Source organism: Episyrphus balteatus, chromosome 2 (assembly GCF_945859705.1).
Source record: "Episyrphus balteatus chromosome 2, idEpiBalt1.1, whole genome shotgun sequence".
Taxonomy (NCBI): Eukaryota; Metazoa; Arthropoda; class Insecta; order Diptera; family Syrphidae; genus Episyrphus; species Episyrphus balteatus.
Window position 1 is genome coordinate 7,982,435 of NC_079135.1, and position 144,179 is coordinate 8,126,613.

Consider the following 144,179-nt stretch of genomic DNA (forward strand, 5'->3'; position numbering starts at 1 on the left):
TCAATGAAACTTTTTGTGAAGAAGCATTTCTATAATTTAAATATAAGCCAAAAATAAAATGTTGAACAAAATAATTTTTGAATTTTTAAAAAAATTTTGAAATTTTTTTTTTGAAAAATCAAATTTTCGAAAACGGGACATTGAATTTTTTTGAAATTTTGTTTTAGGATGCCGATTAGTGATTTCTACAAAATGGCATACCAATTTTATTTTAAAACGTTTTTTTCCAAAAAATTGTTTATAAAAAATTAGTTTTTTATAAAACGGCTCTAACGATTTTGAAAATTTTTTTTTCTAAAAATGCATCTTAATATATCAGTCAAAACTGCATACTTGTTTTGGAGGGCAATTTGATTTCAGATTTTATTTTATTTATTATTTAAAAAATGAATTTTATTTTTTTTTTCCAATTTTCTATATAAAAAGTCTTAAAAAACGAAATAGGTCCCCAGAAAAGTATTTTAAAATTTTGTACATTTTTCTTTTGCTAAAAACAAGCAAAGTTAAAAAATAAGTGAGTTTTGCGAAAAATGTAAAAAAGACTCAAAAGAAAAAGGCAAAAAACTTAATTTTTTTTGAGTTTTTTGCATTTTACTCAAAACTAGAGGGTGACCGGGCCAAACGGACTTGAAATTCGGATTCAGCGTGCCCAAAAACATATAGAAAGATAGGTCTGGTTCGTGGTACATGACACTTTTTTTATTTTGTGTGCCGGTGTAATTATTATTTTAAATTTTTGTTTTAAACCAAAAAAAAACTGGTAGATGAATTTTCTTGAATTTTACTTTTTATTGTTGTTCAATAATATCTTGATTAATAATATCTTGAAAAATTTTATGTAAAAACATATTTTTTTAAAACGGCACTAACGATTTAAAATACCTTTTCATTTTCAAAAATTCTCTGTTGTACCTACAACCTACCAAAATCAGATTTTCAACATTGTTTGCAAGTCAAAACCTTTTAAAAAAATGAAAAGATTATTCCCTTAGACACAACGTTTTAGCATTCTAAGCCAGTCGTGCATTTTAATTTATTGTGTTTTACTATTAATATTATAATATTTGTTTTTATTCATATTTGTAATATAGGTGAACTAAATAAAACCGGGACCCTAATAAGGCCTTGTGCATGAAAAATCACAAAGCCATTAAGTATAACGAGACTTTTTGTTTTTATGTTCGTTATCGTTAGCTCGTTACGTTCGAATTTTGAATTTTCCTATGCAAAAAGTTACATGAAGCTTTTATAACAATCAATCAATCAAAATTAAAAACAAACTAAACTTTTTATTTTTTTAAACCAATTTTTCGAAAACGGGACATTTAAACGTTTTAGTTTTAGGTAGTATAATAATTACAAAATGGCATATGAAGAAACTTTTTTCTTAATTTTTTTTTTAACAATCTATATGAAAAAAAAAATAAACGGGCTTTTAATTCTTTTTTTAGAAATGGTAACGGAGTTACGAATAACAGAGTTACGCGCGACAGAGTTACGGCCGTCAAAGTTACGCGAAACCGAAGTTACGAAAAACTAGAGTTACGAATTCTAAAGTTATGTTAAGCTATGACATGTGATTTTTGGGTTGGCAACAATTGCGAGGAACGATATGGAATTATGGAAATACAAACAAGAGATTAACATTTTTCTCATTGGTCAGAACTAAATGAGTTAAGCGAAAATGGGTGTTATTTAATCTTGTAAAATTTTGATTGGATAGGTAAAGATATACAAAGTGGGTATTACAAAATACGCTATGAATAATTATATTAATTAATAGAAAAAAAATACGTAGGTGCAATATTAGTTGGACAAATAAGAAGTTAATTTCAATTATGTCCCCGAAACTTACATAAGTAGGTATACTCATGTTTTTTTTCTATTTCAACGTTTTTGCGATTTTCTCACAAAAACAAAACCATATATGTATATATCCATCCAATCAAAATTTTACAATATTAAATAACACCCACTTTCGCTTAACTCATTTAGTTCTGACCGATGAGAAAAATGTTAATCTCTTGTTTGTATTTCCATAATTCCATATCGTTCCTCGCAATTGTTGCCAACCCAAAAATCACATGTCATAGCTTAACATAACTTTAGAATTCGTAACTCTAGATTTTCGTAGCTTCGGTTTCGCGTAACTTTGACGCTCGTAACTCTGTCGCCCGTAACTCTGGTATTCGTAACTTCGTCGGTTTCCCCTTTTTTTAAATGCAATATTAACCAAGTTGTGTGTGTGTTTTTTTTTTTTAATTTAATGTTTTAAATATTGAGATAGTTTCTATGATTCTATTTATAACTTATTTTGGCAAAAAATCATGTTTTGCACTATTTGCACCAATCAGAAAAGAACTTACATAAAGAACTGAAGAACTAAAAGTTAGGCAAAATTTATTGAAAAGGCTTGAATATTTTTAAATGCGTATGGACGTAAGACGGAAATAAACTTTTAACGCTGATATTATTAAAATTTTTTTAAATGTTACAGTTATGTTATCTTCTAAGCGCTTCAATTTTCATAATTTGTACAGTTTACAAAAATAAAAAATTCGTCAATGGTTAGTATGTGAATTACAAAGAATAGGTATGCAGAACTTATTCAGAGCTTTTAACTTCCGGTCCCAAGACTTTGTGAAGTTTTGTGATATTTGATTTTTTTTTTATTTTCATTCATAAAAACTTTTTTTCGAATTTTGTTAACGTAGTCCACTGTATTCGAACAAAATTATGTTCCACTCAAAGGTTCTTGCATTGAATAAATAGATGGTTTGTGTATTTGGTTTAACACAACGTGGATGAAATCTAAGATTTTTGAGCCGCCATCTAACATTTCATTAATGAACAAATAATAACATTGCAATATGCTTTAAATATTCTATGTTTTTTTACAATTTGAATTTAAGTTTTGAATTAAATTTTGAACGGAATTTCCTTTCTCTTTTTTATGAACTTCTATTTTCAAGTTTGAATAAAAATTCAACATGACTAATTTATTGTGCAACTAGAGCATTAGATTTATTAGTTTTGCTTTAAAATATAAAATTTTTTTAACTAAACAAATTTTCTAAAAAACTAAAAAAAAAAAACATCCTAATCCAAGTCAAGATCTCCATTTGTAATAGCATCGCCATTTAGACCTTCATTTGGATTTGTTTCCTGACTATCAGCAACACAATCAACAATACATTCTTCACTTCCGGTTGTACTAATTGTTATCGTTGGAATATTATCTGACCAAACAGATGCTTGTGAATCTTGACGGGCCGGTGTTGGTCTCTCATTCTTCCATCGAAGTGAACCACTTCGAACTGGTGGTGGAGTTGGTCCAGGCTGGTCTTCTTCTTCCGAATCAACTATTGGTGCTTGAAGAGGTTTTTTGACAGCTGGCGGTGAAGTAGTCGAAGTTGTTGGTTGTTCGGGCTCAGGTTGAGTTATTGTATTCGGCTCGGGCTTTGAGCTTGCTATAAATGATGGCTCAATTTCAATTGTTGTTGAAGGCGTTGATGGTGGTGAATCACTTGGTGAGTTTAAATCAGCTTTTTTAACAGCTTCACGAACGAAGTTCATAAGATTTCCAATTTTCTTCCGACCTTGCTTGGAAAAACTGAAGAATGCTTCAGATTTTCCGTCTTCTTGAGGAGACGAGGTGAGTTTCTTCTTTTCTGGAGAGTCACTGGTGGGTTTCTTCTTCTCTTTCTCTGGTGAATCAGGAGTCTTCTTCTTTTCTTTTTCTTTCTCTTTATCCTTCTCTCTATCCTGAGGGGAGGTATTTGTTTTCTTTTTCTCCTTATCTAACGGTGACGGTGACCTACTGTGCTTCTTTTTCTCATTTTCCGGTGACTTAGGGAACTTCTTCTTTTCTTTTTCCGGTGAGTTTTTAGACTTACTCTTGTCTTTATCGGGAGAGCCCTTAGGTTTCTTCCTCTCTTTTTCTGGTGAAGATCCATCAGTTTTCTTCTTCTCCCTCTCCTTTTCTTTCTCTGGTGACCCAGGCTCCTTCTCATTCTCTGCATGTCTCTTTTCTTTGTTCTTCTTCCTTTCTATTGACTTATCATCAAACTTGAACGGTTCTGGTCTTGAATTTTGGGAATTCTTCTTCTTCGGATTCTTAGGGACTTCTGAAGATTTCTCATTGATAACTGCAAAATTACTACTAACAATCTTAGCAAGACTCGGTTTTGAGGGCATTTCCTCACTTTCAGGTGATTGCTTTTGCAACAAGCTCATACGTCTTTCCGAGACAACTCTGGAATTCGTATCCGGGTCATTATCGTTATCACAATCATTCCTCTTTTCGGCTTTCACAACTTTCTCAAGCTTCACAGGTTTATCAGGCTTATTTACTTTATCAACTTTAAATCTACTCTTTGGATGTTGAGGGTCTTTGGTTTTGGCTTGTTCACTCTTGGCAATTTGGACGATATCAACTAAAGATGGTTTTCGAGTTCTACGGATTTGTTGCAGCTTTGAAAGACCAAAAAGCTTCTCTTTGGATTCTTCGTCATGTGGAAGGGATTCGTGATATTCTGTGTCGGTATCGTCTTCATCTTTCCCCCTGACGTAGCTGTCATCGTCAGAAGTAGCAGAACCTTTGCGTAAAGCTTTTTTCATAATTCGGGCTATAAGTTCTGAAAAGTTAGGAACAAGAAGGTCAAAGACATTATGATTGATAGGGATTTCTTCAAACTTACCTTTTCTAGCTTGATTTTTGATTTCTTCATCAAAATCAGGGGCCTGTTGTCCCGGTCCAGTCGGTGTGACAGGTGATGAAGCTTCCAAAACCTTCCTCCATCGATTGGTTAAGGCTGTGGCAGCTTGTTCGTTAGTCTTCGTATCAGGTAGTTTGAACATCTTCTTTCGTTCTTCTTCCCGTTCTTTAAGCAGTTGATTACGAAGGTCTTGATTAGCTTCTCTTAAGGCACCCGTTAAAGAAACCAAGTAGTAGATGATGAGGGTCAACAAAAGGAGCAAAGGAATCACAGTACTTGGTGAGGTCAAATACTCTAGGGGCTTGTGAAGCTCTCTAGAAAAAAAAATATATTCAATAAGCGGAAAATCTAAAAACGGGTAACTACTTACGGAGGCAACCCTTTTATAATTGTTTTCGTAAAGAATTCAGAAATCCTGTCATAATCTGAAAAAGGTCCACAATGCCATGAAGGACGTAACCAGACTATCGCATAGCCAACCGGCAGAACACACAAAAACAACATTGTCAAAAGAAGTGACAGATAAAAGTTATTCGACTTGGAAGCCCTACAAAAAAAAAATAAGAACGACAAGAAAAAAATCACATATTTTTTTTGTGTGGAACATAACTTATAAAAATCCCCAACAATTTATATAAAGCCTTCTATCTTACTTAAAAACCACTTCATGCGGCACATTACAAGTTAGCACAATCCACGACCGCAAGTACATCAAAATCATAAGCTTCACAAAATTAATGATCACAAGTCCTGGCGAAAAGAAAATCCCCATCCATACCTGCCCCTGATTGTAGACTAAATTTAAGATACTTTCAGCAATTTTAAAGTCACCATACTAAACGGCAGCGTGACGAAAAAAAAGGAAAAATGAAAAAGTTAAAGGAGACAAGAAAAAAATAAAAAGGGGGAATTTGTATAGCTAAATGTTTCCTTAACATTTTTGTGTTTTAGAAGGAGGACGATAGAGATATGGATAAATCGACATCTATAATATACATACCTGAGGGAAAGTCTTCTCCATGTCCCAACACCAGTATTTATTTATGTAGCGCACGAAGAGTGCTCGCAGGAAGTCGATGCAAAGTGGTGCCACTATGGACATTATCTGCAAATTAAGTTGGCATTATGTAAATAAGGGAAGTTTACTGTGCGCTTTATAATGTGCAACCGGAAGTGAGTATAGTTAAACACCAGGACATTTGCACAATGGGCGATGTATAAGAGTGTAGTAGGTAGGTATAAGTATGTAGGAGTAAGGAGTTTTCAATTACACTCTCTGACTTCCGTTTATAGTGTAAGTGTGTGTGTGTTTGTGTTAAAGTGTGGTGTGTGGCTATATAGAGGATTTGGTTTTTGCTTAAGTGATGGATAGAAGTGGTATTTTAATGTAGTATATTAATAGTTACAAAAAGGATTTCTAATTGCATTCAACAGGATATAGAGGTTTTTGGTTGTTGTGTGTGCTATGCAATTAAGAAAAAAATCATTTAACTGTGACTTTTAAATCGTATTTTGAATCAATGTACAGAAAACTAAATTTGATTTTTTTTTTCACTAAATAGGTAAAGATATTGAAAATGATATTAAAAATGGCGCCCAACGTGGGGCTGAAACTACTTTGTTAAAGAACTTAATTCCTTTGATTTAACATAATTCAATTAATAAAATTACTTGAAAAAATATAAATTAGAAAAAATAGTCGATTTTAATAAAATGGCGCCCAACGTGACGGTAAAATGTAAAAAAGAAATCATAATATAAACAATTTTCACTAAATCATCATACATTTTTAAAAATTTAACCTACTGACTAACTATTAGTTTTCATATAAAATCAAAAGTTGGATGGAAAAACATTTTTAAAAATGGCGCCCAATGTAAAAGCCTTATGATAGAAACAAACCCATTTTTTACCAAAACATCTTGATATCACAAAATTGGTTGAAGGCGCAAAAACTATTAAAAGCATTGCTTATTCCCTAAAGTGGCAATATAATGTAAATTCTAATTTCGTCCACTTCAATCGATTGGATAAGCAAAATTTCTTAAAATGGCGCCCAACGTAGAAAAGAAAATTTTTTGAAAATCAACTCAATTTTCCACAAAATCTCAGTTGTTGAGAAATTCTTCAAACTAATTCATGTTTTCATCAATTTCTAAGGCTTGTAATTTTTGATTACAATTTTTCACGTTGGGCGCCAGTTAAAAATACTTTGGTTCTGATCTAGTATGTAATATTTGTAACCAAATATTACTAGATCAGAACCATAGTATTTTTAACTGGCGCCCAACGTGAAAAATTGTAATCGAAAATGTGTTAAAAATTATAAACACATTACCTATGAGAACTTAATAGCTATTAGAACAAAATACAGTTACAAATATCGAAAAAGAAACCATAAGTATGGCACCCAACGAAAAAAAAACTTAAATTGCCTTTGAACTTAATTCCTTAAAGTTACTCCGTAACATTAAATCACTTCTAATTTCCTTGCTGTTGAAAAATTGTTACAGGTACCAAAACTAATTACTTGTTTCTTTGGACTTGCATTTAATTTTTAAAAATGACGAGCAACATGAAAAAAGATATTAGAAGTAAAATCAGTTCTACGTCTTTATTCGGTGGTGTTATGATATTGATTTCCAGGCAATCAGTAAATAAATAAAGCTAACTACAGTCATTTAAACTACTCAATAATAAATAGTGTCAGAGTCAAATTTCTTTAAATGGCGCCCAACGCGAGGTGGATAATAAAACAGTAAAGAAAATGTTTATAAATTAAGTCAGTCCTTCACTAAAACATTACATTTCCTTTGAATCTTTAGTTATAAGAAATATTTTAAATTGTTTTCAATCGAATTCAGTAAAATGGCGCCCAACGTGAACGAAAAAGTTAAAAAGATACCTTATCGCGAAATAGATCTAATTCTAAACCACATCTTCATGATATCTAATCACTACTTATTTGAAGTCCTATATAATAAATAGGAACAAAAATTTAAATTTAAATTAAACAAGACCCTTAAAAATGGCGCCCAACTAAATTTTAAAGACAAAATGCAAAATTTTAAAACTCTTCGTATTTTGTTATCAAATATCGTCATGAATTATTCTATCGTTAGTTTAAATGGAAAAACAGAAATTGTAATAAACGATCATTTCCAAAAACGGCGCCCAACACAAAAGTGAAGAAAAAAGTTAGTTTATATAATCAATGGACTACTTCACCAAAACTCTTATAGCTTCCAATAAATGAAACATACAGCTTCAGTATAAAAAAGGAAAAGCAAATCATAATTTGAATTTTATTAAATGGCGCCCAATTTTACATCCAAAAAGCATGCAAAACGAGTAGTTGAAAAAATCAGCCTATAATATCCCCCAATCAAAGACGATTAGCAGTTCTACCAAGCAGCTACCAAATACATCTCTATCCTTTGAAATTACCAAAAATATTGAATTTTTGTTAAAGCTATAGCTTTGTAAAATTAAACTAGTTAAAGCATTCTTCCCCTCAAAATAGCTCTGGTTATTATAATTTTCATTTTGTACCTTTTTCCTCCTGTGGTAGCAATTCGATGAATTATGAATCCAGAATGAAAATTTCGATAAGTCCTTGAAAATCGTCTATAAGCCTGTTGAAACCTCATTGCGGTCCATGATATTGCTTTCTACAGAGAGAGAGAGAGAGAGAGCAGCAAACGAGGAAGAACTTTTCCAATTTTTCTCTACTTTTTTTCCATTTTATTTTTTATTTTTTTGTTAAAAATATAAAATCCAGTATATGCAGCAATCAGACTTTTTTGTTCAATAAAAAGCCATCGGAAAGTTCGTAATGTAAGGAACAAGGAAAATAACCCATCAACCCAAAGGACATACATCTGTAAGAATTTTTTTTTTTTCAGTTTCATTTTTGTTTGCGGGAGCAAAAGGAAAAGAAGGTATTTCTGAATTTTCCAAAACACAATTTCCATACCACATCGAAGAAGAAAACGGCATCAGGCACACTATATACCAGCATCGAATTACACCAGGGGATTTGCTGTGGTAGAAGTAATTCTGTTCTTCAGCTGGTTACCAACAAATAAAAAAAAAAAACGAAAAAACATGGAAAAAGTAATCATCTTGTTCTTAGTAGCAGAAAAATGTATAAAGAGGATGGAATGATGTGATGTGTGTAACAAGGAACGAAGACGATTAAGAGTGCAGAAAAACTGTGGATGGAGCTTTTAAAAAACACTCTCTGAACAACTTGTTAGAAAGATGTTAAAGGCGGAATGGAGTGAGAAGTGATGTAAAACAAAGGTTTTTTCTTGAAGGCATTATACTTTTCTTCAAATTTTTCCAAAAGGGCTTATATTGGTAACGTAAAAACGGGTTTCCTCAGAGAAAATAGCCAAAAGTACCATAATAACTATGAAAATAAAACACAAACGTAGTACTTTCCATTCTATCTGGAGTACCACAGGGCTGATATGTAGGACCTACACTTTTTCATAATTTTTCAAATTACTTTCTTTTGTATGTAAATTGTCTTTCCAAGGTTGATTGTTATTACAAAAGGTTGTTATAAGCAAGTGACTTGTTAAAAGCAACTTTATACGTCTCCTGAGACCCCTTTAACAGGAAGACAACTTAAAACCTCTTGTAATACATATACCACCTATAATGCATAAAAACATGTTTTAAAAAAAATCTACTCACCATGTCGAAGACGATAATTTTTGAGAGCTCCTGCCCCAATGATGTCTCCCAGCACATTGATGTCAAGTTGCGACGCATATTCTCCACAATGAGCGTTATGTTCTTCCGTCTTTCCTCATGATATTGCAACTGGATTAGGGGGGCTATTGTCGTTGTGGTACTAAGAGTTGTGGCATCGGTGGTAGATAAGTCGTCTACTTTGGGTGTCATTGGGGTGGTACAGTACTCTGGAGGTATTGTAACGCATACAGTTTGTGTACAAGTCTTAGTTTGCATTTGTTTATCGCTGATAGTGACGGCAATAGTTGAACTGGGGGTAGTTGTCCTTGTCGTTGGATAGGTTGTAGTATCCGGCTCCTTTTCGTCCGATGTTGATGATGTTGATGTTGATGATGGTTCATCGGGCTTCAAAGTGGATATGTATTCGAGAACTTTGTCACGTACCGGATCTATTACAGTTGAAGTCGATGATATGGTGGGCATAGTACCCATGAGCTCGGTAAGTGTTGACAAACTGGATACGTCAAGGGTATAGGTGTTTGTTGAAGCAAAATTCAAAGTACTAGATTCTGTTGTGTCAGTAGAATCTGTGTATTCCGTACCGTCAGTACTTGTCGAAGACGGAGAGAAGCTTTCTATTGAACGTCTAACCCTTTGACCATCATCATCATCCTTCCCCTTCTCATTCCCCTCCTGGTCTCTATCCTCAATATCCATGGATAGAAAATTATCAAAATAGTCGTGATAGTCAAAGTAGGTATCGTTAAATTGGGATCGATAGTCCTCGCTAGTTGTCGACAACGAGGACGATGTCGATGACAATAATGGCGGTGGAGAGGTACTTTCGAAAAACATCGACGTACTGCTACTACTCGTAAATGGATCAACTGAGGTATTACTGGGATTTGCTATCAAGTCGTTCAAGTTGGTTGTTGACGTTAGAAAGTCGACACTAGTGGTAACCGCATCATATGGTGTTGTAGTAGTTAATGGCAATGTGGTCTTCGATGGACTTGTCGTTGTCGTCCATGATGTCTCCGAGACGAGAGTTGTGCTAGTGCTTAAATTTAGCAACAACATCGATGTAGTTAATGTTCGTGTAGGTGATGGTAAAGGTATTGAGCAGTTCACTGGAACTATGAAACACATTGTTCTGTTGAACAAATTTCCCAAAGTTGTCGAGGTTGTTGTTGGGGAGAAACCTAATGGAGCAGGAGATGAGTTAAAATCACTCGAATTTGGTTTACTAGTGGTAAAGCTGCTGGTTAAAAGAGTTAGGTCGGCAATCATTTTTTCAATTTGTGTCATTTCCAAAGTAGCATTTTGATTGATTTCTTTTAATTGCTGGAGGGATTCATCTTTGCCAGTGATTTTGTAGATGAATGAGAACATTAGGGAGTATAAATTCAACAAATTGAGAATCATAATTCTGGAAATATAAGAAATTAATTTTAACTTTAATAAAAAAAGAAAACTGCTTCTAAAGCGTTTTTTTTTTTTTTTGAGATTAATATGATATTAAAAATACACAATATTGAAGAAAATCTTTTCAAAATTCTTTAACAGTTGGTATTTTATTAATTTGAGGTCTGAAAATATCAACTTTTTGGCACCTCTTAGGCACGTTTTGAAAATTATTATTCCTTAATACCAAAAGTGAAATGCATTTAAAAAAAAGGGGTCTCACTTTTTTTAAAGATGGGTTCAATTAATAAATACTGTCAACTTAATGGAATGAAAAAAACTTAGCCTTAAAAATTGATGTCACAATATGACATACAATAGGTTCAAACTTGTAAGTCATGAGTTTTCTGAGATTTCTGGAGTCGAGAATCATATTTTATTTTAAGGACCAAATTAACTAAAAAATTTTTGTTTGAAAAATCATTATTACTGGTACCTGCCATAGAACCGCTTTTTTCAAATCTGATTTTCTGCCAAAATCCTAATAAAACAACATAAGTCCATGAGCATAAACTTTTCAGGAGCAACAAAAAACTGTTTTTTACGTAAAATTCCACAACACTTCAAATTTAGAGTGTACCGAGTTATAATCTAGGCTTGCGTGTCAAGATGTTTGCCAAAAAAATTTAAAACTTGTAAAAAGTCATATATTTAACAGTCAAAAATTTGCCACCGCTTGAAATCTTTCCATATAATTTTGAACGCTTTACTTTCAGTTTTCGTATTTTGGGGGTTCAGACATGCCTTTTTATATTTTTTTTTTTTTTTCAGAAGATACATAAATGAGAAATTTAGAAAAATTTTTTGGAAAAAGTGGACTTATGTTGTTTCTGAAATAAACGATTCAATTGTATTTCAACGAAATTTTTTGTACAAAAGCATTTATATAATTTTTATATATGTAAATCAGAAATAAAATGTAGAAAAAAAACTAATATTTGGATTTTTAAAAAAATTTTGAAAATTGTTCTTAAAATATCAAATATTTTTGAAATTATGGTTTTAGATGTTGATTAGTGATTTCTACAAAATGGAATACCAATTTTATTTTAAAACTTTTTTAATAAAAAAATATTTAGGTATACAAAATTAGTTTAAAAAAAAACGGCTCTAACGATTTTGAAAATTTTCTTTCTAAAAATGCATCTTAAATACCTATCAAATAAAACTGAATACTTGTTTTGGAGGGCAATTTGATTTCAGATGTTGTTTTACTGTTTTGAAAAACGAATTTTATGTTATTTAATTTTCTTAAATATGTAGGTACATTCCCAAATTTCTATATAAAAATTCTTAAAAATTAAAGCAACTTGAACTCTAAGAGCAAGTCCGTGCGACCCAGTCGTGAATTTTATTAATCATTGGGTAAATACACTGGTCTACAAGATTTTTTAGCCAGAAACCAAAACATAATTAAAAATTAGTAAAATTTTCGAAAAACAAGTTTTCAGATTTAAAAAAAAAAATTTCAAATTTTGTTTTTGAAAAATAAATTTTAGAAAACGGGTCCATAAAATTTATTTTAATTTTGTTTTTGTATGTGTTTAAATTGTTTTTTTAGAATGGCATACTTTGGGTATGCCATTTTTGGAAATGGCAAAATTTCCAAAAATCGAAAAAATTTGGTTTTCTTTCAAATTTTTGGGATTTTTGGTAATTTTGCGTTTGACGTTGAAGATATGTACAAAGTCTAGCATATTTTTAATCATTATCCATTTCTTGCTAAAACTCAGAGTCATTGGTACAAAATTTATAAATTTAGCTGAATACGTTCATAATTACCTATGTTCTTGAATTCTGCTAACTTTTATTCGCCAAAGTAAAAATATTTGATACCTTTTCTTTCTTGCATATTATTTTTCAATTTTCCGAAATTAATAAGGTTGAATTTTAGCTTGATTTCATTATTCAGGCACAAAATATGTTAAATCAATTGAAACAATAAACAAAAATTAAAAATACCTTGCAAGTTGCAGTCGCAACTGTTGCCTTGGATGCCAATTTTCGAACAATCCCAATGCATCAAAAATCATTGGCAGAAAAAATGACAACAGTGTCATTATAACGTTAACCTCGTTTCTTCTATACCATGATGCGTTGGTTCCAACAGTTTCAGACCTAATAGTTTGAAAGAGATAGAGAGAGAAAGAAATATTACATTCAAGAGAGTCCTTTTTTCGTATTTTATTTAAATTAAAAATGAAAGAATAAAAATAATCAATAACCTGTCAACAGCCGACACAACAGTATAACCAGATGCAGCCAGAAGACCAATAACTAAAATATTTACAAGAATCCTTTGAAGTATGATACGCCAACTGAAAATGATAAGGATATACGGTCATCACAGGCAGACAGTAAGAAAGGAAAAGAGAAGATGAAATCGAAAGAAAAAAAATAAATATTATTATTTTCCCTTCACAATTGTTTGCTTATTGTATGCGTACTTCCGGTTGTCCTTTTTCTTCTCTGCCTCCTCAAGCAATGCTTCCTTAAAGCCAACAACAACAGATGCTATCCTATTATGAGCCGTTTCCGCATGACCTAAGTTCAAAAAAAAAAAAAAAAACAAAAAAAAAATACAAGAAATAATGGAAATTAAATTACCGTTATTGCGGGATGGAAATTGAAACTTTACCAATCATGAAATCCCAGCCGGTGAACAATTTCCATGAAAAAATACACTCATCGTCCTTTGATGAAAGCTTTGAATTCCTAGAATTTTCTGCCATCCTTGATGGTTAGCAAGCAGCAGCCAGACAAAAGGGATAGAGTAGATAATTATTGACTTTGGATTATTAACTTCAACGGAAGAAATATATTAATAACAGCATTTTATGAAATTCTCAAGTCAACACGAGAACATCGCATCTCCTCAGAGAGTTATGACCTAATTTCCTATCTCAGGGTACTGTCATAATACCTATTCTCATTGTTCGTAGTCAAGAGTGTCGAAGTTGAAGCAATTGAAGAAGTATTATGGTGGTGTTAGAAGGTGGCAGAAATGAGTATGAATTAATGAACAACATCAAGGACTTCCGCTATATTTCTCGGGTTAATTCTGTGACGAACGACACACTATAATTTATATTGTGTTGTCGAACAATTGCTATACTCAAAGGATATTGTTGGAAAGATGAACTGTTGCTATCCTCCATTGATGATGATGATGGTGATGGTGACATCAGTGTGTTGGTAACGAGTAATTCAAGTCACGTACCAAATTGGTTTTCTCCAAATTAATTGACAATGAATTTTATTGCAAGGATCTTCTTCTTCTTATATTATTGTTCTTCAACAATCTAATGGAATAATTATTTATAAAATTAGCTTTAAGAGAAATTCTAGCTAAGACCAGACTTAGACAGAGAGAGAATTAGATATTTTATGGGATTTTCATGTAATTGACAGGAAAATTCTATATAGGCATCAGGATATTGTTCAATGATTAAGTGTGTTTGTTTTTGCTTTGCTATGTGTGAGTATAATCTTGGAAATCTGATAATAAATGTGTGTTGTTTCCAAAAATTAACTTAGACACAAAAGTTTTTGGTGTGAATTGAACGTGAATTGAATATATTTCGGAGAAAAAATAAGAGAACAAAGTGATTGTTTAATTCAATTCCAGATACAAAAAATCTTAGTTAATTAATTATTTTGATTGTGATTCTCTCATTTAAAAATGCAATGAATGTTGTTTTGCTGATATTTTGTAGAATGCTTCATGACTTCACACAGAGAAAAATATGACCACCTAAAACCTAACAGATTGCCATATTGTTTTACTGCCCATACGTTTTATAAGGAAATCTTATTAAAAGCAATAAGGTTTTTTTATAGGTAAGGATTTTTTATTATTTCTATAGAGAAAATATTTTTAAAATTTGAGTGAAAAGTTCATTTTTTTTGCAAAAATATTGGTGGGCGACTAATAATTTGAAGTCTCCAGTTCGATTCCCGGCCTGGTTGTAGTTTTTTTTTTTTTCTTTTCTTTTCAAAACCCTACAAGTGCAGATTTTAAAACAATAAGGAAAACCCGATTGTTTTAATAAAGTTTCCTTCTTAAATGAAAACCATAGAGAAATCTTATTGTTTTTGTTCTATTTTACGTGGTCTATTTTTCTCTGTGCAGAAAGTGCGAAGTACCTACTTTTTATATACATATCTTGCAGTGGTGTATCCAGAAAAAAATTTGGGGGGGGGCTGCAAAGTTTTTCAAAAATTTTTGATAAGGTAAATGTACTACAAATTTGTCTCTTTTTTTATTCATCTTTGATCGAGAGAAAAGCGCTGTGCTGAGGTACTGAAAGTTGTATAGTAGCATTTTACTGCTCCCGACAACTTCGTACTACTGTCTCCTTTCACATTCAAAGTAGCTATTTTTCCAAGTTCTTGTATCCCAAGCATTTTACACAAACAGCAAGGTGTTCAGTAATCTGTAAAAAAAACACATTTTCGTTCGAACTTTTTCATGTGCTGAATTCAAAACTGTTTACAGATTTATTCCTATCACGTCTAGTTTTCGAGCTATACTCATCACTTTTTACGGTATAAATGCCCATATTTCCGCAATTCGACCGAAAGTGAACTGGCATCACTTTCAATTTCACGTGAAATTGATCTTCGATCGATTTCGAAATCTTCGAAAATGCTTCGATCTGTCACAACTGAAGGATCATCCATTTTTATTTTGTTTCTAAAGTTAAATTACTGCTACTTTGAACATGGATGCAATTTTATTGGCAACTTTATTGGAAAAAAGTAGAATTTAAAAGAAAGAATGAGAAGTCACATTTTGCGAGACATATGAAATATGTAAGTGAAATGCAGAACATGGGCGATATTATTGCAAATTTTCAAAGGAAAATGAATTAGATAAAGTGTAAAGCGAATGAGGTTGCAAACACAGAGGCATAATATTTCATGCCTCATGTGTTTTATGTATTTTGTATTAAATTAACAACAAATAAACATTACAAAACAATAAAAATATAAGTTTTGATAATATTTTGCCCAAAAATTGGAGATTCGTTGAAAAAGATACCAAGTTCAGGAGCAGAAACAAAGCGAATTGAATTCGATCAGAAAATCGAAATGAGCGAAAAAATGTAGAACACCTAATTTCACAATCGGCAACGCAATTGAATGCTCAAAAAGTGAAAGCAGAACGTAAAAGTCTCAAAAACTAATTTTCAATGAAATTCTTTTGATGTTTAATCCGAAATATATATTTTTTAATAATATGTTCCTTTTTTAATACAAATCAGAAGCACAAACTGGAATTTGCTTAAATAAACCATTAGTTATGTTGACCACTAAGATATTGAGATATAAAAAATGTGCATTTCCAATACCTTTGAGAAAAATATTATTTTTGAAAAAAAGTTATATACTCAAGACAATAAAATACGAAGTGATTGCATAAGAAGCTTTGCAAAATTTAACGGTGATGTAATTCGACGTCAAAACAACAAACAAATTATTTGAAGAATTCTGAATTGGACTAAAATCCCGAAAATCCCAAACCTCAACGTCAACTAAGGCACTTACTCAAACAAACACAAACAACCATTTTAGAATTTGGAGGGGGTTCGATCATTTGAGCTGCCTCTAAATCTCTACGATTTACGAAGAAGTTTCAGTTAATCATGTAGATTATGATGAAATCAGCAAAATAATAACATGATTTTGGAGGCTTGGGGGGGGGGGGGGGCTTGAGCCCCCTGAGCCCCCCCCCCCCCTCAATACGCCACTGATATCTTGTATTTATATTTCAATAGAATTTGAAAATATATTCTATTTTATGCTAATTTTACCACAATCTTAAACTGTTTGATTTAGAATTCAAACTATACACTAATTTAATTTCTTTGAGAATTCTCATTAGGCTTAAATTTGAAAAAAATCTAACAATTTTGCACGCATCTTTAGCATTAATCTTTCAATTTATTTCATACCAATAATTTGTAAATACACCGAGGGAAAAACGTAACATAAAATCTAATGTTGTCAACCATGGTTCTATATTAGAAAAAAACTCACATGAAACATCTTTAGTCCTTAAAGATATTGCATGACATTGCTAATTGTACGAGTGAAACATGCTATCACCGAAAAAGATCTGATATGTTTAACCGAATAAAATACTTGACTTAAGGTTGGAAAATACCAAAATGAACACTTTCTTCAGGCATTTCTCAGATAAGGAAGTTAATTTTTATAATGTTTTCAGTTTCAGGTCAAATCTGAAAAAAAATTTTTAAATTTTGAAAAATCAATTTGCAAAATTTTTGTCCTGGTAGCCCATTTTATTTAACCTTGCAAGAGTGTGATTTTGTATTTAACTATATGCAAGTCCGAATACATGTACAAAGTTTCAGCTTTCAGTTGTTTTTTTTATTTAAATTTTATTTCTTTACACAAAAAATTTGTGCCTTTTAATAGAAAACGAATTACGAGGTAACATTAATATGATTGTCTTTCCACAATAATAATATGCACGACTTGCTGGCTCCTATGGTAAAATTAGCTAAATCTTATAGGTACATATGTTAAATTTCATAAAAAGTTGTTCTATGATTATGAGAAGAAATTTAATATAAACTTGATAGTATTTATACTATATTTGTTTTACAAGAAATTTAAGAAAAACTAAATATTAAAATAACTTTTGAGAAGTTAGTTAAAAAAAATATATTTTTTTATAAATACAAAATTTTTGAAACTTAAAACAAACTGTATTAAAAAATATTAATCAACAAAATTAATCATTAAAAAAAAGTTTCAAATTAAAATATCATTGCTCCATTTACAAAAAATTAGTTTTCAACAAAAAAAAAAACTTAGAAATGAACGATTTTTTTCCGAAATTTTTTTTTGATTTTAACAATGTTAAAACATTTTGAATGATATTGCTTAAATCGTATAAGGTAATCGTGATACCTTAAATAACTGTTCAAAAAATATTTTTTTATAAAAAAGAAGAACTTTTTCAGAGAGAATAAATTTTTTTTTTTTTCAAAATCCTACTTTTGAAATAGAAAAAAAGTTTTGGAACGTAATAACCGGCTTAAATAGCTTTGTTTTACTGACTCGTAAACTATATAAACCGATTTCTATTAAAGTTTTTGGACAGAAACGTTTTCGTAACATTAATGTCAAAACAATGAAAAATTAACTTTAACATCATTTTTTTTAACATTAAAAAAAAAAAAATTGAAAAATCTACTTAAAACGGATCAATGACTTTTTTGGAAACTTTGTTTGTTAACATCGATAAATATTTCCTTTTTATTGGCGCACCAATTTTTTATGTTATTTAATAAATTTCTTACAAAATTTAATTTTTTTGTCCCCATGTATTAATACAATCTTAAATAAAATTCACCACGTTCAAACTAGCACTTTGACATATAAAGTTTTTTTTTTTAAATTGTCACATTCTCGTTCCACAAGGTCCAATTTTGGTCTGGTCAGGTTAGTTTTATTAACGACTTTAACGTCTATAGGCCACCATATCTATTGGATGCAACGTTATATAGCCAATAACAAGTTAGCAAGTAAGACGCTTTCAACGATACCTCATTTGTCGAATTGTGATAAGTAGTTTTGGAGCTATGATGTCACATATGAACCCTCTTTTTAGTTTTTCCGTAGTCATAATTTATCATTTTTTTTTTCTTTTTTTTTTTTTTTGTAAGAACTGAGTGAACATCTCAGTATACCTACATACTTTTAAATATAATAGACTTACGAAGAAAAAAATAAGTATTTTTACTCCATTTCCCAAGCGTTTTCACATTAAGTTTATGCTTTGGCTGAAACTTGGTTCATTTAAAGTTTCTTGGAAAATTTTTTTTTTTGTTTTAATCAAGATTTCTTGGTTTGCAAATTATATCGTCATAATTAAAATTTAAGAGAAATAGAAGGTGATTTGGTTGAACAAATAAATATTATATTATTTTATTATTTCGATTCAAAGAAATCTGTAAAGTCATTCAAGAATAATTACTGAACTTTATCAATAAATAAATTTTTCAGAATTCGATTCTTAACATCTCAATCGCAATCTAAGTCCATAATTATTACTTAAAGATTTGCACTTTTCAATTAACCAATAAAATTAACGACAAATAATTCCTTAACTTAAAGACTTTTAAATTAAAATAAATTCAAATATAGCTAACTTGAAACTTTAAATCCTGTTTGACCTTTTTTTATCCTTTATTTTAATCCCACGACATCCTTGACTATAAAACTTGACATTTCCCTTTGGAATTTATACTAAATGAATTTATTTTACAGACAAAAAAAAAAAAAAAAAAAACAAAAAATAAAATTTAACTCACTTCCGTAAAGTTGCAACAAAACTATAAACATAAACAGCAACAGCTGTTAAAAAATACGCCAATGGTAGATTGTATCCTTTTCGAGTTGCTCCTGAACTGCTTGAATAGTATCTGCAAAAGCAAAAACAACAAAAACAATAATTATAATAAAATTTTATTTCAAAATGAAAGCAAAAAAAGGTCAACGAGGAAATTATCACATCCATCGCATCCATCGATTTGCCATTCTCTCTCACACTCTTACCCATAAAATAACGGCGAATATTTCAGATATCCTTCGAATTCCCATATTGTAAATAGATTTCCAGCGACTTTCAATTCTCGTTCTGACATTTTTTTCCTTGGATCTTCTTCATCAGGGTTTGTTGATAAAACCTGTGGAAGGTTGTGAAGAAGGAATATTTTTTGTTTTTTTTTTGTTTTTTGAGTTTAGTTCACGTCGCCAGTCGTTTTCATCGAAAAAGTTTCAAAGACTTACTTCAGGTGCAATTACGAACGCTACCAACGGTATAGTCATCATTATATTAACCCATAAAAGCCATCGCAGAAATGTGAAATAGGAGGCGACACCCGATCCAAAGTGTGATTCGATTTCTTTAATGCGAAGTTCCCATGGAATCAGGACCGTAAGGAAGCTGCTCGTTTCACGTTTCCAATGGCGCCAACGCTATTAAAAAGGAGCAACAAAAAAAAAAAAATGAGTTGACGGGTGTGAAATCAGGTTTGGCTCGGTGGAATGCGATATTGACATTGGTAATGACATTTTGATAATTTGAATATTAGAAACTGTGATTGAGTGAGACTTTTTTGCCGACGACGGTAAAAGGAGTACTTCTTAATATCGATTTGAAAAGAGTCCCCAGATGGCCTACCATTTTCGCAGGAATCATAATATAGCGTCAAATTGAAGGGCCTCATTTTGTTTTTTGCACGTCTCACCTCGTTGCTATATCGAAGTAGGTATCGTTTGTCAGTATAATTTTCTTGCTCAGTGAATTTCTGGTGAAAAGGATTTTCATGCGATATTCGATTTGAGTTTTACATTGTATTCGAGAGTCGAGTTTTTTGAATATAAACAAGTTAGGTATAGGCACCTACCTGGTTTACCTATGGAAACGAAACAGTTAACAGAAGCATCATGCATGGAATGCTTAATGCTTTTGAAATACTAACGGTTTTCATTCTTATTTGCTGTTGTTGTTTTTTTTATAATATATTTCAGCAAATAAAAGGATTTTTTTGATGGTGTAATATATTCCAGGAAAATACCTTACACGTGAGTTCTTTCGTTGTATTCTCTCTGGAGGAAGTTAAAGGAAAAATGCAAATTCAGGATGAAAATAAAAAGTTAAAGCTAATATAATTAAAGAAAAGAAGGAAGAGAAAAAAAGGTAAGAAGAACAGAGGATATATCTGATACCTATTCGGTTGCCATTTGAATAAATTTAATGTTAACGTGTTAAATATAAATGTATCTTGTATTTTCTGTCTTTCTGTCAATTCGAATTTTTAATTTATATCAAGAAATAATTTAGTGAGCAGGAGGTAAACTGAAAAAGCGTTAACAACGGTTGGAGATATTTAATTTCAAGTTGCAAGATAAGAAGAATCTAAAATACACCAAAAGAAACTCATTTGAGTAATCTATTTTATTGTCAGGAATGTTTTCAATATAATGTTCTTTATGTAAGTTTCAACCGTTTGGCTTGAAACTTTGAAGATTATATAAAATGAATTCAAATAATTCGGATTGAGACACAATTTGATGTAGTAAAGGAACTAAATATTTAATAACAATTAAATAAAACAAATTAACACATTTAAACATTATTAAATTACCTTAATCAACAATTATTATGTCGGCTTCTGTGTCGGATCTGTGACCCAACTTATTAAATAATTAAACAGCAATTGAAATATAATTTAAAATAACAAAATATCAATATTTGAAAAATAAGTAAATAAGTGTTGTAGCAAAGTATTGAAAAGGCAAAGTAATCATAATGGTGATTAAGTTTGCCTGATAGATGGCAACAAACTTACATTTACATATATTATAATATATTCTACATTGGTACATACCACCGTCGGGTTGGGGTCAAAATTCTGCCGGGGTCAAAATTCTTTTGTCAAAATTCTGCTTTCAAAATTCTGCTTTACAAAATACTGCTTTCAAAATTCTGCTTTTCAAAATTCTGTTTTTCAAAATTCTGCTTTTCATAATTCTGCTTTTCAAAATTCTGCAAAAAATTAAAAAAGGGTTTAGAAAATGTTAAAAAGCGCGCGCTTTTAAACATTTTCCAAACCCTTTTTTAATTTTTTGCAGAATTCTGTAAAATCATCTTTTTGAAAAATTATCTGCTTATTTGATTACTTACCTATACATAATTTGTCATTTTTTTATGCGAATAAATTTTTGTTTTATAAATGAATAAATTTGAAAATATTAAGAAAAGGTTTTTAATATTAAACATTTCCGAAAATAACTAAAAATTTATTAATTTATCAAATAAAGATGAATATTCAAAAATTTGAATAAGAAAAGGAATATACAACATCGGTTCCAATTAGTATGAATATTTTATTTGAAAGAAAGTCAGTATATGCATTTCAAAAAATATTTGCGACACTTAAATAAAAAAAATTAGGAATACCAATGTTGAATTACATTAATGAAGTGTATTTTTCTTTAGCCAGCGCATATGCTATAAAAAAAAAAACAAAATTAGCAGAATTTTTTTGTTCAAATATAATGCTGGCAGAATTTTGAAAAGCAGAATTTTAAAAAGCAGAATTTTGAAAAACAGAATAGAAAAAAAGCAGAATTTTGAAAAACAGAATTTTCGATGAAAAAGCAGAATTTTGAAAAGCAGAATTTTGAAGCCAGAATTTTGACCCGATCCCACCACCGTCACGTGCAGACGAATATCCCCTAATTGTATGACTATGAAATACAAATCCTGGTTTTTGGTCAGGATCCCGAAAACCAAAGTCACGAAAACTCTTACTACCGAAAACCTAGAATACCAAAAACCTTGAATCCCGAAAACTCAAAATCCAGGTAAAATCTCGTAAGCTCAAATCTTGAAATTTCGGAAAATTATCCCTAATGGAAAAAATTAAGGGATACAAATCAATTCCCAGTTTTCTGAGGTTTATCAAGTGAATTTAATGGTATCTCTCCTAAAAATGGTAGTACTCTAATTAAAAAAAAAAATTGAATTTTAATGCTAGAATTTTCTAGTTTTGAGAAATTGTAGTGAAAACATTTTTTAAGCATCGTGATCCGTTCAATTTTAATGAAAAATAATAATTTTTCGAAAATATTTCTCTAAGTGAGTTGGTAATATTGACAAGATCAGTGATTGTAGTCTTGAGACCAGTAATGTTTAGTGTGCGTTTTATAGTTTAATATGCCAAAATAAAAACTACAAATCTTCGATTCAATCCATCGAACCTTTTTTTTTTTAGTTTCAGTCATCAATTTTTGCAAACAAAAATTGAAGGATCACAATTTTAACTCCTTATCTTTGTCAAAATTCCACATTCGAATTTATGGGAATTTATGGAAAAAAAAAATATATAAAAAAAAATTTTGGAATTTCATGTTTTAACGACTTCTCTTTAATTTTGTCCACTAGTTTACTATTCGCACAAAATTTTCATTTTCAGAGTTTTGTGTTTTTGATTGTTTTTGAGATTTTGAGGTTTCTGGGTTCAAAATTACGTGACTATGACCATCTTCTCGGTTCACTGGCGATACAATTTTTGGCTCTAAAGACCATTTTATCTCATAAAATAAAATTTTTGCTCAAAATCATCCTTTAAATCATAAATTTTGAGTTTTAAAAATAAATTCCTTTTATTTATGGAAAAAAAATGGATTTAGAAACGTTCAAAAATGGTTATCGCCAGCGATAAGGTTACAGAATAGTTAAATCGTTTATTTCAGAAACAGCATAAGTCCATGAGCACTAACTTTTCAGGAGCAACAAAAAACTGTTTTTTATGTTAAAACTCCACAACACTTCAAATTTAGAGTATGCCGAGTTATAATCTAGCTAAAGACGCATTTAAAAACCTTAAAAATATAATATAAAAAATATAATTTTTTTCAAGTCTTAGCGGGTTTTTAAGACTTTAAAGTCGCTGGACTTATGTCGTTTTTGCTCAAAACGAATTTTTGTTGATAAAACTTTTGTTTTCATCTAGCTATAGCTTCTGAACCCTGCTTATGATTTTAATGAATAAAATAGCAGTAGACAGAGTAAATATTTACCTTTTCATTGAAATATAATTTTAAAGCTTGAGTGTCATGATGGCTGCCAAAATAATTTAAAACTGGTAAAATGTCATATATTCAACATTTAAAAAAGTTGCCACCGCGAGAAATCTGGCTATAACTTTTGAACCCTGAGTTCAACTTTAATGAATTAAATAAATGTAGATAGAGTAATTTCTTACCTTTTTATAGATGTATATAACAAAAGGGTGTGCGTGTAAAGATTGCTGCAAAAAAAAAATATAAAACTGCTAAAATGTCATGTATTTACTAGTCAAAAATGTTGTCACCAGGTGAAATCTTTCCATATATTTTGAACCCTTTCCTATTAATTTTCGTATTTTGGGGGGTCTGACATACTTAATTTTTTTCCAGAAGATGAATAACTATATATAAATGAGAAAATTCAAACAAAAACAAATTTGGGAAAAATGGACTTATGCTGTTTCTGAAATAAACGATTCGTTTTAGTTCAGTTTTTTTATTTACCATCATACCGAAGTTTTGGCCGAAATATGTAATATAATTTGTTTGAAAATCTGTTAATTTTACGTATTTGGCAGATGTCCAAAGTTTCAGTACGACCGATTTTTTAAGTCATTTCTGACATTTTTAACCGAAACTGGGTTAAAACGGCAATTCAAAAAAAAAAAAAAAAACAAATAAAAATATTGCATTGAGTTTTTGTCGAGACAAAGCGATTTCCGTAATCTTTTTTTTTAAATCAGTATATTTTACGGATTTTGCAGAAAACCAAATTTTGCAGAAAACCAAATTTTTGACTTGTTTAGCTGAATCTCCTGTTATGGGTAGTCAAAATATAGCTTTTCAAGATTTTATAGAGACAAAGAAATCAGCTTTCTCCTTTTGAGTTTTACCGAGCTAGCAAAAGTATAAAGTTTTAACTAGGGTCTTATGAAGTAGATATATAAATCTGCATTATTTTAATTATATTACTTCATAAGGCATCACTTCATTTCAGCCGAAAACTCCACCCTGATGCAGATTTTATCCGACACCACATGGTATGCAAAAATTCCATGGAATGGGACGGTTTATATATAAGCCACGTCATTACGATTCACTGACCATCATCAATTTCTCTTCATTATTTGTTGATAGCTCATTCCCTCGATATAAAAACATACATAATTAGCACGAAAATTAAAATCGAATTGTAAAAATTTCTCTTAATGAAAAAAATGTCAACGAAGAAAAACAAGAAAATCGTGATTAATTGCATATTGAAAGAGACTATCCAACATCTGCTGACATTTCCAGTAATGAGCTTTTTTTCCTTCCTTCCTGCCTGAACTGGACATGATAATTTATTCCTTCCTACGAACTCTGTAAAAATATTTAAATTGCTTCATATTCAAAGAAAACATTTTTCATCAATTTAAGATATCGTTATTTGGTTTTTCTTGCTTATGCAATATTTATCTTATGCAACCAAACACACTTTTCTTCCCTTTAAATACTATGTGTCTGCCAGTGAATACTTATAGTTCAGTGCCAAGTCAAGGAACTTTATGTTTATACCACCCACAAAATCCCAACAACAACAATATAACAAACAGAATGCGCCTTCTTTTGAGTGCGACATGAATTTTAAACGAGAGACATTCTACAATCTCTACACGACTAAAAGGATTTTCGATGCAATTTCCGCATGAGCTTCTTAACATGCATACACTACCCATCCAGCCATCAGCCAGCCAGCCAACCATGCAACTGCCAGGAGCAGCGGCATAAACTAGAAGCGAGCAGAGATCAGACAAACAAGATTTTAGTTCAGCAGGAAGCGGTAGTTAAGGAATAAAAAACCGAATCATTGCCACCCTCAACTTTTCGTGTATAGTATTTTTCCTCTTCTCTTGTAACAGGTCTATCACACCTACATATAACAACAACCTCTATCCTGTACAACACTAACAAAGTCTCACTCAATTCAGGACGAGAAAAAAAAGTACAAAAAAATGATACGGAAGAAGGAAGAAAAAAAAAATAACAACGTGAGGAAGTTTCCTGCCGAGAGGAAAATCACTTACCGCTGCCATTAAAATTTTAAACCTTGCCCACAAGTCCCTTAGACTCCTAGATAAGGCAAAACGTTCCTGCAGTGCTCCTTCGTGTCGTGCTACGTATGTTTTTGCCTGGTGTGTGTTTGAAAAGATAAAAAAAATAGTAAAAAAAAATAAGAACAAAGTCAAATGGATGGGTCCTTGAAGTCTCCCTCACACACAATCATATGCAATGTAAGGAACTTTTATTTGAACAAGGACCTTTTTTATTTTCAATTTTTTTATTTTACTAATTTTTTGTAAAATATAAAAATTTAAACAAAAATTGTGCAATAATATAAAATCAAAAATTTAAATTAAATTTTAAATATTAAGTAAGACAAACTTTACAGGAAGTCAAGCAAATTTGAAAAGAAGATGAACTTTTTTGGACTCAATAAGTTTTCTTTACACTTTTCCACAAAAAAATAACAGGGACTTTTTTTATTACCTATCAATTTTTTTATTTTACTAATTTTTTAATAAAATTTAAAAATTAAAAAAAAATTAAATTAAATTTTAAATATTTAGTGAGACAGAAAGTCAGGACACTTGAAAAAAAGGTCTCATTAAGTTTTCTTTCCAATTTTCAAAAAAAAAAAAAAAAACAAGAACTTTTGAACAAAGATTTTTTACTAAATTTTTTATTTTACTAATTTTTATAAAATTTAAACAAAAATTTAAATTAAATTTTAAATATTTAGTAAGATAGAATGTCAAGGACACTAGAAAAAAGGACTCAAAAAATTGTCATTCCAATTTTTGCACGAAAAAAAAAACAAAAACAAGGACTTTTGAACAAGGACTTTTTTTACTATGATTTTCTTATTTTACTTATTTTTTTATAAAATTTAAACGAAAATTTAAATTAAATATTAAGTAAGACAGAAAGTCAATGACACTTAAAAAAGAACTCAAAACTTTTCTTTCCACTTTTCCACAAAAAAAAAATTTTTCAAATTACTTAAAACATTGTGAGTCCATCAAAACCAAATTAAAATGTCAAAAACAGAGAAAAATCGTTGGGTCAGCAACCTCCAGGACCCAACCTCCTTTATCAAAAAAAAAGGACATTCACATCACATACCTGCCTAACAAGTTTCAACTTCTTTCGTATATTCCATGGTTGCAACTTAACGGACTGAATAACTTCCTTGTGCAGCCGGATATTCTCGTAGATTTGCTCCTGTGTGGAGTCCTGATTTGTTCCGTCATCTACAGAAATGGCAGTGCTTTAAGTATTCAAGCAGAAAACGAAAACGGTTCTATATATATTAAGCTGCACAAATAATTGACGGTATTTTTTTTTTTTTTTTTTGTATTTTTAGAGCTTACTCGCCTGAGCTGGTAGTGAATACACTAGAACGACGTCTATCGCCGCCGCCAGTGCCGCCCGTCTGACTAACGGTATCCAAAACGTGATCCATTGGACTAGAGGCTCTTCGGGATTTGCGGCTTCCACACTTACGATTGCCCCGCACACTGGCACGTCTTTGCATTATAGCCGACACTGATACGGAATATTCCTCCTCATCGTCCTCATTGTCGGATGGTTGATGGTGGTGGTGATGTTGTTCAGCTCCTGGGATGATATGATGATGGGTGTTGAAATGGAAAGAATGATAAGGATCTTTGTGAATAGAGTAGGTACATTGAATGGGTTTTAAAAGGTATGAGAATGTTTTATACCGAATGCATCCAAGGGAACGTTGCTGGTTAAATTCGCTGACAATTCATTGCTCTTATCCTCTTGTGATCTGAATGCGGAAAATTGAAGGTGAATTCAAGTGGAATTGTCAGATATTTTGTGAGAGGTGAGGAATCTTGTTGTATGTGTGTGATGATGTGTTCGAATGAATGTGATTAAGTGTTTTTCGAAAGTAGAGCGGGGAGAAGGTGGGAGATAGGGATTTGGATTTATTTACATACCTCTTTCCATTCTCTGGAATTGGCTCAAAGTGTCCTAGCATTGGTTTGGATTTCGAATTGGGGTCATTTAAATCACTTTGCAGAGCCCATGTTACTGACAATTGATGTGGTGATGCTGGTCCAGGTGGGGTTGTGTTATCCTGGGAAATTAAATTTTTGCATTAAATTGAACTTTGGATTTAAATTAAATTTATATCGTTGTTATGAAAAAAGCAACAACTTTATATTTTTCCTTAAATACATTGCATATAACAATATTTTATTTAAATAGAACTTTATTGAATGCAAAGGTATGCGATAAGTCAACTTGCTTTTGATAAATTTTTCATTTTAAGTAATATTTTGAAAAAAAAAAAAACATAGTATTTATTGCTTTTGTACCATAAGAAAATGCCATAATCCTTACAGAATTAATGAAATAAAAGATATTTTCCTTATATGTACCTAGAATAAAAATATAATGCACATATAAAACCAAAATTTAAAATATAAATATTAACTACCATCAAATTTTTTAAAATAAAGTTACGCATACGCCATAGTGACCTCACAAGTTTAAACTTTTATGGTGACAACAAGATTTACTACCTAATGGGATGTTTTAATTTTGTTTAGAAAAAATAGGTAATAAAAATTTATAAAAAAAAAAAATGCATGACTGGGTCGCTCGTACTGCTCTTATAGTTAAATAAGCAGGCAAGCAAGCTTTTCTAAAAAAAAAAACTAAGACAAATTATGTATAATCATACTTTTTTAGAGAATTTCATAAGAAATGAAAAGACCTTTCTAAACGATTTTGAGCATTAAACCATATTTTTTTTTGTACAACAGAGAATTTTAAAATCAATTGGTAACCGTTTTCAATAAATTGATTTTATAAAAAAAGTATTGAAATATTCTTACAAAATCCACAATTTATTAACTTATTCTTAGCAGAACGGTTATTTTTATACCGACTTCCAAAAAGGAGGAGGTATTCAATTCGACTGTATTTTTTTTTATGTTTGTTACCTCATAACTTTGGACTGAGTGAACCAATTTTGATAATTCTTTTTGTATTGGAAAGCTGGCAATGTGGTCCCATTTCAATTTCGTTCCGTTATAACTATAGGAACTATTAGAAAAACCATAAAACCCAGTTTTGATCCATGGAAGTCGGTTTTGTTTTTTGATAAAAAAGATTATTAAATATAAATCTTTGGATTTATTTTTTCATTTTGGTCATATGCAAATACCGCGAATTTTGATCATTAAAGACCCAAAACTCTTTTCTATCAAATTTGAATCAGTTTCAGTAGTAGCTTGCTATAGCTCAAAATAGAGAAAGAAAAAAAACAGACATAAAGAATTGCGGCATTCTCTATCATCGTAATGCCATGTCTGATACTTATCTCGAGTTCAATTTTTTTTTCGAAACCTCAACTTGGTCTATATGTATTAGTACCTTTATCGCAAGTAAAAATATGTACAATTAATTGGATTTGACTGGATACACCGTTCTGCACCTTTAGCTATACTCGTAATTTTAAAATTGTTGTAGACAAAAATGGTACGTATACGTCACAGAGTCCAACTTTCAAATAATGTTTGTAAAAATATTTTTGTTTTTGGTTATAAGAATTTCCGATATGTATTTTGATATATAACTGTCGTATTTGACTGGAAATATATTTTGCAAGTAAAAATTGTTAATGGTCAGAGTTATTTTTTTTTTTACCGACTTCCAAAAAGGAGGAGGTATTCAATTCATCTGTATTTTTTTTTTTTTTTTTATGTTTGTTACCGCATAACTTTGGACTGAGTGAACCAATTTTGATAATTCTTTTTGTATTAGAAAGCTGGTGGCTGAAGTGTTTTCCCATTTTAATTTCGCTTACTTTAAGCCATAGGAACTATTTTAAAACCATAAAACCCAGTTTTGATCCATGGAAGTCGGTTTTGTTTTTTTGCTAAAAATGATTATTAATGTTGAGTTATTCTCCAAAAAATAAAGTTGGTAGAAAATATTTATCAACATCGAAAAACAAAATTTAAAAAAAATTATAGTAACCGTTTTTAACAAATTGATTTTGCAAAAAAGCTGAAATATTTTGTTAAAAAAATCAATAAAAAAAATTATTTTTAGAAACATTTTTTTTTTTTTAATTTTAATGTTTAGTTATATTTAAATAACTTAAGACTTTTATTTTTTTTTTTTTTTGAAAATAATTTGGATCAGTTTATATCAAGGAAATAAGTTAAAAAAAACAGACGATTTTGAACTTTTTTTTCTAAGTTTTTTATTTATTTAAACAACTACGATTCTTATGAATTTTCATGTTTTTTTTTATAATTTAAAATACAGTTTTTTTTGGTAAATAACCAGTTTCAAGAATTCAAAGAATTTTATTTTTAGAAAACGGGTTTAACGATATTAATTAAAGAGAAATGTATTTACAGCAAATTAGGTCCAACTTTTGAAATAATTAAATACTTTTCGGACCGATTTACTTTTTGTCATATACCAATTTTTTTAATGTTTAGTAACGGCTCCAAAGATTTTATTACAAAAATTCAAATTTCGGAAAATTGCGAAAATATGTTTTTGGAATGAAAAAAAAAATTAATTTAATTTTGAAAAATCAGTTTTTTGATAACACTGGCCAACAATTTTCAATGTTTTATAGATTTGGGTTCAGTAAGCTAAAAAATCTAATCGAATTCTTTCTAGCAGCTTTAGTTTTTGAAATAATTAATTATGTATATTTGGGGAATATTCATACTAATTATTCAGTTTTCCTTATTTTGAGCGTTTATTACAATTTTTCAGAAAAAAATATATTAAAATTAATGTAAATATTTAGGGTCAGTAAACCTAAAAATCACATTCATTTATTTCTAGGAGCTCTATTTTTTTTAAATATTTAAGTTTTCTACATTAATACCTTTTCATGTAAAAATTTAGGTGCCGTCCATTTATTCAGTTTTCAATTAACTCCTTAAACTTAAAATTTTATAACAAACAAATTGTTAGCTTACCCTGTCTGCTTCTTAACCTGAAATATCCAATGTTTTGCTTTGTATTCCTGATTTTTATTTTATTTTTTTTTTTATTTTTTTGTTTCAACGTGTGGCTTAAATCTTAAATTCTCTGAATATGTCACTGAATATTTTTATATTATTTTCAAAAATATATCTTTTTTGCTTTATGAAGGCTTTTTTATCACATTTAAAATTTTTTTAGAATGAAACACAAATGGTTTTTATATTTTATTTAAAATTTTGTACAATTATAATATATTTATAAAACTATTGACACATTTTTCTACTTATGATAAACTCATGTATATTCAATTAGTAAAAAACACAGATTTTTTAATGTAACAAAATTATTGCTGTTGTTCAATATTTCCCACTAGAGACTTTTATGTGTTTATTTCCAAAACTTATTTTTAGTTTTAAAATTTAAATTTAATACCAACAAAAAACACTTCCAATACCGTTTATTAATCCAATAGTTGTTGACGTTCGCCCGAAGAGTCGATTGCTAAGACTAAACCACCAAGACAATGTCCAATCTAGTTTTTCCAACTTTGGATTCGAATGAATATTACAAGACGAACCACTAACCCCGTACCGTCAATGAAAGAGTATAGAAACCGTCTATGGTAGGTGGTCGAAAACTACAATAAAATTCGCTGCTTCTTCATTTTCTAATCTATTTTTTTTTTTTTTTTTTTTCTATAAAAAAATATAGATACTTATATTCCGTGGTTCACCAAATATGTACGTTTATCATATGATGGCAGGATAACAGGCAGAACAGCTATAGGAAAAGATATGTGGAATGAGTTTGAAGAAAAAACCTATCCCGGCAGGGTGTCCTTTTGTGGAATGAGAATCGTATCTAGTCCTCGTTTTGAATCTTCACCCCGCTCCGCTATCAATTCGCCGCCATGCCGCTGGACAACATGTAAATGTAAATCAAACATGCAAGGGTTGATATAGAAAATCGCGAATTATGATGGCGAGCTGAGGGAATATAAAGTCATCCACGCCCATCTCCTTTTGGCCCGGTTTGGACACGGACGAGTTTGTTATATTTTTTTACAAACCTCTTTTTTTGATTTTTTTTTTTCTAATTTCACTTTTTTATATCCTTTCCGTGTGTGACTTTAACCTGTGTGTGTGTGTATAAAAAAATATCAATGTGAAAAAGGACATTAATCTAATGGCTTCGAGAAATATTTTGAATAAAATATTTTCATGGTTAGAAATGGTGGCAAGTTGACATCTTGGAGAGTTATTCAGAGCTCGTTTCATATAGCCACCCATGACCCTGGTCTTGAGTTTCTTAGAGCTGTTGCCTCATTTGGTTAATTAAACGACAACTCCTCGAACTTCGAGTCGAAATCTGGGGCGTTATAGAAAGTGTTTGATTGAAGAATATAGGACTTTTGCGAGTAAGGAATGTTATTTTTTTTTCAAGGTTTGGTTCATTTTTTTTTTTTTTTGTGTGTTGAATATACACGTGCTTGTCTCATTCACGTAGGCAACACTCATAAACTCGCATAGGATATGAGGCAGTTTAATGGCCCACACACTAAAAGGATCTCACGTGTCGGAGTCATATTGTAGATTTAAGTGAACGTCCTTTCTCGCCATTTCGTTTCGTGTTGGTCTTGGTATATGTGAGATTGGTAATAAAAGTTTCTTTGTGATTTATTCCATTATACAATTGTGTGATGCTCGATAAATTAGTTGTTATGATCCAATAACGACAAAAGCAAGAAAACGCACGAGGTTAAGGGAAAATTATATTTATTTTGTGTGTTTTATTATAAATAAAAAAGAGACTTGTAAGTTTTTTTTTATGGAACAGAATTTTTTATTTCTGACGAGAATTTCAAAAAAGGGAAGTAGAACAAAATCGAGTGTTTCCTTACATTTGAACATAACTTTTAAAATGTAGGTAGCAGGTGATTAAGGTTCACTCCCATTTACCATTGGATAGGGAAGAGTAACTTCATGTTTCTGCTTGTCACCACATTTTCTCTGCATAAGTTGCTCCTAATGACTTTTATCACTTTCCTGTGGGAATCCAGGGAGCTGATTGTCGTAGTATGATTTCCAGATAGATTTTTCTTAAATTCATATGATTTTGTTCGTTTTTTGCTTGGCATCGCGGAAACTTCATCTCACTTTTGTTTTTGCAAGAACTTTCTATGATATCTGTTTAAGGTGATATTGTGGGTTCGTAATTGTTGAATCATTAAAATCAAGTGATTTCCTTCAGTACCACAGATTATACCTTAGCTTTTGGCGAGAGCATGTTTCAAAATAAGATTTGATTTAAGTGGCAGAAATAGCTTTTTGTAACCACTCAGCTACCAATGAAAAACGTGATACAAGGATTTGGTTTTATAGGTAATAATTGGTACTTTTGACTTGTCTAGTAGCAGTTTCAGACTCTTCTTCTACTTTTCACTTTGTTTGTTCAATCTCTTTCACTTCTATAGTTTTCAGACTTTCTTAGTTAAGATTATGCTAACAATTAAGGGCTCAACCAATAAAATAATTATAGCATTTATAAAGCTGACCTCAACCAGTAAGGTCAGCATTACATTTTCATATTCTTTTAGTTGAAAATGTTATTAAAATTCGATTTGTGTGTCTTGACATCTTTGCCAAAAATTTAGTTCACAAAACTTGAACGTTGTGCACGTGCACTGTGGCGTATACGTGTTTTTTTTTTTTGGATTTTAGACTGTTGTATTAATAAATGATTTTTTAATATCCTCAATCAAGGGGCACGGTAGTGCCCAGCCAAGTTCTCTAGCAACTTTGGCACTACACCCTTATTTACAGGAAACAACTCAGGCCATTTTCAACCCCCCTCTAACTTCCACACAAAAGATGCTAGAAATTTCAAAGTCGCTACATTTGTTGAGCTGGTCGAAACCAAACTCCTCACAAAATTTCAGCTTCTTACTATGAGTAGTTTCTGAGATATAGGGCTTAAAAATCGTAAAAACCGTAACTGACTGACTGACTGACTGATTCACTCACTCACTGACAGATCATCAAAATTATGGAGAACTTCCCGTTAACGTAGAAACTTGAAATTTTACACGGTGATAGGACTTGTGGTGTATACAAAGGGAAATTTGAGATTATCAATTCAGGGGGTGTGGCATCCGCCCATTTCCACTGAATTTTCATGAAATATTATACCTAGAGCACTTCTGATTACCGTAGAATCTTGAAATTTGGTTGAATGGTAGAGCTGGTAGTTTATACAAAGGAAAAAATTTAAAATTTGAGAATTTTAGACAGGGGGCGTGCCAACCGCCCATTTTCACTGAATTTTCATCAAATATAGAGATTTTCAATTCTATAGCCATACCTTGCAAAAAGTAGTGAAATCACAACAAAAACATTACTGTTAAAAAAAGAGCCAAGTTCTCCTATGTTGAAATTAAGCTGGCACAAAAAGTACTGAGATGTAAAAGTGTACCAAGTTCTAAAGTTTGGGTTCAAATTCGTACCAATAAAATGTTGATTGTTTACTTGGCAATTTTTGAAATAACTTTAAAAATCGCTAATTAAAAGAAAAATTGTTAAGGGAACAATCAAAATTTTATTAAAACGAATTTTAACCCAAACTTTAGAACTTGGTACACTTTTACATCTCAGTACTTTTTGTGCCAGCTTAATTTCAACATAGGAGAACTTGGCTCTTTTTTTAACAGTAATGTTTTTGTTGTGATGTATTTCTCTGAATTAGTTCTAAGAAGGTTAGAACCAATTTCCTCACTAAAGTGTTGTTTTCTTAATATTGTCTTTCCGAGTCGGAGATGTGAACTCAAGACCTTACATCAAAAAGGGTCAAGCTCCATTTTTTAAATTTAGACAATGACAATTATTTGACCGTGTTTAATGATTATTTTTACCTTTTCTGAAGTTTTTTTTTTAACATTTTAAAATAATTTGAGCTGTATCAATTTAAAAGTAGTGAAAAATTAAAATGATGAATCTGACTTCAAGGCTTAAACTTTGGTTTGCTCCAAAAATTACAAAAAATTAAGCACATTTTTGTCAAATTTTTCTCTGAAACACTGTTTTTTTTGGGTACTTTTTAAAGACCATTGAAAACCTTAAAAATAAAACGAACTCGTAGAGATTTTAATTTTTTTGTGTTTAAATAAATAATTTTTGATATAGAATCATTTTTATAAAAACTCAAAACTAAGTTAAATGGTAAAATAAGTGGATGGAGAGTGAAAAGATTTTCAAAAAAAAAAAAATAAATGTTTCTTTTGTTTTTCCAACAACCGCAGTTATTTTAATTTTTTTTGTTTATTTTTCTGGCAAACATTTTTATGTAGTATGTATAAGATTTGTGGGCCAAAATACTATCTAGAGCCTAAAAAGTTGTCCCTTTGGACAGTGAATTTTGAAAAAAAAATATGGTAATTTTTAACAATACCTATATTTTCATATATTTTAGTTGAAATACAATGGTTATAATTTAATCTATTATAAAATAACATTTGCACCGATGTTTTGAATGATATTTCTATATTTATGACAGTTTAAACACAAAGTGATCAAAACCAAACAACTGCCTTAATTTACTGCAAATTTCAGTTTTATTTGTAAAATCATATAATTAAGGTCTCTGATATTCCTATTTGAAACTATAAGAACAACGTAAGTCTCCTATGAAGTTAAATCACAGAAAAATGAATTTCAATTAAATATTCTAAATAGTTTATTACCAAAAATCAGCTTTAAAACTTTAAATACCACTGCGTTAATAAGATAAACCAAAATGTTACAGTGATTTGTAAACAATTCGATCCAAATTTGGGTTTCAAAGTTGTAAATGTAAATAATGTTTATTTTATAACTCAATATATTTTTTCTACATTTTTCTTCAAGTAAAATGAAATTCAACCAAAAGGACATTTTTTTAGGCACTAAATAGTATTTTAACCCTTGTACCATTTCTAGGTTAACTTTAGAGCAGAAACAGAAACAATAAGGTAAAGTTTCTAATAAATTTAGCTAAGCACAAAAGCGATCTCGTACAAAAGCGAATGCGTACTTTTTCTTGTTTCAGAATCTTGCATCTAAAAACGAAACACCCTTTAAAAAAAAAAAAAAAACTCCTTCGTCATTGAATGAATCAACTTTTACATCACGTGTTTATGGCACCTTGCATTCTGATGCTTATTTTGCGTGAGCCATATCATTGCATTTAACACTTTCACTCATCACAACAAAATGATACAATCAAATTTTATGTTCTAGCAATAAACTAAAGGCGACCTTAAACCTCTGTCTCAACGTCGCCATTGTCCCCATTGTCCATATTGTCATGATGCAATAAAACAGCAGTTCAACCATCGCATCGGCCAAAACTAACATTACAAAAAAAATTATAGGACAAGCCCTCTTGTCCATATATTTTAAGTTGAAGTTGGAAATGTTTTCTAAAGCTATGCTAGCTGCCCCTATTTTTCAGTTTCTCTAACATTCTCTATGTCAGATCGAAAAAATACAAAAAACTATGCAAATGACAGCCAACCTCCAGGACAATATACATTCGTACCACTCCCCATTTACATATAAATTATCCTTGCAAGTTTTTACGCTTGCATAGAAATTTTTGTTACGAAAAGAGTCATCGAATGAATAATATGGTCAAGTCAGAGAGCTGACAATTCAGCGAGTTTTGTTTGACATTACACACAGAAAAAAACAGGACATTTGTCAATTTCTGCGAATCTTCCTTACTCATAGTGTTAGAAGTTTTTTTTTTCCCTCAACTCAATGATATCCTTTGTCTTTTGACTCAAAAAGCTCTTTTTTTGTCTGCCTTCGATGCGTGGTAGGGAAGCTTTTTTGTTCTAATTTGAGTTATTTTGTATTCTGTACGAGTAGAGACAGTAATTCAGTGAATTGGTGCTTGAAGGAGATTAGGCCATATATAGTGAGTTAGGGCATGTGGTTAAATATGATGGTGATGTCATGAACTTGCGAAACAAAACTAAATATTCCAATATCTTTTCCTTTTGTTTTGAAATACACAGACACAGAATGGAGGAGATGAGACTTTATTTCTGGGTTAACCACAAAATACTCATAGGATAGACAGTAGAAGGATATTCGTTTTTCTAGTATATTCATTATAGATCTGGATTTGAATTGTAATTTTCATAAAGGCTTTTAAGTTGGGACGTTTTGAATTTGTAACATGTTAAATCGTATAAAGCAATCGATTTGACATAAAAAGTAAGTGAAAAGATAACAAAATTGAGGGAAATTTAGATTTTTAATAGGATTGTTCGCTGGATGAGAATTGGTACTATTTTGGAGAATATTAGACACTTTTATCGCCAAAAAAAATATAAAAATAAATAGATAAGTGCCTGACAAGCTTAAAGGGATACAGGACATTAGTGAAGTTTGGGTTAAATCTGAGGATGATGAAATTTGTATGGAAGGTAGATTACTAAATAAAGGATATGAAATGAAAATAATCATTTTTAGCAAAAAAAAAACAAAACCGACTTCTATGGATCGAAAATGGGTTTTATGGTTTTTCTCATAGTTTATATAGCCAAAACCGGACGAAATTGAAATGGAACCATATTGCAGACACCAGCTCTCCAATACAAAAAGAATTATCAAAATTGGTTCACTCAGTCCAAAGTTATGAGGTAACAAACAAAACAAACAAAAAAAAAATACAGACCAAGTCGGTTGGAAGTCGTAAAAATTGGAATTTTAACTTAAACACTGTCATTACTCAAATAAAATGTTTTTATTTTTTCAATTTTTGAAGTTAAGAAATGACCTTTTGCAGGATTAAATATTACTATATTCCAATAACTTCTGCATTAATAACTAAGTTATGACAGTATTCAAGTAAATGAGCGATAAGTACATTTTGCTTTAATATTGGCTGAATATATCCTTTTTTCTATTTGTAATTTTGGTGTAAGAAAGTTTTGAAAATGTTTAAAGAAAACTTTGTACAAGCGCATTGCTTCAGGTGCTACATTTGTACATTAAAATTGAGAACATTTTTTTCGATTTTTTTCATTGAAGCTAATTATAATTTACTAAAATTATTTTTTAAAAAATCTTAGAAATAGCACCATGATAGCACAAGTACATTTGTAATGGATTTATGTCTCATCAGATTTTTTTTGACAAATGGGTTTAAAAAAAGAGAAGGGTTCAATTTCGGATTTTTTGTGTCAAAAACTGCTTTTTTTTGGATCAGGTAACTCTTTTAAAAAGTTGGCTTTTTAAAAAATATTTAAAGATATATAAGAGCTATAATTTGTTTACGAAAATATTCAGTTTAAAAGGTGAATGCTTTCGAAAAGTTTGGTTTGGTATGATCTTGTAGGAAGTAAATTTCTATTCCTTACAAACAAATATTTACTGTATTTTGTTCTCAAGCTGTTATTAAAAATGCCATATTTATTATTAAATTTGTTCAAAACTCAAGAACTGTAGTTTTTTGTTTTAACTACCCCAAAAACATAAAGTTTTCTAAGATACTTTCAATCCAATTTGTATACTGACATGTTTTTTGTGGGTTAGCTTCAAGTTCAGATTTTATATTTCAAAAAAGTTTGGGTTTTTTTAATATAAGTTTTTTACCTAAAAGATAGGAACAGTGACTTCTTAAATGGAAGTTTTCTTTTTTTCTTCAAATATTTTATCTGTTTTTCTTTAAAATAGAGTTGGTAGCTACGAATTCAATTTAAATTTTAATCTATCAGCAACATATCCCATTCGGAGTTCGTTTTTTTTAAACTTATCACAAACTTTTCAACTTCAGATTGGAATGTATTGAAAACTCGAGCTTCTAGATATATTTAAATTGAAAAAATTACCAATTAAAAATAAAAATATATTCCTTTTAATAATATAATTCTGCGCTATGTAGTTCACATCCACTCATCACCAACCTTATTTATAACTTTAACCAATTTTTTGTTTTGTAAGAATCTTCCAAATGCCAAGCACTGTTAAAAAGAAAAACCTTTAACCAATCTGTAACTCTAAACTTTTCCATTCAACTATCTTATTTGGTTTCTTTTTTTTATGCAAAAAGATTGTTTTTAATGATTTTTATGTAGTAAAATGAAAATTTCCAAAATTTTATATTTTTACCAAAAGTATTGATTGACAACTCATTTAAGTCAAATTTATTTATACAATATTTTTACTTCAAATAAAATTAATTTTTTTTTACGTAAGTGCAAATAGTTACCTTGTTCAATACGAATAATCTTTTTTTTGAGAAACAAGTGAACTACGGTTAAATTTTTCGTAGAGACAACATGATTTGTTATTCGGAAATTAATATAGATTATTCTTGTTAACTTAAAAATGGTGGTATGTTCAAACTTCCATTTAAAATGTTTGTATACAAAAAAGAAAATGACTTAAACTTGAACTTAAATTTTATCAATCCGAAAACACTACCGATTTTGTCAACTCTAACAAAAATAAAATGCACGACTGGGTCTCACGAACTTGCTCTTAGAGTTAAAGTTGCTTAAATTTTTATAACTTTTTATATAGAAATTTGGAAAAAAAAAATAAAATTCGTTTTTTAAAAAAATAAAATAAAATCTGAAATCAAATTGCAATCTAAAACAAGTATGCAGTTTTGATTGATATATGAACATACATTTTTAGAAAAAAAATTTTCAAAATCGTTAGAGCCGTTTTTTTAAAAACTAATTTTTTATAAATAATTTTTTGGAAAAAAAGTTTTAAAATAAAATTGGTATGCCATTTTGTAGAAATCACTAATCAGCATGTAAAAACGAAATTTCAAAAAAATTCAATGTCCCGTTTTCGAAAATTTGATTTTTCAAAAAAAAAATTTCAAAATTTTTTTAAAAATCCAAAAATTAGTTTTTTGGAAATTTTATTTTTGGTTTATGTTTAAATTATATAAATGTTTCTTCACAAAAAGTTTGGTTGAAATCGAATAAGCAGTTTCGGAGATAACTGGATTTGAAAAAAACGGTTCTATGGCAGGTACCGTTAATAATGATTTTCAAAAAAAAAATTTTTCATTGAAAGATAGACCTTAGTTTAAAACTAACATTTGAATTTTTTAGACAAAATCGTTGGAGCCGTTTTTGAGATATTTCAATTTTACTTAAATCGGTATATGACAAGTACCGTTATTTTTGGTAAAAAAAAAATTAATTCCAAAAACCCCTCTGGAGAGTCGCCAAATAACACTACATACCAAGTTTGACATTTATCGGTCCATCCGTTTAGGCTGTAGCTCCTTATACAGACAGACAGACAGACAGACAGACGGACTTCGGGGACCCACTTTTTTGGCATTGTCTACCATCGTAATGTCATGGAAAAATGTTATCTCAACTTTTTTTTTTTGTACGAATGCATAACTTGATATATAGTACCTATATCGCAAGTAAAAATACAGTACTTACAAACTTTCAAGTCCTTAGACGTAGTATACACACACTAACGGAAAAGTGTATCAAAACTATGAGCAATATTTTTCAGGACTTTAAATTTTGAACTTAATGATTTTGGAATCCAATCACAAAACAATTATATTAATTATAATATTCAAAAGTATTAAATAATTTTGAATTCCAAACACTGATTAATTATCTTCTAAGTAAGATTATCTTTTTTTTCATCTAAAAATTCTATGAATAATAACATCTAAGTCTAATAGAATCCAAACAAAAAAGACAATAACACTCACAACACAAAATATAATCCATGAATATTATGGATAAGATTAGAGACAAAAGATAGATTTTCAACTTATGCCAGATACGATTGTAGGAATAATAAGCATTCAATTATAAAGAGCTTAGGGAATAATACGATAATGCTCTTATTTTAATAGAAACTTTTTCCTTGTATTTCGGAATTGACAAAGTTTTTAAACAAAAAATTAAACTCCTCATTCGTGACACACAAAAAAAAAAAAAACAAAAAATTGAAAAAAAAAATAAAGAATTGTTGAAAATTTTGAGTTTTGATTTTAATTTTTTAATCAAGAGTTTATAGAACTTTTTAAATGACCAAGAAAGACACACCAAAATGGTGACCACTTATGAGAATCGAATTTTTAAATTGTATATATCCTTCACTTACTTGGTCAAATCGGAGGTTATATACTCTATCGCGAAGAGTTGGTCTGTACAGTCTTTTAGACATTTTTAAAGCACTCTTTTCAAGAATATTGTGTTGAATCACTCACAAAAAAACAAACGATTTTTATAAGGTCCAAATGCTCATATTGTGTTATTACACTCTATATTATCAATTAGAATCACTCAAGGTTTTATTGCATCTTCTCCATGAAAAAACACTCATTTAATTTAAAATTTAAGAAAAGGCTAAATTCATTGCAATATCCTTAAAATTCAATCGATAAAATCGTCCTTAAAGAGCCCAAAAAACACTCAAAAGCGAAAAGTTCCGCACTTAATCCTTTTTTATTAAATAACCGCAACAAACGCAACGAAAGTGAGTAACAAAATGAAAAAGGAAAATGGTTTTTCCTGCAATTGCACAATTTTTTTTTTTTTTTCATTTTACATTCATATATTCTTGCCCGCCTTATACCACTTAGCACAGTTTTTTTTTCCCTCCCGCAATTATATTACCTATATCGTATTCCAATAACAGTAAATGAATATAGGTAAGTTGTTGCTTATTTACTTAAGAAGCAACACAACACCATAATAAAGCACCCTCTCACCTCACCACCAAACCATTCTGGCTGGGCTCGAAATTCCACAGAACCACCTGATGAATGCCTCGGCTTCGATATGTCCAATCGAAGAATTCCAGTTTTCTTCCGGTTGCGGCGAACAACGTCGCGGTCATCTGCACCAATACCAATACCACTGCCATTACCATTACCATTCGATGTACTTTTTCCATCGTCCTTATCCTCTTCAATGGCACCACTAACACCACTGCCACCACCACTAGTTGATTGCTTGTTCATGGATGATGGTGGCTATGAATTGAAAAATAGGAAAGAAAAAAACACTATCACCCTTCCTCCTGATGTCCTGGGCAATGTTTCTTTTATTGGCTAAAGGCTTTTCCCTTGTGTAACTTTGAAAAGGACACTAATTTTAGGTTTTGTGTCGATGTTCTTTTTAGTGGAGTTGAATTTTAAAAATTCCTTTTGAAAGCCGCTGTTTTTCGAGGAAAATAAAAAAAAACTTGTTGCGTTAACGTCCGATACTTTTCTAGGAATGGCACGTCTGATTTTCACAAAACGTTCAACGAAACTATTAGATCATGTTTACGGGCCAAGTGAAGTCGCTTGGAAAGGTATTATGTCCAACGCCATTAATATGACGTCCTGTCCCAGTGGTTATATACTAACTTTATACGTTCTCGGGTTGATATGTGTTTAAAAAAAAATGAGCAAAAAAAAAACATTAACCGACTACTATCTACTCACTCGTTCGTTGAACACATGCTACATGCACATTGTTTTTTTTTTTTAACCACATTTTCGTATATGCCTTTGCCTTATACTGTCAGTCAGAGAAGGATAATGTTACATTAACGAAAATTAGGAAGCTTTTTCGTTCATCAGCCTCAGGTATAGAGGATGAAGGTAGGCCGCAAAATGTGTTTGATGAAAAAGTTAACACTGCTAATGGTTGACGGATTTCCCAAAAAAAACATTTGGTTAGGGTGACAAACAATTAAGAAATTATTGAAGTAAAACATCGATCGATATAAACGTCGAAATCCCGAAATAAATATTCTATAACCAGAATTTTACAATGCCGAGATTAAAAACCTCTTGAAGTACATGTTTTATCAACAAAATCCAAAGCCCTGAAAAAAATCCCAAATACATACTAATACGGTGAAATTGCTATCAAAATTGCCAAAAAAATCCGTGAAGCAAATTTTGGACTATTAAACCTCATTTGAACTATATCGAGTCACCCTCAATATATCACTGAAGCATAAATAAATACCGAAAAACAAAACCTAGAATACCAAAATTTGAGACGACTTATTCAATAGCAAAATATCGAATATAAAAATACCGAACCATAAAAATCCTACAAAATTCACAAAATTTCTTATTTTCAAATCAAACTTGAACCTCAACTGTTAACCCTGCATAACCCAAATAAAACAAAACAACAAATAGCAAAATCCCAAACGACAAAATTTTGAATATAAAAATTTGGAATTACAAAAAACTTCCAAGAGTCAAAATTGCGGACAAAAATATACCAAATTCCAAAACCTAGAGTAAAAATATTTAAGGTATTCTAAATTCAAGGATTCTGAACATTTAATAAAAAAAAAAAACAAGATGACCAAAACCAAAAAAATGACAAATTTTAACGAAGAAAAATTTCAAAACCTTCAAATATGCAGTAAATTTGCACTCTAAATGACAAAATCCAGTATGTTTAAACAAAAGTCTAAGCATTTAATCCCGAAAACACTCCGAGAAGGAAAAATCTTGAATATCAAAAGCAATTAAATGTTCAACAATTAGCAATTTCATGAACAACAAAATTTTGAACATCAAAATCCGGCACTAAAAGCTTTCAAGAGTTAAATTCTCGAAAAATAAAACTTCAAATATAAAAGTCACTCAATATAAAAAAAATCAATTTTCATAACACCGAATTTTACAATTTTTGAACCCAATATCCTGCATATTGAGACCGCACTCAGATCCTAAAAAACAGATCCGTAAAAAAATCGATTTTCGGATTTTTATTGGACTCTAGTCAGTTTTTTTTTTTATCTTTTTGCCAATTTAGTCCCGTAAAAACCACCAAAATCAAAATCCTAGTTGACAAATTTCAACAACAAGATCGAATTTCTCCCAATGTGCAATAAATTAAAACCCTAATTTCAAATTTCAGAAATTTAAAGGAAAATTCTGAATATCTAAGTTCTTGGATACAAACCACTAATAATCCCAGACAAAAGAATTTCGAGTGCAATAATCCTGAATTTAGAATCCATAGTGTTGAAATTTCAAAAAGGATTCCAAAAGATTCATAAAATCCTACTTTTAAAACTCTTAATACAAATACCAGGGCTCTGAATATCTTAACTGTTACTAAAAAAGTTAGGTACTAAAAAATATCATAATCCCATATTTGAAAACCCCAAATATAAAAATTTAAGCTAAAAATGTTGAATATCTTAACTAAGAATGTTCAAATTTCGAAACGCCGAATAACAGAATCCATCGTTTTATTGGGAATTTTGAACTTTGAAAGTTTGGAAATACAGTAAGTTTCTTTCATTCAGGATTTTGATCCTGATCCTGAATAAAAAATTCACTCTGGTCACCTTGTAAAAAAATTCACTTTCAACGCGACTTAAAGATGTACGCGGATGTACCTTTTTACCATCACATGTGGATGTGGGTAAGCCAGCCTATATATATCCTGCACACAAAAAAAATATATATATTCTCATGTCGAACACGTAGTGTGTGGGTGTAAACAACATAATGACTGCTCCCACAGGTGCGGACAACGACTTTAAATTTGCGTGTGCTAAGTGTTAGATATATTATATATACAAAAAAAAAAAATGGAGTGCACAAGCATATCCTTGTTGTATCTTTACTTAGAATCCAGTACATTGCTTTTAATTAATGTCTTTCACTCTAGTCCATGGTCAATTTCCTTCTCAGTTTCTTTTTAACTTTCTTTTTTGTTTTTGAAATTCTAGTGAACCGCGTTATATTGCTCGGGGCTAGTTGTTCGTGGTAATGGTAATAGTATGGTGGTTGTTTTGGAATGAATTTTAGATATGGGATTGGTGATAAAGCCGATTTAGCGAAGAAAAACTGCACAAGCATATGTTCAGCAGGATTAGGGCAAAGTTTGTTGTCGTCCTTCGTCCTTCTTACTCATGTGTGTTAGGATGGGCCCAGAATTATTAGGATATATAGGTCACGTTTGTTATTTTTTTTATTTTTTTGAAATTCTTTTACTTTATATACAAACAAGAAAGAGGGTGGTTGCATGGAGGAATAAAAAAAAAACATATATGTCACCAGTCACCACCATATTCAATGAAAACAAAATATAGGGTAGGGCAAGGATAATATAAAAAAAACCATATGTTGTGCTAGATTTTTTTGTTTTCGTCATACCAATATACGTTATTGAAAGTATAAGGTCGGGTTTAATATAAAGTGCCTTTAAAAATGACTACAACACAGAATACAAATTTATTTTCAGTACAAAAATTGTGTGATTTCTTCCTTTACAAAAACACTATTTTTATACATCCTTAGTTGTAAGGACAATCAATTTTTCTTATGTCATTTTCAAGGATATGCCCAAGTATAATCAGAAGTCAATCGAATCCATTTTTCATAATAAAACTACTAGGCTTTTGTATTTGTTAAAGGTCATATACAATGCTAGCCTACTTAATTTTTTGTTATGGGTATGGCAAAAACTTGCTCAATTTTTGGTCTTTAATCAAATCTAGTATTGGAAATATAGAACCTTTCTTAGGTCCTTGTTTTGTGTAAGCAATTAACAGTGGAGGTCAATAACTTAAAACCATCAAGAAAACATAAGATTTTTTGCATTTAAAAGTGGTCTATTCAAAGATATTGGACAAAAATAATTCCAATTTTCTATTAAATGCCAACAAGGCTTTTATATTGCCTACCTTTTCCAAGTATCAGATTTTATTTTGAAGGTCTTGATGGTCTTGATGGAAGAAAAATATTTTTTTTTTCTTTTTAATTTAGGTTTTTGGGATATTTTTAATTAGAGGAAAACATGATGTAACGGTATTACATTTATCAGAATTTTGTTTTAAATTTAATCTTTCGATATTTTTGTCTTTAAAAAATTAAGGGACAAAAGGTTCATTTTTTTATTTCATTAAAAAAAACTTACAAAATAATATTATAAAATTTTGTTAAAACCTTCAAAACCATCTCTTTAAATGGTTCGAAAGTATGCCATTTACTTAGTTATATAGCAAAAAATTGAAAAACAAAAAATTGAATGAATAGTATTTTTCATAAACAAAATTTCAAAAATTGTACAAACACTTTTCGAAAAAAAATTGGTATATCATTAAAAAGGAAACATCGATCGCCGAATTGCAAAATAAAATCCGCTTTAAAGAAACAATGATGGAAATTGAATATTTTTTAAATCGAAAAAATGATTTTTGAAAATTTTTCTTTATTGGGATATAAGAGTTTCTAAAACGTTTTTGTACAAAAAAAATTGTATTTTAATATTGGTAGTGTCATTAACGAGAAAGTCAGACACAAAAATGCTTCTTTGGCAAATACCGAAAAAAATAATTAAATTTTCAATCTTCCGAATCCTAAGATTGCTCTATATTATTAATTTGCAAGTGAAAATGGCTGATAAATTTTTTATCTGAAACTACTTGACTGTAATTTAAAATTTTGACCACAACCACCACGACTTTTAGATTTATACACCATTTTTTTTTTTTAAGTGTATTAATGTTTTTGACTTCAACTGTTCTTTATTGCACGTGATAGAAATCAGTGGAAAGAACAAAGACAAATGGATGCCATCACCAACAGCACAGCACATCACTGTGGTGCGGTTTTTGTATTTTTGTTTCCTTTATTAACACCGCCCTTATCTCATTTCAAAGTGATATCCATTAATCAAGCAAATTCTAAGGGAAGGATTTTTGGTTTTCATAGTTGTTTTTTGTTTATATTCTCTCCAAAACCATACCTTTTTATGAAAATTGTCAAAGACGCTCTTGTGGATTTTATTTAAATATTTTTTTTTTTTTTGTAATTTCGAGGTAAAATTTAAAATCAGTTGGTAATGATGTTACAAAATGAAGGTAGATACTGCAAAAGAAGAAAAACCATTAAAAATGCGGGACAGAAAAAAAAATAAGCTTAAAAACCTTGAAGGCCATTAACAGACTAATTATAAAATTACCTGAATTTTCTTAGGGCCAATTTTTCAACAGTCAGTTAAACAGTCAGTTAGTACTTATTCTCCTGATAGAGAAAAAATCATTTTTTCAACAGGCAAACATAGCTTATTCCCATGAATAAAACTATCTGCTTCTTTCAGAGACGAATAAAAATTATTCTAAGGAATAATATCAATAAAAATACTGTGTCAATTGTCAAAGCTGCTTTGAAATAATTTTGACAAAGCATACAGAGGAACACAAGAAAACAAAAACAATTATAAATAAAAAAGACGTTTAGTTTTGAATATTATTGAATTTGACAATTTTTTTTTGTTATTCTGTAGAATAGATTATTTTTGATTGAAAAATTCAATATTGTTATCCGATTGTTTATGAGCCTAATAAATTTATTCGTCGAACAGTTAACTGACTGTTTATTAGAAGATGGAAAAATCGGCTCTTAGAAAAATAAGTAATACAAAAATAAATAATTCAGAATCAAAATATCCAAAAAAAGGTCCTTGAAAATAAAATCAAACTCTAACCTTTTATTTATCATGTCATTCATTTTTGTCGAAAACAAATTAATTACTTAATTAAACTAGGTATCAACATTTTATTTTCAAATATTGAATTTTGCTTTTACGTGTTTAGAAAACACTCAGCCTCCAACTAAATAACCTTTTTGTAGACACAATTATTTCGCAACACCTGAAACCTAAGTCTCCAGAGAGACTGACTGTAATGATATTTGTTTGAATACTTCTTCATTCCATCATCTTCTTCACAAGCAATTCAATTTAAATTCTTCAAAATAAATCTTCCAAGAAAACAAAACGACTTCTAACTACAACAACGACACCGATAAAGATGGGGGGACACGAAACACTATTTAAGTCAAATTTGTAATTAATTCCTTGCAGTCTCACGCGCTTCTTCTTCCCATCATCACAGCCAGTGCCATCATTTGAATAAAAGTCGAGAGTTAAATTGAAATAACTTAAGCCTCGAAGGGAAGAAAGTAATTAAATTTGAATCCCTCTTTACCCGGAGATGATGTTTCTGATGATGATTCAGAAACTGAGAGCACCTCTACAAACCTATTAAAGGAGTGCATCATATTGCGAACGTGATGGGCTACAACACAGACCCTGAAATTCCATTCCCTAAAATAAAATCAACCCAACAAAACAAATGCCAGCCAGTGATGTCTTCGAAAGTTATTTAGTTTAAAATTCCTTTGCCATTTGTATTCTGCTTTAGGTACAATTGTGAGGGTATTATTCACACCACCTGAAAAATCCTTCGTGGAAATATACTGGAAAATTCGTTGTCTGTCAATTTATTCTTTTTTTTTTAGGGAAAGTGTTATAAGCAAAAAAGCATTATTTTTAGCTCTTAAGGGGTACTTTGGTGTGAGTGATTAAGACCAGGGGTGAACAGGGACAAAAAAACGAGATCCATAATGTCAGCGAGTTTAATTGTGTTTTCGAATGAGGGACATCAGACAAAAACACGAGTCACTTGACATTGTTTGGCGAATTCCATGATTTTAAATTCATTAAACCTTTCCTTAATTGAATAATGTTATGCGTGAAATTTCAGGGTATACGGGTTGACATGTAAATTATTGTTACATGTCAGCATAATTGTAACGAAAAATATTTGCTGACGTAAAAGTTTGGAATTCGACAAATAAAATGTGTCAATACTTCTCCAGAGACGATTCACGTGGAAATGTTTTAAATAATAAATCGAAAGATCTTGCTTATTCTTAAAATCAAAATGTTCGGTCAGGTTAATCAAAATAGACGAAGGCACAAATGCCAATTTCTGTCTAAAAGTCTTGTTCAGATTGACAAAGATGGGACTGAAAAATTCTGCACAGTTCCTTACTCTTCAGAAAAATAACATATTTTCACGGTACGAAGAGCAAATTCAGAAAAAGACTTTTATATTCTCGACCTGTGACATTTTAGCAAAAAAGAAAACGTCAAGCTGATAATGCACTTAAGAATATTGTTAACAATGTGATTGACATAAAAAATCTACGACAAACATTTTGGATGCCTTACATAAGGAATCATATTAAATCGATTTACCTAATCCAATTAAGATAAGATTCAACAATTCGAATCGAATTTAGAGATTTCGATGCATAACAAGATATCTTTCAACAATGGAGTTTTGTGCTTATGGTACTTTTACGAACAATTTTGAATGAAAAAGGTTTTTTTTTAATTTTCAGTACTTACAGTTTTTTTTAACACCGACTTCGTTAAGCAGTGATACATTCTATTTTCAGTCAAAAAGAAATTTCCAAACATATTTTTTTTTATGATGAAGATGATCATTGACATTTGCTCATGAATTAGATTACATAAGTAGCTATTATTGGAAGATCTTGTTGCCTATGAGGAATAAAGCTAAGATTGACGAAAACGTTACGCATCGAAATTTCCTCTAAGCCATTTTCATCCCGAAAAAAAACGTCCCTTACTTTGGCGGACACTTTATGGCGGAATAAAAAGAAATAATCTTATTAATTGGAGTTATTTAATTTTCCCGCTAAAATAAATCTGAACAATAGCTTTTGCCGAACTAGGAATTTGTAGTTTTTTAAATGCTTTTCAATTCCACAAACTTGGTTTTTATACCCTCAACAGTTTTTTGACTGAAGTTAGAGCACGAAAATAAGAATATTAGGTTTTATTTTTTAATGCCCAAAATTGTAGCTTGTTAATATGTTGCGCAAAAACTAATTTTGTAGCTCACCCCAGTCATTTTTCATTTCAACTTATAGTTTCAAAAGTGCACTTCCGGTTTGATTAAGCCATTCGAGACATATTTAAGAGATACCTTTTTTAAGTTTTTTCTTTGACCAGTAATTGAAGCTTTTGAAAACAAAAATTTTGATGAAAACTCCAATTTTGTAGATCCAACACTTTTAAAAATATTCAAGGTTTTGTTTAAAAAACTCTCAAAATCCAAAAAAAAATGCTAAATTCAAATTTTTTGTCTGCATAAAATTTGTGGTAACCTAGACCCAAATAAAAAGCGAACACCTCGATTTTGTAGCTTTATCAGTTTTCTTGTTATTGTTATTCAATATTCCGCTAAAATAATACTCAACCTCTTTATCTCAAGTAGCACAAAAGTCTAAAATACACCAAAATATTAGGAGTATTTTTTGCACTTTCGTGATATGCATTTTGCATATAAAAAATATACCATTTTCTCGTATATAATAAACTCCGCTGGTTAAAAAATTAAACCGATTTTGGTATATAAATAGAGCTAGTGGTATAAAAAATGAACTGGTTTTTGGTGAAAAATTATTTCTTTGAAATTGAAAAATACACAATAAATCTATGGATAAAATACACCATTTAAATTATTCTGATTTATAATTTAAACCAAAGTTTATTTTTTAACCTTAAATAGTTTGATGAATTAAAATGTACACTATTTCTTATGAAATAAATGAAAATAAATTATTCTCTATCACAATACAATTAACTAATGATTAATATGAATTTGAGTGCCTAATTTAAAAACGAAACAAATTCTATCTACTATCTATAGCGCCTCAAAAATTTCAATGAATTAATGATATTTTTTTTTGATTTTAAAAATCAGTTTTTCAAAAATAATAATTTTTTTGTTGTTTTTACATTTTTTTAGAAGCGTTCTCTTATTATAATATAAACGAATCGAAAAAAAAGTAAGAATGCGGGATAATTAGGCCGATATAGTACTATTATAGTAAAATAATTAATCGCTGTCTTCATTATTTAAATGGCGGCCATGAAAAATATGACTTCTCCCACTTATGCAGTCTGGTGAATTTTATGTCCACAAGGTGTACTTCCTACACCAAAGAGAGTGTTCAAAATATACCGTTTCGGTTCATTTGAGAATCGAATAATTTTATGCACCAATAATGGTGTATTATAAAAACAATTGAATATCGGCGTATTTTTTGCACGGAATCTTAAAAGAAATGTTGAAATTTTGCACAGAAAAGATGATGGTATAATTTTTATACCATCTTTTTTGATAAATACACCATTTTATTCAAATTTCTCAATTTTACACCAAAATTAATGAATTTACACCAATTTATACACCAGTGTGCTACTTGAGATGTATCCATCAAAATTTTCAAAAACGATGCAATTTAAAATTTTTTTTTTTCTTTTCTTAAAATTGTACATGTGCAAATAAAATTTTCTGCTCAAAAATTATGTTTTTAGCTCCTCTCAGTCATTTTCTATTTCAACTTGATGTTAAAAAAAAGTGCACTTAAAAAACAAATATCCCAAAATATCAAATTTCCAATCGATTTGGTCCACATTCTTTTTGTTAAAACTCTTGCCTAATTATATTGCAAACGGTGCAAGTAATGGCCAACAAAATCACTATATTTTTATTTTTAAAGGGTAAAACCCCTATTTTTGAATTTAGTTTAATTGAAAATAAAAACACGTGTTACATTTGTATGTGCTTTTCTTCCTCAAAAAAAAATGCATGCAATGTGATAAAATAACCAAATGCATACCTATACCAATGGTTTTTTCAAACCAACTTGAAAAACTAAATCATTTTTGAAAATATAAATTACCAAGCTTACCAAATGAATATAAACTTAAATACTTATTTTCATGCCTAAATTTGTATACCTACTTGAAATAAAATACATTTGCGTTGTAGGTATTAAATAAAACTCATTACCCTTAGCTTTGTAAAAAAAGATATTTATTTAATTAAATTATTACATTAACTATATTTATGTTATCCTAATTACAATTATCTTTTTTTTGTTGTTTTGTTCTCTCTTTCTTTTAATCGAATTCAAAATGATTCAGTCTCAGTAATTAGCAATATGGAATGAATGATTTCATGAAATTAAAATTAAATATTTTTTTTGTCATTCTTTAAAATATTATTATTAAAACTATAATAAAATTAAGAATACTATTTTATTAAATTATTCGTTATAGCGTTCGATTTTATCTTTTTACTTTATTATTTGATTTAAAAGCTAATTTATCGTTAAAAAAAAACTAAGAAGAATATATTCCGTCTTTGACATTCAAAAAAATTATATAATAAAATGTGGTTAATGTATTACCTAGTTAATATTAATTTGAGACATTTTTTTTCCTTAAAATTCGTATAAAAATAAAAGCACTACCTACTTTGATTAAATAAAACATTTTTTTGTTATCTTTTTTTATGTTTTCCTTACTGCTTATAAAATTCGACTCATATTATTCATAAGTCCGCTTTTTTGTCTAAGAAAAAAGGGAGGATAAAAATGATGAATAAAACATGACACATTTAATAGCAAATCTTTTAACAGATTTTTTTTTCTTCTTTCCATATTGTTTGTGTCCTTAAAGGATGTACTTTTTAGTTTAAGTTCTTACAGCAAAAAAAGAACCTCCTACATAACAAAAAAAAAAAAAACGTAAAAACAAAAATAAAATATTGAAAGAAAATCGAAATAAGATTGAAAAGTCGTTCCGGTTGGCTTCAACTTCAAAAGAAGGAAACAAAAAAACTACAATCGAACTTTATATCTTTTCATTCTTGTCTGGGAAATTCTATTTCCGTTTAGTTAAATGATGCATATGATCTGAATGCATTGTTAGACATGAATTTTCCATTTAGTAATGATGCAAATAAATTTTTCGTATTTTCTTTAGTTGTATCAGAAAAAGGTTAATGGTGTGTAGTGGTCTATATTGTGGGGATAAGTAGTTTATATCTTTCGTTGTGATGATACTAAAATGTTGTCACTTTGCCCAATCGCATTCCCAATAATTTTCGACGTTTTTTTGCACTCATTTTCGTCCAAATGCTACTGCTTCCTTCGACCAGGAGAAATTCATCGCATAAATCATATTCCTGTTCTTTGGCACTGTTATGATCCTCATGGTATTTCTCAGAACGTGAATCACCCGAAACGAATCCACTCTCTGGACGAGATAACGATGCTGTATGCCAAGGAAGTTGTTGGAACCAACGTGCTACTTTGGCTGTCGATGAGAGCTGTTAAGAATAAATTAAAAAAATGTAATAATAATTAAAAATCTGTTGGCAAGATTATGAGAGGAATATATTTTTTGAACAATTAGCGCTAAATATTAAAAAAGTATGATGAGAGTGGTTAAGAACTATTTAAGATCTCATGTAATTTATGTGTGAATGTTCCACAAGGTATCATAAATTTATAAAGTTTCCTTTAATATAACACGCTGTTGTCTCTCTGCGTACCCTTTATGTTTGTTATTGATTTAAGAAAAAAAAAAAAACATGTTACTGGGGCGTATGCGTAACTTTTCGGCTATGTTTTTCTTTAATTTTCAATCAGGAAATTATGATGACTCATACATAAATTCTTACTGTATAATTGGTGTAATATATGTTTGTAGGTACATATACGAAAGTGATTGTTTGCCATCCAAGGATAAATTTCTTTTAACCAGGAGGACATTTTGAGATATTAAACATAAATGTTCTATGATACAAGATCGTATTGTCACTAATCGTTTTAACGTCTTTATTGAAAATTCAACTAGATTTCAGGTAAAATCTAGTGACTTCTTAAAAGCAGTCTTAAATTGTCCTAAAAACCCACTGTACCCAATTTTTCAAAAGAAAGCACAAGAAAACAAACGTACGTTCTCAGAGGAAGAAAAATTTAAATGAAAATCTATTAAAAAAGTACAACAAGTTTAGGTTACTTTTCGGTAAGTATTACCTACTAAAAGAGCAAAATTGACGGTTTTTTACTTGCTCTATAGGGCAAGTATTGGTTTCGTGTAGAAAAAAAAAATCGAGGTTTTAATCAAAACCAACATTACGATGATGGAGAAGATCAAAAAAGTGGTTTTCGTCATGCCGTCCGTCGGTCTGTGCGTCTGTGCGTGTGTGCGTCTGTGCGTCCATCTGTACATCGAGCTAGGGCCTAAACGGATGGATGGATTTGCTTGAAACTTGGTACAGATGATTTTTACGTAATTCCCTAGACCCGTTTTTTTTATTTTTTTAATATCTCCATTTTAACGCATACCTGCCATATAACGTTTTCGAGGTATTGCAAATTCCTCGAAAACGGCTCTAACGATTTTGATCAAATTTGGTGTGCGGAATACTCTTATTGATTCTAACAAAACTGCGTTTTTAGTTTTTCTCAAAAAATGCGGTGAACGGAAATATGGCGTTGCCGTTTTTCAAAAATTGACTTATTTTTTAAATTCATATACAGTAGCGAGCAAAAAAAATGCAAACGAAAGAGGTTTAAAGAGTTTTTGAACAAGGTCTAAATTACCAAATTTGGCATATTGAAACTGTTTTATTTTCATTAAACAGAGTCAATTTGTGGAATATTTTATTCCAAAACCATAATTTGGTCAAAAGTCTACTTAAATATGCGTTTTTAGACGAGCAAAAAAATGCAAATGTCTTTATTGTTTGCATTTTTTTTGCTCGCTACTGTATTTCATCAAAGCATTAGTTATTTTATTTAAAATTTACAGAGATCATTAAGTATAAAATGTTAAAAAAATATTTTTAAAAACATTTTTGAAAAAAGAAATTTTTAATTTAATTTTCAAACTTTTGATTTTTTTTTTGATTTTTTTCTACAAAATATTAAATTTCCAATGGATATTTAAGATAAAGATACTGTAAACTACAAGAGCAAGTACGTGCGACCCAGTCGTGCATTTTATTCAATTGACGATTATCTTAACTGACATTAAAAAAAATACATAGATATATTTTTTGACTACTTTAAAGTCCTGAAGATTTTGGAAATTTTGAAATTATTGTACAATCTGGATTTAGCGAATTTTATTTAAATACATTTCAAATTAGGAAATATTTTTAAAAAGCGGTACCTATATTATAAAGGATAGTCTAGCTGTCTTCAAGTTCTTTTTAATTGATATCTTGTACTAGGCAGATCTTTTCTATGTGGTATTAAGTTGAGCCTTAAACAAAAAAAAATCATATGCAAATTTCATCAACACAAAATATTTCAGAATTAATGTTTATCTTAATTCTAGTGCAGTCAACAGCAAATATTTTTTTGTAAGGATTCCAATTTCTACTTAGTATTTTTCTAGCAAATCCTTCGCTATATTAAAATTCATAGTAATGTTAACCACCAAATACTTACAATCTTAAACAACTCTCACCATTTCTCAATTGAAAAACCGTCTCTCATTTGAATTCATTTTTCCTGTACCAGGCACGCTTGTCCACCTTGATTTGTATTTTGAATTAAGTGAAACTAAACCTAAGTTAGATAGGCACTCTAAAATGTTTTATTCAGATTTTATATAGTCTTGGTCACTTGGGTGTATACGTAACATTTTCCTATAGAAAACTCAAAACTCTTTGTTAGCAGCTTTCGTGTGAATAATTTTTTTGTTTACACAATTGAGACTTTTCTTTTGTAAACGCAAGCCTTATTAGAGCAAAAAGTTAGTAATTTATTATTTTATGTATATTCTGAAAAATTTTTTTCTTTAAAAAAACTCTTGCAATAATTGCATTTTTTTAAGCATTTTTAAAAAGAAAAATATAGCTTTTCACCTACAATATTTGTAAAGACTGCTTAGATTCTTGGTGCTTACCTAGGGTTGCCAGCCGTCCGGGTTTTCCCGGGCATGTACTCTTTTTTGGCTGTGTGGGGGTCGTCCGGGATAGTTTCTATCAACTGTCCGGGATTGTACTCTTTTCTAGCCTTTAAGTATCTCACTACTTGTATGCTACTCTTAATTCATTTAGCCCTAATTTTTCAATCGTCAGTTAGACTATCATTAGAATAAATGTCAATATAAAAAAGAACTTTTATTCCTAGGAATAAGCTCTGAGGTTTATCTGACTATTGAAAAATTGGCCCTTATTATTCAAAAAACGAATCGAGTTCATTAAAAGCGAGGCGTTTTTATTTTGGTTTATTATCTACTCAATTCTGTTTTGTATTCTGTTCCAATATAATGAAAACTCAAAAATATAGAATATGGCAAAATTTTAAACGATTAAGGAAAATCTAAAGCCACTTAAGTAAGTTGCTAAGTCAAAAAGACCATTTCTTTACTAAGTAACTTACTAAAAATTTTATTTGCATTTAACTAAATCGTTTAAAATTTTGCGCAATTGGTTTTCAATGGAATTTTAAAATTTTTTTAAATTGGAATTGCATTGCAACTTTTGTAGTATTATAGCTCAAATGTTTATTATAATAATATACCGAGAAGGCCAAACTTTGTCTCAGAGTTTTTTATCTATTTTTTTTTGTGAAAAAATAAGAAAAAAATGCTACGGGAACAAGGGTTAAAAATGTGATTTTTAGTTACCTAAATTTTAAAAGGATTGTTCGGTTATTTTTTTTATAAAAGTATGCATTTTTTTGTCCTAGTTTTGTACTCTTTTTTGTCCTTATTTGTCCGGGAAAGTCCGGGATTTTGCATCTCGATTACTAGTTTCGTCAAAATATACCTGGCAATTCATGCTTACCGCATGAAACATTTTTACTAATTTTTATTTGGGTCCCACTTTTATATCATAGTTTTTTTTTTTTTTAATCTTATACTTATTCTGAATTACATCTTTGCCCAGGGGCGTAGACTCCCTTGGGGCAAGCGGGGCGGTGCCCCGGGGCCCCCGACCGACCCCAGGGCCCCCACTGGAGACAATGCAGAGAAGGAAACTGTTAGCATAAATTGAGTTACGAAGAGACAAATTATGTCATTCAGTGTAATGTATAATGCATTGATAGCCACACAATATATGAACATTGATTTTAAAAAAAAGGTTACCCCAGAGGCCCCAAAAAAAATAAACTGCTTTTTTAAAAGAAAAATTATAATTTTGTCTTAGGGCCCCAAAAAATATTACTTGAAAAATCTTTGCCACCACAAATAATACATTAGGGGCCCCAAAAAAGCAAAAAAAATATTATTTGAGGATCCTCAAAAGTGGTTCAAAACAATCAAATGGAAAATTAAATATAAATTCAGGGGCCCCAACATAAATACATCAGGGCCCAAAATAAAAGCATTACGTTATTGGTGGCATTCCGAATATTACTTCAGAACAGAGGCCCCAATACCTATTAATTCTTGGCTCCAAAAAAATTATATTATATTTTAGGGGCCTCTAAGAACTTAGTTTTGAGGCTCTAAAAATCATTTTTCAGAGGCCCCAAAATAAAAAAAATTATGTCTGATGATGGAAAATAAAATATGTATTTATTACTTCAGAATAGAGGCCCCAAGAATTATCAATTCTTAGCTAAAAAATTTTAATTTTAGGGGTCTCTAAATATTTAATTTTGGGGGCACCTAGTACAAGTGTTTACTACTTTTATGAGAGACATTTTAAGTAAGTAAAGCAAAGTGCATTACGAGCATATTAAAATATTTAAAATAAACCTAAAAATAAATAAGCCATACAAAAAAAAACCTATGGCGTATACGTAATTTTTTTTTGTAACTAAGGGGCCCCCAAATATCAAAGGGGCCCCAAAATTTAGTCTTACCCCGGGGCCCCGCCGACTCAACGTACGCCACTGTCTTTGCCTAAAAAAAAAACACCCTTTCTCTCACGATAAATTTATAGACGCTTTAGAATATTAATTCTTAGAAAAAACGATTTTTTTTTTTAAAAAGATTAAAAATAGTCAAAATTTCAGCTATTTTGAAAAATTCTTTATATGTAATCCAACCTCTTAAAAAAACACCATTTGCCCAAAAATAGTTTTATTGCAAAAGAAAACTTTTTCTCAATTTTTATGACGACAACTTTTTTATGGCATTGAATCTTGTATTTTTAACTAAAATCCCGGAAAACCATTTCATAATATTGAGCTATCTATAAATAAAGCATCATCTTCACTTTTTCAAAGTATAACTTTAATATCATATTTAATTATAGTTTGCACTGAAATTTTCAGTTTTCCAGTTCAACAGCAAACAATTTGTTAAACTGTTTGAGGTTTATCTCCGATTTAAAACTCTTATCACATGATGACGGAAGCCTTGTTTTCTGAAAATTAGTTATAGCTTAAAAACGGGACTTTTAATGATACCCTTTACCAATTCTCATTAAAACACACAAAACCATTCAAAATTAATTTATCATTTAAAATTTTTAATAACCAACATAAAATTTAACAAATATTTTGATTAAATTTTTTTTTTTCTTAAAATTTATGAATATATTTTGTTTATTATACTTATAACTCTAAAAGTCACTTGAATTTTATTTAAATTACATAAATTACAATATAATATTTTGCGCGCTAAAATGTGACTTCTTAAAAAATTAAAATGAATAGAACTTAAATTAAAACAAAAAAAAAATATATATATTTCGATATTATAGTCCAGGTAATCAATAAGACGCGTTTTGTTTTTATTTTTCTAAAATTATTCGTTTTATATACAAAAATTAAATCTTAAATTAAAATAAAAATAAAAATTGTTGCTTTGGCGTTGGCTATAGTTGTTATAATAATTGTTTATATATATTTTAAATATTTTGAGCGCTTGATTTTTTTTTTTATTTGGCTTAATTCATCTCAATGCAGTCGGGCAATTTATTTAATTTAACCTTAAAATTAATACTAAAATCTAAAAGATATGATGAGTGTAATTTATAGGTACACTTTAATTTTAATAACTTAAACTCCTCCCACGTTGAATTCACTGAAAAAGTCGTTGGTAGAACTTGGATTCCTATATAACTTTTTGTCTAGGCTTTCAAAACCGTTTTTGAAAATTCATCATATTTTTTGTGTTAATACTGTCAGAGAATTCAGTGAATTTTCAACACCACCAACAAACTCTATTCTGTGAGTATCAATCGCGTTTTTTTTTTTTTTTTGTTCTAAAAAATAATACTTAAATCAATATATTTTCTTATTTGGTCGTATGTCTCGCCCAAGCCGTTCTTTGAACTTGACTCATCATTTGACTTCGATTTGGTACTTTTTCACTTGTGCTTCGTGTAATAAAACTCGGTGTCGCCGACAGTTTCCGCTGATTCGTAACATTCCCCGACTCATCGGTGACTTTTAGCATCACAGTGTTAAATCGCTGTTCATTGGTTCTGTTCGGCGATGAGGAGGTTGATGCCTCGGCTGAAGATCGACTACTCTCGAGGTTACTATTCCCACTTCCACTCGCCCCAGTCAAATTACCATTGGAAGCCCCTGCGGATTTCATAAAATTGTTGTGGTTATCTTCAAGTCTATTTAGGTTCTTGTCTATGCTAAGGCCTAGGTCATCATTGATCGGGCTGTTTGAGTAGGAATTTCGGTTCATTGTTCCCATTGGTGATGGAGTTAGGTTACCAAGGGAACTGGGGGTACTTAAAAAATTAAAGGGACTGTTGTTGTTCGGACTGCAGGACATTGGGTTGACATAGAAGAACGAGTTGTGTGGGGAATTACTGTTGCCAATGGCTCCAGCTCCATTTAAACCTCCCGGATTGGTAACATTGTTACCAGGACCAAGATTTAAAGTTTGTAGGCGGTTCAAAAGCTCTTGGTTCATTTGAAAAAGCTCTTTGGAGAGCATATCTTGGTTGCCCTGAGCGGATATGTTTGTGAATTGGTTGCTTAGACTCTGAAGTGCATTCATTGGTGGAATCGGACTGCCGCCAGATGGCTGCGATACTGGAGGACTACTCAGATGTAAGGAAGACTGATTAAGTTGTTGTTGTTGTTGTTGTTGATGTGGTGGTGTTAACTGTTGCTGTTGTTGTTGTTGGTGCTGTTGTTGTTGTTGCTGCAATGTGGCACTGATATTTTGAAAATTCTGCAAATTCTGACTCTGCTGATTAAGCCCACTTAACTGATGACTTAACGTTGTCAGTTGCTGATTAATTGATCCCAAACTGTTTATTTGCTGATTTATGGTTGCCAGGTTGTTATTATTCGATGATGCTAGAACTGCTTTTCTCAATGCAACAGATAAATCAGCTGGTTCTTGGAAAAGCATCTGCAGTTGTGACTGTTGAATAAAGTTGAAAATTTTCATGAAGACTTGATTGTTTTTGTTTTTTTGGCAGCATGAAAAAAACCAAATAGGCAAACTCATAACAAAATAGAAAAAATTCTAAGCACTTAATTGAACAATAGAGCACTCCAAACATGCAAGCACTTAAAAAAAAAATATAAAACTCAATAAAAATCAAAACACAAGCGGCGGTTCCACGGGGCTATATAAAAACGAAATTCAAACAAAACACACGAATAAAAATTTGTTACTAAATTGCAAGGCATATTGGGCTGCAATTGCACGCAAGGCATAAAAACTGACTAAACAGGGTGTTTCGAGTTACAAAAAAAAATTGAAGCCATTTTTTTAGAAGCAAAATTGGGAAGTGATACTTAAATCTAAATAAAGCTTGCTCATTAAATTGAATGCAAGAACTTTATTTGAAATTGTGTCAAAATTACGAGAAAAAAATTCTACAAATTTGACAGATGTCAAATGTCATTTTAATGTTTAACAAAAAAAACAATTGATATGTCATTTCAGAAGCTTAACTTGAAGAAGAAGTTATGAAGCATTTTCAAGTAAACAAATCTTTGCTGAGACAGCTTAAAAAATCACATAACGTTTATTTTTTGACAGATCTACCCAAATGTCAAAGTTGGTTTTGTAAAATTGAAAACGATTTAAATTGCCTATGAAATGATTCTTATAAAATGGCAACGTTTATTTCAAATCTCATTCCTAAAAAGTTTTGACAGCTGTCAATTTAATATGTTTTTTTTTTGTTTTGACAGCTGTCACTTTTAATTTATATTTATTTGAGATCTCGTATACACCCTGTTGATTTGAAAAAAAAAAAACACCTTTAGCTACATTCAAGAGTAGCAAAATAATAAACATAAAAACAACATCAAAGGACAAGAGAGCAACACAAAATAAAAAAAAAAAAAACACACAATAAAACTGCAACGAAAAAAATTGCACATGCTTGCAAATTAATTTTGCTTACCTGGGGTGCCAGAGCTATATTGGCGGATGTTAGTCCAGTTGTGGCTTGTGGATCCGTATACGCCCCCAATGATGCCAGGTGCTCTAATAATTCTCTATTTTGCTGAAGCAATTGTTGGGTACGAGCCTGCAATATAGAAAAGGTATAGGTACATCATGATATAAAATTGAATTAAATTTTGAAAACTGCCCAGCAGGCACTTTGGATAAGTTAAGACTTCTGTAGACATTCATACATACATAAAAAGAGTACTACCCTTTTCATTTACATACCTGAGCTTCAATTCTTGCATTCGTTTCAGATATCAACTGCTCTCGGACGAGCATCAATTGTGCCAGAGCTTGTCGTGTTTGCATCGCTTGTTGTTCTAATTGATCCTTGAGTTTGTTGATTTCCCTGCTGGGCGATATGGGTGATGATGGCGATTTCTCCTCGTCAGTCTGTAAAAAAATGAAAATATAAATAAAAATAAAGTTAAAATAAATTGAATAGCACAAAATATGAAATGAAATCGAATACACAATCAAGTTGTTTTTTTTGTTCAATAAATAATTGAATTGTATTGAATTTTGTTTGGCCAATAAATTTCATGAAATTTGATTGAATTGAAATCAAAAGAACAAAAGGAAAATTGGTTCAATAGAGCATTAATAGCAGCTAGTAGACCGAATGGGAAAGTTTGTTTTTAATTACAACAAACGAATAATATTTCAAGTGTTTCGGATATGGAATAAGGAAAAACTCAATGTTTGAAGAGAAAAATATTATTTGCATCAATTTTTTGATTTATTACCTTGTTTTTGTTTTTCTTTCAGAATAAGAATGAGAGTTCCTTAATTTTTAACGAAAGCATTTTAAAGATGTTTTTTAGAACTGATTTATATAAAACAAATATCTTTGGAAATGAAGCTAAAACACTTATAGACAGTTTCAGGAAGTCATCTTTGATGGAATTTTGTGTTATTTTTTTTTTTAATTCTTCAGTTTTTAGAACTGTCGATATTTTTAGTGGTATCGGGTGACATTTATAAAACTGACTTTGCCTTTTAAAACGCTATAAAAATAATAATAAAAAACGAAATCTATCAATTTTGATGGTTTCATCATTTGTAGAGAAAAAATCCATACCGCGTTTAAAAATTGAATTTATTCAAAATCTGAAATATTGATACCAAACAAAATGTATTTCCTATTTTTTTTTGTATTTAAAATAATCATGTCTCCATTAAAAAAATGAATCTGTTCAGTGACTTTAAAAAAAGCAAATGTTTAAAAAAAACAGCATGATGCGAAACGTGGACATAATTTTGCATCAAATTCCTAACAGCTACTAAAAAAAAAGCAGGTTTTATTTTTCCTAAGATGAGAAATTTCGTTTCAGAATTTTTTGAAACAAAATTTTTTCCTAAATAATTGCCTTTTTTTTCATACAAATTCCTAAGAAATTCATTTGTTTTTTGTTAATTAAAATTGTTTGTTTTTAATTTGTTTGTTTTTTAAATATGAGTGTTATATCATAGTAATTGCTTGTTTTTCACCTTTTTTGTGCGGTTAATCTAGATTAAGCTAGAGAAAATGGACCGACCAACAAAAAATTTGTTCAAGAAAAAATGTTCCACATACGCCACAGTGACCATTTGATATTAAACGTTAAAAGTGAATGCAGAGTTGGTTTTTGGTATCACACTGTAATGCAAATGACAAAAACTGATAGTAATGACGTCACAAAACTTCAACCTAATCAGGAAATTTTTATTCCATTCAAGCAGACACGAAAAGGGAGCAAAGTTCAACTAACAGCTATACAATGTTAAACTAATACCTTTTCAGAAAAAAAAACATATTCGACTTTTAAATAACTACACAAAATTTATTTCAAACACATAATTAATAACACTGGTTTACAAGGGTTTTGTTGCCGAAACAAAAATATACTTTTCTGAAGTTTTCGGTTTCTCGAATCCGAAGTTTAAAACAACTAATCAGCTCCCGTTTCTGAGATATTACCGTTAGAAAATGCAAAAAAAACGTTTTTGTTTGAGCATATATAGTAATGGTTTCAATAAGAACTGTTTTCCATCTTTCCATACCTGTTTAAATCTGTTCAATATCTTTTGTATTGCTCGAGATATCTTAAACTGAAGTCAGTGGGTTTGGCTTCATATATCAGAAAGAAGATAATGAAGTTATAAAATTTATAAAAATACCAAACAACTGAGGATATCTCGGGCAGTAAAAAAGATATCGGAAAGATTTAAACAGATTTAAAAAGTTCGTAAATAGTTCTTATAAAAACCGTTACTAAATATGCTCAAAGAATTTTCCATGTATAAAAGAATTAGGTCCGAAGTGCTGCATATTATAACGGTAATTTTTCAAAAACGGGAGCTGATTAATTTTTTTTGACTTCAGATTCGAATTCAGCACACGGAAAACCTTCAGTTTCGGCAACAAAAAAAAAAGTTTAATTTTGTTAACCAGTGTAATTATTTGTTTCAGTAGAGCTGTTCTTTTTAAAAGATTTGACGAAATACCTTAAAAATATTTTATTAAGATGCATTTTTAGAAAAAAAATTTCAAAATCGTTTGGGCAGTTTTTTTTTAAACAAATTTTTTTAATAAATAACTAAATTAATAAGAAAAAAATTAAATAAAATTGGTATGCTTTTGTCTAAAAATTACTTATAAACATCTTAAACCAAAATTTCAAAATTTGTTTTCGAAAATTTGTTTTTTCATAAAAAAATGTTCAAGTCCAAAAATTATTTTTTTTTTTTTTAAATTATGTATGTTCAATGCATTTTTGTAAGAAATTTTCTTGAAATCGAATTAGTAGTTTGGCAGAAAATACGATTTGAAAAAACGGTTCTAAGAAATAAATTTGACATGTTTTATGTTTTATAAAAAAAATGCCGACTTCTAAACAATATTAGATTATTTGTTCTCAAGGTACCCATAAGTTGTGCGAAAATTTAATAAAATTGATTTCGAAAAAAAAAACTGTTACTTGTGTTTGTGTTGTTTAAAAATTAAACCAATTCAATCATTTATTCATAGACTTGAAACCCACTTTCTTAATAAGCCTTATAACAACAGAGTCACTAAGAGTATTGGAGATGTTTTACAAGAATAGGTATTTTCTTATGTGGAAGAAATTGTTCACAAAACATTTACCATATCCTTAGTAAGTACCTACACATAATTTGGATTTTTTTTCTCATTTTTATTTTCTGTTATCTAGTCAACAAAATATATTCAAATAAACTTGTGTAATAAGTCTTTTCACGACTTGATTTGTAACATAGTATAATATGGAAATTGCATAATAAAACCTAATGGTTCACTAACATGCTTCCTCGATATCCTTCCTTGCCATTAAACGGGATTAACACACAATATGTACGACTTCTACTATCTACAATGCTAGATTAGTTTTAATAGCAGATTTCCAAATCATTTGTTTAGTCTTCTATTACATTTTTGGGTGTTTTTTTTCCTTAAGGAAGGAAATTTGTTGTTTCATTCTTTTGAAAATTGCAAATCTTTTCTAATCTTTCTTCGACTTGTTTAAAAGAAATTTCCAAGAAATAAACATAAAAATTACAATTTTTTTTTTTTTTTTCAATATAAAAATAAAATATTCAACGTTTCAAAGAAAAACTCAATTGTAAATGGCAAACAAATGCATTTTTGTTTACTATCATCAACCATAAACAACTGACGTCATTAAACAAATCTTCAAAAATGCAATGTTTTCACTCAATTGCCACTATAAGTTTCTCAACAATCTCCTTCAGCTTAATATCTTTGAAAAATTTGTTTCATTAATCATCTAAAATTTCTTAACACAATTCAAATGTCTGTATTGCTATTATTTGTTATTGTTATTTTTTTTTTTTTTTGTATTTTTTTTTTTTATTTATAAAAATTAGAAAACCACTAATAAACAAATCGAGTGAAAAAAAAGATTCCGGGCGTCATAAATCTGAGAAAAAAAAAACCATTATGTAAATTTTTCCATATAATTTTTTTCGCTTAACTCATTTTTTTTTTTAATTTTAAAAGAAGCTGTTTAAGTAACCATAAAAAATATATTTAGGTACTAATAAATATTTTGTTTTAAAAAATTTAATTTTCTCAAAATATAGCTATTTAGTTAGAAATAAGATATTTATGTTCACCAGATGGATTTGTTTTATTTTTCTTAAACAAAAAAAAAAAAAAAAATAAATAAATAAAACCAAGAAAAAACTATTTTTGGCAAAGAAACTAAAAATTTTAATTTTAAATTTTTGAAAATTTAAAAAAATCTCAAATAGCTACAATGGAAAATATCGAAATATTGGTTGTTGGTGATTAACAGTCAAGAACATCAAAGATGATGTCCGTCCGTCCAATCAACTTTTCGGTGATGCGTTTTATTTTGTTGTTTGTTTACACTGGGGCACGAACTGACGAACGTGAAAAAGTTCTCAATTTTTCATTTTTTTTTTTTTTTTGTTGTGTTTTGTTGAAATAAGAGTATCAAGACATTTTACGTGCTATTGTAGATTTTGTAAATATTTTTGTTAATACTCTTGTTTATAATGGCAATGCAATACGGATATTATAACGGGATTTAGGCACTTTCTGGTGAATTTCTTATTTGTTTTGAAAAAATAAAAGGCGCCAATATATTCAAAGTCATGACTCTTTCTCTCTCAATTTTATTATTGCAAATGTATTTTTTTCAAAAAAATATCAAAATATTGGCATATTTCAAAAATTCATAATGGATTTTTATATATTTTGTCTGTCGACAGTCCACATTTATCTATACTGTCTCCGAATCATCTTCATATTTTTAGAATTAATTTTTTTTTCTTAGCTGCATTTGGGATGGGAGAAAAGACAATTTGAAATTCATTAAGACATTACTCTGGCAAAGTCAAAATTTGTGGGGAAAATAATATAAATTTTTAAATGTCGTTGTGTTGCAGTCAATTACTATGAAAATATTATAAACCACCTCCTCTACACATGAATTTTATAATTTATATTTCAATTTTTTTTCTACTACAACTGCGTTATGGTTATGGATCAGTGGCAGTGCGATGTGAAAAAAATTCTATTTTGGAACGGCGTAATTTACTGGTTGAGAGAAAAATATACTATATAGATTATATTGAAATAAGAGCAGGAACCGCCATACAAAAAAAGTGTCAATGTTTAAAAATAAAATATTTCAAAAACAAAATATAAATACGAATATAATGATGAATATACTTACGAGTACACAAGGTGATTTTTGATTGGCACTGCTCATTTGAGACGTTAATTCTAGATGATTAGGTCTTTGTGGCGGGCTTATATCAGGCGTGACTCCGATTTGATCTGAAATTTAAAAGATAATGGAAAATAAATTAATTAAAAAAGATTATATTTAATGAAAATGATAGAGGCTTTAATAATAAAAGTACACTTGAGTATTTCCTTGACATTTTGATTCACGTCTAAAAATCCTAAACAGTAAATAGGTAGTTTTTTTTATTGTTTTAATTTTTTTTTTAAACTGTTCTTTGAGAGCAATTTGTTAGTGTCCCACACGTGACAAACAATGATCCTAACCTTTATGGTTTTTGTAACTAATTGAAAGCGAGTTGAATAAAAACATTCGCAAAGATTCTAAAAGAAAATACCTTACCTTAAAAATTAGACCCGAAACGATGGAATGCCCTTGGCTCTCATCGAAAAAATAATTAGAATTTCTAAAATATTTCGAAGAAAGCATAAAATTCTTTCCTTAAGCAAATATTTGGAGGGTATTTTCAATTATAACATTTTTAGAAAAGACTTTAAAAACTCAGGTTGTCAATCATTATGACTTATGTCGCATTTTTGTTTTAGATATTTCAATACACCATTTTGGTTCTGATTTCTCATATGCAACAATTTAAAAGAATTTCATAGACATAGCATTTTATTGCAAGAATTGGTTTTGTTACGAAAAAAACCGTGTTTTTCATCATACCAAATTACGAAAATTGAAAAAAAAAAATTGTGTGTCTGTTCGTCACATTTAAACTGTCTAATTGAATAAACGGATTATTGTTCAAACTCTTATGAAATTGAATCGTTTATTTCAGAAACAGCATAAGTCCATGAGCACTAACTTTTCAGGAGCAACAAAAAACTGTTTTTTATGTTAAAACTCTACAACACTTCAAATTTAGAGTATGCCGAGTTATAATCTTGCTAAAGACGCATTTAAAAACTTTAAAAATATTAACTTTTTTTCAAGTCTTAGCGGGTTTTTAAGCCTTTAAAGTCGCTGGACTTATGTCGTTTCTGCTCAAAACGAATTTTTTTTTTGGTAAAACTTTTGTTTTTATTTAGCTATAGCTTTCGAACCCAGCTTTCGATTTTAATAAATAAATTAGCAGTGGATAGAGTATAAATGTATAACTTAAAGGCTTGCCTGCCATGATGTTTGCCAAAATAATTTAAAACTGGTAAAATATCATATAATTCAAGAGTTAAAAATGCTGCCACCGCGAGATATCTAGCTATAACTTTTGAACCCTGAGTTTAATTTTAATGAATTAAATAGATATAGATAGAGTGATTCCTTACCTTTTAAGAGATGTATTACAAAAGGGGGTGCGTGTCAAGATTGCTGCCAAAATGATTTAAAATTGGTAAAAATTCATGTATTTAACAATAAAAAATGTTGTCACCGGGTGAAATCTTTCCATACATTTTAAACCCTTTCCTTTCAGTTTTCGTATTTTGGGGGGTCTTACATACTTAATTTTTTTTTCCAGAAGATAAATAACTATATATAAATGAGAAATTTCAAAAAAAAAAAATTTGGGAAAAATGGACTTATGCTGTTTCTGAAATAAACTATTCAATTCTTAAAGTTGGTTGTTTTTTAAATATTTCGGTGGGAAGGGATATTTTTTCGAGGTTTTGTGATTTTCTCGAAAGCGGATCTAACGATTTTAAATAAAAAAAAACTCAAATGTTGTTTTTGTAAAATGCATATCTCCTGATGAAATTTTATTTAGAAGATTTTTATCCCTTTCGAACCCAAGCTATGAAAATCAATATTAAAAAGTGTTTTTTCATATATATATGAATAGCAAAAAGTTATTTTCCCAAATAATAAATAGCAAAAATAATGTGTTACTCTCATGTTACATGTAAGTAAAATACACTGCCTATGACCACCAAAAAAAGTCGGACAACTGAGGAAATAACTTTTTTTAGAACAATAATGTATGCTACTTCTTCTAAGCCCAAAAACAAAACACTTTTTGGATTAACATTTTTTTATATCTTTTTTTTCAAAATTATGACCATATATTAAAAAAAAAATTGCAAAAAAAAATTTTTTTTTAATTTCTGTCCCTTTTTCGATAAAAAAAAAAAAAATTAAAAGAATGCTATTTGACTAAGTTTTTGTAATCATCCAGTAACTAGGCATTATTATCTTTCAATTAAGCCATCGAAACCTAAAAAAATATTTGATAGAATATTTTTTACGAATTTTTAAAAATATGTTACATGAGAGTAACGCTGGGTCCGAAAGGGTTATAATTATGTTATTATTATGAAAAAAAATTTTTGATTTTTTAAAATTAAATTTACGAAATGACACATTGATTGTTTTTAATTTTTGGTTTAAGCTATCTGGTAAGAGATTTTATAATCGTAACATCTCATGAGGCAGTTTTCAGTCCCATCTTCGTAGTTCAATATTTCCCTAATATAGCACCTACTGTATTATCAAGCAAACATTTTTATAAACCTTTATTAGTTCGAGATTTGCTATGCAAATAAAATTGTTTATTATTAAATTTTAATTTTAGTAGAAAACATCTTTAAACATTTTTGCAGCTTATTGAAATAACCTTTATTAAGGTTCCTTAATTATTATCGTTGATATTTTTTTTTTTTTTTTTTATCAAAATAAAACTTGAATTTTGGTCTCATTGTCAATATAAACATGTTTTTTTTATTCTTTTTATAAATTTTAAAACAAACACTTTAACTGCAACACATTGCTATTAATAAAATTTAATAGACTAAGCAACTAAAAATAAAAGTTCTTCTTCTTTTTAATAGGTTGTTCTAAAAAAGAAAGACTCCATTAACTTTTGTTTTTTATTAACTCACAACTGTCTAAAAAAAATTAAAAGCCTTGACCGTAAACTAGATATTGTAACTTTTATCTTAAATTTATTTTTTCTACTTTTTATTGTCATTAGAAAATTTAAAATCAATTAAAGTGATACTAAAATTTTTTAAACATTTTCAAAACAAAAATTGCTTCGAAAGAAAAAACTCATTTTAATATTTTGTATTCACTTTGTATTTAAGGATGATTTTACGAGAGAAAAAAAAATAAAGTTCCATTGAAGCTCTAAAAACATCCGTAAACATTGAATTTTTATAACAATAATTAAAAATTTTTAGAAATTATTATGGCCTCGTTTTTCAAATAAAATAAAATTTTGTCCGGAAAAATAAAATAAACATTTTTAAGCAAAAACAAAAAATGTAATAGAAGCATGGTTCTATATTGCATTTATTTGTTGAGGAAACCTACTTCATCTAGGATCTTCAATGAATTTTAATATTTTTTTTTCAAATAAATAATTTTATAAGAAAAAATTGTATTAAATTCAAATGTGTGTGTTCTTGTTTGAAAATGAAGATGACACACATGCAAGACAAAATAGACGAACAATTTAAACAAAAATCATTAATTATATCCACAATCGTGCCATTCGCGCTACACACTTTGTATACGAATAATTAATAAAATGTGTTTTATTTGTTTATTTCTTTTTTTTTTTTGGTCGATTTATATACAATTTTATTTCATTACTCTCTGTCAGATACATATATCTAACTTTTTTGTATAAAAATAAAAATATATATCTTCTATAAGAAAAAAAAATATATATATATAAAATAGCTAGCTACTCGTGCAGCGTGTCGTTCGATGGCCCACAGGAGATTTATTTCTGTCTTGATTGTAATGATGTCGTCGATTATAGAGGTGGCCAGGCCAGGCAGGCCATCGGGCCAAATGGTGACGTCAACGGCCACCTTGCTCTCAAAACAAAATAAAAAATTATTTTATTTAAACGCATTGCTCTCAAGTAATTTTTGCTTAAATTAAACTTCTTATTCTTAGATACACCTTTGTTTATATGCCACAATCAGCATACGAATGATGCGCTACTTCAACTCTGTGGGGGGTCATTTTGCTCCTTTATTTTTTTTTTTAGTTTTGTTTGAAATTTTTACTTTTGCTAAAATGTTTGATATGATTTTTTTTTTCTTTTTGTTATGAAATTTTTGTTTATTAAGAAACAATTCTATTTTGATTTTGATCCATAACCCGGTGATTGGGGGCATATTTATGAGGAAAAATTTATACGAATTGAGTGCAAATTTGTAGTAAAATATCGGTTCCTTTATAAGTCGAATTAAATTATTTTTATTTAATATTAGAACGTAAAGCTAAGGCCATATTACGTGTTGAATATTTTGTTTTTATATAATTTTTTCAAAGGTCAAAAGTAAAAGTGGGAACACACATTGTTTATGTAGCTGTGAAGTGTATTTATAATTTCTTTTTGACGTAGTAAGGTTAAGGATAAATTATTATTTGATGAAATGGTTACGACGTCATAGACAATGCACGTTTTTTGTTGTTTATAAACATTAAGATCTTTATTATTATAATGAAGAAAATATGAGTTTTTTGAGGTTTATCTTGTTTTAACCTTCATTTTTATACAAATGTTTGTGTTTGTTTTTTTTTTTTTTTTCTCAAAGAAATATGGCACGTGGAGACAGTTGATTTTTTATTTTGGCTACTTTTGTTGGTGACATTGGTAATAGAAGGAAACACACAACTTAGAATTTTATCAAACTTATTTCACATGAAATAACATGACTATCTGCGTTACTTTTTAAATGAATCATATTAAACATTTTTCAAAACTTTGGACTTTCGTCACCAATGATTTTTTATGATCGATTTTTCAACAAAATCTAGGGGCTAAATATACGAAGTGATTGCCGTATTTTTTTTAGGAAAAGCGGTCCATTATTACTGTGGTGACAGAAGTCCAAAATTGATGTTTATTTACCCAAAATCGAACTGTTTTAGGGACAAATTGTCTGCAAAGTTTAGGATCAAAAAAAAAAAAATAAAATGAAATATTTTCATGTGAATATGTTAACACCGTTTTAAATTTCGACCACAAAATGAAGTATACGCAATTTTATTTCTTGCAGAAAAGTGATTTTTAGGAAAAAAAGGTATGTACACTTAAGAGCAAAAACGGAATCAAAAAAAATTATTTATTTTAAAAACAAAAATTGCAATGGATAAAATAATGTTTCTTCAAGTTTCATGGCCTCATTTAAAAGCTTGAAATTTTTTCTTTTAATTGTTGGTGAAAACTTATAAATGCATACGATAGTATCATAACTATCTGTCAATAAATTGCACTTCATTTTTTTCTAAATGTTAAATTTTCTTGATACTCTCTGCTTCAATTTCAGTCTTTTTTTCCTTACGTTACTATTGACGTTATCTGTCAATAAAATGCACTTAAATTTTTTAAAATGTTTAATTTTCCAGATACTCTCTGTTTCAGTTTCAGTCTTTTTTTCTTTACATGCTTCATTTATGTTGATTGGATCTTTATAAAGTGAACGAGTTTTTAAGTTCCTAGCACTGATTTAAAGCTTTTGTTTCAAGCTTTTTAATGGTGCAATTAACATTCATGTATGTCAATTACATCCTGACCTATTATCGTTTAAAAAGAACGAAAAGTTTGATTCCATTTTTTTGCTCCTAAGTGTATATACATTTTTTTTTTTTGAAAATAGCAATAAATTTTTAAAAACGAAATTTCAAAAAATGTAGGTATCAAGATCAATTCGTTTTCAAAAAATTTTTAAATACCTAATTTTTTTTTAATCCAAAAATACCTAATTTTTTTTTTTAATCCAAAAAATTAATTTTTTTACTTGCGATATAGGTAGGTACTATAGGGCAAGTTTAGGATTCGTAAAAAAAATCTAACTCGAGATAACAATTTTACATGACATTACGATGATGGAGAATGCCAAAAAAGTGGGCCCGGCAATTCTGTCTGTCTGTCTGTCTGTAAGAACCTTAAGCTACAGCCTAAACTACGGAAGTGATTTTCTTCAAACTTGGTAGTTAACAGTTTTGTGTGATTCCCTAGAGGACAAATTGAAGTTTTTTTTTTAGGACCAAAAGTAACGGTACCTGTCATATAACGGAAACAGAAAAGTTGATTTATTTCAAAAACGGCTCTAACGATTTTGATTTCAATTTTTCTGCTTACTTTAACAGATAAGAGCCTCCTTTGATAATATAAAAAATATTTTTTTGTACCGTTATTAACGGTACCTGCCATAGAACGGTTTTTTGGATTTATGAATTTCTCATAAACGACAAAACAGATTTCGACCAAATTTTTAATACAGAAACGTTTAAATAATCATTACTTATTTAAAAAAAAGTTTAAATTCTTCAAAAAACACATTTTTGGATTTTTAAAAAATATTTAAAATTTTTTTTTTGAAAAATCAATTTTTTTGAAAAGAGTTGGTGAAAATTTTTTAAATTTTGTTCTTATGTGTAAATTAATTATAACTTTTTTGAAAAAAGTTAGGAAATTTTTATATATAAAAAATTCCGTGAAAATATCAAATTTTAAATTTTCCCTTATTTTGTTTAATGAAAAACTTTAACATTAAAGTAACTTTTACCATAGGAGCAAGTACGTGCGACCCCAGTTGTGCAATTTATTTTTTTTAATTCTTTTATTATAATATTATGGCTACTTAAACGCTTGCTTACAAAAATTTTAGTCGACTGACTCGCTTTCAAGAAAGTGTGAAATAAACAAACACTTCTATGACAGGTATCGTTATCATTAAGACAGAATTTCGGGGCCCATTTTTTTGGCATTCTCCATAACCGTAATGTCTGTTTTTTGTCTCAAGTTTGAACTTTGTCTACCTATTTTTTCAAGCATAAGAAGTGTCAAACGTTCAAAATTTTAGGGTGAATATTTTTTGCTCTCACACTAAATTTTTCCCTACCATCCACAAAAATTTACAAATTTAAATACTTGAGATACAAATTTTTGGTGACGACAAATTTTTGAAAAGGTCTCAAAAGGGCTCCTAACATTTTGACACACACCCAAAATTTAAACTTTTTGTACAAATAACTCCGATCTAGTTGGAGTTCAAAAAATCTATATTCACTCACAGTCACAGCTGTGCTGGACAAAGTCACAAAAATTGAATTGGGAAAAATATAGACTCAAATAAAAAATTTTCTTAAATTTGTATCGTTAACTTAGAAATGGAACACTTTTTTGAACTTCGGTCCACCATACTACTTAAAATGACTTGGTTCACTTAAGATTATAGCCTTTCTTATACATGTAGTCTCGAACTTATTATGCCATTGTTTCCTTCGTTACGAATGTAATTTTTTTTAATTTAATATCCTGAGGGTGACATTAAAAATCACATGATTTTCCAACAAATTTCTTTTAAGCAAAAAATGTTGCATTTACATATAATAATTTTGCTATGTAAATTTCATTTCCAAAATATTTTTTTTGTATGGGTAGGTATGTAGTGTTTTTAGCTTCAAAAGGCTCTATTAACAATATTTAGAACAATATTCACGCTTGAACCTCTTTTTCAGCACACTTTAAAGATTTAGTTCTTCGCAAGTTTTAGTTCATCACCAGTTTTTATTTTAATTATTTCAGGATTATAAATAATAAATAATTACAGAATCACTGTGTATTAAAAAAAATTTAAGACATTTGCTTCTAGAGGGCGCCATAATCGATCTTATGCGTATCCTGCTGATAAGCAAGACGCTTTCAAAGATACCTTATTTATCAATTTGAGATAAGTAGTTTACGAGCACTGATGTCACAGGTGAACATTTGAAAAAATTTTCTATTAGATATAAAAACGTATCTTTTATACACTCCTGCTCAAAATTAACGCACACTTTTTTCTTCTTTAGCTATACCCCTGCATCTTATTTAAAATGGCTTTAAAATTATTTGTTGTATTTTTTTGTGTTTGCTTATTGTTTAGCAAGTCAGAAAAATGCTAAACTGAAACAGTATTATCAACCAAAAAAAAGATGAACCAAATTTAGCAATTCAAGGTCTGAAAACTGATATTAAAATAATTTTTGTTTTTTAAGAAAAAAAATGTTAAAAAATGGAAGCGCGTGACAGTTCTTTCCAATAATTTTATTCAATACTTGGCATTGTCTCCTCTAGCGCATATGATAATTTGGAGTTGTCTATTCATTCCACAAATTAAATTTTGAAGGTTTTGTTGCAACTTTTTTTTTTACTGCAGTTTTCTGTTGATCAAGAATGCTTAGAGGTGGATTTCGGCCGCAAATGCATTTTTTTCAACATCTCCTAGACATGTTCTATTGAATTGAAATCCGAATATCTGTGTGGTCATTTCAAAGCTGGCATATTTTAACCTTGAAGATATTCTCAAACCACTCTAGCATGCATTATCGTGCATCAGACTGAACTGTGGACCAAATCTAGGGGTGATTGGAACCGGATGCTGTTCGAGGATATCAGTCAAGTATCTTTGGGTACTTAAAGTAGGTCTAGGAGACCTCACTAACTCCGTAGGTGTTGTAAAGCAGAGATTACTCCAATAAAATTTATGACTCATCTCTAAAAGGTTCGCGGGTTGACAGATAGACTTCAGCATACCGCTCCAAATCTTCCCCACAAACATTTTATTCCATACATTCAATTTAAGCTAACTCCTGTCTTATTTGAGAAAATAACCACGATACTGTGAGATAAAGTAATAGTAGGACTTTTTTGTAAAATAAATATGACGTGCGTTAAATTTGAGCAGGAGTGTATATTCTTTTATATATTCTTTATCTTTTTTATATTCAACACACATTGTTCTAAAAAATTTCATATCCATACCGAAATAGAATTTGAAAATTTTCTTACCAAAATTAATACTATAAATTAATTGAGACTATAAAACTTACCTTTTTTGGATAAATCCTCATCACTTAATTGCTCTGATGTATGTTCGATATCTAATAAATCAGACGATGCGTCTGATCGTTCTTCGTTATTATCTAAGGAATTCTTATGAAGGTTAAATTTGTGACATACTTCGAATGCTTGTCCTACGGTCCTAACAATACGCATAGCATGTGACTGAAAATAAACAAAAACAAACAAAATTGTCAAACCTCCAAACAAACTTTTCTAAACTATTTAAAAAGTGATAACTTTAATTATAGATAAAATGATAAACAAGATAACACAGACGATAAATTTCCCATAAAACAAAATCTTACCTCTGAATCAACATCACTAAAGCCGCTAATGCCATTGCCATTCGATACTGTGCCGCCATTCCCGCCAACATTGCTGTTGACAGCGGCATACTTATTGTCAAAAACCTTACTCGATGTATCCTCAGGATTTTTATATTGCTGTTGTTGCTGATGTTGTTGTTGTTGTATTGGTGTGCTTATCCGTCGTTCAGCACATCGAGGCGCAACCACTGGCTCCCGAAATGAGAGCTTTTTTCGTGGCTTATCGGATTTGGGTCTGTCATCAGTCACGCCACCCTCAAGGCCACCCCCAACACCTAAACTGCTCGAACTGCTATTGTTTTCAAAGTTTATTTCATTGAAGGACTTTCTTCGTCGAAGGATTTGCGATCCGTACTCTTGTTGTTGGTTGGGGCTGGTTGTTGTTGTTGTTGGGGCAAGTGACACAATGACATTTGGACTTGTATTCTGCCTATGAAGGATCCCTCTTTTTCCACCAGCACTATCTGCTGCCACAGCTGTTGATGCCGACGACGACGATGAAGTTGACAATGAAGACGGTGATGCTGGAGGGATTCCACCCACAATTGTTGTTGTTTTCCTCCTGCTGCTGTTGCTTGTTGCTGATGACACCATTGTTGTAGTTGTAGTAGTCTTCTCTTCCTGGGATAATTTCTTAAACCTCAGACGTCCCTTCACAATACTCGTGCCTTCTTCTATCATGCTCGATGGCCGGGGGCTGCTACTCCCTCTTGACTTGCTAGAGCTTCTATGGTTGTCATCTTTTTTCGATGTACTTCTCCCGGGGCGTTTGCTGGAACGAACTTCATCATTTATCAGATAGACGACATTCTCGTCGTTAAACAGAATGTGCTTTCCGTTACTGGGTTTCTCGGAATGCCCAACTTCCGTGGAAGTCGTCCTTCCACTATTCTCATTCTCTTCGGATTTAGCTCGAATAATATTTTCAATGAAGGTATCGTCCATGAATCGATTGCGGACATCCTGTTTCTTTTCTGCCGCCAGCTCATTCTCAACCGTGTCAATCAGTTCATTAATGTCAAGGCTTTTATTCCTCGATAGTTGTTTGGATTTCTTTTGGACGCGTTTCATGTCCAACCGACCGAGACTGCTGTCTCTGGCACGGTCTTTGTTAAGCCTGTCAGTCAAAATGTCCCGAATTATTCCACCCCCATTGCGGAATATGTTCTTTTGGTAGTGGGTATTGTTGGAGGGGTCTTTTTTTATCTCGTCGTTCTTTTCGACGGTGGTGGCAGCTAAATGCTGTTGCCTCCTACTTCGGGACCAAGGCAGGAAGTCAAAGGCTTTTATGATGGGTCTTTTTGGTGAACTAGCTGCCACACCGGATGTATTGACTTTTTTACTATGCCACACGTCATTGATACATCGTATCATGTCGTGGTTATGGCGTTTGGATGCCGCTGTTAGAGGCATTTCGATGGGGAGAGCTGTTGAAGTCATTACACTCTCGTGTTTCATCATGGCAATTGAAAAATTTTATTTTTATTAATTTTTTTTTTTCGAACACAAACACAAAGTTAATGTGCCGATTTGCACTTCGAACGACGGCCGGCCTCAGGGCCGTTTTCGATGTATGTCGATGAATTGTTTATGAGACCTCCACTTCGAATGTTGACTCCTTGTCAAAACAATAACCAAGGTTACACTTGTTTCAATTTTTTTGGGTTAGAAAAATAAATGATATTCTTTTTTTTGTATCTTTCAAATAATTAATAGTTTTTTAAGTTGCACACTTTTCGTGCGGTTCAGGGTTATTAACCTACATTAAAAATAAACACCAGGACAATGAATTATTAGCAAAAGTTTAGCGCGCACACAGAGGTCATTTTTCCTAATGGCTGAAGATTTTCTTTTTTTTCCCTTTTTTTTCGTGTTTAATGTGACACCTTTAAGCTCCATTAGTGTGATTGAGAGCAATTTAAATAAGAGTCACTTGGATACAGAACAGGGTGATGGAAGAAAAGTTGAAGGTTATTTTTGAAAATGTTGAACTTAATTTTTTTCAGAACACTAAAATTTGTTTTTAGAACCAAAATTTACCCACTTCGGTAGTATTTCGTGGTTGTGAATGTTGTTGTACCTACTTTTGAAACGGAAAAACATATTTTAAGCAATCTTTGCTAAACCACATGTAATCATTTTTTTTAAATCTGAAAGTGCCTTAACTGGTTTGCAATATGTTTTAAGCAACTTCAACTTTATTCCATAAAAATATTTTCAGGGAAAACTATTTCGAAATATTTTTTTTTTTGTAAAATCTATTTTTGGAAAACGTGGTTCTTTAGGTACTTACACTTTTATCGCAAAAAGACGAAATTTATCGATTTTAGAACCGAACAGATCAGTCACATCCAACCCTTTTGTTTCTCTGAAAATGGCCTTTATCAAAGACTCACGGAAAAAACGGGTTTATTGTAAAAAGAAATCATTTTTTTTACTTTCTACGTAAAGCAAGAAAACTTATTTCAGTACCTTAAAATCAGTTCCATCAATTAGGACAGTTTCTAACGCTTTTGAGAAGGCATGGTAGAACGTAGAAGGTATGGAAGAAAAGATCTATTATGGCCCACAACACAGTAAAATTTATATTACTTAAATAAGTCAGTTAAAAAAAATTAATTCAAAATTTTATACATATGTTTTTATTCAAAATTTTGTAACGTTAAATATAAATTTATTTCTTGGCAATATTTATTTTCAGTTGGATTTTTTTGTGTTGACATATTTGAATTTATAAAAAAAATTCGCACAAGATCTTTAAACTGTTTCCTTTTGACCTTAAACTATAAAGACTGTTTAATGATTAAAAAAAAAAACTTTATATTTAAATGTCGAACTTAAAAAAAAAAATAAGTTAAAATATTTTTATAAGTGCGTTGTTAGTGTTGAAAATGAAATACATTTTGGATTTTTTTTTATAAATAATAATATTAGGTTTTTTCGTCTGCATTTAACTAAATTTTGAAAAATAAATTTATAGGTATTAAGCAGCAGCAACAAATTTTGAATTTACTTGATTTTATTTTTATAGATGGCAAATAACTTCTGGTTTGATTTGAATATCTTAATATTCTACCTTTTAAACGATGCAAAAATGTCCCTTACTCCCATAATTTTAGAATATTTTAAACATTTAATACATTTTTTTCTTAAATAATCTAGATTTCTTTTAAAACATTAAATTTATGAAATTTACACAATTTTTTTGAAAAAAAAAAATATTTTTTTTTAGAAAAACTTTAATTAAAAAAAGAATAGTTTTCTTTCTGAAACTAACCCATTTTTAATAACTGACGTTTGTCGACGGAATATCGTTAATGTATTAAATAATTTTAATCTGGATCTTTGAAAGATTTTGTTCATTAGAAGAAAATATAGTGTGTTATTATTCGGAAAAATTTATAAATTTCACTATTTAAAAATGGGGATTTAAAAATTCTGTACATTTAATATTTTTTGTATGACTTCCCCATTTGTTTATTTTTATTTTATTGTTAAAGTAAAAATCATGATGATTAAGGAATTCTTTTTTAATTTTAAGAGCAAATGTTTAACTATAAGTTTAGACATGGCCCATAAAATATCAAAAACTTATTTCGTATATGTTTTGAAAACATTCAGAATTTTTAACCTAAGACTTAATTTTTCAGAAAAAAATCAATGTTTTTAATTATTCAAAACTTTAAGGTGCAATATCAGAAAGCAGAACTCAAACTTTAAGACATATGACCAAGTTGGCACCATAAAAACTTTCAAAAATTAAAACACCCTTTAAGAAATAAAAAGAAAACAACAGCAAAAAAAAAAGAACTAAGGTGGTATCTTAACATAAACAAAGCACAAATATTCTGCAAAATATTCCAAGAATTCACAACAAAAGTGTGGGAAATATTTATAATTTATTTAACCCAAGAGTGAGAGGTGGCAGAACAGAGCAATAGAGTTCACAATTAATGCCACCACGATTAAAAATGTAAACAACCCTGGCATACTGAGAAATATTATTTAAGACCAAGTGCATGGAAATTCAAAAAGTTTTTTTTTTCATATACATTTTTTTTTTTTTTTTTTAAGAAAAGACTGTTGTTAACTGTTTTCCTCTTCAGCTCACAGGATGGTTCGGGCCCACACTCCTTGAAATTCTTGGTGTGAAAGTAAACAAAAAGTATTTATTTTGTGAACGGAAATATTTTTTTTGTTCCTCCTGTGCCTGATGGAAGGAAAAAAACATATTTAAATATTTAATGTTCGTATAAATTTCCACTGTTAGTCTAAGAGTATCAAACAAAAAGACAATGTACTTTGTCAGTTTGAAAAAAATTTGTAAGAAATCAAGACGATACATAAATCAAGGATTTCTAAAGGGACCTTAGATAAACATTTGCATGAAAAGACGACTAAAACACTTCTAAATTCCACACCCTTTCTAGAATAACGAAAGTATTTGAAAACACTTCGATTACGTCTTTGTTTGAGGATTAGATTAAAGTACACTCCTATTTCTTCATTATAAAGTAAAAAGGATTAGAACTAAATTTCAAACGTGCTGAAAGGTCTTTTTCCCCATCACATTAATTTGACAGCTTTATGTGTTTTTTTTTTCTAATTTTTAGGGTGAATAATGACAGCACTCCCTACAACATAAACTTGTCGACAGATTTCAACATATTTTTGAAAATCGAAAAAAAAAATAACGAAAATAGATTTTACTTGCACAATTTTGGTGCGCGAGTGAGGTTGGTCAGGTTCTATAGCATTCGACGAATCTATGGCGACAAGTTGTCTCCTAAATTGAAAAAAATACAACAACAAAATTTTGTAAATTGAATTTAAATTTTGTAAAATGATTTTGAAAAATACAAAATTATCAAGAAATTGTATTTTTTTTTTAAATTTTTGATGAAAGAGGTGACGAAAAATACAACGACAGGAAACACCTTCGTTTCGGTTCAAATTTATGCTTCTTCTGTGCTGTACTGATGCTGATGGTGGTGCATCAGAGGAAGTGAGAATTTTAAAGTTTTGAGGTGAACAAGTGAAATAAACAACTAAAAATATAATCACAAACACGCACAGTGGGTGGGTTCTGAGTGGAAAGTTTTTTTTTAATGAAATTTAAATGTTAACGGGGTCAGGTTAAATAATTCAATGCTTTTAGGTACTCAGTCAACAAGATTTTGAAAAAGTTAAAGAGTATGAAAATTAGTTTTGATGGAAAAATTTGTGAATAATAGAATAAATTCTGCCAAAAACAACCCACCAGACAGAATCAATCCTCTCGTAAATAGATTTTTTTGTGACTTTGGTTAAAACATCATTGCATTTTCTACAAAATAATTTTCAAAAATCGATAGTTTTTAAGGTTTAAAATAATATTAAAAAATGTTACGTCAAAAATAACAATATTTTTGCTTTATTTGCTTTAAGCTAGAAGATGGAATTTATCAAAAATACTTTTTCCTTTAAAGATTTTAATACTATTTTTTAAAAATTTCATAGATATCGCTTCTTTAAAAAACTCAAATATGTAGTTGAGCGAGTTAAAGGGAATTTTTTCAACAGTCAGATAAACCTCAGATAGAGCTTATTCCTAAGAATATCTATTTTTTTATACTAAATTATTTTTATATTTAAAAAGTTATTGTTTTGATAACAAATCGAAAAGAATCGGTCCAACCGTTCTTGAGTTGTAAACGGTAAAATGAAGGCCATTTAATTTAACTGCTTCAAAGTTCGGTGAAGCCTTTTAGAAAAAACACTAAATACATTTTTAATCATTGGAGTGAATTAAAAAAGAAAATTCAAACTGGCTAAGTAATTTTTTAGAATATTTTTAACGATTTTAAAGAATGTAATACCTAAGTGTGTTGCTTGTAGTGGGTGATCAATCGCTCTACTTTTGTATGCAGCTGGTAAATTTTGATTTTATATTTAAAAAAAAAATTTTATGCCATGAACTTGCTTTTAGAGTTCAAGTTGCTTAAATTTTTAGAACTTTTTGTCAAAAAATTTTGTACAGTATTAATAAAAATGTAAAATTTGTTTTTCAAAAGAAAAAAACAACATCTTAAATAAATTTGATGCAATTGTATGCAATTTGATTTTTTTAGTTGAGGAGCATTATTAGAAAAAAAATCAAAATCGTTAGGGCCGATTCTGATCTAAGCTAAAACCATTTTTTTGTAATCCAAAAATAATTGTTTTTCCAAAATTATATGTATTTTTGATTTATATTAAAACTATGTAAATTTATTACGTTAACATTAAAGTAGTTGGGAGAAACTCAGAAATTAAAAAAGGTACTTTGGCAGTTGCCGTTTTTGAAAAAAAAAACATTTGATTTTTTAATTAAAATATTCGCTTGGAAAAAATTAAGCTTTTTAAATATTACCTACCACTAATTTTGGTCCAAAAAATTAATTAAATTAAAAGTCTGCAAATACCACTAGATTTTACGTGTCCCTATAGTTAAGTTCGATTCTTAACCATTAGCAATGGTTTTTAAAACTTTTATCAAAGACTTTTTGCTGTGGAAGAATGTGTAACGAAAATTTTCACCTTCGCTGGGTTAAAAAACTGTCTGATCTAAAAAAGAAATTTTAGCGTTAATTTCCCTAATTAACCTTTTAGGTAACCAAACTTAAATTCATATCAGTCCTTTAATTTTCACCTTTCAGTAACAAACGTCAATTTAATTGCAAAGTTGAAATTCAGTAAAATAGTCATTCAATTCTCAGTTATTACGAAATATTTTTCCTCCAAATTTTAATGCATCATAAACATAAACAAAAGTTTATTTTCACAACACTGTTTTCCTAAATTCTATATTATTTTTTTTTTTCTATTTAAATTCCACAACTCACTAAATCACAAATATGTCACAAAATTTCTTTTTCGCAATTTTTTTCTCATAAATACCTGTCGCCCTCAAAAATTTTTCTTCTCTACGTCAAAAACTCATTTAAAAATTTTATTTTTAAAAGCTAAGAAAATGAAAAAAAAAAACTATCAATTTGAGGAAACATTTTCAATAGCCGACAAAATTACGAGACAGAAAATTAAAAAAAAAAATAATAATAAAAACAACAAAAAAAAGTAATAGAAATAAATATTGGAAAAGTCTTGTTGTGTCTCCAAAAATACATTTTTAATTAGGTATCCACTTGAAAATAACGTGTTTTTTTTGTTGTTTTCAAAAATCGAAAATCAACACAAAAACAAAATTAAAAGAAATTATTCTACAGTAATTGAATTTCTTGCTAAAAATTTTATATATTTTTGTTTTTTGTTTTAAAGAAAAAAGCAAAGTTCAAAAATACGAAATTGAAAAAATCAAAAAAACACCTAATTAAGAAAATTCCTTAAATTCAATCAGCCTCAAGCTCAAAATTAATACTTTTTCAAAAAACTCAATGAAAGACTCATAATTGTTAAAATTGTTTATTTTTACTCGCCCTAAAGTCCATACAAGTCACAATATATGGACTATCTTTGCGTTGATGGATTGGTGGAATAACTTTTTTAACGGTTCCTCTTACGTTTAAAAATAATTTTAAAAAAAAGTTTAAAAATATGGCTGTTTTAAACAAAAATAAACATTTTAGTCAGACAATGGATTGGATGAGTGTTTTTTTTGCAAGTCACGTGGTAGGTTTTTGACCAAAATTTGTATCAAAAAGATTCTCAGAAATTATTGGTATCAAGGAGCTTAAAGGTGTCGCAATTTGAAAATTGATGATAAGCCATTTGGAAGTTATGAGAAGTCAAGACATGTTTAATGATGTTCACAAAGTCACACTGTCACAATAAATTACTTTTGCTTTTTTATTTATTTCCTTCAATTTTTTTTTTTTTGTAGAAAAATGCACAAAATTTACTAAATTTCTCGTAAAATCACTTTTTCTCTTGCTTTTTCGCTAAATTTTCATTCTGCGCATTTTGGAATCAAAAGAAAAAAAAATTCACAAATAAATCTTTCGATAAATTTCACTGTCACACACCGGGGACCATATTTTTGAACATTTTTTGTATTGCATAGAAACAAAAACTGATTCGTTTGAATATAATTTCGAAAGACCACAACCGCTTCGCGTCGGTGCTAAGGAAAATTTATTTGAGAAAGACCGTTTCTGTTCGCTGGTACCATACGCACTAAGATTTTCAAAATTGGAGGTGGAAAAACGAACGTTTAATTGTTTCGACTAGGAGTTGAAAAATTGAATGAAAAAAAGAAGAAAAAGCCGAAAACAAAAACAAATAAACTGGCTGGCCTGTGTGGTGGATATGGCTGCTTGGAGAACTCAGTCATCTGTTTAGAACGTGGAAATACTCACTTTTTTGCTTGCTCTCTGTTTTTGTATCTCTGATGCGCGCTCCGTTTGGGATGTTTTGCAAATGTTCCGAAAATTTTATTTTTAGATTAAAAAAAGTCTGATTTTCGAAAGAAGAAAACTGTCGATAAGATAATGAAATTAAAAAAAAAATAAATATGGAGGAATGGGAGAGTTGGTGCATACTATATAGGCTTTGTATTGATGAAAAAGACAAATAAAAGAGAAGTTTATTATATTTGTTCACCTGTAGTTTTTTTTTTTTATTGGCTTTGGTGTATTTGGAAACATTTGTATTTATATTTTCTTAGAGGTTTATTGATGCGTTTTATTGAAAGCTTGTGTATATATGAGAACGAGGTTTTGACTCTATAGTGTTCAAGGTTTCATGGGGTTTGAAATCAAAGATTTTGAACTTCCGTGTTGTTTTTTTCATTTGATCTAAAAACTATTAAAATAATTCATGAGTTCAGGGTCCAGTAAATATTTTATCATTGAAGTCAAACTTCTAATTTAAAGTAGTTTAAAAGTAAACAAAAATTTAAAAAATATTTTTTGGATGTTTAAAAAGAGGTTAGGTACCTAATTTTTATTTTTTTGAAAAATCAATTTTTGGAAATTTTCGATTGTTTTTTATGAGTTTAATGAAAAAACTTTAAAATTCTAAACAAGTTTCTCCTAGTCGTTCATTTTATTCCACTATAGAAGTGCACATTTAAGCAGTTCCGGAATACAGATTTTTAAAAGAGGTACAAAATTATATATATTTTTCTATATCTCATAGATTTGTCTATCATTCATCAAAGTGAAACTTCTTAACTACAATACAAATTGTTTAACATTAATCTTAACATAAAGAAAAACAATCATTGAAGTTCTTAGAATAGTCGTTTGAGACAATAAAGCCTAATAAAAAAGAGTAACATCCGTTATCGTGAGATTGTAAATTATTTTTAAGAGTCCCAAAAACGCTGTAAATAATGTTAATGTCCTAAGTTAATCATTTGTTCACCCAAGAAGATGGGTTTCACATACATAAATCCTTTTTTAATCTTTATATTGATAAATGTACTTTCTTTTAAGAAGTTTTTTTTTCAAGTATGCTGTGATACAAGTAGTTTTTTAACTTTTTGTGGGCGACATTGTTAGATTTATAAATATTATCTTCAAAAACTTTAGCCATTCAAAATAAAAGCTAGGGATCATTAATTCAATCAAGTGAAATGTTTTTATATGGTTCAAAAGCATAGTGCTAAATGTTTTGTTTATAACGAAAAAAAGTTACTCATACACCACAGTGACCTTTTTTTATGTAAGTAGGTTCTTATTGATAAGAGCCAGCAATCTTTAAACTTTATATCTTTTATATGCATTTTTAAAAGTTTATACTGGGGCAATTTTTGTTTATCTAATCTCACAAAAATACTTATTTTTATTTACAAAAAAATAACTAAGAACGCTCTTTTACAAGAATTTTTTGCATGCCACAAGCGCGTGGCTATAACTTGTCGGCAGCCGCAATAATATTTTTTCAAAAAATTCATCCCATCTGCTATTCAATAAACAAAATGTCTCAATAAACAGATTATTGAACTGAAATGAATTTAAAATGACAAATTTATAGAGAGAAGTCGTATAAGTTTTATCTGCCGCCATCATCACTATGACGCCGTTTTCATTTTTTTTTTTTTTTTTCAAATTATGTCTATCTGAGAAAAAGATCTGATACAATATTTCTTGAGCCGACTGTAAATTGAAATATAATTTATATGCGAAATCTTTCTCATATATCTACCACATTTTAACCCCAAAAATACACAAGTATTAGTAAACCGATTATAAACAAATGACAAATGAAACTAAACGAAATTGGCGTTGATTTTATAATTAATTTTGGTCGTTATCCAAAAAATTAAATACACACAAAGATTCTGAACAAAAAAAATACATTAACTTTTGAACTGCAAGAGGTAAACCACCCTCTAGATTTTTTCGTTTTTTTTTTTTTTTTGTTACATGAAATGTGGCAAAATGTAGAACACAGGATGTTCCAAAATATTTACTTGGTCAAAATTGTATTCGAAAAATTAGCACACATATGTACATATGTATGTATATAAAAGGAAGCCATTAGTTATTTCAAAATAAGAGGTCAAGTTCATGGTCTGATTTTTTTTATTCAATTTAAAAAAAAAAAAAAAATGCCATCGGTTTTTATCTTTTCGAGTCTAACAAATGCCCCAGTTTTGAAAAAAGAACAATAAAAACGTCCTATTTTCATAAAATGTCCAGGATATTAAAAGAGCAAAACGAATATTGAAATTAAGTCGGCTTTTTACTCGAAACTTGTTCAATATTTAATTCACAAAAAAATTGTTTTTAACAAAAAATAAAATGCACGACTGGGGCCGCACGTACTTGCTCTTGTAGTTCAAAGCCTTTTTATGTTAGCTTACTTGTAGGTTATTAAAGCTGCCTCTATATACATTTTTAAGAAATTTGGTTGATGTAGGGGAAGAGCCGGCATGGAGGCCAAATGTTAGTTAAATAAAAATTTTTTTTATTTTACTTGACTTTTTTGAAAAAAACTAAAAACGCAGTTTTACTGCAATTACTTTGAATATTACGTATGCAAAATTTTATCAAAATCCTTAGAGCCATTTTTGAGAAAATTGCAATAACTCCATAATGATGTACGGGAAGAGCCGACATCCGCGATTTAAAAAAATGTAAAGACCATATTTCCACTATCCGTATTTTTTGAGAAAAACTAAAAACGCAGTTATTTTAGAACTATATACAGCATTACGTGTGCTAAATTTAATCGAAATCGTTAGAGCCGTTTTCGAGAAAATTGCAATAACTCGAAAATTTTGTATGGGAGGTATACGTTCTAAGCGAGATATTAAAAAACAAAAAAAAACCAACCTTGGAAATTACGAAAAAAACATCCATACCAAATTTCAAGAAAATCCGTATACTCGTTTAGGCTGTAGCTACTTGTACAGATGGACGCACGGACGCACCGACGCACCGACGCACAGACCGACGGACGTCATGACGAAACCCACTTTTTTGGGCTTCTCCATCATCGTAATGTTAGTTTTGATTAAAACCTCGAATTTTTTTTTTTACACGAAACCAATACTTGCCCTATTGAGCAAGTAAAAAAACTATCAATGTAAAACTGTGCACCTTGTGTTTTCTAAGTTAATTTTTTCCAAAAATAACTAATGATGTATTGGCACATGGATACCCGAAAAAGTCATTACAACATTACTATCGCGTTCCTCCCTAGAGCAACAGCCAGCCAGCCAGTAAAATTCAAAAGCGAGTACATTAAATCTGAGCGACAGGTATTGGCGGTCGCCTGGAAAATGGCCAAAAAAGTTTCAAACATCCCACATAGACACAATCAAACACACACACATTTTACCATTTTTAATATATTGTTTTACTTTAGTTTTTGAACAGTTTTTTTTTCAGATTTCGATAAGAAATACATTTTTAAAACCAAAATATCTGTTTTCTTTTTATTTACATAAAAAATTCATCCATATTAAGTGGTTATTCGGGTTTAAGGACCAAAACGACACTTTTAACCACTTTGTGTCCTTGAAATTCGATTTACATTTTTGCAAATGCCTTGAAGAAAAATAAACAAAAAGACATGACCGGAAGCTGAAGAAGAAAAAAAAAGGTCAATACACAAACGAAATGGCAAGGAAATATTTTTTTTTGCTTGCTTCTGTGTGTGCCAAAGTTTATTTGAGTTGAAATTGAAAAATCAAATTTGAATTTTCCATTTTAACAATTTTACATAAAAAAATAAAAAAAAAACTTCGATATTGTTGAAAAGCTACATTTCCATTACCATTATGATAAATAAACATTTGAAAAACCACCTTCTTGTCTGGATCGTTTGTGATGGGGGAATCTTAAATTCATACGAATTTAACTGCCTTGTGGATGTTTACTTTTACTCGATGTTATTATCCTTTCCATTACAAGTTATTCCTATCAGCACAGAAGTGGCATTAGTGTGCTAGCGCGGCTTCTTCACAGTGGTGTCTGCCAACGACTGGACGAATTGTTTTCATTTCTCATGTTTTTTTTTTCCCCCAAAAAGCAGAAAGATAACTTCAAGGATGTTTTTTTGAAGGAAGAAAGAAAAATTCGGGTCAAAATTTATGAGAATGTATAGCTCTAGATTTCTACTACCTTTCTAAATTTAATTCAGCTATAAAAACAAAAGAAATACATAGAATCATAAAATCGTCTAGAAAGGATAAAAGGATTGCTTTTATTGCAGCAAGTTGAAAATGTTTGCACGGAGGAGGATAAAACGATGATGGGAAGGATAAAACATGTCTTAATGCATCTAAAGTGGAGAAGGCATTCATTTTTTATTTCAACACGAACATAGATTGTGGTAGAAATATAAGAATAAACGCAAATTGAAAAGGCATTAAGTCATAAAAACGGTTTTAAAAAAAATTGATCATTGTTTGAATACCATGAAGGAGAGGAGGGATTTTATTTTTAATGCTCGTTTACTTTTTAAGTCGGATGAAGATTGCTATTCAAATATAAAACCCATTTTATAAATTGTTGGTGTTGAGATTACTGAAAGTGGCTAAGGAACATAAATCATATGGGAGCTTTTAAATAAGATTACCGGTGTCCTGACGATAGTTATATTACTAGGAAATAAGATTAAAACGGTTACCATTTCTCAGAGGATTAGTGAAAAAATATTGGAACTAATTCCTCTGATATTCAATTTAAGATTATTTTTCAGTCTTATTCTCAAATATGAAATACGATAGAAGTTCAAAAACTTATGATGAATACTTATTTTTTTTCGTTTTCTTTAAGACCAAAATTAACGGTATTTGTCATCAATTTTAGAAAAGTATTATTTTCTCAAAAATGATCTTGTTAAAAAAATCAGATGTAAGTTTTGAAACCATGTCTATTTTTTAAAGTTTTTTTTTAATCCTATATTTAATGATGTTTATTAATTGTATAACCCATAGATTTTTTTTTTAATTTAAATTCTGAATCTCTCTCAAAAGACTAGTACAACTCAAAAGCGTTTATTAAGTTTAAATTGAATTTAGAAAAACTGAATTTTTGAGTTTTTGAAAAAAAAAAAATAAAATATTTGATTCAATATTTCTGAAATTTTGGTTTAAATTTGTAATATTCTATTTTTCCAAAAGTTAGTTTTTGAAAAAAAAAACTTATACCTAACGATTTTGAAATTGTTTTCAAAAAGTTACAAAATATTGTTTTAGTTACTTCATTTTTATGTTTAAATCAAAATGCTTTAAATTGTTGGTTTTTGAAAAGAATATAGATATAATTTATACCACCTTCTGACTACTCATATAATCCTTCTGGATAAGGAAAAAGAAATGTTAACGTCAAAATTTTTGGGATTAACATCGTGAGATATCAATGCTACTGGCAATCCTAACTACTGTGTTAAAGTCTTACAATAAATAAAGAACATTTGGAAGGCTAAAAACTGTCAAAAACAGAATTCCATACTAAAGAGCTGTGATTTCTGTGGGCCCTTTAAATCCTCCTAAAGAGTTTTTATTTAAACGGCTTTCAAGGTTGGTTGGGAAATATACAGAGAAAAATAGACCACATAAAATAGAACAAAAACAATAAGATTTCTCTATAGTTTTCATCCAAGAAGGAAACCATATTAAAATAATCGGGTTTTCCTTATTGTTTTAAAATCTGCAAAAAAATAAAAAAAAAGATGACCAGGCTGGGAATCGAACTGGAGACTTCAACCTTACCTTACCACCTGAACCAACCTGCCATGAAAATATTGATCGCGATTATTGTTCTAGTGCTAAGTTGCAAAAAAAATCAACTTTTCAGTCAAATAATAAGATTTTCTCTATAAAAATAATAAGAAATCTTCTTAAAAAAACCTTATTAATCGTTGATTTTAATAAGATTTCCTTATGAAATGTATGGAAGGTAAAACAATATGGCAATCTGTTAGTTTTTAGCGGGTCATATTTTTCTCTGTGTAGACAATAGATTGCTTAACTTATAAACTGGAAATGACTGAAAGGACTATTAGTCCAGTGCATTTATGATATTCATATATGTGCGACCCCGCAGTTTGTACCACCCCCAAATTTTTTTTGCTCATTCGATAGAGAATTGGCTGAATATCATTACCCTAATTTTTCGCACTCGCGAAATTCACCTTTTGGCCGCCATCTTGAATTTTAGTTTTTGTTGAATATATCGATTTCTATTTATCCTACATAAAAGTTGTGAATACAAAAAACGTAGGCAATTGAATTTCGCGTCTTATATATTATATTATTTTTATATTTAAGCCTCTTCATTGCGTTAAAAAGGGGTATTTTTTAACAAAAAAGTATTAATAACTTTATCAATAATAGCGATAGAAAAAAAGTTGTATAGCAGAGTTGTAGAGAATTTTAAGGTGAGAATAATCTTATCACGGAAGGTTTTTTCATAATTTTGATAAAAAGTGCTCAAAACTTTAAAATTGTCACTTTTTTCTGTTTTTTTTACTTTGTTGGCTTGTAACTTTTTTAATATTCAGAATATCGAAAAAGTGTTCTTAACATAAAAGACGCGAATTGCCTACGTTTTTTGTATACACAACTTTTATGTAGGATAAATAGAAATCGATATATTCAATAAAAACTAAAATTTAAGATGGCGGCCGAAAGGTGAATTTCGCGAGTGCGAAAAATCAGAGTAATGATATTCAGCCAATGCTCTATCGAATGAGCAAAAAAATTTTGGGGGTGGTACAAAATGCTAGGTCAAATTATAAATGCACTGGACTATATTAGCAATTTAATTTTCTGCCTATTTTAGCTTTGCAAGTTTAACTTGAAAATCTAAAACACCTTCCAATAAAGCATCCATATATTTTGGACCAAATCAATATACAAAATGTCATGTAGCCTCTTGCAATAAATGCCAAAAACCTCTTTCAAGTTGTCCTAACATAGTCGTAGCAAGTTGACTGATAACACCTAAATCCTATTAAAGACGCGTTGACATAAACCGAAACCACTTTGCCATTGGCTTTTTTAATCTCGCAATCCCCGGTAGGAATTCACTTTGACTATTTTTTTTTTTTGTTGCGACCTCAATTCCGTTAAAATGTTTGGCTTTTATCTATTTTTCAGAGTCTACGAAAAATGTCTCTGTATTTCTTTTTTTTAACACCGAAATTAATGGTCCAACCGCTGGATTTAATAAACTTCGTAGTTTGCGGAATAGTTTTTTGTTATGATTTTTTTATAGTAAAAATCTTTTATAGCAGTTTAACAACGTTAAATCAAAGCTTACAATTATAATCCACATGAAAACTCAAAACCAGAGCTGGGGGTCTTAAGCCTTAGAAATTCATCTCATTTCTAATTCATTTGTCTCAGAATAAATAAAACTCCTTTCCTCCTTCACAATCAAAAGTTTTCCACTAAAAATATTATAATATCTTATTTTTTGTTGTCTAACATCACCGACAAGTGTACAAATTAAGGAACCTTTCTAAATATCCTTTTGTTGATTGATCCTTATTATTATTGATAAGCCACACAAAAAAAAGCAAATTACCATTTTCGATTCTATATATTCTTTTGTTGTTCATCTTTCGCAGAGAACAAATTGAAACCGCTCATGATTTATTTATATACTTTAACACTTGAAAAGAACACCAAACTCATAAATCTCTTTACTTTGGTATTTATGGCCTTTAGTCTTGGTGGGGCCGGATGAATAAATTCTTTTCTTTTGCTTCAAAAAATTATTAAATAAAACACGCACCTTTTTTGTCCAAAACAAAAATCAAACCAAAAAAAAATTACAAGACCCAAAAGTATAATGCTTACAAATTATTCTATTTGCAATGAATTTATTAAAAGCTTTTGGGTCAGATGCTCAGACAAAGGTACATCACCAAAAAACAACACCACACTAAACTCTCGTCTCTGTTCTTATCCGTACTTATCCGGAGTATTTCCACCCCCGCATTCCATTATTCGATTCTGAATATTATATTATTGTTTTTTTTTTCCACAAGACTGAAGTCTATTTTGCTCATTGAATTAAATAGGGAAATTCAGGTGGAAACAAATGGTTACCAATATACGCAGTGTATCCGTATAACGTTTTGCATAATTTATATTACAAACCTGGTATATCCTTACGCCACAGAGAGTGTTTTCGGTACATATTATTGTTATGTAAGTTTTATTGAGAGATCAGAGAGGGTATCAGGTGGGGTTGATTTTGGGGGAAGCTTTAATAGCTTTAATTAATTACCATGCTTAAGGTTTATTTCGAAGCAATGAACAGGGTAAAATGTGCTCAATTCATTAAGATGCTTTAGAACACAAAGATAATATCAAAAGGTGAATATGAAATTTATATTTATAATACTAAAACATTGATTTAAATTACTTGTACGAGGGTATATTTTCATAAATAAATTAGATTGTTAATCTAAAAGGGAATTTGCTTGATAGATTTTCAGAAAAGAAAGGAAGGAAATGTGGAATGTTTATCACTTAAGAGGGTTTTTTTCTGGGGTCTTGTGGCAAGTAAATATGAGATGAGCAATCACTTGACTGTGATGGAAATTGATTTAAAATTTATAATCGAAATAATAATTTTCTCTGTATGACTCAGTGTTTATTGAAGAATGTTAAGGATCTGATTTAATTGCCGTGGGTGGATTATATATTAATCCAGTAAGTGTAATCAAGCAGAAGCTATTTTGTGGTGGGATATAGTAGATTTATTAATGAAAATATAAGCTCTATATAATAGGGTTTACTGATAACACATCAAAGTAAAAGGATTTGTTAATTTAAATAAAGGTTATGTTTGTTTGTCTTTTTTAACATTGTCTGTTGTTTTAAAAAAGTCTAATCTTAAATAAATTATTCATAAAACCTAACAAATCTGTTGAAATCAATTAAAATGAGCCTTTTTATATCCCAAAACTCTGCACTAAACTTTTGGTATATTTTTCTGTGTTTTTTGACTATAGCTTCATTTTAGCTAACTATGACATAAAAAAAAGGAGATTTGGTAAAATAATAGGTATGAAATTTTAGTCTAAAGACGTAAAACAATGAAATGAGGTCATATTAGCGACGAGTATAAGTAAAAAAATTGTTCAGTTTTTACTTACTTCTTTATATTAAGTTCTACCTTATCACACTTTTTTAAAACAAATTACTCTTTTGCAAATCAAATCATCCCTCTAGAATATACAAGCTTTTTACGTAAACTTCATATAAGTACTTATAATTTTCTTTTCATTGCACAAGGAAAAAAAACTTCAAAAAATGTTTGCAAAATTGGAAAAAACCGAACAAGTATTTCTTGTATCTATTTCTCGTACAACAAAAAATTTAATTTTTTTTAAATATGGATCATAATAATAACAATCCAATACCTAACTAAAACGATTTTGTACAAAAATTTTGCATGAAGGTGGCCAATGCTTATTAGAAAGTTTAAAATATAGAAAAAAGATTACGCAGGTTAATTTTTTTTTTTTTTTTTTTCAAAAATACACGTATTTTTTTGAACAAAATCGGTTCTTTTTTGGTCACATCGCAAGTACCGTTAATTTTTACCAAAAAAAAAATAAATTTCAGCTCTAGGAAATAATGAATTTTCAGTGAATTAGAAAATTTTGAAAAGTAAAAAATGTTTTTATATTTTTTTTTTTTTAATTTTACCTCGAATATCTTTAGAATGGTAAGATTAATGAAAAAAGTTATTAAGACCTTTTCTGTGGAACGATATATTTCCTACAAAAATATGTCTTGCGCGTTTGATTATAATCAATCGATTATAATAATTATTATAATTTTTCAATTTGTTACAAAATTAAGAACAAAAAACGAATTTTTAAAGATTTTCTCGATTTTTGGACCTCAAATATCTACTAAACGGTTAGATAAACGAAAAAAGTGTAACAGGAGATTTTTGTAGAGCGTTCAATTTCCTACAAGAATATGTAAAGAAATTTGTTAAAAAGTAGATTTTTTTTAGTAGAGGCTTGATGTAAAAATGGAAAATTGCGAAGCGGGGGACCATTAATATTAAGAGCTCATATTTGGGGTGTATATTCTAGAGGTGCCTAGCAATCGATTTTACGGTGTCCCAAATCAAAAAAAAGAATTTTGATTTTTTTGACCCACCCTATTACCTATGTTTTTTTTTTTTCGAAAAATCAAAATTTCTAATACGAACCGTTGCATTTTTTTGAAAATTTGTTTTAAAGTGTTTAATAAATTTCTCAACAATGGCGTAGCATGTTCGAAATTTCCAAAATTTTCAAATAATACATTTTAGGATTTTTTAAGAAGATTTTCTTAAATTTTGTTCTTAGGCTGTCGTTGAATGATTTTTTTTTTTTTTTGAAATGAAATACCAGTTTTTTTTAAGGTTTTTTAAAATAAGAATAATTTAAAAATCATTTTTTCTATTTTTTTACTCCTGTTTGTAATGCGAATTAAATTTTATAATACCTAAAATTAATTTTTTAAAAAGTGAATTTGATTTTCAAAAGCCTGAATTCGGCTTTCAAAGAAATAAACTTCATATGCAGAACGATAAACTGAATAGTATATAACTGTATATCAAAGAGTGAAGTTAACATTTTTTAAAACGTTAATTTAAAATAAAAACAGTTTTTTAAACATATTTCTAAATAAAAATAAAATTAATTTAGTGCTCTATTTTTTTTTTATTTAACATTAATGTACATAATATTAAATATTTTTTTCTTAAAAGATAATTGGGAAATTTATCGTAAAAAAAATTGTTAAATATTAAATTTAAGCTAACTTACCTTTTTGTTGCTCTTAAATACTGCGCACTTAAATTTATCGGTGCTAGAATCTCGGGCAATATAACTAAATATTTTGAGATCGCTACTATCATGTGAAACATAAAATATCCTATAAATTGGATGATATAGAAATTCTTCTGGTTCACTATTCCATTGTTTTTTCTATTAAAAAAAAATTAAAAAAATATTCATTCAAAAAAATTAAGAAAAAAATTATTAAAACTTACTTTTCTTCTTCTTTTTTTTAATAATACTTTTACTCCATCCACCGATACTGTTATTGTGACTTTTTTCTTCTTTTCATTTCGTACTTTATAATCGTACTGAAAGTAAAACAAAAAAATAAAAGAATTAACATAAGAACAAATATAATTTGAAAAACATCTTAATTTTTATGTTCCCACAAAAGTTATTAAAAAATCAATAAGTAATCCTTAAAATTCTTGAAAAATAATAAATTTCCCCCAATAACCGCTCATCACCACAACCCAATCCAAAATCAAAGATGAAAGGTATAACTTCCAATTTAATTTACAATTAAGGAAACGAAAAGAACCCCAAGGATCCTTAACTGCAAAACTTATAAACAAGTCACCGATTCCTCTTCGCCTTCATCAATCATATAAAAACAAGAAAAAACAAACCTTCGATGAACATTTTCAATAGAAACACCAAAAAAGTAGGAGCATTGTCAATTATAACTTATTGTAAGGTTATTTCTCCTGGGCGCCATTTACAATAATTTGCATAATCACTTGAATTCTATTCTTTGCTACCGCACAGAACAGCCAGCACCCAAAAACAGGGTTAACAAAAAATAGGGTTCAAAGTTATGTTGTGTGTGGTGGTGTTGAAAAGAATAAGGAAAAGGTATAGCTAATGACCTTTTTCAGTAGCGCATTAATATCGGTAAGGGCCATTTTAAAAGGTGTCTGTTATCAGGGGGTAATTCCGTACCACTTAGGTTATTTATTTTAAAATAGGCTTCCATTCTCTGCTTTACCCCAATAAAGTTATTATCATGCTCCTCTAATGTATGCCTGTTTGGAGAGTAAATTTCTATGAGAAGTTTCGTATCTATGAATTTTATATCAAAAAGAACCTTAATTTATTGCTAAACTTTTTTTTACAACAATCTCAAAATGGAAATGGCTTACTCTTCTATCTCTTCCATTCAAACAAAAAAAAAAAGGAGAACACGAAAAACCTACCTACATATCCATTAGAAGTTTCGTAGTAATAAAATTTGTTTCTAGCCCGAATTGAATGTGAGGGGGAGCAAAAAAAATGTTTTCAAACTTTTACTTTTGTTTTCACAGATTAAGCTTAAAAGATCCTTCGCTTGAATGAGTTTTATAGGGGCGCTATATGGTAATTGAGGGCGGCAAAAAAAAAGTGTTACTCGCACAAAATGGAACTCTGTGTGTGTTTGAAAGGGTATTTCCATTCCCTAACCATCATCATACCAAAAATACCATCGCAGACAGATAGGTAGAATATGTGATGAAAGTGTAATGCGAACATATATTACAACACGGGGATTATTTTGCAAATAAGTTGGAATAAATTACTTAAGCAAGCTTTTTAACTCGGAAAAGTTCAAACACAGAGCAAGAGTAGATTCTAATTTACAATGCGAATTCATTCCGTTCGGGGGGTATGTTTTCAGAATACATTATGGCATAGCATTATACTTTTGGGGGCTGGCTGAGATGGGTAATAACCAGAGAGAGACCAGGAAAGAGCGGTTTTTGATGGGGATGGATTTTCTAACATGATAGGGGCAGTTAAAACTTTTATGCTTTTATGAAAAGTGTTATCTTTCAGTTGTTTATTGTATGAGAGATGGTTTCGTTGCTGTTGTTGGTTCAAATTGTTTTTCATTCATTTATATGGATTGGTATTAGTATGTATAAGCTTTTTCCTCGAAGGAATAGTTAAAAGTTATTAAATTTCTATATGCAGCAGTCAGAGCAGTCTATAACAGACTGACAGCAGTCAAAATATTTCGAGGCAACTAAACCCTCGCCTGAAATTTATCTTGTAGACTAGAATCTGCATTACATCTTAGAATCATCAAGGTCATACAAACTTTGGTGGAAAGCATTAGCCCTGTAGCTGATTTAAAGTGAATAACTTCTTAAGGGTTCACCTAAACTCAAAACATATTCGTTAAAATTTTTAGTTTGAAAAAAAAAAACATTAAAACTTAAGCTTTTCTAAAAATAATACAAAAGCTTTGTCCTTGGCAACTTAAGCGGATCAACAGTAGATATTGCGTGAAAAGAGATAAACCACCAAAAAAAGGGATTTGAAATTTAAACGTCATTATGCAATGAAACGAAAAAAAATCGAGATTTATTTCATTAGAATTCGGAAACTTTATACCCAAAAACAAGTCATAGGAACCATATCTTCCTTATTTCAAGTCGAAATATTAAAATCTGTGCACGGAGAAAATAAGGCATAAAGTCTCAAGTTGAGGTTCTTCTTAAAGGCTTGGCCACACCGGAGGGTATGCGGTAGCGGTACGGGTAGAGGTAACGGTACTTGTATGAAAAAAATTCCAAACTGACATATCAACGTTCAGATGTAGAATTTTTTTCATACAAATATCATTACCGCTACCCGTACCTCTACCGCATACTTTCGGTGTGGCCAAGCCTTAAATCCGATCTTCTTAAAACCATAACATTTCTAATAAAAATAAATACCTAAAATCCATTTAAATTCTGATACCTTTTCTCCATGTAGACTATCAAATGCTTTTTTTTACCAAAATTAAAGGTAATTTCCTTATATGAATAGAATTAAAAATGCTGTTTTTCTCGAAAACTTCTTTTTTTTAACATTTGGTCCATTAAAAAAAAAAACATTTTTTTAGTTGTTATTAACGACACTTTTAATAAAACTGTTTTCTTGATTTCTTGTAAATAGCAGTACCGATACCGATGTCAACGAAATAATGGACATAAAAAATTAAATTTCTAAATAAATTGAATGTTTTCAAAAATTAAGTTTTCAAAAACAAAATGGAAATTTCTTTTAAATTCAAAAATAAAGCTTTTAAAAGTTTTGGTTTGGGACCATAATTTATGCCAAAATTTGGATGCACAAGTTCAGCTTACCATAATTCTATATTCTTAAATTCTGGACATCCATTTTCAAAATTCTGTAATAAACTATTTTTTTTTTCCATGTACATAATTTTGGCATACAGAATTTTAAAGTTTGCAAATTTTTGAATACTAAAATAATAGAATTTTGAAATGCAGAGTTTTAGGTTTGCAAAATTTTGAAATGCAGGATTCTTAATACATACAATTTTAAAATACAGAATGATAGAAAAGCAGAAGTGTGTGCATACAGAACTTTCGAACTTTCGCTTTCCTGAAATAGTTGCTTCATTTTAAAATTTAAGATTACGTTCTAAGAAAATTTTAGTTGAAATCGGTTAAGTTGTTTTAAGTTTTTAAAAACACTTTGCAAAGATGTTCTTAAAATTTTCCAAGGACTTATTTATAGTTTTATCCACCTGCTCTTACAGTCAATTCAAACAAAATCCAATCAAATCAAATGTGTGATTCAATAAATTTTTCATTAATTTATTCTTCAATTTTAAATTCATTACTAAAGTCCCAGCTGATTTAAAGTCCCACACATTCACTTTATAGAATTCCCATTTACATAAACTAAAATAAGCCAAAACCAACAAACATAACAAAAAAAAAATAAATAAAATTTGAATTGCATTTTGCCATTGTTTTCGTGTGGACAAATTCAAAGTACCAACTTGTCAGTCAAGGATGTATATATAAATCATGAACAAATATTTGTTATCCAGTTTGTCACAATACTTCCTCAACTGAGCGTGACAAATGTGGGGATTTTCATACTTGACTGCCATTTACTGGGTGCATCATCACGTATAATATTACTGGTACTATAACTGACACTAGGATACTGACTTTAGTTTGTCTGTCTATTCACTCAGACAAACAAAGCTCTTCTATAGTCAAATGTGTGTGTTGTATATGAATGAGCATAAAAAGGGATATTTTATCCTTTTGAAAATTCTCATTAAAGTTTTATATGTTCGCATGACATTTGCATACAAAGCGATTTGGTTTTTTTGTTGTATATGTTCGTATGTATGGAATTGGAAACAAAAACGAAACGTATCCTGGATGCCCATCAACCATATATACCGCCCACTTTACCACACCACATCTTTACTGTGTGTAGTTATGCATAGTTTGACTCAACAAGTCTCTGAATAAAGTGTATTTATGTAGGAAGTTATGCCTTGGATCGGATATGGATATCCAATATGGATGATGCTTTAGCCATGAGCATGGATATGATATTCTAGAAGAGTAAGTAATTGGTATACATGAAATGTGATAGAGTTAAAGTGTAATAGAATGGGAGTTATCCTTTGGATGAAGATTTAGAGTCGAAAAAGGAAGAGCAATTTGGAAGAAGTCTTTTTTTCTTTTCTTTTTTCTTTTTGTATATTCGATTGAAGGAAATGAAATTCTTTTAGTATAGCTCCCATGGGAGTAATCCCAAGTGAGCGCATGCAAACATGATGGGCCAGGTTTATAGGTTAGAACTTTACCATATCAAGTTTGGAAATTTATTACTTGGATTGTTACAGGACGTGATAAAGAGATTCTAGGAGTCATTGGGTTTTGATAGAAAAAATCAATCTTTACAAAGTTGCAAACTTGGGTGTTTGGTAGTTACACTTAAAAAGTGAAAGTCTTAAGAATTTGAAAGCACTTAATAAAAACTCTTACTTAGAATCATAAAACTTGAATTTTTTTCGCCAGAACTTAAGGAAGAGAGAAAAGAAGGCCGAAAAAATAGCACATATGCTTTTGACTTGCAAAAATTTCAATTTCAATTTAAAGAAGTCTACAAAATAGTAAATAGTTTTTGTTTGAAAAACTCTTTTTTAATTTGGTATTTTCAAGTTCAATTTGAACCAACGCAACGTTTCAGGGAAGGAATAAGTTATATAGAAAAGGAAGCTATCGAATGCAGTACCCCTCGATGGTTATGATATCAGACATATTTTTAGAAGTGCTGCTCCTTGCAAAAAAATTGGAAGCCTCCAGGAGTACCATTATTATGAATTTTAATTTTTTTCAAAAAGGTTCAACTTGTAAATTATACATGCAAATGTTTTCAATTTAATAGATATTAATTTATGTAATGTAACTTTAACATGAACACTAGTATTAATTTCACAAGTAGACAAGTAGGTGACCATTGTAAATTTTACAGCGTATCATACTGATTAGCAAATCATTTCGTATTGGTTTGACATGGTTGGCAGTTTTAATTGGACAGCATACTTTAAAGTACAAAAAATGTATGACATGATAATAATATTAAAAACTAAAAAAGGTCTTTTAATATACCAACATGATAATTGGTTAATTTAACAGGATTTTACTTCAGATGTTATTTCAGAACTATTTAAACAGAAAAACAAAAATGGGAACTGCATTCACCGAAAAGTCATCAAGCTCCCTTAGAATGAAGATCTGAAGCAGTACAATAAATGCAGAAGGCTTTCAGTGCTACCTGAATTAATCATTTTAAAGTGTATGCTAAAAGTGCAATTCCATCAGAAACTAGGGCATTTCTGTTCTCGATATTCTTTAACCAACAACGCTTTGAAACGTTTTGAAAGAACACAGTCCACAAATTTTTTATTTTTTAAACCAAAAGTGGTAGGTGAATACTTTTATTTATTTTAGTGATCCATATTTTTCTGTCAGTGAGTCAGTCAATTTTCTGTGATTTTTGAAGTCGTGTGAAAATGTCGAAAATTACAATAAAGAAAATACAACTTGTGACAAACAATAAGGACTTGCATGAATTTCGCTAAGCATCCGAATCCCCGGATTCAGGTTTTGGTCTTTTAAAAATGAAAATAGTTTTGGTTTTTTTTCTCTGCCAGATTGGAGCTTTGAACATACATTTCCACTAAAACAGATTAAAATATTTTTTTAGAAAAAACTCATCATCTTTCTTTTTGTTATTATTGTTTAAATACGTAGGTTTTGCTTAAAGTAAAGCTACAAAACAGTAAAAAAGCTATGGTTTTTTTAATAAGAATGTTTTTCATTAGAATACACATTTACTTAGAAGCAAAATTTCAAAATTATAAGGAAAAATAAAAAAATATAAAACGCTGATCAAAAAAAAAAAACAATGAAAATCATTTGAAAACTCAAAACAAGAGAAAACTAATTAACAGACCCCAAGTCAAAATTGTTTTTTTTTCATTAATTTTATATAACAACATAAATGTTTCTGTCATTTAAGTTAATGAATGCAACCATCTGGAGTTATCATGACTTGCCATCATCATTCACATTCACAATCACTCTCTCTCTCTCTCTCTCTCTGGGTAGGTAAACCATTGACTTTTTAAATGAAACTCATTTTCTCTCCTCTTGAAAGAACAAAAACAATAAACATCAACATTCATTCATAGTTGAATGAGAAATGAAGCATCCTTTCCTCTTCTTTTTCCAAATGACTGATTAATATCGCAATGAAAAACACATTATTTGCACAGCATTCCATCATCAACGCTAATTAAACCCAATCAATTTTATCGCACATATAAACACATTGCAGGATGATAACCAACAGGACATCATAAGGATGAGTTTTAACCACATAACCTTAACGCTTCATCAGTTTGAATTCATTCAACATACGAGTATACATTCAACTGTACAGTAGCTCTCGGACAGAGATAACAGTCGTATCCTTATAATTATGAATTTTTTTTTAATTATTGTATTTATTTAATATTCATGAGAAAAGTGAATGTACCTTTCGGACAAGCTACTCCTGCCAAAATGAATAATTACACCACATAAATTCATCAACATAATTTTGGGTGAAATAAACATCAGTTCGTTTTATTATGACCAACCAGCAGGATTATTATACAAATGAGGGTGGCCCCCTCTTGAAAAATGATTTAATAAATGAATGCAGGCCAAAAAATCCAAAAAGTCCTTTTTTTCATCCTTCCTTCCTACTACTCAATTAAAACAAGAAATTAAAAAATAAACTACACCGGTACAAAAAACTGTCATCCTACGCTCCCTGAGTCCTGACCGCATTTCTCATTATTTCTAGCTTTGAATTGTATACAAAAAAATTAAAATGGAACAACGCAATTATACCAGAGATTAGCAAGCAAAAAAAAAATCTACATAAATTGTTAACTCAAATAAATTAAACTGAACTCCATATCTTCTAGCCTGCAGCTTGTTTTTTAATGAAATTATTTATCTAACTATTGCAGCTTCAGGACACAAATATAAAACAAACACAAAATGAAAATTTAAAAAAATGAGAGAAAAAAATATTTTTTTCTAATTGGACTTACCCGAATGCGACGCATGGCTTGGACGATCTCAGCTCGAGTGTTTGGCCGGGATACCTCTTCTGAGCCGATGTACTGCAATGAAATAAAAAAAAAAAACACATCGATCAATAAAAAAAAATTCAAATAAAAAAAACACACACTCATACATCATAACTATTTGCATGCAATCACACAAAGTGAGTCTTTTAGAAGAACAACAACAAAAAAATATCCTTGAATATCCTTCATATACAACAATGCAGCATCAATCAACAAAACAATTCAACGCTATTTCAATGGCACACACAAAAAAAAAGGATTCAAAATTGGAGAAAATCCTTTTTGTACACCAAAACCAACCCATCCATCATCCCTTTTTTTTCTGTTTGTTGTTAGGATTCTAAAGATCTTCCAGTTATAGAGAGTGAAGAACTGCAACATAGCGCTATAGAAATTGAACAAAAAAACAAGAGTTCTATGTTGTGAAGCTTGATTGTTATATACACTTTACCCAACCACTAGGGTATTGACAATCAAGTCAGAAACCTGTAAACACTCAAAAGCAAAGCAATTCGATTTCAAGGAGCTATGAAGTGGAGGAAATTCCTATTTATTTATTTTTGTTTTTTTTTTTTTTTTGAAGTGCAAGTTTGGTTTAAGGATTTGCTATTAAATTTTTTGGTTAGGTATTTTAGTTTGAAATTTTTCAAATGAAACACAACTTTAAGCAATTTGTTTTGAAATTTCATTTTATTTGTTTAACTAATGGAGAGTGGTTGAAGTTTGTGTTTTGGGAGAAAGCTGAGCTAACTATTAACTACTCTGGTGAACATTTAGTTTACTAATAGCCACTTAGGGATTATTTGAGCTTAAATTAGGTCACAAAATTCATTCTACTTCATGAAGATCTAAAGTCTAGTTAAATTGGAGGATTTTTTCTGCTGCTTACAATTTCAGTGCGGCTATATTATTTTTATCTAACCTAAGATTTTATACCATATCGCAATTCACTTCAAATTTGACATTAAGATTATTAAATTTCAAAAAATGCGCATACGCCACAGTGACCCGAAAAGTCGATACTTAATTTGTATCAAAAATCAAAGGTATGACCTTAAGACCTCTTTCAGGAAACGAATTTATGAAAGAAACAAGTCTTTATGACGAATGAGGACTTCACGGAGCAAAGAATATGACTTTCGGACCTCTTAAAGGATGCGAATTAAAGTCTTAATAACGAATCAAAATTTACGACGCAAAAAGTATGATCTTTAGACCTCTTTCAGGATGCGAATTTATGAAAGAAAAAAGTCTTCATGTAAAAAGTATAACTTTAAGACCTCTTTAAGGATGCGAATTCATGAGAGAAAGAAGTCTTCATGGTCAATCCGAACTTCTAGAAAGAAAAAGTATATACCTTAAGACCTCTTTCAGGATGCGAAATTATAAAATAAAAAGTCTTCATGTAAAAAGTAAAAATTTAAGACCTCTTTAAGGATGCGAATTCATGAAAGAAAAAAGTCTTCATGGTGATTCCGAACTTCTAGAAGCAAAAAGTATGACCTTAAGACCTCTTTCAGGATGCGAATTTATGAAAAAAAGTCTTCATGTAAAAAGTATGACTTTAACACCTCTTTAAGGATGCGAATTCATGAGAGAAAGAAGTCTTCATGGTCAATCCGAACTTCTAGAAAGAAAAAGTATATACCTTAAGACCTCTTTCAGGATGCGAAATTATAAAATAAAAATTCTTCATGTAAAAAGTAAAAATTTAAGACCTCTTTAAGGATGCGAATTCATGAAAGAAAAAAGTCTTCATGGTGAATCCGAACTTCTAGAAGCAAAAAGTATGATCTTAAGACCTCTTTCAGGATGCGAAATTATAAAAGAAAAAGTCTTCATGTAAAAAGTAAAAATTTAAGACTTCTTTAAGGATGCGAATTCATGAAAGAAAAAAGTCTTCATGGTGAATCTGAACTTCTAGAAGCAAAAAGTATGACCTTAAGACCTCTTTCAGGATGTGAATTTATGAAAGAAAAAAGTCTTCATGTAAAAAGTATGAATTTAAGACCTCTTTCAGGATGCGAATTTATGAAAGAAACAAATCTTTTTGACGATTGAGGACTTCACGGAGCAAAAAGTATGACCTTAAGACCTCTTTCAGGATGCGAATTTATGAAAGAAAAAAGTCTTCATGTAAAAAGTATGAATTTAAGACCTCTTTAAGGATGCGAATTCATGAGAGAAAGAAGTCTTCATGGTCAATCCAAACTTCTAGAAAGAAAAAGTATATACCTTAAGACCTCTTTCAGGATGCGAAATTATAAAATAAAAAGTCTTCATGTAAAAAGTAAAAATTTAAGACCTCTTTAAGGATGCGAATTCATGAAAGAAAAAAGTCTTCATGGTGATTCCGAACTTCTAGAAGCAAAAAGTATGACCTTAAGACCTCTTTCAGGATGCGAATTTATGAAAAAAAGTCTTCATGTAAAAAGTATGACTTTAACACCTCTTTAAGGATGCGAATTCATGAGAGAAAGAAGTCTTCATGGTCAATCCGAACTTCTAGAAAGAAAAAGTATATACCTTAAGACCTCTTTCAGGATGCGAAATTATAAAATAAAAATTCTTCATGTAAAAAGTAAAAATTTAAGACCTCTTTAAGGATGCGATTTCATGAGAGAAAGAAGTCTTCATGGTCAATCCGAACTTCTAGAAAGAAAAAGTATATACCTTAAGACCTCTTTCAGGATGCGAAATTATAAAATAAAAAGTCTTCATGTAAAAAGTAAAAATTTAAGACCTCTTTAAGGATGCGAATTCATGAAAGAAAAAAGTCTTTATGGTGATTCCGAACTTCTAGAAGCAAAAAGTATGACCTTAAGACCTCTTTCAGGATGCGAATTTATGAAAAAAAGTCTTCATGTAAAAAGTATGAATTTAAGACCTCTTTAAGGATGTGATTTCATGAGAGAAAGAAGTCTTCATGGTCAATCCGAACTTCTAGAAAGAAAAAGTATATACCTTAAGACCTCTTTCAGGATGCGAAATTATAAAATAAAAAGTCTTCATGTAAAAAGTAAAAATTTAAGACCTCTTTAAGGATGCGAATTCATGAAAGAAAAAAGTCTTCATGGTGAATCAGAACTTCTGGAAGCAAAAAGACCTATTTAAGGATGAGAAATTATGAAAAAAAAAGTCTTCTTGACGAATCAGAATTTCTAGTAGCAAAAAGTATGACAATATCGTGTCAGCAAATTGGCTATAAGTAAGATCTAAAAAAAAGTACGTATACACCCAAATGATCAACACACAGACTTCTATTCAAAAATTAGGTATATTCTTTAAAAAATTACATCATATTGTGGCGTTAACTGATGAATCACTTGTATTCTTATGTGTGATTAAATCAATTTTGGGTCTTAATTTGAAGGTCAACGGTCACTGTACTTCCAATTCATCATTAAATTTACCAATATGTCTGCCAAATATTGATCATGCCCCTCAATTAAAAGAAATAAAAAGACAAAAAAAAAAAACAAAAAACAAAACAATCAAAAGTTTAACATCCTTGAACAATTTATAATGCCAAGCCATTTGGCAAAAGAAAAGGAACTCTCTCAAAACCAAAAACACCACCCTGATGGGCGGGCTGGTGCAAATATCTATTTCAAGGATAATAATTGCGTAGATACAGACCTACATTAAAAATTTTATAACAGACGACACAAACAATGTGTGAGAATATGTGACATATCTGCAATTACCAGTGCATTGGTTCTGTCAACATGTCAAAGAAGTAGATCAGCCTCAGCCAGATCTCAGTGAAACAAGCCGAAAAATGTGTTTATATAAACAACAACGCCGAGATGCGCCGCCATTTGGTTGTTGTTTTTAAATTTATTCATTTTTGTTTTATTTCGGTTAATAGGTAAAATTTAATTTAATGAAACAGACAAATTGTAAAAGATGAAAAAAAAAATCAACTCATTCAATGCAAGTGGCGCGATGATGTCGACGACACGAGCCGCAGACCTAACCAACCAGCCAAGCCAGCCAGAAAAACCAAGTGGTTCATTTTTACATCTTTTGATGGGTAAAATGAGCTAAAAATAAAATTATTAACACTTAAATGTTTATTACAAGATTTTTATTTTACTGTTAAATACATTTTTGCTATTTTTGTTTTTATTCGTTTTTGTTATGTGATCGATCTCGAAAGGGGCTCGAAACACAACACAACACAAAAACAATCTTGTAAGTAACAACATCATGTTTGTGCTTTTAGCCAATCTTATAATTTATAGTTCGATGCCAAAAAATTTCTTGAAATAAAATAGTCTTTATTCCAAAAATACGTGATTTTTTAGAAAAAAATGGTTTTAAAATTGAACAGTTGTTGGCTATTACTTGTGATTTTATTATAATAGGAAGGAAATTTGTGTAACAGTCACTTATCACTTTTGTTCAAAGTGAAATGAAGCTGATGGTTTTGTTAGAAGCATTTTAAAATAAAGCTTTGAACAAGCTATTAATAAAATTAGAAAATTATATTTTATGACCTTTTAGTTAAACAATGAAGTCCAAATTTATAATTTTTGTAGAAATAAGCTTATCCTCTGGAAGGCCTTTAATATTACAAAAATATAAAAAAAAACCTTTACAAACCTTGGCTCGTAAAAATTAGGATGCATTTCAGAACAGGTACTTTCTAGCGAAATTATCAAACAAATTAGAAGAAATGTAAAAATTGGGTCTTTCACAGAGAGAAAATAATAAGGAATAACTTTACTTCTGGTAAATTCAACATTATTTCTGGTTCAATTTACCTTATTTATGGTACATTTTACTATATAATTATTAAATAGATTATCTCTGGCGTTATTTTTTTCTCCATATTGAGGCACAAAAGCTAAAATAAAAAATTAAAAAGCACTTAAATGTACTTTTTTCGAAGGACGTAATATCTTTGAATAAACTATATAAACTAACAATTAAAAATATTGATTCAAATATCAATCGTTTTTCGTTGCACGTTAGTTCTGGTTGTTTATTTTTTCAAATAAACACAAATTCATTATTATTACGTTCATCGTCCGTTTTCATTTCAAATACGTCATAGACCAAACTAATGCAACTTCAAGATCTTATATTTTACGCACTGAGTTCAAACTACTATACCACTTATCCGCCTTCATAAACATTATTCTAAATTAAGATTTTTCATTTCTTCAATTTATCAAAAGTTTTTCAATCTAAACTAGAAAGTGAAAGTCCGCCTTAGAATTTCTATGACGTCAATAGAATTAACAAATCCAAAAGATGTAATAGTTCATCGTGCCAACAAGATCTTGTTATGCCCTTTTTTTCTTATTTTAATTCAAATGCACTCTTTTTGTACATCTGCAATAGATCCATTTATCCAATAGAAAATTAAAAAAAAAAATCTCAAGCCCCGCAAACGTTAAAATTATAAATCACCATCACCCAAAAAAAAAAAAAAAAATCAAAATAAATAAAAACAAAATTTTGTTTTCAAAAATAAATCTACGCCATTTGGTGAGTTAAAAATAGCTCCATCTGTTGCAAAGATCTTAAAGTGTCCAAAGTACTTAATCTGCACACAGTTTTTAATGAAATCAACTTAAATTTAGATTTTTACTTTCAACTCACGTAATAAGGTGACAGAGAATATTGAGAGTGAAACTGTCATGCAATAAAGCTCACACGACACAGCACACCTCGTTTTATAATTTAGGGGGTGTCTGACGACACGACTTCTTGGCAATAGAAATGCATTTATCTATGAGTACTATATAATTAATTTAAGTGCGTACAGAGTTTTTTTATTTATTTATTTAATTTTGTTTTTATATTAACAAAAAAAAAAGTAGAACAAATAACATTCAAAAATAAACCGACACATCTGTTTATTTGGAATCACATTCGAAATGCAATTTTTTGTTTTGCTTTGGCTTCAGATAGATGTATGAGATTGATGATGGTGTACTTGCAGTAAAAGGGTGTTTTTTTTTTCTTATGAAAATTGTTCTTTAAGAAAATTTTTATTCCAAAATACTGAATTTTTTAGTAAAATTGTACTAAAATATCACAGGAAATAAGTTCCAAAGCTTTGTTTTGATAGGAACCTTTCGTTCTTTTGAAGCTTAGTAAATTTGGTAGACGTTATTTCTGACTGTAAAAATATTGATGGAAGCATCATTTAAAGTTAAAAAATAGTTTTAAAAATATATTTGAAAAGTTGTCAAAGTTCCTAGAATCGAAATGTCAAGATCAAATTTATTATTCTGTGACAAGTTGGTAGTGATATTTATGACTTCCACTCCCACACATTTATGTGTACGAAAAAACACCCTTTATCATGCAAAATATACAACCAAAATAAAAAGCAAAACAGTGAACAGTGGCATCGAGTTTTATTTATGAACCTGTTGGGTATTATACGAGTATGATAATCCAACAGAGCTCTCCTACCCCAGGGACAGACTATGAATCATTCATTTGATGTTTTTCCAATTCACCTGAAATTATTATACTTTTGTTTACATTCTGACATATTTTTAATACAAAGTTCAACATTATTAATAATAAACATTGTGTTGTGGTGTCATTTTTTTGTTTTTTCTTCCTTCCTTAAAAAAAAAATAAAATAAAAATATAACGTTTTTTACACACAAAGTTAAACCGTAGAGCGGTTTTTCCATTAATGATGATTAATAAGTAATCAGCTTAAAAATATAATTTTTTTCACTTGAAATGTTAAGGTCTTAAATTTGATTTTTGAATTAAAATTTTTAAATTGGCAAATGCTATAAAATATAAAAAAATAAGCATTTTAATGTTTCATATTTTTTAGATGCTTTTTTGATGTTGAAGAAGAAGTCTAATTCTTAGTCTTGCAAGAGTCCTTGAGAAGAAGTTATTTTTTTTAGTGGTCTAAAAGAACGAAAGAAATGGATGGCTGTAAATTGATCTTTAAAAGATGAAAATTTTGCTATCAGGCTTAAAAATAAAAACAACTAAGCATAAAAAAAGGAAGTAAATAATTTTTTAAAAGAAGTCATTGGAATTAATAAATCAATAAGAAAAAAGAAAGAAAACTAAATAAAATTCATAATTTGTTATGAATATAAATTTAATTTTACCTACATACGTAGTCCACTAAAACCAAGTTATAAATTTTATTTTAGTAAATTAAATGAATGGATAGGAAGCAATTAATTACTTTTTATGTAGAAAATAGTTTCAATTCGTTAAATTGCTTTAAAAAATATTGAAAATGTACCTAAATTTCAAAAAAAAAAACACACACAAAAAAAATTTAAGACATTTGATTTTCTGCATAAAATTTTTGGAAAATAATTCAAAACAAAATTTGACTAGAAGCCATTTTGAAGAAGTTATTAAAAAATATCTTAAAATATTCTATAAAAATCACTAAGTTAACTAAATCACTAAGTTTATAATCATTATTAGGTATATATTATTTTTTTTTTTTTTTTTTTTTCAAAAACGACTTAAACGATTTTGATTAAAATTTGTATGTGCAATGAAACTAATAAGGTGCGACTTTGTGATAAAAAATATTTCTTGAACTGTTATTAACAGTACCTCTCCTTGTACCATTTTTTTATATTTAAATTTCTCGTTAACGATTAAGTCGATTTCAACAAAAATTTGTATGCTGAAGCGTTTAAAAATTCTTAATTGAAAATTTAAAAAAAAAAAACAATTTTTTTGTTTTTTTTATAAAAATTTTTGACGTGATAACGTCTTATAAATCGATGAACCATGGCGCAGCCACCACAAAAAAGTGACGGCATTTTCTAACGTTACACTCTCGCACTTTCGCAGTGCGGCAACAAATTTCAATTCAAAATTAAAAATAAACTATTAGAGATACAAAAATCTTCTATAGCTTATTTGAAAGATAATAACCTAAAGCTTTATCCAAATGAAGGATTTTTTAAAATTCCGTCATTTTATAGGGTAAATAGGGGTAAAACGGAAAGATGAAATTTGGGATTAAATCTAAACGCGAAGTCGTAGAGATTTGATTTTGCTATAGATAGATGAGATTAATTTAAGAATAACTGCATTTAAGAAAAAAATCTTAAAAGTTTTGAAACTAAGCTATAACGTTTTGTTTGAACGTTGCACACGTCTTGGGGCTATGACAAAATGATTATTTTGGGTAAAGGAAATTTTTTTCGACAATTCTAAAGATGCCAGGTGTTTTTCCACACTCTTTTTTTTAGGGGTATTTTTGGGTAATTTTTAGCTTTTTTCGGAGCGTTCAAAAAATCTCAAACTTATAGGACATGTAGGTTTTGGCCTTATGCATACATGTGCAAAAAATTGGAATCGTTTAGTGAGTTTTGACTGAATAACGGAAGAAACAAGTTTTTAAAAACAGGTTTTTTGAGCGATTTTAACCGATTTTCATCGTTTTTTATTTTTATCGTTTTTTCTTTATTAGATACAGGAATAAAATATATAAAGTAATGATAGACCATGACTACGACTATATGTGTGCGAAGTTTCATTCATTTTCGTAGACAAAATTTTGAGATAACGGTAAAATAAAATTTTAGAATTCAACAGGTTATAACTTTTGACCAAGAGTAGATAGAAATTTTATTAAACTTTTATGAGCATCCTGATACAATTACCTTTCATTTGGTATATCACACAAAACCGTAGGCCAACTACAAGCTACACAATGTTAAATGAAGAAACTTGCGAAAAACCTCAAAACACCAGTGGAGATCTGTTGCCCCCCCGAACAGCCACCAGTGTGGGAAGTACCGTAATCTCAGTCTGGAAATTTGACATGGTTGACTTTAAAAAATGTTTACTTCTCTTGTAGGCATCTTTGAAATGAGATTGATACGTCATACGTAAGGTGAAATAATAAGCTTTCACATGGTATATATTTTTTATAGGTTGTCAAACAAAAAAATTGATTCCATAGCCTGAGAACATAAAAATAAATGTTTTTTTTTGCTTTTTTTAATGAAATTTGATCGAGTTCAAAAAATTCTAGCTCTTTGTAGATGTCTCATAGACCTGATCGATATATATATATTTTGAGCTAAGATAATAAGCTTTCAAATGGTATAAAATTTTTTATAGGTTGTTAAGGAAAAATGGAATTAATGACGTGAGAAGATAAAAATTCATGTTTTATTTGCTTTTTTTGATGAAAATGATTGTATTCAATAAATTATTTTTATACTTTTTGCGCATTGTAAAAATAAAAAAATTAATATAATGAGAACAGAAATAAGGTATTTTTTTTTTAGCTTTTTCTTGTAAATTATGATTGTTTGAAATACATAAACGCTTCAATTGACTCATTTAAAAGCACACAACGTATCACGTAAAATCATCATCCGGCCTTACAGACAACCTCTTTTCTTTTTTTTTTTTTTTTTTTTGGAAAAATCAAGTTTTCGAATGAGAAAATACTTTAACTCTCATGGGGTGCCATCTAGCGTCAAAATAAAAATTTGCAAAAATTAGGGCGATTTTTGTTTTATTATTTCGAAATAATTTTTCCACTTAGGAACTTGATTCTCGAAAAACCCTTAAATAACGTTACATGGATGTTTGTTTTATTTGTTGTTTAATTAATGCAATTGGTTTGAACTCTTATAGATACTCTTGGAACTAATGCCTTTAGCATTCTTTTACCTTAAATTAATATCATACAAAAGCATTTCCTTTATTCCTTTAAAAATCTTAGCAATTTTGTTGAAGGTATTCTGTATAGACTTATTTATATTACCAAAATAAATATTTATTCTCTTTTGTAATTCATTCATCCAAAACGCGGAAAATTCTCTTCCTTTATATAGTAAAATGCATACTATACGACAGTAAACAAAAATTAAAAATTATAACGAGTATAAACGGAATTATCACCAAAGAGAAAATGTGCAGCATTAAATATTAACTTAAGTTGTTGGATGCTTAAACACAGAGTGCGGTATCGTCTCAAAGCAATTTATTCACCATAAACACCATCAGTGCCTCCGGTCAAAACGACAAAGCAAGTCAACCGTATTATGCCTCCCTCTCGAGTAGGAACTCCTTCTGTACTGAGCTCTGCTGAACTCTTAATGTCCTCCGGAATTGGTCTGTTGGGTTCATTCAAAAGTTGTACACACCAGCTGTAATTTATTTCACCGCCGCGCTGATGTTCCTTTACATAATTAATTCTTCATTCCGACGACAAAACAAATACTATACCAGCACCTCTTACTCCACCCGCATCTCAACTGTATGTAGGATCTTGCAAGGATCCAGAACTACCAACGACGACGCAGACGACGACCACCATCAGCATCACAGAGTTTAAACGCATAAATATTTTATCTGAAAGAAAAACGCATTCCGAACGGAAAACTCATATATGAATTCGCGGAAAGTGGATGCTAAATCAAAAGAATACCCTCGCAGGACTAAATAATATAATGTTTGTCTGTGTGTGCGAGACTCCTTCGAGCGGACCTTTCCAACCCAGATAAACCCAAAAGTGGTTCCAAATCGCTCTACACACACCCAATTTAACAACCAAAGAAGCATTCATTCAGAATGCGGTGATATAAAAATATATATTTTTTTCTCTCTCCTTCTTCTTTTAATTTATTTAAAACACAAAATTGGCGCAGAGCAAAGGAGCCATTCATATTCATCATCATCACCCAAAAAGTGCCTTGGCAAAACAAAAATGAGGAAAAAAAAACACACACACAAAAACCTTTTGAGGATATGCAAGTTTATTTTCCGCTGAGGGTAGTTTTTGGCTTTTGGAATCAATTTAGTCAAAAAAAAAAAGTCGTCGTTTATTTTATTCATTTCGTCATTTATTTATGCTGACGAAGCTGATCCGATGCTGCTCTTGTGATTTCTTACTCAAAGAAACTAATTCGAATTTCATTTTCTGTCACGGGATGAATTTGAAAATTAAATTCAAAGAAAGAAAGTGAAGAAATGATGAGGTATAAAATGGAAACACGAACGACGAGAGAAACAAACATTGCAAAAGGCAAATTGCCAAAATGTGTTTTTCTTTATGACGTCAAGTGCCAAGAATAAACTATAACGATGTCAACATCCAAGAATAGATATTGGCCAAACTTATGTTGCACAGATCTTCTTCTTCGTTGTCTTGTTTTTTTGGTGATGAATGATGAGTAATGTGTGTCAATTCATAGTTTGACATTAATGCTGGGGGGTTTTTGGTTTTTTTTTTTTTGGAACAAATTCAAAAATGAAACACATGGAGAGTAATTATGTATCTCAAAAAATAAAAGGCCAATAATAGGGATAGAATAATAATATTCAGATATACTTAAGGTGCACTAAATCTTAAAGATAAGACTCCAAATTAACTCTTATTACAATCAGAAGACAATATTCAAAGTTTTAGGATAATAAATCATGAATTTATATAGGTACTCTGTTTGATTTCACTGAATTAAATTTTAGTAAATCAAGGTTGCACGTAAGACAGAATATTCACTTCATGTGTTAACTTCTTTTAATTTTCGGAGCCTCACATTGACTTCTAAAAATTTACTGTTAAGGCACCTAAATTGGGCAAAAAATCGATTTTGAGTAGCCAGCCATAAGCAACTTATTGGTTGGCTGATGTCCAAAAAAAAATTTGAAATTAATTCTCAAAGAAAAGTCATGAGAGAAAATGTCATCGCAGTTATTTACATATATTAAATCCTGTTGACCTTTATAACATAGTCAGAAGGGTTATGACCATTTGGCAGAAGGTTTCCCATATTCTGATGAAATTTTATTCAATTTCCTACAGATGAAGGCGTGTTTATTTGAAATTATGTTTTAACACCACAAATATTTAACTAAAAGGAAAAATTAAGAGGTACCTACAAGAAATCCCAAATTTTTTAAGGTTTTTCAAGTGATTGTATTGCCCTTAAAAATTGTCGTATACTAGAATTTAAGAAAAAAATATTTTAAAGCTCAAATTTTCTAGTTTTGAGATCTTACGACATGAATAAAATTTTCAAGCAACGTGTTCCGCTTTATGAATACCGAAAAAAATTTGTTTCGAAATTTTTCCTGTTCTTCTTTTTTTTTTTGTCTACACAATTATTGGAAAAAAACCACTATATGGATCGGATAACTTTTTCATTCAGCTTAAATTTACTTTTTCGGATGTTTTTGTATCTAATATCTTTATTTGTTTTTAATATTTCAGTAACATCTGCTTGCACAAAAACACTAAAATCAAGTAGGCATGGTTTTTGAAAAAAAAATTCTTGAATGTGTCTTTTACAGTTTAATATGCCCACAAAATCCCGATTTCGATTCAATCCATTCAGCGGTTTTTGCTTAATTCGACCGATTTTTTCTATGCATTTTAATTGATAAAAATCTTTAAATTTATGGGAAAAAAGAAGAAATTAAAAAAAATTGTTTTAAAAAATGTTGGAACTTATTTTATGACAGGACTTTCTTTACATTTAATGTTTCCTTGAAGATTGTAAATATAAAAACTGGCGTCTACACCTTTAGACGCTGTTTAAAGGGGTAGATTCTCGCAAACTGACATCACGCTGTTTGTGAATTTTCAACTTAAACTATGAGTCACTACGGCGTATGCGCAATATTTAAAAAAAAAAATGGTAATATATAATTTACAACGCTGTTAAATTTATCTACCCAATTTATTAAAATGCTAAAAACTGAGTTCAAATCTCTGCTTATCAATCACTCGAACTTGGATCTAGCATTTTTATTTCCTTTTCGACTAAAAATAACAGTTTTTCTCCCAGGAACATAGAATAATTTTTAAAAGCTTTTTTTTCTCTCAAAAACACTTTAATAATCAAGAAAATAAAAATCTGTAAAAAATAAGCATTTTAAAGGATTTATCAATATCAAAATTTTAACTCTCACTGCTTATTTTTGTTTCGAAAAATTTTTACTTTTATAAGCCATTTCTCATCTGCTTATTATAACTTTGTTGAACTTTGATAAATTAAATGATACCAAAAACTATCCACAGCTAGCTATTTAAAAAAAATCATTTCATTTTCTAGGGCGAAGCAGTTTTAAAATGAAGCAGTTACCAGAGAGAAGATAAACTACAAAAGTCATCACTTAAATAAAAATGAATCCCAAAAGTATGCAACATTGCTTATTTCTCTACTTGATCTTCTTAAAAGTATGCAATTCTGCTTATTTCCTTCTCATAAAATATAATTAATTTTCCCTACAAAAATACTTGATAAGTCCTAAAATTGCAATAGAAATAATTTTTAATCTCACCACAAAAATATCCAATCTAATTTTGTGTCAAAAATACCCGCAAGGCTATAAAAAAGAATCAATAAAATTAAAATAAAAAAGGGATCACCAAGAGTTGCTGTTCATCATAAATTGAATGTTTTTTTTTTTCTCCTTTCTAAGAAAAAAAACTCGAAACGGTCTGTAAATTGTTTTTTTTCTCGTCGTCGTCGTTGTTCATTCCGATGATATTACAACAAACCAAATTTAACCCACCCACGCGCAATTAGTCCCTTTTTTTATGGGCATTCTCTGAGGTAGTCAATTTCAACAAAATGACCTTTTGCAAATACCTACCATACCCCCATGAACAACATTGGGTATTAAATTTTTTTTTCTCCAGACTTAAGACTTATGCCACCGTGAAACTCCATTTAAGGTACATAATAACAACAACAATCCCCTCCCAAGATAGCTCATTCAAGTGAATAAACACCAAACAAACGACGAAAAAATAACGATCCCTGGTCAATAAAAAAGCGTACAAAAAAATGCTAAAATATTAGCGTTAAAGGTAATTTAGCTGCTTTTGGGTGGTGACGGTTGAAGGATACGACTTTTTTTTTTTTATTTTATTAGAATTTTGAGTTCGATTTAACTCCCACTCAAAAACAAATTACTTTCTTCAATCATTTAGTGCACCAGCAGCATTCAAAAGCCTCTTCCAAACTTTGAAATATAGTTACAAGTCCTTTTTGGAGAAAGTTAAAAGAAATACCAGAATTGTTTGTTTCTTATTAAATAACTTCCTCGAGTGTAAATGTAGGTACAAAAACTTTTCCTGTCACATCAAATTGTTTTTCAGTTCTTTGATTAAATATTAACTCACTCACTCTCTCAAATGAAACGTGTTTCCTATTAACTTGTTTTTCAACTAAAAAAAAAAGTTTCACACAAATTCAAGTCAAATAACTGCTAAAAACTTTACCCAGATTTCAGCTTTCTGCAACACGCAATCAATTGAAACTTGCTCCTTAAAAGGTTTTTAATTTCCCTTGACTAAAATTAGGTATCAAAGTTTACCTAAAAGTATGCTTCTTTTTCTATTGAAAACGTAAACAAAATAATTATTATTATTTATGTATTTTGTTTAGTTGAAATCTATCCTGACTTCCATCAATAATACTGAAACGGGGCAAATAAAGGACGTGGAATTAATATTGAATATTTGGTAGAAAGATTAAAAAATCAACTCGCAGTTTTTTTTTTTTTTATTTTATTTACTTTTGCTTTTAATTATCCAATTTTATGGTTTTTCTTTCACAAAGTAAATTAATTTGTTTTTTATTTTGATTGTTTTTGTTGAGTAAGTAAATTGCAAAATAAAAGAATCATTAATTTGTGCAAAAAAGTAGAGCACCGGGGAATGAGGCCACTTTTAACCTCTCTTCTTTCCTTCCATTGCATATACTTCTACCATCGCCATTGCCATCGCTCGTTTGCAGCTTCCTGTCGTAATGGAAAATTAAATAAATTGGAAAATGATGAAAGAAAAGAAGAAAAAAAACGTAATTTCATTTGACAATTTAAAAAATCATAAAATGTTATGGACCCGCAGAAGTAAAACCGAAATCCTTGACGAAAGCAAAAGAAAAAAAAAATCATTTAAGTATTGAAAACAAATTGTGTACAAATTTAGGGGATGACTGGAGCAGATGAAAAGGACGAAGAAGAAGAAGAAAAAAAGCTAACCTTTGTCGATGATGATGCTGATGGGGTCGATGAAAACGATCTTATATCCTTGGGAAATGTATCTACTCCCTGCGAGCGACTAATGGAACGAAATTAATCTCTTTTTGCTTAGAAAATTAAGTGACTTGATTCATTTATGTTGGTATGTCTGTGTGTAGGTAACATTTATACATTTTACCTGAATTTTCAGTGTGGGGGTTTCCGTTTTCCGTTTTTACCTAAGAACGGAAAAGCTAAAATATATATGAAGATTAACATCAAATACATATTTTGTGCGAGGGTTTATCTCGACTTATGTATGTAGTATATTTAGCGTGTGTATAGATGGTTTCTCGTCCTCAATCTTCTGTTCAAGGCAGAGATGAATTTCTAGGGATGTTGTTGATGATGATGATGTGCGGTATGTTCGTTTCTTCGTCCTACTTAAATGTGCTGCAGGTAGGTACTCAAATTCAATTAATTTCCTAAGGATTTAGCCGGATATGTTTTTGTGTGTGTTAGTGTGTGTATGTGTATATGGCTTCTATTCTTCTTGTGTTGTTGTTTGAATGTTATAAATGCGTTTAGCTACTAACCTAAGTAAGGTTGAAAATATATATAACACGTAATAGAATTAAGTTGAAGTGTGACAGGACTTAATTTTATTGAATTGTCCAATATATTTGGTTAAGATTGCGGCTATATGGGTTTGAATAAAGCTTCTTTTATAATACAAAAGGACAAAATTAAATGATAAAATTTATTCAGAGTTATATATACCTAAATACTAGGAGGAGAACAAATCATGATTTTAATTTGGATTTTGGGAATTTGTAGGGGTTTTCTTGAAGTTTGTTATGTGGTCTTGTTCGATGCAGTCGATTGGGGATTTGTGGGGTAGGAAAATAATTTTAATAAATTTGGTTATTTTTATTAAGGGTGTTTACGAATCTTTTTACATATACCTTTAAAGGCTGTCTGGTTCTAAAACTCGAACCTAGAATCTTCAAAATTTTTAAGATAACCTATAGTCAAGGAAAAATAGGGATTAATACAGGTTTTCATCAAATAGCATTTCTAAAAGCTACTGAATGGAAATGGAATGAAGGCTGGAGTAAAACCGACTCAAAAATCTTTGATGTCGGGTACAAAGGGGTTAAGTCAAAAAAATCGATTTTCGGATTTTTATTGGACTTCAGTCAGTTTTTTTTTCTCTTTCGTTTGGTCCTATCGCCATAGCTCTAGCGTATCTCCTTCCGGTAGAAATGATTCGGTACAAAGGGTTAAAGTCAAAAAAATTTTAAATTGTATGGTACTAAGGGCGTAAGTTGACTTAACTCCTTTGTTTTTGCATTCATTTTTAATTTTTAAATAAAAAAATTGATCCTAAAGCGTTAAGTCAAGAGGAAGAAAAAAAAACGAAAAGCGATTTTTCTACTGTATATTGTATTATTTTAAAAAAAATTTTCACGCATTTGGTAATTAATCACATTAATATTTCCAACTTTCTTTTATAAATTAAACCTTGTTATCTATGTAAACAAAGATTTTTCTTGACTTAACACCTTTGGACCAAGTTTATTTTTAAAGACTAAATGGCTCTAAAGTGTTAAGTCAACACAAATTTTTTTTTTTAAACAGTCATTTTCTGGTCAACAGCATATGGATATTAAAATAGATCTTATAAATGATGTTTTTTGCATCATTACTTTTTAAAAATAATAATAATATTTTCTGACTTAACACCTTTGTACCGGGCGCCAAAGAAATAAGGCTCAACCCTTCTAACCATCATATAAAAGGTTACTAAGACTATAAAAAGCTTTCCTAGTTTAACTTCGATTGGTAGTTTTTTTGCAGAGCAGGTGCTAAAAGGGAACGCATAACTCAGGCTGTTTCGAAATCATTTGAGCTACTCATCGAGCTATGTTAAAACCAAAAAAGTTTTTTTTTTCTAAAAGGCATTACAATGACAAGATTTTTTTAATTACTCGTTATTTTTTGTGCATATCAGTCATCAGTAGTTTACTCTTAATTCTGACTTCTGATGTACTGGTAAGTACAGAGATTCTTTCTATAACCGCACTTCACGCATGTTGGATGAATATCAGTTTTCAAAAGTCTTATGACAGTTCAATGAACTCATAAAAGTCTTACAAAAAATAAGTTCGTTGTCATACCTTCCTATTTAAATCAAGTTTTTAAGATACATTTTTTTATGTTTCTAAATGCTGAACAATTATAAACACCATTTTCGATATACAAAACTTAAAATACAAAAAAAAAATAAATCAAACATAAACACATCAGGTTTTCATCCGTTAGACCAATTTTTCATTTCAAATTTCCTCAACGAAATACGCATTAGATACTAAATTATTTGAAACTTCATTACCTTTTCATCATATTGGCGATACAAAATTGGCAAAAAGAAGAAGAACGATTCAATCAAAGGCAAATAGCACCTACCAGTATTTTTGCTTTTCTTTTTTTTTTTCTTAATTTCTTCGAGTGGTTATTGCTTCAATTTTTTTTGTAAATAATCTTTTTTTAGTCGGGATTTTTATTGTGTTTACACTCATCAGCCATTCAGCCAATCTATCTATTTTTTCTTTTTCTTCCTCAAAACAATATATCAAAGGAAAGTCGTAAAAAGATTTTCCACCGAAGAAGCGTATCCCAGCATCGTTTCTGAAGCTGTTTTTCACGTATTAGCAGCGTGTCTGTCGTACATTCGTACGCGTCATATCGCTCAGTTTAGATATATGAGTATATTCGTAGGTTGTGTTTTTAGGCGTTTAGCCAAGTACCGGCAAATATTGATGACGTGTTGTAAGGAATTCCCAATAATCTTTCTCTCTTTCGCTCTATCGAGGGATATTTTATAGTCGATTCTTGATTCCATTGTCCGGTGAAAAGATTTACAGGCAGTCATTCGTTGTGGTAAGTAAACTTTACATTTATTCTTGGCAAATTAAAGTTTGACGTCATACTTGTGTGTGCCTCCTGACACTATACTTACAACACACAAAGCTAATCCAATTAGAAACAAGGAAGCGTATATAGCGATTGAACAAAATTGGAATCTATTTATAAGCGACAACGACCCCTTTCGAGAGTTTAGATTACCTTCTATTGAAGCTATCGGCTACCGGCCGGTATAAGACATTTATTTTTGTACACAGAGATAATCTAAAGAAATGATAGTTTGTGGATTTCTTGGAATATGAACAGCGAACAATAGTCGAGTCAATGAAGGCTTTTGTCTGGAAATTCTCAGAAATAGGTCCAATGTTGATGTTTTTTTTCGAAATTTTGTTTTTGACGTGATAACGTCTTATAAATCGATGAACCATGGCAGAATCCAAGAAAAAGTCACACCATTTTCTCCAGTTCTGCCTGAAATTTTTAGCAGTGTGGGATAAATTGCAATTCAAAATTAAAATTAAAATTAAAATATAAGAGATACAGAAATCTACTAAAGCTTATATGAAAGGTTATAACCTAAAGGTGAATACTGATAAAAGATTTTTAAAAATTCAATCATTAAATCAGGGTAAAATTAAATGGTAAAAAAAAATTATTTTCTGAAAGGTAAATACATATTTGGTATGGTTAGGAGGGGAATTGCAAAAGACCCTAAATTTCGATAGGTATATGATTTTTGAAAAACATCTAAATACTTTTTTAGGGGTATTTTTGGTTGTTTTTTTTTTATTTTTTATTTTTATAAATTTTTCCAAGCATTAAAAAATCTCAAACTTACAGGACTAAGGTATCACTAATGCGGATACTTGTGCAAAAAATGATATTTGACCGAATAACGGGAGAAACAATTTCTTTTCCACTAAATTTTTGACCGTTTTCAACTGTTGTGTAAAAACAGTAAAATTTCGTACGAATACATTTAAGAAGGATATTTGTTCATATAGTTGTAGATAAGGACTTTTTATAGGTATTATGTGAAAACATGTGATGGATACTACATTTTTGGCTAAACGACATCGAGGAAGTAAAAAAAAACAGCTTGTATCTGAAAACCCGAACCTATTCTGGCAAAAATAAACCAATACCTATGTATTTTTTTGTCCTTTTCCATTTTTACTTGCGATATAGGTACTATATATATCAAGTTATACATTCGTACAAAAAAAAAAAGTTGAGATAACATTTTTCCATGACATTACGATGGTAGACAATGCCAAAAAAGTGGGTCCCGGAAGTCCGTCTGTCTGTCTGTCTGTATAAGGAGCTACAGCCTAAACGCTTTTTTTGAAAATCATTATTAACGGTACCTGCCATAAAACCTTTTTTTTTTCAAATCCGATTATCTCCGAAACTGCTTATTCGATTTTAACGAAACTTTTTTTGAAGAAGCATTTTTATAATATAAATATAAACTAAACATTGAATTTTTTTGAAATTTTGTTTTTAGATGTTGATTAGTGATTTCTACAAAATGGCATACCAATTTTATTTTAAAACTTTTTTCCAAAAAATTATTTATAAAAAATTAGTTTTTAAAAAAACGGCTCTAACGAGTTTGAAAATTTTTTTTCTAAAAATGCATGTTAATATATCAATCAAAACTGCATAGGTACTTGTTTTGGAGGGCAATTTAATTTCAGATTTTATTTTATTTTTTTTTTTTTAAACGAATTTTATTTTTTTTTTTTTTCAATTTTCTATATAAAAAGTCTTAAAAATTTAAGCAACTTTAACCCTAAGAGCAAGTTCGTGCGACCCAGTCGTGCATTTTATTTTTTTTAAGTTAATCAAAATTAATTTCAATAGCTTATAGACCAGTGCCGAAGCCTTCAAAAACATTAAAAAGTAAGAAAAAATAATAGTAGGATGAAACCCATTGGAAAAGGAGGTGAATATGATAAAAATTAAAGGAAAAATAAATTACGGGCGAGCCGAGTTCGAGAAGTGGGTGGGTTGAGTTTTTAATGGTAAAAAATGGTATATCTCGATTTCCGGCAAAACTACAAGCTCTATGGAAAAAAGTTGTATGGCAAAGTTGTAGGTAATAAAAAGATCAACAACTTATGTATTTACAATTTTTTCACATAATCTCAAAATTTATATGAAAAATTCAAAAAACCAAGTTTTTGGTTTTTTATTTTTATCTTTTTCAAAAAGATGTTTTTTTCTACCAAATTATTTGATTTAAAATATTAATTTTTAACCTTATTTTGACTTAATATCAAAAAAACACCCTAATTTTCAATCGAAAGTTCACGTGTCAAAATATCAGTTTTTTTCAAAAAAAAATCGGTGGGTAATTTGTACGTTAAAATCTCTTCTTTCTGATGGTGTAAACATAAATTTACATTAGTATACCATAGTACATATTCTCGGAAAATGCAAAAAATGAAAAAAGCTTAAATTCGAAAAATTTTTTTATCATTATTAACAATTTTGGCCTATTTATTAAAATTTACACTTTAACTACTCAATAACCAATAGATTTATCAATGTAACATAAAATCTAATATAACTAAGCTCCCCTCTATTTAAATATTGTAATCACTTTAAAACTCCAATCAAGCATTTTAAAAATTCTCAACTGCAATCAATTATAACTTAATTGTTTTTTTTTTTTTTACTTCAATTTTATTTTAAACAAAAAATTAAAAACAAAACATCCTTCCATACAAAAAATAGAAGCAAAATAAAAAAAAAACCCTATAAACAAAAAAAACATTGCATGCTTGGACGGCACTCAATGTTTCGCAACCATGCAACTAACTTAATTTAACAACTCTGCACCTCATTGCAAAACTTTATGATGACATGCCCTTCACTTCTATGCTTTCCACCACTTAAATGTGCCACCTGTAGCTGACTTCAGTTATTCCCATGAGAGCATGAGATGACGACGACTATGTCTGCTAATGCACTATGTAACTTGTTACTAAGTCCTATCTCTATATTTTTTTCTATATAAGAGTATACACAGGTTAGAGAGTTCTAACCTCCCTTTTCCCTCTTCACAGTCATATTCATCGTCGTCATCGTCCTTCCTATCCTACCTAGTCATCAAAACTATTTGCAAGTGTACTTGGTACTCGTATACCTTTGTAAGTTTTTTTTTTTATTTGTTGCACGTTGTGTAGTCGTTCTACGTAAAAGGTATATGTGTGTGGGAGAATTGTAATCTGATTTCATCTTATTTTCTCTTTCCAGGTGAGTACACTGTGGACCAAGTTGGATCCTTAAGGACATAAATGCGTTTACAAAGTATGTTGTATAATGAGAAGAGGTGTGTGGGGGGTAGGTTAGTATACTAGATGTTGGTGTGGAAAAAGTTACTATGGGCGAATGTTATTAGCTTGCTGTGTATATCGGTCATAGCCACGTATATATATATACACGTAATGGAGACGCTACGGTTCATATCGGGTAAGGAATTTTTTTTTTCTATTTTTTTATTTTGCAAAAAGTCATAGTTGGAGCAAGGGAGGAAACAGGAAACGAAGAAAAAAAAAATAAACTTTACAGTGGCGAGTTATTGTTATGACTATGAGGTTTCGTTGTGAAGTTGTTTTTTTTTTTTTTATTTTATTTTTTATACTTTTTGATGAAGGTACTGAATTATGACCGAGTTCGAGCAAGTCACAAGGGGTAACCTATTCAAGCATTGCTTGGGTATAGTAGTTGTTGGGTTTGTTGTTGCAAAGTGGTTAAAAAAGAATAATAACAAAGTTATGAAGTCCTTATCGCTATGAAGTTATCCTTTGGTTTGTTGTGTTATTTTGAAAATGTAAATACTTTTTCATTACTGTGCTCAGTGAGAAGAAAGATATTCTGTTGCAATTATTCTTTTCTTTTTTAGTGTTTTTTTTTTTCAAAGAATTTTATCTTTTAGCAACCAAATCAACAAAAGTAATCTAGGAAAAAATGATTCAGTTCTTAGTTAAGATACGAAAAAAAACCCAAGCTATTTAAATTCAATTTTAAGCGCAGAATTTCTATGGAGATTGGTTTCGATGGAATTTATCTTATCGAAACAACGAAATCTTAGAGAAAAAACTGATGTTCTCTTAAAATAAACTCTTCTGAATTATAACATGAGCTTAGTCAAATTATTTCATTGTTGTATTAGAAAAACCCAAAAATTTAACCTGAAAATTCTGAAATTCTGATTTATATGTTTTTTTATAAGTAATAACGTGAAAACAAAAATTGTGTAACCTTAACCACCCTTAAGAAATTTTTTCAAAATCCACTTCCATTCTTTACAATACTAATGTCTTCCTTCAATAAAACATATTTTTCTTGTGGCCAACTTTAACTTAAGTCAGATTATAAGTAAAAAAAAGCATAATCTCTGCTACGATCTAAATCTCATCCATCAGAATGCGTGTATCCATGAAATTGCTGGATATGCCAACATCAAAAATGTATAGAAAAACCATTTAATAAAAAAAAAAAAAAAATACAAAAATAAGGAAACAAATTATTAATAAAGGTCATGTATCGGATGTACGTAGTAACTCTCAAAATGTATGTTAACAATATATAGGATTTGATATACCTACAGAAATTATAGTAAACTATGATATGTATGCCTTAATAAATATTTTTTAAGTGTGAAATGGAATCAGAGAAGGTTGATTGTAAATTTGTTTTAAATTATAAACCTTAACATCGGTATTTGTCATCTTTTCTGCATCTTATTAAAAAAAATAATAATAGCTAAATCAATCAAAAGTACATCCTGATATTTTTACCAAAATTGTATCAGCTGATTGAAAAAAGTCCTTTTTCGGCTCTTCGATTTTTTTTTTTTTTTTTTGAATGCTGGAAATAATATTTTGAAACTTTTTTGAAAATTCATAACTCACCAGGGTTGTAAAATATCATTTGTTTTTATGCATTTGTTTAAGATTAGGTAGGTACAAATAAAAAAAATATTTATTGCAAATAAATAAAATTTCAATTAAAAAAAAAAATTATTGCAACTGAACAAAATTTGTATAATATTTTTTTTTTATTGCAACTGAAAAAATATTTGCATTAAAAACAAGATATTTATTGTAAATACAAAAAAAATACATTAAAAAAATGTTATTGCAACTAAAACATATTTGCATTGAAAATTAAATTTGCAAATGTGCAAATAAAAATTATTTTGTATTAAAAAAAAATTTATTGCAAATAAAAAGTTTTCTACATTGAAAAAAAAAAATCAATGCAAAATGTGTGTATTAAAATTCACACATTTTGCTTTGCATTCAGAACTTCAATGAAGAAGATTTTTTATTTGCAATACAAATTTTTATAGCACAAAATATTTTTATTTCCAAAAAATAAAATTTATTTTCAATGCAAATATTTTTCAGTTCCAACAAAATTTTTTTTTAATTTCAAATGCATTTTTTCCATTAAATTTTTTACAACTCTGTAATTGACCCTTAAGCTTAAAGGACCTTTAATCTTGAGTAGGTATAAGAAAATAAGAATAAAAATCTCTTCACGTCTTATTTTTCCAGATGTCCATTTTCCCAAAAAACGGAAATGGATGTATTTTGGTTGAAAGCAAAAAAAAAAAACAATTCCATCTCGGAAGTTTTAAACCATCATCGGTGATAAAAGAATGTGTCTGTATACCCTCTCCATCTCAACACAAAGGCACCTTTTTTGAGAAGTTAGCAAAAAAGAAAAAAAAAAAAACTCACACACATCTAAACTTATGTTTTCCTTAAAAGGACCACAAAAATGGGATTACTTTTTTTTTATAAGTTCATCCTAATCTGAGAGATCTCTTAAAATGGATAAGATTTGCCGGGTGTGTGGCGCCTCTTACAGCCAAAGAATAGAAGGAACGAAAACAAAAATTCCAAAAACTGTTTATGTTTATATGTTTTGGAATTATTGGGACAAAATATCGGAACGTTCTTTTAAATTGTTTTGTTTTCTTGAGAAAAATATAAAAAAGAAAAAAATTGTTTGTGTTATTTTAGAATAACAAAACAAGGATTTGAAAAAAGGATTGTGAGGAGCTTAGAAACAAAAACATACAAAATTAATTAAAAATTCCTGTTTGTTTTCTAAAATTAACAAAAAAAATACATCCTTGTTTAGGTAAGCAACATCATCCCACTCACAAGAACTCGTTCCCACCAGAGACACTCACGAAAAAAGCTGATGACAACGTGTGTGTGAGAAAATGTTGTCTCATGTTTTTTGTTAAAATTTAATTAACATTCAAACGTGTTTTCGGGGGATGTTGGCCATATTGTTGTAGCGGGATAATAAGCCATTGCTAATTTAGGGATTTAATTAAAGCCAACAAGCATTAATGCTGCCTTAACTGCTGGATGACTTATCTGCATCTTGTAGATTCGAATTTATTTTTATTTTTTTTCGTAAAATCCTATTTAACTTACACCTACCTCGTCAAAAGTCTTTGTGATACGAGTTTATTCTTCCATTTTTGTTGCCCTTTAAAAAAAGGTCTGATCTTAACTAAAAATATCAATGCATTTGCATATTGTGTTGAAGCTCCCAGTTGTTTGATTTATTTTATTTTATTTTATTTCATTTTCGTACTCGTAAGTCGTAACTTTTTTTTTGCCTTTTCTTCTGACAGTATTTTATCAACAATCGGTGATGAAAGATTTACCATCCCCTTGATAAACAGAGAACAGACAGATAGACATATTCTTTTTGACTCAAATGGAGAAGAAGAAAAAAAAAAAGTAAAAAGCCAAAAAAAAAACTCGAAATACATATTCCCCGGAAGCTATGAAAACATTTTCACAAATTTATGTACATACTTTGGCTAAAAGTTTTTCATCTTTGCATCTTTTTCTGTCTGTATTTTGTATTTTTTTTAACTTTTTTTTATTTAAAAAACACATTTTCTGGGGTCTGGTGTTGTGGCTGAGTGACAACATTATTTGGTTGTTGTCTGATAACATAGTATGGGAATTTTTGTATTTTGTTTTTTTTTTTTTTTATTGAATGAAATATACGAGGAGATAATTTTGAAGTAACGAAATTCACTTAGGGAGATTTGTAAAATAAAAAGAAAAAAATATACAGAAAATGGGATAAAAGAAGATTTTGGTGATAAATTTGTCGAGGGTAGCATATGTGTATGAGTTTATATATTTTTTTTTTTTTTGTGTTGTAAAAATGTTTTGAATTTTACTTACATTTACGAAATTGACAGACAGAGTTTTTTCGAAATATGTTCGTACTTGGTGTTGTTTTATTGAATTTATTTGTCAAGTTATTACACACATGAGATTAAAGCTAGAACTTTTTTGATTACACTTAATATTCCAAATATTATCCCCCTCTTTATAAGTGGAACACCACTTCATATTACTTGGCAAAATTACTTGCCCTGATTAAAGATCTTAAATTAAAATAAAACAAAATGACGTGCGACCCATACCTGCACTAATGTTAACCCTTTCGGACCCAGCGTTACTCTCATGTAACATTTTTTTAAAAATTCGTAAAAAATATTAAATTAAACAAGTTTTTAGGTAACGATGGCTTAATTGAAAGATAATAATGCCTAGTTACCGGATTATTACAAAAAGTTAGTCAAATATCATACCTTTAATTTTTTTTATCGAGAAAGGGACTGAAATTCACATTTTTTTTTTTTTTTGCAAAAAAATTTTTTTTATATATGGTCATAATTTTGAAAAAAAGATATAAAAAATGTTAATGCAGAAAGTGTTTTGTTTTTTTGCTTAGAAGAATTAGCATACATTATAGTTTCATAAAAAGTTATTTTCTCAGTTCTCCGACTTTTTTTGGTGGTCATAGGCAGTGCAGGTTACTTACATGCAACATGAGAAAAACACATTAGTTTTGCTATTTATTATTTTGAAAAATAACTTTTTGCCATTCATATTTCTTAGTTGTGATGTTTTTGACCCGATAATACCGAAAAAACATTTTTTAATATTGATTTTCATAGCTTGGGTTCGAAAGGGTTAAAAGTTCATTGAAATAGTAAAGTTTTTTTTTTAAGAAATTTAAAAATAAAAACTAAAAAAAAATATTAAATTTGCAAAAAAACATCTATTTAAATGGTTTTGACTTCCAAACGAGATACATATATGATGTTTTACTTCTTTGGAAAGAAGGAATTTTAGGAAAAAAAAGTTGAAAATCATTTGAGCCGCTTTTTTTAAGTTTTCAAAAATAAAAATAAAAATTGTATGCCATTAAAACGAATCGACACATAAAAACGAAGTTTTAAAAAATTTCATTAATCCGTCTTCAAAAAATTAAATAATCTTTTCGTACAAAAAAATTTCATTGAAATCGTGAGACATCGAAAAAACGGTTCAATGGAAAGTACCGTTTTTAACGTTCCAAACAATATTTTTTTTTTTGCAAAAGTACGACCTTATTTTCCACATTACATGTATTTTTTTAAATCGAAATCGATAAAGCAGTTAAAACCTATTTTTAAGCTTTTTTTTTAACCCTTACCTACGCCAAAAATAAGAAAAAATAAAAAAAAATTGTTTTTCGATATTTGGAAAAAACTTCCAAATTTTTTAAACAGGATCAATGATTTTGTTAAAAACTTTTTCTTCTTCTGTTATTTTTCTTTTGTTATTTTAAAAACAAATTTTAAAGTACTTTTTGAGTTTTTAAACAAATTTCTTATAAAATTTAATTTAAAAATATTCTTTTATGAATTTTTATAAAACTTTATCAAATTGATAGAATTTCAAGATCCCGACAGTCGTTTTGAAGAATCTTACACATTTCGGGGTATTTCGTGACCGTCTAAGACCTGTAAATGACAACTAAATAGAAAATAGACAAAGTTGAATATTCTATATTATGTAATTCAGACCTCAAAAAAAAGGACCTCTTATTCTAATGCAAATAAATTATGAATTTGAATTTTATCCACAAAAAAATAAATTTGCCATTTAGTTCCCTGAATACGAATTGATTAAAATATTTCAATTTTCTTAAACACTTTGCTTTTAGTTTCTCATTTCCACATATTGATTATTTCTATGTGTTTTGTCAAATAAAACAGAGACTGAATGGTCTCTATGAATAAGAAAATGAAGTGTCATAGTTTGAATATCAATTTCACATGTGACTTCCTTGATATTCAATTTCAATCGATTTAAAAATGCATATCGAATTGAATTCCCAAACCCCAAAAGGCTATATCACAAAAACAATCAACAAGTATAAAATTCAATCAATTCAATTTTCATTCCATAGAAATTTATCTCCTCTTTATTCCTTGTTTTTTAAACATTTTTGTATCCTTGTGGATTGTATGCTATAAGACAAAAAATATTCAATTTCAAAATATTTGAAATAAATTTCAAGGAAATTCCCAGTAGATGAAATAATATAAAGTTACCATTTTATACATTTTCTGAAAGTTTTTCATTAAGATTGACTTAAACTGTGCACAAATTGAGTTAACTCTGAATTTAATTTAATCGAAAATATCCTTTTGAGAGAGATGATACTCGATTACAATTTGAAATTTCATAAAACCCATTTTAAATTAAATTCTTATCCTAATCTGATTTATAATCTTCGAGTAAATTGTTTTCCCGTGAGAATAAAGATTATGAATTCCAAGATGGAACTTTATTCCAGTATTTGCTCCTGTCCTGAGAATTGGGTATTTATTTAAACCTCAATAATATACTTTTACTTCTGATTGTGGATACAATGGGGGGCAGTTTTGTATTCAACAAAAAAAACCGAATTCGAAATAAAAAATAATGATTTTTGAGGATTCATATGAGCAGATTTGTAAACCCCATTTGTGTCCTTTATTTTTGTAAATATTACCTTTACTCAATGTGTGTTCGCCTTTGTATCCTTTATTCCGCAGGCATCCATCAGTAATGAGATTTATCTTTGGACCAATTTTCGCAAAAAGGACGCACACACATATTTTTACTGTTGCTTATTTTTTTTTTTCATCTCGTCATCACCCTGTTCCGTTCGTTGGATACAAAGCCTCAAAACGATTTATGAAAATTTTAATGAAGATTAAAACGAAAAAGGACGAATTATTTTTTAAATGTTTTTATGGTATAGCGTGTGTTTTTCTGTGTCCAGAGAGCAGCCAGAGCGTTCGTGACTACATGGAAGGATAGTAGATAAATAAAATCACTCGATAAATATTGCACGTGATTTTAAAAAGAGGAACTACCAAAGGGAGAGTAAACGACGACATAGTCACATGAAATCCTTTAGCAGGACACTAACTGGTATGTATTAATATTATATGATCCTTGCAAAACATTAAAGGATTTTATGTTTAAATGGAAAAAATATTTTCACAACCTTGTTTGGGGGCAGTAATCTGTGTAAGCAGATTAAAACATATATTTAAACTCGCAGGTGGATCGCTGCAAAATAATTACAATATGTTGTAACGAATATAGTGTTTGGCTTAAATTGTATATATTTATCCACACACATTGGTTAACTCTTTTTTGAAATTGAAATTGATTCTGGAGAAATATTTCAATTTAACTGTTTTTGCTTTGGAAATGTAGATTTTAATCCTTTTCAATTAAATAATTGGATTTCCTTTGAGAAATTGATTTGTTTTTGGTTTACTAGTAGTGGACAATAAACACATAAATTGTTTAGTTGGGCACAAAGATAAGGTTTAACAATTAGAAATAGAACATACCTACAGTATTTGAAACAACATTTCCAACATTTTCAGAAGATGACCTTAAATTTTTGGAAGCTGTTCAAATTATATAACCTGCTTTTAATTAATTTTTTCGTCATTTAACAAATATTTAGAAAAGCTTGTTTTTTTTTAAATGGTTTTTTTACGATTTTTATAAACCAAAATAAAAGAAAAAGAAGGTTATTTTGAATGAAAGAAAAGCTAAGAAGAAAGTAAGGTAAAAGAAGGTTCAAGCAGCAATTTCTTTTTTATAATCAAAGTTTTAAAGGGGGAACTTTGGTAAAATGTAAAAAATATCTCTCAAGACCTTATCATCGCCTGATAACCAAAACCTACAAATTAAATAAAATCGTATATGAGTTATTAATCAACCATCAAACTGGATGTGAATTATATTTTAAGCGTAAAACTGGTTAGTAAAATCTACTTTTCAACTGACTTCTCAAACATTAAAGAATGTATAATAGAAAAAGTGGACAAAGTAATAACGAAAAAAAAGAATTTCATTTATGCAATTTAATAAGCGAAATTATTGATAAATCGAATTGGCAGAACACAATTGATGAAATAAAGACGATAGACGCTATTTCACTGCCTTATTCATTGACCTGTAGTTAAACTTTTAAATAGAAAACTTACACAAAGAGGCTGTTTATCTACTTAAATGAATCTTCTTTCAAACACTTCAGTAAATGAGCATCATTGAATTCTTTCAAAGTAAAAAAGTAAAATCTTTAATTTATAAGCTCTCAGCCAGACATAAAAGTTCAACGTCTTGAGAAACTTTTTATTTCCATTCAAATGGGGTTTACTTTTATCAGACGACAAAAAAAAAATATCAATGCAAATCAAACCACAAAATTCTGTGACCATGATTTAATTATGTTAAAAAAGAAAAAAAAAAAGTTTCTAAAGAATTCCAAACTTTTTGGTAACCTTTTCTTTCGTTGTTTGTTTCAAGAATGTTTCGATATTTTATAGTTATTTCGTCTTCATCCTTCTATTTATCGTCCTTATCTTACTTAATTGTAATTAATTAGATTAACTATGAGATAAACAAGCAAAAAAAACAACAACTTGAAGAAAAATGAATATTTATGAAATCATTTGGCAAGTCTTCAAAAACTTTTCTGTTTGAGGTTCTTCAAAAATAATGGCACAAAATTAAAAAGAAAACGAAGAAATATTTTCGAATTCTCTCTCAAACTATTTTATAAATCTATATTCAAGTATAACTTAGACCGAAAAAGCCAAAGGAATAACTAAAATAACTAAAAACATGGCCACAGGGAATTTTTCTGAAGAGATTTTACTTGAAGAAAAGTTATTCATTTCAAATGTTTCTCTCTCAAAAGTATATTTTAGGTTTGGGTTTGTTGGAAAATTATTCGGTTTATATAAATTTACAAGACAAGGAATTAAGTTGAATTTTTTTTGTTTCTTCTTCTTGAGTTGAATTTTAAATAAGTGTTTTAAAATTTTTTTATTTGTATAAAAGTTAAAATATTAAGGTTTTTGTTTCGACTTATTGAAAATTATTTGCAAGTGAAACAGAAAGTTATAGAATTTTGAAAGAAGTTAAATAAGAGAAGATAACGAAACAAATTACTTGGAAAAACTTTCTAAAGCTCCTTTTTGATTTATTTCGATATTAATGGTGTGGTGAAGTTATGTGTTTGAGTTTGTTTCTTTCATTTCCCTACCAGACTAACGATGATAATAATAATTTCAAAGTGAATTTATGGGAATAAAGAAGGGGAGAAGTTTTGGTGTATCTTTTTCGGATGAAATAAAGGAAAGAACAAATTAAATGGATTGCAAACACGAGTATTACAGAAGTAATTCGTATTTAAGCATTTTGTTATGAAATATTTTGCTGTACCTAGTTATTATTTCTGATTCTTCTTTAAGATTTGAACTAGGGTTAAGTTTAGAGCCACAAAAAAACTATTATTCTAAATTTGTAGGTACATTAAATAAATTCAGTGTTTAGAAAAAAAAAAAATATACATTGAATCCTTATTCTACCCTCCATTTTTGAGCCGCCATTTTGAATACAAAAAATTTGACAGTAATTTCGTATTCTTTATACTTATATCCTTAAGGATACCAAATTTCATGATTTTTCGTCAAGAAATGGCCGGACAAATGATTTTTGAAGGGAGAAAGTACAAAAAAATGTTACTCATACACCACAGTGAACCATTTCGATAACATGTTATTAGTTTAATTGTGTCTTTGACTATTTCTATTTTGATCTTAGAGGTAAAATCGAAAACAAGAACGACTACATTTTTCTTCAAATTCTCATAAAAAATCCGATACAATTCATAAAAAAAAAACCGTCAAGTCATTGATGAATTACCAAATCAACGACCTTACAACATTGCTTGTCTACTTCTTGGAACTACTTAAGTGCATTATGCGTGGGCTAAAGAAAACTTCTTGCCTACATATTTTACAAAAAAAAAAACATCAAAAAAGGTATTTCCCGTTAACCCTTTATATCTATTACCTATCAACCTCCAGTAACCTCACTTTAAATAAATAAATAAAAAAATGCATCTTGCACACATTGTAAACAGATACTTTTTGTAATTTATGTCCAACCATTTGGAAGTGACATAAAAATGCGTTTACAGTTACTCCCAAGAGTGTTGTAAATAAAAATGGGCTTGACGTTAATTTTATTCATGAGGTCTCTATGCGCCCGGAACATAACATTTGCATTTCCCCGTTCTACCATCAAACCACACTAGAACGTGTTGTACCTTAAAAATTTAAAAACCAAAAAATAAAAAAGGAGTAGAAAAGATACACCACCACATCATGGTTCTATAAGTGACCAATTATTATTATGATGCACAGCACATTGGGGCGCTTTGAGTACACACATCCAACCATCCGACCCACATGCAGCACAAAAGAGAGAGATATTATAATTAACATGGCTTTCAGGTTTCTGGTTTTGTTTCGGTTCGGTGTTGTTTCCTAAAAGTCCATCATCAAAATGTCAAACGAAAACATTTCACTCATTTAACTAGACATTAAAATCTGACGTTTAAATGGCCCCATAGAGATGTGGACGGGACATGGACAGCACAATCATAACTCTTTTAGACTCGCTGTATCTGTGTGTGAGTAGTACATTATTATTATTTTTTTGTTTTTGTTGTTACTCAAGGGAAGTGAGGTTATGCACGAGTAATCAAACGAATGACAATTGACAACTAGTTGTGGCGAGATGCTCTCAGTTCTGTCGTGTGCATTGTACACAATGCACTTTCTGTCACCCTGTTGGTGGTTATTATTTTTTTTTTTTTTTTTTTGTTTGAATGTCTCTTTTGGGATTTTGATTTTGTGAAATTTCCTCTGAGTCTTTTGTATGTAAGCGGTTTATCTATGAGGGACAGAGGATCTGAGTGAAAATATACAGTTGGTCATGTTTGACGTACCGCATACATACAGTTTGATTTATCTAACATCATTTTTGGTTTTTGAAATTGGTTTTCTCTTTGTCCATTTTGAGGTTTTTAAAAAGCGTTTAAATGTGTAACACAGAGAGAAGATAGAAATGAGTGACAGGTCATGATTTTGGGATTTTAGTTGTAAGAACCACAAAATGATGTATGTTGGTATAAATCCATGAGGAGACTCTTTCTCTCTGTTTGACAATTAATTTTAAATGAACTTTCATATTTTTTTTTTTTGTTGGTTTTAAGAGTGACCAACAGGACTTCACTTGCAGATGAGATGATGTCGTGAGGAATAGTCTTCTTAAAAAGGTTTTTATTTTGAATGCTTAGTTTCTGACAAATATGTCATTTTCACTAAGATTGTGAGTTTAATAGCTTTAAAGGTAAATCAGTAAAAATGAGGAACACAGGTTTGATATTTTTGTATTCCCATTTTCATCACTTTTTATCTTTACAAACCAGTTTCTAAAGTTGTAAACCCCAAAAAAATACTATAAACTACTTTGTTGCTTTATTACCTAAAATATCAAGTAGGTAACCTTGTTGCTTGTTCATTTTTCACGAAACAAAAAAATAACAATATTTTATTCTTGTCAGTTCAACGCTCCAAAAATTCAAAAGAAGCCATTTATTTGCCGCAAACATGTAGGTATACGCAGAATCATGTTACGCACATCGATCGGTAAACATTTTCATGGTCAAGTTCAAAAACAAAAGCAAAAACGAATAAAATAAAAAGAAATCTAAAGCCAACTGAAGCTGAACATAATACTTGGCTTTAGTTTTAAATATTCGTGGGAAATAAATCAACAACAATAAAACGACGAAATCGAAAGCATCGTTATTTTGAAAATTTAACAATCACAGCGTGATGTGTAGTAGTACATAAACTGTTGGTGATGCCAATTTGAGTTTATTTAGTACTATTTTAGTACAAACAGATTTATAATACTTTGACTCAATGTTGTCAATATCTTCGCTTCAAATTTGTTCTACTCATAAACTAGGTTTAATATAGTTTATTCTAGAATGTGTTTGTTACTCTAATAATGATGATATTGGAACTTAGAACGTAAAGAATGGTTAAAAATGCAGGATTACTTAACTAGTTTTTGAATGATTTAAAGTTACTTTGCATTTTTTAAGTTATTTTTCGATGAGGTAAAGACATTGAAGTGTCAGTAATATGTTTATCAACACGAATTGACAATTTTCGGACTCGAAGGGTTCTTAAAAATCACGAATACACTTTTTTAAATGGTTTTAATCTTTTCACTTTACATCATAAGAATTTTTATATATTTTGTAAAAATTTCTTTTTTCGAAAATTATTATTTATTTGTTAATTTTTTTTTTTTTGTATTTTTATTTTACTTACTGAACTGAAATACATTAGGTATATCGAAATATGTAATTTTTTCCAGCAAAACTTTAAAATCATTTCTTACAATAAAAAAAAATAGTATGAAATTACCCCTAAAATGTGAAAAATGAAAGTATCTAAAAAAATAGAGCTCCTAGAAAGCAAGCAGTGTGATTTTTAGGCTAAGTGAACCTAAATGCTTTGATAAAAAATTTTCTAAAAAATGTTAACAAACAGTTAAAATAATCATAACTTTAAAATTAGAACGAAATTACCCCAAAAAGGGGGAAAACTAAAAAATTTCAAGAAATAGAGATCCTAGAAATAAATGAATCTGATTTTTAGGATTACTGACCCCAAATACATCAAGTTTAATATAAATTTTCTATAAAATTTTAATATACGCTCAAAATAACGAAAACTTAAAAATTAGTATGAATATTCCCCCAAATATGAAAATTAAATATTTCAAAAACTAGAGCTGCTAGAAAGAAACCAATATACTTTTTGAGCTTAATGAACCCAAATCTATAAAATTTGATATAAATCTTTCTTAAAAATTTAAAAAAGTTGAAAATTGTTGGCCAGTGTTATTATTATTTAACAGAAATAAAAACTAAATTTCAAAAAAATGAACCCGTTTTCAAAAAATTGATTTTTCAAAAAAAAATTGAAATCATTGTCTTGCACTTTCCAAGACCCTTCAAATAAAACTTCACATACATTTTTGTTGATAACATTAACGTGTCATGCAATTTTTTTTTTTTTTATGGATAAAAATTAATCATTGTTACGACCTTTTTTTGAAGGGGTTTTCAGTACGAAAATTTATGCAACATCCTTCAGAAAATGTTCCAATACTATTTTTAACTATTTTTTGGTTTTTATTTAGAGACAATAACTCGTATTCAAGTAAAAGCCACAAAAATGAACTTATTCAGTTTTTACTTCCTTATTGTGCCATAAAAAATGTTCATTAAAATATCTATTTAGACGATTTTTAAATTATTTTTAGTTCATTTTAATATATAAAAATAGATTGAGCTTAAAACTGATTATATCAAAGATCCTTCAAACGGTGCGTTTTATTTAGGTATATTTTATGTTGAGCAAAAATAAAATCTTGGTTGTATTCTTTCCTACAGCACCTACCAGGCTAGCACCTTTAATATAGCCAAAAATGAATCTTTTAATATTTTTTTGTTGCTTTAAACTTAGGCGGTCACGGGGGTGTATGCGTAACTTTTAGTTATTGAATTTTCGGTTTAATGCAAAATGAGAAATCAATCAGACCAGTTGACTTTGGTTGATTTTTTATTTCAACTGGCGGCACTTCTAATTGTTTGATTCTTTTTAAATGGTAACTTGACTGGAAAAGTTATATGTACCTAAGATGATAAAGTGAAAATTTGGATAAAGTACCAAACAAAATTAAAGCTGAGTGTTTTTCGAATGAAAATGAACTTTTCAAATCCATTCAACTACAGCTTTTATGAATTAAATATGCATTCAGTTTTAACATATAACCTTATTACCTATTTTTTGTAAATTTTATAGCTTCTCTCTTTGAAAAGTGGCAACACTGAACAACTTCATTCCATAAGCTTCATGAAATTTAATTAAAGCTATATGATCAGCGTGTCCGGTCTCCGGTCTAATGCTGACCGTATTCTCGGAAAACCAGACATAAAATGCAGTCTCATTGAGTCCGGGAGAGAGGTGAAGCGTAGGGCTAACTATTCTTACGCATACCTGATGTTGGTAGATGAACCTTATTTCTATTCAATGTCTGTTATACCATCATCATCAGTTCCGACATAACTTCACTGGCACACGGTCAACGAACTTACAACATTGAGTTGCCATAAAAAAAAGTTAACATCGTGGTCAACGTCGTGCGTTTGAATCTGATAACAACAATTTCATACAAACCAAACAAAAAAAAGTGTATGTGTAAACCTCAACCTCTTACGTAGGCCAGACACGTTTGCCGGTGTCGGAAAAGAGCGACACGAGTTGAACATCATCGTTTGGTGCTGCTGGCCGTTAACACGCGGAAACCATTTCTGCGTGCACGCAGAATAGTCTCATACCAACACTGGGACAATAATTGGCCAAAAACATGCATTTTTTTTTTTTTGGGAGGAATTCATTTTTGCTTGTGGAATCCACAAAATTTGTTGTTAATCGCGTGTAATTGGCCGGTAGAATGGGTGGAGGTCGATTATACGCATTTTTGTTGGTGGAATTTGCTTGGGTTAAGGTATGTGGTTAGTGGTCAACTGGTCATTATATTATAGAGGCCTTTGCCTCTGGAAGTTGGTTGCAGAGCCGATTGTGTTGTGTTGGTTTGGCCATCAGCTTGGAATATACTTTTTTTTATTGCAACTCATTTAATTATAACGTGGTGAGTTGAACTTGATTTGGTTGCCGGTCGAGTAGAGTCAAGAGAGAAAAAGAGGATTTTGTACATTAACGGGTGTGGTTTACACAGATTAACTTTCGATAATGCGTGTATTTTAATTTTGTATAAATTCAAGCTTTGAGCTTACATATTGCAGTTGGGTAAATGTGGATTTGATGATATTACAGTAATTAATTTGAATCACATTTGGTCTATTTTAATTGTAAGGCTACAGTAAAAGCCGGCTGCAGAGGTTATAATTACAGCTACAAACCTAAATGTCTAGCGTAGCGTTGCGTCATCAAGAGTGAGTAAGTAGGTAACAGAAAAAAAGCAACAAAATTATAGACACCAACACCTAAATAGTATCATGGCAGGCCGGTACCTATAAAAAGAAGCACATTTTTTGTAAGAGGGGACTTCACAACAATTTATTTGAGATTTTTTTTTGTATTTTAAATTGTTGTCATTGAGATCAAACGGTGGCGCTATGTAGTTAACTTAAATGATGGTAGATCATTTGTAACAATTACTTTTTGAACAACAAAAAAATATAAGTAAACAGTTTTAATGGCCTGAAAGTGTGCTCGTTGAAGTTTTTTTGTTATTATAAAAAGAAAAGAAAAGTAGGGGAGAATTCATGAGACTTTTTTCAAGAGCGCACTTAATGTTTAAGAGGTGTCTCGTAGTCTTAGGCAGGTACAGGTACCTACTTTAATACGACTCCTACGATTTATTTGACACTTATGGAAAAATAAAGAGATTTAAAGCCCATTGAGAGACTTGAGTTATTGAATGCCGAATTTTAAAGAGACAAATAAAGTAATCGATTCTGAAGGCAATGGAATAATTTTAAATAAAAATGAAAAAATAATTTATAAAGTCATTTTAACGGTAATTTTTCATTTAAGCGTTTACCTTATTCAATCAACATTTTTGTAAGAAAAAGTTTAAAGTTGAAAAAATACAACAATTTTTTTTTTGAAAAATCAATATTTTAAAGACTAATTTTTGAAATGCGATTTTTAAAGGCAAGAGATATGAGGTGTGAAAGAGGAAGATTCTCACGAGGGGGGAACTGAATTTTCTGAGCGAAGTACAGTCCCATTTGCAAAATTGTTCCACTTTTTGACGTTTGTTCCTAGCCAGGTACCTATACCTACTATGTTTATCAAAATAAAAATTTACAAAAATTACATTTATGGATATAAACAAAAAATTTTTGAGAAAGGGATATTCATTTTTTTTTTTTTGAAATTTTGGTTTTATGGGCTTATTGACAATTTCTAAGAAATGGCAAATCGACTTTATTTTATACTTTTGAAGTGAAAACTTCTTTAGTATCGTAGTGATTTGAAACAAGATGAAACAAAAACGCGATACGACTTCAACTTGTTATAACTTTTTTGTTTTAATAGATAGATGAATGAAATTTGTACTGTAAATAGGTAATTAAATAAGTTATAATTGTACGAAATTTCAATAAATGTCATATTCAAAATTCGGAGATAACGGTAAAAAGATGTTCTTTTCCAACACACGTTTTATCTTTTGATCTAGTGCACATACAAATTTGATTTAACTTTAATACGCATGCTGATAACATAACCTTTTATTTGATATATCACACATAACGTTACGTGCTCTACAAGTTACACAATCTTAAATTGAAAAAAATTTAAAAATACCTCAAAACACCTGTGGAGATCTGTTGGCGATGACCAGCTACCAGTGTAGGAAGTACCGTAATCTCAGTCTGGAAATTCGACATGGTTGACTTTAAAAAATTCTAACTTCTCTTGAAGACATATTTGAAATAAGATTTATACATCATTATACAAGGTGAAACAATAAGCTTTCACATGGTATAAAAAATCGAGTTTAAAAAATTCTAGCTCTTTTTCTAGATGTCTCATAGACCTGATCGATATATAAATTTTGAGCTAAGACAATAAGCTTTCAGATGATATAAAATTTATATAAGTTGTCATATAAAAACATGGATTTGAAGGTGATACATAGAATAAAAATAGGTAGATTTTTTCTATTTTTTTTTTTTTTTGCAAGAAAAATTTTTTAAGGTTTCACTTCTACCACGTGTGAAAAAAAATGTATACAAAATTTATTTTTAACGATTTTATTGTTTTTTTTTGTTTCTTAAAACTACACCTTAACCCTTTCGGACCCAGCGTTACTCTCATGTAACATATTTTTAAAAATTCGTAAAAAATATTAAATTAAATATTTTTTTAGGTTTCGATGGCTTATTTGAAAAATAATAATGCCTAGTTACTGGATTATTACAAAAAGTCAGTCAAATATCATACCTTTATTTTTTTTTTATTGAAAAAGGGATTGAAATTCACTGTTTTTTTTTTTTTGTAAAAAAAATTTTTTTATATATGGTCATAATTTTGAAAAAAAGATTTAAAAAATGTTAATGCAGAAAGTGTTTAGTTTTTTGGCTTAGAAGAAGTAGCATACATTATAGTTTTATAAAAAGTTATTTTCTCAGTTGTCCGATTTTTTTTGTTGGTCATAGGCAGTGCATGTTCCTTACATGTAACATGAGAAAAACACATTAGTTTTGCTATTTATTATTTTGGAAAATAACTTTTTACTATTCATATTTCTTAGTTGTGATGTTTTCGACACGATAATGCTGAAAAAACATTTTTTAATATTGATTTTCATAGCTTGGGTTCGAAAGGGTTAATAAAAAAAGAATCAAGCTGTGTACTTTTCTGGAGCTTAAACTGGTTTAAGGAGTTATTTTTTAACTTTGAATTTTACAAAATTTTAAAAACTAAAACTCTAAAACCGAGTTCATGCGATTTATTCATGCATTTTTTATTATTAACAATTTTAAACATTGAATATAAAAATAAATTGGTGAGGCGTTTTGATGAAATTTTATTAAACCGCACAGAAAAACATAATATCAAGTAAATTTATCGACTCGTTAAAAAAAAAATGATTTTTCAAAAGAATATTGATTCAAAAATTATGTTTTTTTTTTTATTTGAAAAGGCTTTGTTATACGCTTCTGTATTTTTTTTTTGTTAAAATTGGTAAAGTTCCTTACAAGAAAGTGAATAAATTTAAAAAAAAATTGACTAAATTTGGAACCGTAAACACAACAGCCCAGTTAAATCAGTCAAGTCACTGAGAAATACTACACTTCAAAAGGTAAATTAATTCCAATTTTTGCTAAAGTATTTTGATTTAGTGATTTTTTAACTTCAGTCTTTAGGCTGAGAATGCATAAATTATTCAAGTTGCATGTCTTACTAAATAACCAAATTTGTACTTACTTAATCATTGCAATATTATTATTATTGACATCATATTTACCTGAAAATATACAAAAGAGAGAACAAAATTAGTTAAGTTTTATTTTCTTATTTATTTTAAATAAATTTAGTTACAAATTCGAGTGTTTTTTTTTTATATTGGTAGGTTTATAATTTTTTAAAGTTTATTAATGTTTGTAGAAAATCTATATAAAAAGAACATTTTTTTAACAATCTTCTTAAAATAATTTATTATGATGTGGCCACATTTTTTAGAAGAAATTCCAAGAATTATGGCACAGAAATTAAAAATCTCACTGAGACCGTTAACAAAATAGTTGTTATAAAGAAAACATAACTTTACTCATGTCTTCCTCATGTCTAATTATCTTTTGTTCAGAAAGGATAATATCAAAACACAACACATTGTACTTTCATTCTACAGAACCACATTAATTAATTATTTATGTATGTATCTCTACCCTCAAACTCTCCCAAGCCTATTTACAACATATTCTGGTATCAACAGATTTTACCATTTTAATAAACACAAAGATATTTAACAAAATTGCTACCTTCTGGCTATCTGCGATACACTCTCTCTACCGATATCATTTACTCACACAATTGGTCCCTTGTTAAAAGGTTAAAACACGCCTAAAATGTCTCAAATTGGGGGCGATAACCATTTTGAACAGATTTCAAAAACATTGTCATAGTCGTAAAGTGAAAATACGATAATTTCTATGCAAATTGTTTGAGGGTGGTAATCTTTTTGTGCTTTGCACCAAAAAATGTCATTTACATTAAATAAAAAATTATGCTTTAACCCACATCCTGCAACCAAAAAAAAAAAAAATCCACTTTCAGGACTAACATAAAAACCTCGACAAAGGAATATTATTTTCTATATGCCAGAGAACCCCTGGGGAACTTGTTCATGACAATCGTACATGTTGAAAAGTTGCTAAAAATTGCCACATTTTCTAACTGTGAACAACTTTCCAGAGCGTTCGTAATAATAGTTGGTAATAGTGAAATTATCCTTTTATTACCAAAAGCATATCATCGCATAACAACCACACTCGGCTTTTGTAGTGGAGAGAAAATGTGAGCGATATGCTGGTGACCACTTAAACTAATTAGTGTGATATCCAGTGGGGCCGGAGAGTGATTTCTGAGTAAATTGTTAAAATTGGCTTACCACTTGATCGTTGTCGGCAATAGCAAGCAGCAGCGGGTGAGACACTCATTATGCTGTGAAACTACTACTGCAGTTGAAATGCCACCAACTTCTCTGTACCCAGCAAAGGAGCCTGGTATCCATCAACAAACATTTGTATCTTTTTGAATGTAAAAGAGGGAAGGCTGAGGAAAGAGAAGTGAATTTTACACAGAAACTTGAATACCATCGTGTCTTTGAATTGGGGTTCGGTCGATACGACGACGATGTTGCTTTACCATTTTACTGGAAAATGAAAATTCCTTTGCACTGCAAGACAAGCATAAAGTTGGTAAAGCAAAATGAAGTGCTGACGATGTTTTGATGGTTGGTTGGTTGGTTAGAGATGAAGGCAGCTCTAGTCGATTGGTCTAGGTCAGAAAGGCAGACATTAAAAATCGTTTTTTCTTGTTTTGTATTTTGTTTAATTAGACAATTTTCAAGGCAATAATTACCTACTAAATGAACTCCTTAGTAGCAGGAAAAAGGAATTAATCTTGTATTGCGGTGCGAAATTTATTTCTTTGTTCGAGAGCGATTTTAAGTGCTAACATTTGTATTCTTTTTTGTAAAGTTTGAAGCAATTAAAATGTTTCGGTGTTTCTGGTATAGGAACCTATTTATTTTTTTCTAGATTTGTTGAATGTTTTTTTTTATATAAAAACTGGGAAAGCAAATAAATAAGTTTTGATGATTTAGTTTGAAAAAAACTTGATTTTTTTTTTGTTTTATAGGTACTATTTACAATTTTAAAAACACAGAATGTCTGAACCTCAAAAGGGCCACGTTTAATTTAGTTACTAGTAGAGAGCTTGGATAACTACAATAGCCCAGTCGGGATGTACAAAAAATTAAGCTGAGAAAAAATTAGATCGTGCAATTTTTTTTCATAGGACGGTAGAGGGGATCACTGAGACCTTAAAACCAGTTTTTCGGGAAAATCGACAAAGCTGATGACATAATCGTAAAAAATGATCTAGAATTTTATAACCACAATGAAATCGAAGATATCTCGATAATAATAAAGCAAAAAAAAGCGATTCTTTAAGTGTGGCAAATTTGACATAACAAAATTCAATCATAAATAGAGTTGTAAAATATCAAGTAAGTGCATTTGAAATTAAAAAAAAAAAAATATTTATTGGAACTGAAAAGAGTTTGCCTCAAAAATACAATATTTACACCGAAAAAAAAACAATATCAATTTAACATTTTTTAAATATCAGCCAAAAATGCTCTATAAAATGTGTTTTATGATATTTAAAATGTTAAAACAACATTTTTATTATCAGGATGATATTTAAATGTCACATTTTGGAATTTTTTTTTGATATTTTATTATCATTTTTTCATATCAATTTCTCATTCCAAATTATTGAAAAATATTGAATAAAAAATTCTTAATGTGTACTAATTTAAAGGCGCTTTGTGTTTTTTCGAAGTAAAATGTATGATTTACTGAGAAAATTTGATCGGCACTAAGATTTTACTTCACATAGTTTGGGAGAAAATAACAAAACAATTAATATACAGGGTGTCCCAAAAGTAATGGATCAAATGAAATATGCAGATAGGCCAACTTTAGGGCTCTCAGAATTTGGTAACTTGTTCATCCCAAATCCTTACGGTTTTCAATTTAATGCAGTTTTTGTGAATTATCGAAAAATCTCGACTTTGCAACAGTATTTTGCTTCCTCCGGTCATAATTGATTTTTGTTTTTTAAAATTCTTTCACTAAAACATTGGCTAATAAGAATAAATAATTATTTAATCAAAATATTTTTTATTTCATACGCCATTTTGCTGCAAATTATGTAACAGTTCCATGTTTTATAAAAACTCAATTTCTTACTTTTATTTGAGAGGAACATCCCGAAAAAAAATTGTATGGTGTGATACTGGTTTATTATTTTAAAAACTTGCCGTGTTATTGCACTTTTCAAAAATGTATAAAAATTTCCAAAGTTCAAATTAGAACGAAAGATATTACAATTTTAATGCAAAAAAACAGGGGTTTTCAGAGGAAAATAACAAACAAAAATCGAGGCTTTTATTCAAAAAGAAATAAACAAACAACAGTCGAGGAAATGTGTTTATTTTTCTTTGTTA

General features: G+C 29.5%; 3 protein-coding genes across 4 annotated transcripts; all 3 read right to left on the minus strand.

The window, feature by feature from the left end:
- Nucleotides 1–3,099: 3,099 nt before the first annotated feature.
- LOC129910771 (transmembrane channel-like protein) lies at nt 3,100–27,685 on the minus strand. The gene is made up of 18 exons (XM_055988307.1): nt 27,509–27,685; nt 27,269–27,336; nt 26,915–27,161; nt 26,667–26,811; nt 25,568–25,672; nt 19,713–19,901; nt 19,479–19,609; nt 19,235–19,345; nt 13,525–13,619; nt 13,334–13,430; nt 13,112–13,204; nt 12,849–13,004; nt 9,423–10,851; nt 5,719–5,823; nt 5,372–5,553; nt 5,089–5,265; nt 4,701–5,032; nt 3,100–4,637 (listed from the first exon to the last, which is right to left on the minus strand). Exons 1-18 carry the CDS (start codon nt 27,547–27,549, stop codon nt 3,100–3,102), a joined length of 5,241 nt encoding a protein of 1,746 aa, XP_055844282.1. The 5' UTR covers nt 27,550–27,685.
- A 30,168-nt stretch (nt 27,686–57,853) lies between these two features.
- On the minus strand, nt 57,854–83,893 carry LOC129912461 (putative uncharacterized protein DDB_G0277255). 2 transcript variants are annotated; one of them, XM_055990718.1, is made up of 7 exons: nt 83,315–83,893; nt 74,961–76,599; nt 74,643–74,817; nt 65,793–65,896; nt 60,796–60,963; nt 60,524–60,649; nt 57,854–59,526 (listed from the first exon to the last, which is right to left on the minus strand). In XM_055990718.1, exons 2-7 carry the CDS (start codon nt 76,440–76,442, stop codon nt 58,432–58,434), a joined length of 3,150 nt encoding a protein of 1,049 aa, XP_055846693.1. In that variant the 5' UTR covers nt 76,443–76,599; nt 83,315–83,893; the 3' UTR covers nt 57,854–58,431. The 2 variants fall into 2 exon arrangements, with proteins under 2 accessions (XP_055846693.1, XP_055846692.1); XM_055990717.1 differs by having other exon boundaries at nt 74,961–76,740; nt 82,796–83,893.
- Nucleotides 83,894–88,680: 4,787 nt separating this feature from the next.
- LOC129912761 (capon-like protein) lies at nt 88,681–106,811 on the minus strand. The gene is made up of 5 exons (XM_055991158.1): nt 106,770–106,811; nt 101,629–101,700; nt 94,457–94,525; nt 94,203–94,364; nt 88,681–88,713 (listed from the first exon to the last, which is right to left on the minus strand). The coding sequence occupies exons 1-5, from the start codon at nt 106,809–106,811 to the stop codon at nt 88,681–88,683; spliced, it is 378 nt and encodes a 125-aa protein (XP_055847133.1).
- Nucleotides 106,812–144,179: the final 37,368 nt, after the last annotated feature.

Coding starts and splice junctions, on each gene's coding strand:
- LOC129912461 (XM_055990718.1), bottom strand. CDS start 76,442: ATGATGAAACACGAGAGTGTAATGACTTCAACAGCTCTCCCCATCGAA. Junction 74,818..74,960: donor TTAGTGATGTTGATTCAGAG/GTAAGATTTTGT, acceptor GTTTATTTTCAG/TCACATGCTATGCGTATTGT. Junction 59,527..60,523: donor ATATAGCTCTGGCACCCCAG/GTAAGCAAAATT, acceptor TTTATTCAACAG/TCACAACTGCAGATGCTTTT.
- LOC129910771 (XM_055988307.1), bottom strand. CDS start 27,549: ATGCTAGGACACTTTGAGCCAATTCCAGAGAATGGAAAGAG. Junction 27,337..27,508: donor ATTCCAGAGAATGGAAAGAG/GTATGTAAATAA, acceptor TTCCGCATTCAG/ATCACAAGAGGATAAGAGCA. Junction 27,162..27,268: donor CGTTCCCTTGGATGCATTCG/GTATAAAACATT, acceptor ATATCATCCCAG/GAGCTGAACAACATCACCAC.
- LOC129912761 (XM_055991158.1), bottom strand. CDS start 106,811: ATGTTTATGAAGGCGGATAAGTGGTATAGTAGTTTGAACTCA. Junction 101,701..106,769: donor GGTATAGTAGTTTGAACTCA/GTGCGTAAAATA, acceptor ATTTCATTGCAG/TACATCGGCTCAGAAGAGGT. Junction 94,365..94,456: donor TATCGGTGGATGGAGTAAAA/GTATTATTAAAA, acceptor TTTTTTTAATAG/AAAAAACAATGGAATAGTGA.